Here is a 126057-nt window from a genome sequence, read left to right as displayed (position 1 = left end):
CGGGAGCTTCGTGTGCGTGTGTCCCGAGGGCTTTGCGGAGACGGAGGACGCCTGCGTGCCGGCTCAGACGGCCGGTGAGGCCGGGGCTGGGGGCGGCGGGCCGCGGGAGGCTGCCTGGGGTGGGGCTGGCGGCGGGCTGGGCGAGGACGGGCCTTGTCTTCCGGAGGCAACGCTGGGCCGAGGCCGCCCCTCGGGCAGTGCAGGGTCCCGGCCTGGGGGTGGCGTCCTGGGGTCCCAGCTGGTGCCGAGGCCTGTGGGCTCTGCCAGGTGCACCCCGTTTCCCTCCTCTGTGTGGCCCACAGGCCCCAGAGGAGGGTCCCCATGGGCTCCTCTCAACCCCATCATCCATCAGCACCCTGTTTCCAAGAGGGGCCCCTCCCCGGGTCCTGGGCGGGGCGGCCTTCCCAGGGGTCTTGAAGCATCTCTGGGAGGACGTGGCGTGCGAGCGGGACCCAGAGACGTGGCGTCCGCCAGAGTGACCACTCGACGTCCCAGTGCGAGTGCTGCGGCCAAGGGACCGTGGCCCGCCGGCCCCCTGGATGCCCCATGGCTCAGGGGACAGTCCCCGTGGCGCCCGCCCAGAGCCTCACGCGTGCTCAGCACCTGCGTCTCCCGGCAGCGGCAGCAGGAGACGGCCCGGACCAGCCGCCCTCCCGGGAAGACCTGTGACCCCTGCGAGTGCCCGAGCCCCCGAGCCCGGGCGTCTGGCCGGCGGGCGGAGCGGAGCCTGCTTGGAGACAGTCGACACCCGTCAGGCCCGCGAGGAGCTGCGTTTCTGGGTTGTTGAACAGATTCGTCTATTTTGATACTGTTGTTTGTAATAAAGCCGACGTGGCCGAGCCCGGCTTTTGTCTCGCCGGGAAGAGGAGGCACCGCCCGGCCAGCCACTCGGGGCTCAGCCTGTGGTCAGGAAGTGGTCAGGACCCTGGGAGGCAGGAGCCCTCACTCGGCAGGTGCCCGCCGCCACCATCCCTCCACCTGGCGTCCGGGTCGCCCCTGCTCTCCGGCCGAGGCGGTCAGTCCTGGGCTGGCTGGAGCCTGAGGGAGGATGTGGGCCCGCCACGCTGGGTGTGGGCATTGCTGCCCAGCTGTGGCCTGTGCCCAGGGGCGTCGGTGCCTGGCTCGGCAAGGCCCACACTGCGGTGGCTGTTCCTGTCCAGCCCTGGCCTTGGGTGGGCCCCAGTGGTAGCCTGTGTGTGGAGGAGGCGGGGGGAGGGGAGGGACAAGTTGGGGCCCCCCGGGAGCCTTGGGGGTGGACCCTGTGCACGGCAGCTCCGGAAACCCCTTGGATAAGGGGGTGGCGAGGAGGGCAAGCCGAGAGCGAGTGGGGTGCGGGGGCCTGGCAGGTGGGCTGGAGTGTGAGGCACAGGAGGGGCCGTGCCTTGGAGCAGTGGGGTGTCTAATCCTGGGGGGGGAGAGACATCTGTGCCCCAACAGGCGGGAGGGGCCCCCAGCAGGGCCTGCAGGGCAGCAGAACCTGACAGCCCCTTCCCAGCGGGGTCCCGGGGTGTCCTCCACTCAGGCGGTGGGGGGGGGGTGCGCGGACACCAGTGGTGCCGTTCCCAGGCTTCCTGCAGGGACCTGGGAGCGACGCCTGGCTGTGGGGGGAAAACCTGCCCGTGCCCTGCGCCTGGCGCCCCTGCACCCCCACTGCCGCACTTGTCTTGGGTTCCCCGGCGGCCCCTCCCTGCTTCGCGGCACTGCGGGGCCAGGCAGCTGTGGCAGAGAGAGGAAGGGGGCTTGGACCCGCGCTCCGGGCCCCCAGGCCAGCACGGCCCAGCTGACGGGCCTGCCCCAGCCCAGGTGCGTCTCCCTGTGGCCCGGGTGCGTCTCTCTGAGGTCTGGGGGGCAGGAGGGCGGCCTCAGCCCCCGCAGCACCTCACCCGGGGGAGGCTGGGGCGCCGGTCCTGGTGTGGGCGTCCCTGCAGTGCTCCCGCCCCGGGGCCCCACGGACCCCTGCCCCGAGGCAGAGCAGCGGCTGGCTGGGCGCTCTGCCTGCAGCGGGGCCCGTGCGGGGCCTGGGTGGAGGCTGGCGTGGCCAGAAGGTGGCGCTGTGGGTCCACCTGGGCCTGGCCAGGCGGCCGGCGAGTCCTGGGGCCAGCCCCAGCAGGAGAGAGTCCTGTTCTGGGGTCCCCGAGGAAGGGGGAGGCGGCGGGGCCACGCGGCCTGGGGTCCCCGCGGCAGGGACCGTGCGTCCTTCCGGAGGGCGGCCAGTGGGGGGCGCCCCAGGCCGACCTCGGGACAAGAGCCGTCTGCCCCGTCGGGGCGGGGTCCTCCCCCAGGAGCCGGGCGCACGCCTGGTTGTCCCCAGCGCCCGGGCCCCCAGCTGGGCGGGCCGTCCCCAAGGCTGTCGCAGGGTCCCAGGCCCCGGCCCACCCGCCCCTGCACCCGCCTGCCCAGGCCCTGCCGGCCCCAGCGCTGGACGGGAGCGCCCCGGCCTCAGGGACCATCATCTGCCCCGGCCTCTGGGGGCGCAGGTCCCCCAGGGCAGACTCCCCACGGTCCTGGGGCGGCCTCTCCCAGCAGGGGCGCCAGGCGTGGGGTGGGCCCTGCTGGCCGAGGCCGCCCCTCCTCTCGCCGCCCTGCTCTCCAGGCACCCGCCGGGGGCTGTGGCCTCTGGGGGCTCCTCTCGTGGCAAAGGTGGGGTCTCCCTACCCACGGCCAGCTCAGGGCAGGGCCGTCCCCAGGGCCAGGCTTCTGGCCACGCCCCGCCACTGCAGCCGGGGCGGCCTTTGGGCCCGGCCGCTCCACCCTGCTCAGCGCCCCATGGCCGCCCCGCCGCCCGGCTCCCGAGGGACGCCAGCCCCTGGCCGCCAAGACGCGCTGCCCGGCCTCCTCGCAGGCCTGGCCCCGGCCCCACCGGACGCTCCCCCAGCCCACCCTCCTGCCCGCTCCCCGCCGGCCCCAGCCCCAACAGCAGCTGGGGCCAGAGCGGCGGGGGTCGGGCCGGGGGTCCGGCCGGGGGTCAGGCCGGGGGTCAGGCCGGGGTCGGGCCGGGCCCTCAAGACACCCGCTGCAGCCTGGGCCTGGGAGGGGGCGTGAGGGGGGAGGGGCCTGGGTGCTGGGCGCCCCCCCACGGCACCTCGCATGTCCCAGGGCCCCCGCAGGTGGGCGCCCACCTCCCCGGGGCCGGCGGCACCCGCGGGTGCCCCCGCACCCTCCTCTGGCCCCTGCCAGGGTCTCTGCCCCGCGGGCCTGGGCCGCCCCAGGCGGGGGCGGACGAGGCGCGGGGATGGGCCTGGGGGCGCCTCTCACCCCAGAGGGGCTCACGCTGGACAACGCCGCGCCCCAGCCGAGGGACAGCCGCGGGCCGGCGGGGGCGCAGGAGCAGGCGGCGCCGGAAGCACAGGGGTGCGAGGTGCTTGCGGGGTGCCGGTCCCCCCCCATGCGGACGGTGGCCCGAATGCCCGGTGGGGGGCAGGGGCTCCCCAGGGAAACCAGACCGCGGACGGGAGGCGTCTCTCCAGGGTGGGCGTCAGCCCCACCCCTCGTCCCCGCGGCGCGGTGGGGCGCTGGGGCCCCGCGAAGGGGGCCAGGGGGCCGCTGCCCCCCATCCAGCTGTGCTGCCAGAGGCGAGGGCAGCCTGCGGGGCGGCTCGCACCTGGGCCAGCCAGACCCCCGGACTTGCCCTGAGTGGGGCGCTCCCAGGAGCTGCGGGCTGGGGGTGGAGGCCGGCACCCCTGCGAGCCCACAGCCCTGTCCGCCCGCCGGCCGCACCCCTCCTCTGCGCCCTCGCGCCCCCACACCCCTGCTCGGCTGGACCCGGCTGGCAGGTCAGCGGCGCTGGGGGGCAGGGGCCACCGGCTGGGGACCTCCGGTGAACCCCAGATGGCCTCAGCGGCTGCAGACAACAGAGGCCCTTGTCTGGGAGCCGGCTGGGAGCGGGGTACCAGCCCCGCGCGTCTCCAGCGCCGCCCTCGCTGCCCGCCGGCCCCTCGCCCTGCCCTGAGCTAGTAAAAGCTCCTCCGCAGCTGCTATAAATAGCCCTGATCCCCTCCTGGGGCCACCCACACCCCCCCCGGGGGCCCACTTGGGGCTGCACGCAGCCCAGCTGCCCCTCAGGGTCCCCCCACAGTGTGTCTGCCCCCATGGCCCTGCCGGCTCTGGCGGCCCCGAGGCCCCTGCCGAGCTGCCCTCTGAGGAGCGCACCGGCCCGGGCCGGCTGGGGCCTGACCCTGCGCCCTCCCAGAGCCGCCCCCCAGGCCACGCCTGCGTCGCGGGTCCTGCTGGCCGCGCTGACTCGCTCTCCGGGACCCCGAGACTGGCCCCCACCTGCTCCGCCCGGCTCCTGCCCCGGCCTGTCCCTGGGGGCTCGGGCGGGCGCCAGGCCCTGACCCCCACGCCAGCGCGGCTGGTGGTGCCGGCTGGACGGGCTTCGGGGCGACTGTTACTGAGCAGAGGAGAATCAGAACACGAGGCTGTTTACGGAAAAGCCGCGAAGCTGCAGGCCGGTGGCCTCCGGGGGACAGAGGCCCTTTGTCGGGAACACAGGAAGCGAGGATTTCCAGCCCACCGCGCCCATTCTCGGGCCTCGGCGGCTTCTGCTGGACACCAGCTGCCCGTCTGTCCATCCGCTCATCCGTGTGTCCCTCTGACCTCAGGCCTGTCGCCCGCCTGGGCCCGGCAGTGGGGACCCTGGGGCTGCCCCCCACAGGCGCCTCCCGGGCGCACGGGGCAAGCCCCAGTGCCCCCTGAGTCCAGAGCGTGGCAGGCGCAGGCCCCGAGAGCCCGGGGAGCGGGGGGCCGGCCAGCAGAGCGCTGGGGTCAGTGCAGCCGCGCCCGTGCCCTGGAGCCGGCACCGGTGGGCAGGCAGGGGAGGGGCGGCTGAAGAGCACTGCCCCCCGCCGGCGGGACAGGGGTTCTGGGGGTGCCACAAGGCTACCCACCCTCCGCTCCTGGCTGGCCCGGCCGAGAGCAGGACCTGCGGCGGCGTCTGTGGAGGGCAGTGCCCCAGGACCCGCCTGCGCTGCGAGGCACCGGGGAATGGCCGCTGGGCAGCGCCGAGCCCACACCTTGGAGTCGCCGTTCCGGGGTCTCCGCTTGAGCGGCTCCCACTGCCTGGGCTCCGGGCTCAGCGTCCCGTCTGTCCTTGGGGGTAGCTCATTACAGAGTGAACGACCCCCCAGGATGTCGAGCTGGCGCCACGGGGGTGTGGTAAGGGGCCAGGGCTGGGGAGAAGCTGGCGAGCCCTGGCAGGTGGAGGGGCAGCAGCCGCGCTGGGACCTCGAGGCTGGGCGGTGCGGAGGGGCAGGGGTGCCACGCCGGGGCTGGGCACATCTGCCGCAAGGGGCGCCGGAGTCCCAGGACCTGGGACGGCGTCAGAAAGGGGCCCCAGCCCTGGCCCTGTGGACGGCAGGACGAGGTGGGGAGCCCAGAGCAGTGGCCGCGCTGGTCTGGGCCCGTCTTGGCTCTGGCGGGGGCAGAACCGCGTCCCAGGCCCAGACGCACGCCATGGGGTGCTGCGGGGTGCCGTGGGGAGCCATGGGGTGCCGTTTCCTGCAAAGCCCGCGCGCAGGCTCATGTGTCAGACTCGCTGCGCAGTGCAAGGCCCGGGGCGCGTCCGCGGTGATTTTAACATTTGAACTTTCTTCACCAGAATGTTAGATAAACGCCGAACAAACTCGCCCGGCGAGCGGAGCGTGGGAACCCGGAGCTCCAGTTTCGCTCCTCGGCCGCAGGTGCCTGCTCCTGAGCGGCGGGCGCTGGGACCCCTCCCAGCAGGGGCGGGCGCCGGCCTGGAGCCTGTGACCGCTGCCACATCCCGGCAGGTGGGGCTGGCCAGCAGCGGGGCCTGGGCGCTGTGGCCAAGTCAGCTGCCCGTCTCTGCGGGCGGTGCAATTAAAATGCATGTGATTTTTATTTTATCTTGTAAAGATTTATTTAATTATGCACACAAGAACTGGGGTGCAGGCCAGAGGTGTGGGGGGGTGAGAGGACTCCCCAGAGACAGAGTGGGGAGCAGAACAGCAGACTGACTGAAATCCACTGCTGGGGGAGCAGCGGGTGAGGCAGGAGAGGCCTGCTGCGCCCTGTGGGTCACCTCCCTGGCCAGGGATCAAACTCGTGCTGCAGGGGCTGCGGACAGCTTCATAGGCTACGTCTTGGGCCTCCCCTGGTGGCGCAGTGGGTTGAACACAGCGCTGTGGAGCTGTCCGCAGCCTCTGCAGCGCAGGCTCGATTCCCGGCAGGCCAGGGAGCTACCCCCATGGCGCAGCAGACCTCTCCTGTCTCCCCGCTGCTCCCCTCAGCAGTGGGTTTCAGTCAGTCTGCCTGTTCTGCTCCCCACTCTGTCTCTGGTGAATCCTCTCACCCTCCCGCGCCTCTGGCCTGTACCCCAGCTTTGTATAAAAATAAATGCTAAAAAAAAAAAAAGATTTTATATATATATATATATATATATGTATGTATATAGTGCTGCGTCTTAACCCCTGCATCACCAGGAAGGCCCCTGCATGTGATTTTTAAAAAGGCATTTTCCTGGCCTCCTGTCCCAACCCCTGCCCCCCCAGCGCCATGTGGCCACAGGTCTAGGCAGCCCAAGGACCCAGCAGGTGGGAGGCAAGGGCTGAGCCCAGCAGGCAGAGTGGGGGGCTGGTTTACACTGCACCCCGCGCCAGGAGGCCTCGGAGACACTGGGTCCAACAGGTGCCACTTTCCAGCCCTGGTGCCTTTTGCTCTGCTCCTGGAGGCTGGGCCAGCGGGCTCCTCCCACGGCCAGGGCCAAGGCCAGCAGGTCTGCTTCCAGGGAACCCATTTGTCATGCAAATACCCCAGCCTCCGCCCAAGCCTGCCCTGTGGTCTGGAGAGCTGCCAGTCCAGGGCGGGGTCCTCCCTTGACCCCGCTGTGGCCCCACAGGCTGGGGTGTCCTCTGACACCACGGGGTGGGGGCAGGACACCGGCCTCTGCCCTCCCTGGGCGGCCTCCAGACTGTGAGCCTGGTGTCCATCCAGCGCCCAGACTGGAGTCCAGTGCCGACCGCAGCTGGGACCCTGCACTGGGGTCCATCGGCCTCTGGGTCCAGTCACCTGTGGGGCCAGAGTGAGGCCCGATGACGCTGGTGGCACAGCAGGTGCGGGCCACCTAGCGTGGGGGTGGCTGGCTCTGGGCCCTGGGTCGGGGTGCCCATGGGTGGCAGAGCGGGCTCCACAGCTGCCCTCCACTGGCCCAGTGCCAGGCCGCCCAGCCCAGGACACGGTGTGCAGCCGGCACAGGGCGTGTGTTTGCTTGGCTCCCGCCGGCCGGCAGGGCGCCCCAAGCCACAGCGCCCACAAGGGCCTATTGTGTGCCGGCCACCGCCTGTGCCCCGCCCCCGCCGCGTCCACGGTCCCGCTGCGTCCATGGGACCCTGCTGCCCACGCCCCAGCCCAGCCCACCCATGCCCCCCGCCCACGCCCCGCCCCTGCCCACTCCAGAACCCTCGAGGCCTCCCACCACAGGACACTGGCCCCCCAGCACCCTCACACCCCACCGCTCTGGGCCCGCTTCCCTGGGGGCTCTGCTGGGCTTCTGGTCCTCTCTCCCCTGACCTGTCCCTCCTGAGTGGTCTTGGTCACGGGCAACCCAGCTCCCTGGGGGGCCGGACCCAATGTCCCCCAGCTGGAGACCCCCCAGCAGCCACCCCAGGGAGGGACCCGGGGCACAGAGCCCTGACTGCGGGCAGTGGGCCTTCTGTGGGAGCCCCGGACAGGGGCGGGGGCGGGCGCCCGGGCCGCACTGGCTGATGAGGGGCTGCAAGCCCTGCTTCCCTCCCTCCTCAGGGCTCCAGCCCCACCGAGGCCCTGGGCTCCAGGGGTGCAGGGGAGAGGAGCAGCCCCTGCGCCCTCCAGGAGGCCACTCAGACCCCTCAGGGCTCAGGCCCGCGGCACCTGGGCCTCGCCTCCCGCACACGGGCACACAGGCCACCCTGCCGTGCAGGCCCAGCCCCCGGACACCCCAAACCTCCGGGCTGGGCCAGGAGAGCAGGAGAGGGCCCAATGGCCCCGCTGTGCCGCAGGCCGAGGGCAGGCCTGGCTGTGTGGCTGCCGGTGTAGGGCGGGGGGTCGGGGGCCCACCCGTCCACCCTCAGGACTGGGCTCAGCAGGAAGCGGGGTGGCCCCTGCAGGCTGAGCCCTCAACTGAGAGCGCCGGGGAGGGCAGTGGGTGGGGAGGGTGCTCTGGCTGCGTCTTCAGCCCCACTCGGCCTCCCTGGGGTCTCCCCATCTTCCACCCCAGCCCCCGGGCCTGCTCTGGACGTGCGGGGGACAGGTGCGGAGACCAGGCGGATGGGCGGCCCCTGCAGGGCTCCCGGTAGAGCCGCTCTGCGCAGGCGCGGTGATGGCACTGGGGTGCCGTGGGGGCTGCGGGCCGGGCCGGGCGGCCAGTGGGCCAGTCACACGGGGGTGCAGGCAGCCCAATCCGCTCCGGGCCCTGGCTCTGCCCACCCGCACCCCAGGGCCCCTGGCCAGTGCCTGGGTGGCCCTTGAGCTGCCTGCGCAGGGCCTGCCGCTGCACCCACTGCTGCCCCACTGGCGGCTGCGAGCCTGGGGTCCCAGAGGAGCCGGGGCCGGGGCCCGGCGGCTGCCCCTCCCCGCTCCTGCGCTGGCGCTGCTGCCTCTGCCACTGCCTCCCTCGACTTTGGAGTCTCCCTCAGAGCCCCCTCACCCCACTGGGTGGCCCCTGACCCAGGAGGGTGCCCACCCCTCCTGTCCTGTCTCCCGGCCCTGGACTGCACCAGGTCTGGCCTCAGAGCCCAGACTGTCCAGCCCGGGCCCCACCTCCCGAGTCCCCGGGACCCCGTCCTGGCTTTCCTCAGGCACGTGCCCTGCTTGAGCGGGCAGCGTGGCCAGGCCCGTCGCCGTTTCCAACTACACGGGGGTCCCCAGGAGGCCCAGGGTGCCCTCTGCCCTCGAGCACCATGTGGGCAGCGCCAGGCCAGAGCAGCCTCCTCGGGAGGGCCGGGAGAAGCTGCACCGCTGGGCAGAACGGCCAGAGGGGGAGGCCCAGGCGGGTCCACCGGGACCCCATGCCCCAGCGGAGCGGGAGCCAAGCCCGCCCCGGGCAGCCGGAGAGGGAGCTGTGTGGGCAGAGCCGCAGGGCTGGAGCTGCTGGTGAGCAGGTGGGCGTCCCCAGGGTGGGTTCCCAGGGTGGGGGCCTGGGGTAGGAGTCCTAGGGTGGGGTCCCAGGGAGGGGGGCCCGGAAGGGGGGCCCCCAGCGTGGGGGTCTCTGGGTGGGGTCCTGGGGCGGGGGTCCCCGAGGTGGGGGCCCGGGTTGGGGACTTGGCCCAGAGGAGAAGGGTGAGTCCTTCGCCGGCTTCCCGCCCCCTGCGCCGGGCTCCGCGCTCAGAGGCTCGGGGACGCTGGCGGCCGGGAATGTGCCCCACACGGGCGGGGCCCCCGGAGGCCGGGCCTTCGGTCACGCCGGTCCCCACGGCATCCTGTTCCCCCCAGATCCTCGGAGGGGCTGCCTGGCGACAGCCCCGACCCTGGGTCTGCCCCAGGCCCTGCCGTGACTCGGTGGCCCTGCTGTTGGGGCGGGGCGGGGGGGGCTGGCCTCTCCTGGACGGTGGACCCGCCGGGCGCAGGGCTGAGAGGAGGGGATGGGGCAGAGCCGCCCCAGGACCACCTGCCTGCGGCCCGCTGCCTAGTGCCCCGGCCAGCTGGCTGCGTTGTGCGCACCTGAGCGCTCACCCCTCCACAGAGCACCCCGGGGTGTGGCCGCCTGGGCCTTGACCTAGGCTGACCAGAGCCGGGGCGTCCAGGACGTCCCCCCGCCAGCTGGACCCTCCCAGCTCCGGGCTCCTGCTCTGGAACGGCACAGCGGGGCTGAGCTTGGGGCGCTCGGGGAGAGCTGGGACAGGGTGGGGGGGCCTCTCTCCAGAGCCCACCAGGTGCGCGCTGGCCCAGGCCCGCCCCCCAGCAGCCCTGAGGCTGGGCCACCTGCCAGGTGCAGCCAGGGCGAGGACACCTGCAGAGCCCTGGGCAAAGCGGGGTCAGGGCAGCGCTCTCCCCACGCCTCTGGCCTCTGCTGTCCATGTTGGGGTCTCGGAGGCTCAGGGGCCAGAGCCCCAGCAGCTCCCCCATGTTGGCGTCCCCCGGTGGGCACTGCTTCCTGGATGGGGTCCCTGAGGCCCCCCTCTGTCATGGCCCAGCCGGCCGGCACGGGGGCAGCTCTGGGAGCTGGACTGGGTCCTCTCAGCACTTCCGCAGAGGGGGGTCTGCAGGGGATGTGGGCTGGAGGGCCACGGCCTCAGGCTCCTGCCCTGGCCGCGCTCCGGTCCCGCCTGCCCATGCCCTGCGCGCCCAGCCGGCCTGGAAGGAGACGCCAGCTCTCGAGGAGGTGCCTCTGCGGGGCCCTGCAGACGGGGCTGCCCGGCCACCCCACCCTTTGTCCACAAGCAGGACCTTCCGCGGAGCCAGACACCCCCAGTACCCCCAGATGTGGGGTGCTCTCCCCTCTGCTCCTACTTCTGCATTTCTCAACCAAAGAGGGGCCCCACAGGGAGCCTTGAGCTGTGGGGGGGCTGCCTGGGACTGGCGGGGGGCTGGCGAGCCTGACCCGAAGCCGTCCCCACCCTGCGCTGTTTCTGTCCAAGCTGACCCGCTCTCGGGCAGGGCTGGTGTCGCGGCCGTGGCGCACCCCGGGCACCCCACGGCTCCTCCTCCTGAGGCTGCCGCCACCGGGAGACCGGGTGAGGCCCGCCCAGGAGACCGTCCAGGGACCCCAGGACGGGACCGCGTCCGGGTCCTTTCGTGCCGCGCCAGGTTCCCCAGGGCCCGTGTTCTGACCCTGGGGTCCCCTGGGGGGACCGTCTTGCATGGGACACATGCTCCCCCCGCCCCACAGGCCTCACAGATCTGAGCCCCAGGCCCTTGCGCCCCCCCCACGCCCAGCACAGGTGCGAGCGCCCCCAGGCTCCCCTGCCCTGGGCCAGCATTGGCGATGCCGCAGGGCTCCTGCCTGTGGGGGCCGCGTGCAGGTCGGGGGCGACTGAGCTGGGCGGCCAGCGCACGGCTGGGCTCAGGGAGAGCTGGGGCACGGGGAGGCAGCCTCCACCCGCCACGCGGGGCTCCCGAGCTCACCTCCAGACCAGGTCTCCCTGGGACCCCGCCTCTCTGGATGAGGTCCCAGGGCCCGGGCCGTGACCAGTGAGTCTCCCAGTCACCTCTCCGGGCACCCACCGTTTCAGTGCAGGCGCCTCCGCCACGTCCTCGCGTGGGGCGGGGGGCCGGGCCGGGAGGGCTGGGGACACCCCTGTGGTCTGGGTGGAAGGGCCGCCGGGGTCTTCGCCCAGGTGGTGGGCAGGGCCCGAAGCGGGGTCGTGGCCTGGGCCTTCGGCCGGCCGAGAAGGGGGGGAACTCGGGGGCCAGAGGGCGTGAGGCCCCGGCCGCGGTGGGAAGCTGGGCCGGGGATCACCCAGAACCCACCACGGGATGGCCTGGCCCCAACCCAGAGGCCGGGGGGTGGGGCGCCCTGGCTGGGCGGCCACGCTTCCCGCCACCACCCCAACACCGAAGCCCGTCTCAGCAGAGCTGGCCTCTGGGGTGAGCTGGGAGGCCCCCCTGGTTAGGCGGGGGCCACAGCATCTTTGGTTTCCCAGGGCCTCCTGGGTCAGGAGTCCAGGCCGGTGCGGGGGGAGCCCTCGGAGGGCTGCAGCCGCAGAGCGGGGAGCTGAGACGCCGCTGGGCCAGGGTTCACGGTGGCCACCCGCGGGCTCCCCGCGGGCCCCGCCCCTCCTGCCCTTGCGCCAGGCTGCCGCTGGGGAAAGTGGCAAAAGCTGCGCCTCTGCTGGCCCCCTCCCCAGCGGGTGAGAGGCCGAGGTGGAGGCCAGGCAGGGCGAAGGCCATTGGCCGCCCCAGGCCCCGCCCAGCCCGCCGGGCCTGCCGGGCTCCTGCCGGGCTGTCTCCTCGCCAGCCAGCCAGCCCTGTGGTCAGGCCCAGGTGCTGGGGTCCTGCCGTGGGAACCCGAAGGGGGCTCGGGAGAGGTCCCCAGCCACGCGCGAGGCACGGGTGGATCCGAGGGCCTGGGGTAGCCGTGCGGGGCCCACGGCAGGAGGGGCCTGTGGACGGTGGGGGTGTGGACACCCCCCAGACCAGAGTGGGGGCAGGGAGGCGCTGTGGGAGGCGAGTGGGGGTCCTCCATGCCTGGGTTAGGGTTTCAAGAGGCCAGGGCAGCGTTCAGCACGTCTGTGGGGTGTCTGGGTGCGGCTGGGGCCACTGGAGGAGGTCATGGGCATTGGCCTGGGGACTGGGGTGGACGAGACTTGCGGGGCAGGGAGGTCCAAGGGCCCAAAATGGGGCGGAGAACAGCCGGGGTGGGACAGGCAGAGCCTGGGATATGCGGGCCCGCCTGTGTCACCCGTGGGCACTTGTGTATGTGCAGGCGTGTGCAGGGTGACGCTTGTGCGTGTGTAAGGCGAGTATGAAGGCCCTGGGCCAGCCAGGTTCTGGTCACCATGGCAATAGTGCCCCTTTGCAGGGGGTGGGTGCTCCGCTGGTCAGACGCTTCCCTCGGAAAACACCTGCTTCGGGGACAGGCGGGCAGGAGGCCGCCTGGTGGAGGGAGGCACTGAGCCGCTGACCCAAGCCCCGGGCACCCTAGGTCAGTAGGGTAGCAGGACAAGGACCTGGCCCTCCACCCTAGCTACCTTGCTCCAGGGACCCCTCCCAACTGGCTGCTGGCCTGGGTGCGGCCAGCCTGCAGGGCCAGAGCTATTCCTGGGACCCACCGGATGGACCTTCCAGACCAGGAAGAAGCAGGCGGGCCTGGCATCCTGTGCTGCCTGGGACTGGTGGGGGTGGCCAGTCTGGCAGGGAAGGGTGCTCCGGGGGCATTGGCCCCAGCACCCCACCCAGGTGGTAGGCCAAAGGACCTGGGCCCCAGAGCTGACTTTGCTGGGTCTGAGGCTCTGCAGCTGAGCTGGACCTTGGGGCAGGTCACCCTGAGCAGGCCAGGACAGGCGGGGAGGGCGCTGACCTGACCCCCATGGAGAACGGGGGGAGGGAGGCTCTGAAGAGACGCCCCTCAGGAAGGAGGCTGCTCCTGGGTGCGCCTGCCAGCAGCTTGGACCTGAGCACGCGTCCCCAGGGCAGGGCTGCTGGGTGGGGGACACGCCCCCCTTCCTGAAGCAGCTCAGTCCCTCTGCCAGGGTCTGGGGAGCTGGGTGCAGGGCTGCCCCTCCCCTGGGGTGCTGGCCTCCTGGGGCTGCCTCCTGGCCAGGTGGCAGGCCACAGCTCAGTCAGACCCAAGAGAAGTGCAAACAGAGCTGTGCGTGGACCAGGCCACGGGGGGCCCCACTTTCCGTGCTGGGACCTGGGGGCACAGGCCCTTCGGGGATCGCACCCAAAGGTGACACCAGCTGGGTGACCTGCACGCTTAGATCCCAGCCTGGGCTGGGGGCTGCCAGGCGCACCTGCGCGGTGGGAAAGCCCGCCTTGGACGCCCGGACCCTCCAGCCCTCCAGCCCGGGGGCTGTGTGGGAGGCGGCGGGCCGGCGGGCTGCTCAGGTGACCTTGGGTCAGGCCGCAGTGCAGCCCGCGGGCGGGACCAGGCGCCTGGGAGTCCGCACCAAGCAGAGGCGGACGCTCGGGTCCAGCTCCCGGCCACGTGCACTCGGGCAGGCTCGGGCCCTGACTGCCGCCGCCCGGTCAAGCGGGGCCCTGGCCGCGGGGCCGGCAGCCGCCCGGGGGGTGCGGGGTGCGGGGGGAGCCGGTGACGCGCCGGCGGCGGGAAGGCCGGCCCAAGGGTCCGCGGCGGCAGGCGTGGCCAGGGAGCGGCCCGGCCCGAGGGCGGCCCCGGGGCCCCGGCCGCCAGCCCGCGCCCACCCGGGGGGCCTGGGGGCGCGGGGGTCCCCAGGAGGCGGCCCCGCGCCGTGTGCGCGGAGGGGCGAGCGGGCCACCCCAGACGCCCGCGCATAGCCCGGGGCGGCGCGGGGACGCCCACTGACCGCCGCCCCTCGTCGGGACCCGCGCCCGGGGGGCCCCCGCCCCGGCCCCCGCCCCCCGCCCCGAGCCCGGCCGGGAAGGCGCCGTGTCGGCAGTGACCTTCCCCGGAGGGCCGGCCGGAGGCGGCCCCGGCCGGTCCCCGCCCACCGAGCGCTGCCATTGGCTGGGGGCCTGTGTCCTTTTAAACCCCGGCTCCCATTGGCTCCTGCGGCCCCTCCCACGGCTCGGCCACGCCCGCGGGGACCGCGCGTGCGCAGACAGTGCGTGTGGCGGCGAGCGCGCGAGGACGCGACGCGTCAGGCCGCGCCACGCCGTGCGCCTCCGCGACTCGCCACCGCAAACTAGTTCCGGCGGCGCCCCGCGCCCCCCCCGGCGCCCCGGGCCCCGCCACCCGGGCGGGGGCGGCGGCTCGCCCCGCCGTCGCCTCGGCGCCTCGCCCGGGCCCCGGGTCCGCGCGGCCGCGTAGACCCGGCGGGCGGGGCGGGGCGGGGCGCGCGTGCCCCGCCCCCGCGGAGGGATCCGGGCGCGGCGCCCCAAAACCCCGGGGCGAGGCGGCCGGGGCGTGGGAGCCCCTCGGCCGCGCCGCGTCGTCGCCGCTCGCGGGGCTCGGCCCGGGCCGCTGCGTCGCGCGGACGGCCGCCCGCCCGGGCGGGTCTCGGCGCTCGCGGGCCGCAGCCCCCGGCGGGCGGGCGGGCGGGCGGGCCGGGCCGGCGCGGGGCGCGATGCTGCTGTCCAAGTTCGGGTCCCTGGCGCACCTGCGCGGCCCGGGCGGCGCCGACCCGCTCCCGGCCCGGCTGCTGCCGCCAGGTGGGCGGGGGGCCGGCGGGGGGGCGGGGGGCCGGGGGGGCCGGGCGCGCGCTCAGCGCCCCTTGTCCCGCAGGCAAGGCGGACCGCGAGGCCTTCGAGAAGCTGTACCAGGTGGGCGCCGTGCTGGGCAGCGGCGGCTTCGGCACGGTGTACGCGGGCAGCCGCCTGTCCGACGGGCTCCCGGTGAGTCGCCGCGGCGGGCCGGGCCCTCGCCCCGCCCCGGCCGCGCCCGCGCTGACCGCCCCGCGCTGTCCCCGCAGGTGGCCGTGAAGCACGTGGTGAGGGAGCGCGTGACGGAGTGGGGCAGCCTGGTGAGTGCGCGCGGGCGGGCGGGCGGGCGGGGCCGGGGGTCCAGCGGGGCCGGCGGGCGGGCGGGCCGCGCTGACCTGACCGGCGTGTCCCGCAGGCGGGCGCGGCGGTGCCGCTGGAGGTGGTGCTGCTGCGCCGGGTGGGCGCGGCGGGCGGCGCGCGCGGCGTGATCCGCCTGCTGGACTGGTTCGAGCGCCCCGACGGCTTCCTGCTGGTGCTCGAGCGGCCCGAGCCGGCGCAGGACCTGTTCGACTTCATCACGGCGCGGGGCGCGCTGGACGAGGCGCTGGCGCGGCGCTTCTTCGCGCAGGTGCTGGCGGCCGTGCGCCACTGCCACGCGCGCGGGGTGCTGCACCGCGACATCAAGGACGAGAACCTGCTGGTGGACCTGCGCGCCGGCGAGCTCAAGCTCATCGACTTCGGCTCGGGCGCGCTGCTGCGCGACACGGTCTACACCGACTTCGACGGTGAGGGGGCGGGGGCGGGGGCGGCCGAGATCCCGCACTGCGGAGCGCCGGGGAGCCGGGGCTCCCCCCCCCACCCCCTTGCCGGGTTGTTGTGAAACCCGAGCCGCGCCCTGTGACCCGCGCCTGCCGGGGCGGGGCGGAGGCCGCGCAGGGGTGTCTCCAGGGCGGGGCGGCGCGCCCCTCGTCTCGGGCCCGCTGACCCGCCGCGCCCCCCAGGCACGCGCGTGTACAGCCCCCCGGAGTGGATCCGCTACCACCGCTACCACGGGCGCTCGGCCGCCGTGTGGTCCCTGGGGGTGCTGCTCTTCGACATGGTGTGCGGGGACATCCCCTTCGAGCAGGACGAGGAGATCCTGCGCGGCCGCCTCTTCTTCCGGAGGAGGGTCTCCCCAGGTGCGTGCGCCGCGGGGGGGGGTAGGGGGGCCGCAGGCAGGGGGCCGCGGCCTGACCCTCGCCCCCCCCCAGAGTGCCAGCAGCTCATCCAGTGGTGTCTGTCCCTGCGGCCCTCCGAGCGGCCCTCGCTGGACCAGATCGCCGCGCACCCCTGGATGCTGGGGCCCGACGCGGGCGGCCCCGAGAGCTGCGAGCTGCGGCTCTGCGCCCTGGACGCCGGGGGTGCGGCCAGCACCACCTCCAGCAGTGAGAGCTTGTGAGGAGGGGCCGGCCTGGCTGGTGGACGCCCGCGGGACTGGCCGGGCGGCGCCCCCCTAGCTTTGAGTGCCTTTCCCAGGGGCCGCGGCCGGGTGTCCTGCGTGCCGTGCCCGGAGGCCGCGTGGAGGCGAGGACCCCAGGCCGGCCCTCCCGGGCGGGCTCCTGAGAGGCCCCTCGGCGCCCTGGGCCAGGCCGGCCGGACCGCACAAGCAATGCAAGGCCGCCCTGCGGGTGTCCAGGGGCCGCGCGTCCCACCCACGGGCTATTTATTGTTTAATTTATTCCTTGAGTTTCCTCCTCCCTGCAGCCGCCGGGGGGTGGGCTGGGAGGCGGGGCGGGACCCCCACCCTGCCCGGGTCTGCGGGGAGGCTTGTACAGGGGCTAATTTAAGGGTCGGGGTTCGCCCTGCGGGTGGGCTTAAGTTATTGACTTGTACAGCGGCCTGTTGGCTCTGGACGCTGGGGGTGGGGAGAGCCTGAGCCTTTAATTTATTTCAGCAGCTGTTCTGTGGTCCCGGGTGGGGGGGGTCTCGGTTCCGAAGGGGGCTCTGCAGATCTTATTTTTTATACAGGCATTTCGATTAAATTTGTTTTGTACGTAGCGGACACCTGTGCTGCCTGGGTCGGGCCTGGGAGGGTTCTGGGTGGGCAGGTGCCTGGGTTGCTGCGAGGCTCCGCCTGCAGCCGCAGGAAACCCGGCCCCTCGGGGTGGGGGGCACTGGGCCTGGGCGGGACTGAGGAGTTGCAGGACTGCCGTGCCCTGGGGCTCGTCACGGGAGCAGTGGGGTGCTCAGGGGTGCCCGCACTGGCTGCAGGCTGCCTGTGTCCACCTACTTGTCCGTCCACCTTCCCGCCTCCAGGCTTTCCAGCAGCTTCTTCACACCCCTCTGTGCTGTGCTGGTCCTCCCCCGCCCCTGGGCCTTGGCGTGTGCTGGCACAGAGCAGCTGCCGACTGGGGTGCTGGGGGTGGAGGGAATGGGGTGCAGTCCCTCCCCTGTGGAGGCTGGTGGGGTCCTGCCCTCCAGAGCCTGGAGAGGCAGGTGCCTGCGGGAACTCCTTCAGGCCCCTGCTGCCCTCCCTGGAGCTTGCCTGGGGTCTGGGGCCGGTGTCCCGGGCCTTGCTGGCCCCCCAGCTGGCTCCTCCCAGATCGGTTGCTTGCATCTCGTGCCAGTTTCTACCTGAGGTCCTGAGGTCGCGCAGCACCCAGCTGCCTGAGGCCGTGTGGCCCCTCCCGGCCCCCTCCCTGTTGGCCCCACCAGCCTCCCTGGGACTGCCCTGCCCAGCAGCGCTGCTGGCTTTCTCCTGCTGCAGACCCGGGTGGGGCCCTTGGCACTGGTGTGGGCGCCCCGGGCCCCGTGAGCCCCTGCATCTAGACCCCAGCCCTGCAGCCCTCGTGCCAGCGACAGGAGCGTGGAGAAGCTGGGCAGAGGGGATGGCCGCCGCCTCCCTGCGCTTGGGGGGCTGGAAGGACAGCCAGGCGTGCAGACGCCAGCACCCTGGGCCCCGGGGGCAGTGGATCAGGGCTGGACGCGAGGGGTGCGGTGTCGGCAGCCTTGGGGTGTGAGGCAGGCCTGATACCTGGCCCCCGAGAGCCCCTGGGCCGTGTGCCCTGACCCCGGCATGGCTGGGGGAGGCCAGGTGGGCGGCCGGATTCCCTGGACTTCTCCTGGCCTGGCCCCGGCGAGCGGCCTCTGGGCGGGCGGGGTCTGGGGATCTCAGCAGCCATGGCAGCCCCTGCCCGTCGCGTGAGTGACCCCTCCCTGCCCGGGCTCCTGGCAGCCAGTGGGCGGTGGGCAGGCTGCCCCCTCGGTGCCGGTGGCTGCTTTCCTCCTGGCCGGTCTCTGCGGTGTAGCCCGCCCCAGGGCCGGGGCTCCCTCCGGGGGTCACCCGAAGCAGCGCTGAGCGAGCTCAGATCTGGCCCTGGCCCCAGAGTCACCTCACCCAGGGACGAAGGCGGCGGGGGGTGAGCTGGCCTCGGCCTGCCCTGGGGCCCTTAACCCGCACCCCCTGCTGCCAGGAGCTGGGTCCAGGCGGGATGCGGACTAGGTATTGACCCCGAACCCCGAGCTTTCCCGAGCCAGGACGGGGTCAGGGACTCGCTCCCGGCGGCGTGGGGTAGACAGGGTTGCTGCACCCGGCTGGCGGCCGGCCCATCCTGCGGACCCGGTCTGGGCACGACGGCCGGGGAGGCCCTGCCCGGCGTGGTGACAGGGCGAGGTGACCGGAGGGCCTCTGGGGGTGCTGCGTCTCCCGGGCAGGGCGGGCAGCATGCCGGGCCCACCCGGCGGCTCCACGGGTGCCCAACCTGGGAGCAGAGGAGAGGTCACCAGGGCCCCAGCTGTCCACAGGTGGGGCTGCCCCTGAATCCCGTGCAGGGTCGCCAGGCCACAGGGTCACCCGCGGCAGGAGAGCGGAGGGACAGCGCCCCGGTACCCTGCGGCCCTCACGTGCAGAGCCTGGGCCAGTGTGGCGGGGCGCTGCTGGCCAGGGGCCGTGAGGGGCGGCCCCGTCAGGCTGCCCAGCGGCCTTACCCCGTGGGCGCCACAACCCAGAGTCCCCCCGGCCCATGCGGACACCGGTGGGGCCCCTGGCCGCCTCCCTAACCCCAGCCGGGCGCCTCCCCTTGTGGCCTCAGCCTGTCCTCCGGGCTCAGGCCTCCAGACTCAGGCCTCCCGGCCCGCCCACCCCTGCCCAGCCCCCCAGTGGGGCGTCCACCCAGCAGAGGGCAGGGTCCCCGGTGGGCCTCAGGAGCCCGCGCTGCAGGGCCCAGGGGGCGCCCTGGTGCGGGCACACGGGCTGCGTGTGCAGGCGTGTCCGGACACAGGTGTGAAGGGCAGGTGTGGTGCGCGTTTGGTGCGTCCGTGGGTGTGGCATGTGCACGTCCATGGCGTGTGTGTGGCGGTGAGGCTGGGGCAGGGAGCGGGGCGCGCGGTACTGGAACTCGGGGTGGCCCCTGGATGACGCCGGGGTCGGGGCTCCCAGCTGCAGCCCGGGGCGGGGTCCGGCCGGACTGGGAATCGACAGAAACCGCCCTTCTGTGACGGGGCAGCCGGCGCGCTTCAGACGGACCCTGCGGAACAGCCGGCCCCACGCGAGTGTCCCCACGATGGCCTCTCGGGGTGGTGTTTGCGTGGGAACCTCCCGCCTGCAGCGGGTTCACTGGGCCGGCGCCCTGGAGCCCTGGTCCGGAGCCCCCAGCCCTCGCCGTGGCCCCCACGCCCCGCGGTGCCGCCTCCGGTGAGCGGACAGACGTGGGCCGAGCGTGGCAGCGCCCCCCGCGGCAGGACGGCCCTCCCCGGTGCTGGCCTGGCCCCTCCCGCGCCACGCTGGCCCCGGGGGGTGAGGGCGGCCTGCACCCGGCGACCCGGCGGCCCCTCCCCCGCCCGCGCCCTCCGGCTCCCGCCCGGCCGTGCTGGGCCTCCCGGAATCTGCTTCCTCGACTCCGCCTTGGCCCCGCCTGCGCCCTCCGAAGCCGGGACCCGCTCTTGGCGTCAGGTGGCCAGCGCCTCCGCCTGTGGGGAACCGGCCGGAGCCTCGACCGCTCTCACCTGCGGGGCCGGTCGTCTTGCTCCCGACAGCTCTGCCTTGGTGCTCCGTCGTGGTGAGGCAGAGGACGCGGCCGCTGGGGGCCGGGGCCGCCGCCGTCAGCACAGCCCCGGTCCGCACCGGCCACCCGCCCGCTCGCCCCGCCGAGCCCCCTGCCCGGTGCCGGGGGCGTCCATCTGGGCCCGTCTCCTCCCGCTCGGCCCTGCCCAGAGGGAGGCGCCGCGCCCGCAGCAGCTGCCTGGCGGGGCCGGACCCAGGGCGCGGATGCCGTCAGGCCCGCCCCGCGGCCCCCGGGAGCCCTCGCGGCCTTGCCCCCGCCCTGGGCGTCCGCCCCAGCCCCTCTGGGCCAGCGTCGCCAGCACACGAGAGCGCGGTGAGTTTTGCGTTCAGCTCGGGCCCGGACCCTCACGGACCCGCCTCTGGCCGCTCTGCGTTGTCCTGCCCGACGTCCCGCTGCCGACGCGGGGTTCCCGGGCGGCGGCAATGGGACCTGGGCCCGCCTGGCGCCGAGAGGCTCGTTGGCGCCCAGAGAGCGCCCGCAGCCGCCTCGCCCGGGCCGGGGTCTGCGCTCCACGGCAGCCAGGCCGGGAGAAGGGGCTGGGGCGCGGGCCGACGCGCCGCACCCCGGTCTGCCAGAGGCTCCGGCGCCACGCGGACGCCCGGGCAGGCTGGGGCCCCTCGGCGCATGAGGGCCAAGGCGTCGGGCCGCGGCCTGTGGCCTGACAGCGGCCCCCCGCGGCGACCGTGAGGTCGCTGCCCGCGAAGCCACACGCGGGTCAGCCGCGGAGCAGCGGCAAACGGATGTCGGACGCCGGGACCGAAGGGAACGTGAAGGAAGCACCGCGCCGGCCGCAGCAGATGAGGTGGCGAGAGGCCCCGGGCGCGTCGGCCGCAGACGGAGGACAGCCCTGAGGCGGGCGGGCACAGCGTGCAGCCGGAGCCCGGGACGCTGGTGGGGAGCCGCTGGGGGCCGGGGCAGGCCCGGCGCGGCAGGTGCCGCGGAGCCAGAGCCGGGCAGGCAGCTGGGGCGGAGGCGCCGAGGCGCGGCCCGGGGGAGTGCGCGGGGCCGGCCGGTCAGCGGGCGGCGGGGGGGCCTGCGGCGTCCGTCTCCGCCCCGCGGGCGCCCGCGAGACCCAGAGCCGGCCTCAGGCGGGCAGTGGGCGGCCGACGCCCCGAGACCGGGAGCCAGGCCGGACCCCGCTCCGGGCCGCGGGCCAGAGGTCCAGGCGCCCGTCAAAGCGGTGCCCCCGCGCGGGGCAGGGCGCGGCCGAGCTCCCAGGGGCCGGGGCGGCCCCCCCCCCCATGCGGCCTGGAGCGGACCCAGCGCGTGAGCATCTCCGCAGCCTGGACGCGCCGGTCGCGAGCGCCGCGCGGAGACCGCGCACTCGGGCGCAAGGGAGCCGGCTCCGCGCGCGGCTTGGCCGTCCCCATCGCTTCCCCACAGGGTCGTTGCGGGCGGGCGCGGCAGGGCCGGGGTGGCCCCTCCTGGGGGGCCGGGCGCCCCACCCCATAGCCCATTCCCGGACCCGGTGTCCCAGCCCTGGAACGCGCCCCTACGGCCCCCCCGGCGCCGGCCGACCGAGGTGGCCCGCGCGAGCCGGGGCCTGGGGGGGGGGCTGGGGGGCTGCCCGCGGGGCGCGCCGCTGCGTCCTGGGGGTGGGGCTGGACCCCGCCCCCAGACCCGGCCGGCCGGCCGGCCGCGCGCAGCCCCCGGGAGCCCGGACCGGGCGCGGGCGGCCCCTCCCCACCTCCGCGGCCCCGGACACCCCCGGCGCCGTCTGCGCTTGGCCCGCCCGGCCGGCCGGGGTCGGTGCTGCCTCCCCCCGCCCCCCGCCCCCCGCCCCCCGCGCTCGGCCTGCGGCCCCGGGCCCCCCTGGTGCGCGCCCCGCCGCGCAGCGCGGGACTCGGGGCCACCTTGCGCCCCCGGACCTCCCGGGGTCCCGCCGCGACGGCGCCCCGCCCTCCCCGCCAGCGCGCGCCGCCCCCGGGGTGCTGGGCGCTCCCGCCCTCCGCGCCGCAGCCCGGGGCCGCGCCCCCCACCCCCGTGCCACCCCCCCCCCCCCCCGCCGGCCCCGCGCTCCCGCCCGCGAGGGGCGCCCCCGGGGACTCGGCCCCGGCCTCTCCGGGAGGCCGGCAGAGGGGCGCCCGGGACAGGCGTGCGGGGGAACCCCCGGCGGGGGCAGCACAGCCCCTTTCACCAGGGAGAGGGGCGCCGCTGCTGCCCGCCAGCATGGGGGGACGCCGGGGGGCGGGGTGTGGGGGCGCCCTCTGCCTCCCCAGCTGCAGCCACAGCCTTAGACCAGCAGCAGCTCTGGGGGGTCCCAGCGGCGACACCCCCTCCTGAGCACAGCCGGGGCCCTCGCGCTGCCGTGGGGGGGTCTCCTGGGCTGCCCCACCTTAGAGACAGAGAAGGGGGGCTGCTCTGGGGAGCTTTGCATGTGGGGCCGGGAGGGCTGGGCGCCCTGGGTTGGCTCCCAAAGAGGAAACCCAAGACATGACCTTGGGGGGCTTAAGCCCCGGGGGGCGGGTGCCAGGGGAGGGCTAAGGAGTGTGCGGGGCGGGGTGGGGGTTGGCTATAGGGCAGGGGTTAGACGTGACCTGTGGGTGTGCGGTCGGGCTAGGCCCGTGGGCTGCAGGGGGGGTGAGGGGTGTGGGCAGGGCCTCAAGGCTGTGGGTATGGGGTGTGATGGGTGTGGGTCGTGGGTGTGGGGTGCAGGGCGAGGGTGTAGCTGTAGGGTCAGTGCTCTTGCTGAGGTGTGTGGGGTGAGGGGTTAAGTGTGGGTGAGGGGCATGGGGTGCAGAGAGGGGAGCCAGGTGCTGGCTGGGGTACAGGCCCCGCCAAGGGGTGCGGGTGCCACAAGAAACACCGTGGTTAAGACACGCAATTTCGCGAAAATAGCTCTGTATCCCCGGCCCCAGCTTTGCAGGTCTCCAGAGATGCGAGCAACGCTCCTGCCGCGGGCCTGGGCGGACACCAATTGGGGCGCAGCTGCCCTGGCGCTGGCGTCACAGGGTCCACGGGCTTCCGAGTGGCACGAACGAAACGCCCTGCAGGACGGAGGCGCAGAAGGAGAGGCAGCGCTTGCAGGGCCGGGAGGGTGGCAGCGAGCTGCGGCACACTAGGCACGGAGCAGGGAGGTCCCTTGGCAGCCCTTGGGGAGAGAGAGGGGCCCCCTGAGGCCAGTCCCCGGCCAGACCACGCCCACAGACACGGCCACGCCCAAAGCCCACCTTCCCCACCCCCCAGAGCAGGCAGGGCCGCCCACAGACTCCCCCACTGGGCAGCCCTTCCCCACGGCCTCCCAGGCAGCGCCCTTAACCGTGAAATAATGCCCACCACACCCAGACCAAGCCCACTGGCCCCAGGACCATACTGCTGGCCGCGTTAACGTGACCCTGGGACCATGCCCGTGGGACTCCAGCCCCCACCTCCTCGCTGGACCTGCCCCACCCTCCTGGTCAGCACTTGGAAAAGCCTGGACTCTGAGGCCACAAGATGGACCTGGGGCTCACGTCTCTGGGTGAAGGCTGGGGGTTGGGGCGCCCTCGCCCTGTTTGTCCACCCTCATACCCTCTGCCACCTCCCCACCCCAAGGCTGCGGGTATCTGTGGGGGCCAGGGCGGGGCCTGTGCAGAGGGTGGTGGGCTTGCTGCAGGAAGCGGTGTTGAAGTTCCCTGAGACCAGCCCTGTCACCACCATGGGCACCCCAAAGCCAGCCTGGGCATCCACCGCGAGGGTGGACAACTGCAGGCCCCCAGAAGTGGCAGCCCCGCTCACATGGGACCACACGGGCATGGGAGGGGCTGCAGGGGCCTGGACTTCAAGGCCCCATCTGGCTCCTCCCCTGGGCCTGCCCGCTGGTGGCTGACCTGAGCCACTTCTCCACTCACCCCGAGCCCTGGGCCACCCAGCAGCCTCCAAGCGCGTGCCTGGGGACCAGACAGTGCCCAGAGGCCTCAGCCGGGCCTGTCCAGCGCCCTTGCGTCTGCCTGGGGCAGGGCACTCCCTGGCCTGCAGTGGTCTGGCCCGGGAGCCCTGGGGCCAGGCCACATGCCACCGTCACCCACCCACTGCTGCAGCCGCTGGGGCAGGAGGGGCAGCGGCTGGACGCCCATCAGGATCTCCGGCACAGGGTGGGGCGGAGGGACCAGGAGTCGAGTTTGAATGGCACAGAACAGGAGCTGGCTGGTTGCCATGCCAGGTGAGCCCAGCCCCAGGGCTGGCCTGGGTGGATGAGGGCCCAGGTGCGGAGACCGCGTGCAGAGGAGGGCGACTCAGGAGAGGCGGGCGCCTGGAGGGACGAGGGCAGGGCACCCACTGGACAGAGGCTGGCAGGGAGGGGGGCGCATGGATGGGGCAGTGCCAGTGCCAGGAGCAGCGCAGAGATGCCAGAGCTGGAGGAGGGTGGCTGACTGCAGGGAAAGGTGAACCCATGTGAGGCAGGACAACAGGGGCGGCGGCCGCCGGGCTGTCCTGCAGGCCGAGGGGAGCCAGCCGGGCCTGTGCGGCCGCTCGGGCTCCAGGCCCAGCAGCTGGGGTGTCAGGGCTGCCTGGGCAGAGCATCCCACCTGCCCCCGTGAGCCCCCTATCCCGATGCCCGCCAGCCCGGGTCCACCTGGGCGGGCCGCCTGCTGTGAGCCGCGGCCGCTGATCCAGCTGCCACCTGCTTTCCCGGGCGGGGCGCCCAGGCTCCCAACGCCACAGGCCCCTCGTGAGCCCCCTGGGGGCCGGCAGGCAGCGGGGCTGGGGCGGAGACCTGCTGCCGCCCATCAGCAGCGTCCTGGTCCTTCCAGGTGAAGGGCTGGTCGTGGTGTAGGTGAGTAAGAAAAGGGAAGCTGACACCTTGGCCGTGGAGGACGCTAGGGGGTGCAGGCGGCACTGCTGGGGCCCTGAGGGCTGAATGTGGGGTGCGTGTGGACCCCAAGCCTCTCCAGGGACACCCAAGGTCAGAGGGCAGTCCGAATGCCCCATGAGGGTGCAGGAGGCAGAGCTGCCCAAGGACAGGACTGGCTGTCTGGCCAGAGGCCGCTGTGGGCCGGGGTGGTCACTGTGCAGGCCGGCTGCCGCCCGCCGGGATAGAGCCTTCGTCCCCCGCCAGGGTCGCCTGTCTTCTGTGGAGTTCATGCGGCAGCCGCAGACCACACCAGCGGCTTCCAGGGCAGGGCAAACCCCAGCGTGGGTCTCTGCACCGTCCTCCAGGTCAGGAGGCTGGCCGAGCCCTGGCCTGGCATCTGGCTTGGGCATCGCGAGACTTCCCAGGGGGCGCCCGTGTTCTCTGCAGGAGGCCAGTGGGGCCGGTGGCCCGGGGCCACCCTGGGCCCGTTGGAGTGGGTGCATGTTCAGAGAGGCCTGCGGGGAGGGAGGGGCCTGAGGGGACTGGTCAGGGGCTCCCTGTGGCACCCCGGCCCCGGGAGGCCTGCTGAGGGGCCTGGCAGTCTCGTGGAGCTAGGACGAGATGGCGCTGGGGACACCGCTGCTGTCCTTGGAAGGGAATCTGAGCAAGCCCAGGAAGAAGCACTCCTAGGTCCTGACGCTCCCACAAAGGCGCAGGACCCCAGGGAAGGCCCGGCCAGCGGGAGGCAGAGGCAGAGACAGGCGGCACCCCCACCCCGCGCCCCCGGGCGTCTCCGGAACAGGGTGCACAGTCCTCGCGGCCACGCGGGCACGCAGGCAGGGCTGTGGACGCTCGGCCGCCTCGCGCCCGTGCAGCTGCCCTCCCCGCCCGCCCGGCCCGTTCCAGGGTCAGCTCTGTCCTGGCCCGGCACCAGGTGGGGTTCAAATCCAAACTCACCCCCGCTCCGCACACCCGCCGCCAGGGGCCAGACGAGGGCCGCCCCTCGCCGCCACCCCCATTACCTGCTGCGCTGAACGGCCGGGCCAGGGCGCGGCGCGCAGTCCTCACGTGCGGCAGCACGGACACCCGGGCCAGCGAGCGCCCCGAGTCTGGGTGCTGGTGCTGGGCGGCCTCGGCTCTGGCAAGCCCGGGTCGCGGGGCCTGACTGTCTCCGGGGTGGGCGCTGCCGGCGGGGGGCCCCGTCTTCCCGCCGGGCGCGGCGTGGGGGGGCCTTGCCGCGGAGCTCCTCTCGGCCGGCTGCCTGAGGGGCGCAGGCAGGGCGCAGGGCAGTACCTTTTCGTCCTTGGGCTTCAAGTCTCGCTGGCCGGCCGCGGCGAGGGGTCGCGGCGCCGGGTCGGAGGCAGCCGAGGGGCACCTTGCTTTTAGGGGCTGAATGTTCGAGAGCGAAGGCGGGAAGTTCAGATGGGAAATGGGCAGCATCGGCTTCTTGGCTCTCCTCAGGCCGACGCCTTCCACGCAGAGGTCGGACCCGTGGAACGGCGGCAGCTCCACGGCGGGCTGGGGACAGAGGCCGGTCAGGGGGCCGCGCGCCCCGCCTCCAACCCCGGTCAGGCCTGAGGCCTCAGAGAGCAGCCCCCACGCTTCACCGCCGCTGGGCAGCCCCCGGGCCTCCTCCAGGGGGTGGGACTCAGGTCCGGCAGACCCTGGCTGCCCCACCGCCCGGCCCGCAGAAGGGTGGGTGAGGCCCCCACAAAGACCCCACAGGAGGGCATGGAGGGAGACTGTCGTTCTGCAGAGGAACGGCCCAGAAGGACCGGGAGGCTGGACCCTGGCCAGTCCGGGGCAGGGAGCGCCGCCCGGTGGCAGGGCTGGGGCGGCTGGGGGGGAGGGGAGACATGCGGGCGGCGGCCCACACGCAGCCGTGGCCCGGGGCCAGCGCTCACCTGTCTCCACAGCAACTCGAAGTTGCCCACGTCGCAGTTGCGGTCGAGCTTGCGGTCCACCACCACCTTGAGGGTGTCCTCCTGCACGCGCGCGCACAGCTGCGCCGTGACGGGCGTGGAGGGGTGCATGGTGGGGCTGGAGTTGATCTCAATCAGCCAGGGCTTGAAGTCGCGGCCCAGGATGAAGTCGGCGCCGTACAGCTCGAAGCTGTTCTTGCGCGCCTCCACGTGGTCCTGCCCCACGCGCATGGTGTGGGCGATGGCGCGCTTCATGGCGGGGTAGATGAGGCTGCCCCACACGGTGCCGCGGCCGCGCCGCTGCAGGTACTCCTGGAACCGGGTGCTGGTCCACATGTTGTGGCAGGGCAGCAGCGGGCTGCGCTCCTTGTCGTTCTTGAGGTGCTTCTGGATGGAGTTGTTGCACAGGTGGATGGCGCTGCAAGGCACGCGCGGTCAGGGGCAGGCCCTGCCCGGCCCGGCCCAGCCCCGGCCCCGGCCTACCCGCGAGGATCGCCCGGGCTCTAACCCAGGAGCCCTGCCCCAGGGCCCCGCCCCCCACCCCCGCCCCACACCCCCTGTCGCACCATCGCGCCCCCGCGGCCCCCAGCCACGTCCTGGCTGGTCCCGCCGCAGGGCGCCAAGGGCGCGGCCGGGGCAGCCTCGAGAGGGAGCATCGGGACGGCCCGCGGGACCGGGCGGGGAGAGGCAGAGCCCACCAGGGACACCGGCCGGGGCCACCCGGGCCTCAGCTCCCGCCCGACAGCTCCTGAGAGCTGAGCCTGCCCGCCGCGCAGGGGCGCCCCCAGCGCCGCCACCTGTCCAGGTTGTCCAGGGAGAAGCGCTGTGTGGAGAAGCGCAGGTAGCTCTCCTTGTAGAACCAGATGGTCAGGGGGTTCCAGTCGGTGACCAGGAACCACTGTCTGATGTCAAACTTGGTGTCGTAGATGAGCAGCGGCGTCTCGATGTACTTCTGCACCACCCAGCGGTTGTCCTTGGGGGGCGGGTGGTCTGCGGCCACCAGGTCCAGGATCTCCTCCACCCGGTTCATGCACACGATGTCTGCAAGAGAACCGCGGTCAGCCCCGCCCAGCCGGGAGGCCCCAGAGGACAGGAGGCCCCAGAGGTGCACCTCTATGCACACCGGGGGCACACGGCTGCCCACGCGGGACACACGCGGCCACAGGCAGCCCCGGGGAGGGCTCGGGGCTCCCGGGGCAGAGGGCGGCGCCGGGGGTGCGCGGGCGTGGGCAGTGCAGGGCTGCTGCAGGCTGGGGACACCGTCAGCCAAGCGAGGTTTCTGCGGTGAAGGCAGAGGCGAGGGCGGGGCGTGAAGGCTGGAGGAGAGAAGGTGGACGGACAGACAGGCGGTGGAGACAGACAGGCGGTGACGCCCGGAGATGCGGGTGAAGACGGGCTGGTGGACGGACGGGAGGGGAGGCTGACAGGTGGGGGTGGCATGAGGACGCCCAGAAAGCCCGTCCCCCCCCACAGGCAGCGTCCAGGTGGCCAGCAGGGGCCTGGGCGCAGGGCAGGGGAGCAGGGCCTGCTTTGAGGGTGAGGACCCACACGGTCCTGGGCTCCCAAGGGTGGGAGGAGGAGACCGAGGGGGTGGTGAACGGCCCGCACATCGGGCTGCCGGCCTTGCAGGAGCCGCAGACTCCCCGGGCCGCCCTCGGTCAGCCGGTGCCGAGAGCAGCGCGCCAGCCGCAGCGGCCTGCGGGCCAGGGTTGTGCAGCCATGTCCCCTGGGGCCCTCCCCGCCGCCTTCTGTGGGGACAGCCCTGAGCTTGCAGGTGTCGCTGGACACGGGGCCTCTGATGGGCAGGCCCTGTCCTCCCGCAAGTAGCAGGGGACGGGCCAGCGCTGAGCCGCCGAGGTGTGGGGCGGTGACGGACGGGCTGGGAGGGGAGACGCCACCGCAGGGGCCACGGCCGCACCCACAAGTGAGCTGTGTCACCGCGCAAGACAGGGGTGTCCTCGGTCGCGGGAGACAGCCCCGGCCTCCTGAGACAAAAGCCTAGGACGCCACGCCAGCCGCCGCGGTCATCCTGGGCTGCGGGCGCGGACCAGGGCGGGCCCAGACAGCACCCCGGGAGGCGGGGTCCCCAGCGGGAGGAAGGGCTGGCGGGCGGGGGGGCGGCCAGCAGACAGACGCCCTTTCAGAGGGTGGCTCGGGGCGGGCGCGGGGCCCGCTGGCCAAAGACGTTTCAGAGGGGAAGGGGTTTAGGACCAAGTGCGGCGGCGCCGCAGAGTAGCAGAGATTTGTGAAAGCCGCAGAAGGGGACCCGCGCGTGTATTTTAAGCAACAAGGAGACCCTTCAAAGTCACTCAAGGAGCAAACAGAAGATCCAAACTGCCAGTGGAGTCCTCGCGGCGCTCAGGGGAAGGAGACGGCCCCCTGCCATTCACGGGGGTGCAGCTACAGCTGCCCCTGGGGAGTCTCACGGCCCGGCTCGCGGGCGCGCAGGGAGACCGGCCCGGGGCCAGGGCATCTGAGTCCGGCGGGGGCCGGTCGCTCAAGGGCAACTGAAAAAAGAAAGGCAGCCCAGAGGCGCTTCCGCGGAAGCAGAAATACGATGAGGAACCGCCCCGAATCCGCCGGGTGAGTTTTAAGGAACACGCAGAGCGCAGCCTTCGGCGGGGAGGGAACCCGCCGGCACCGCGACAACACGGCCGCGTGGGGCGGGAGGCGCCGTCCATGTCAGCGCAGGGGCGCGGAAACCCCACGCCGTGCTGCCCACCGGGCGAGCCTGAAGGCGGACGGCCTCGCTGAGACGAGGCCCCCCACCCCACGCTGGCTCCGCGGCCTCAGGGCCCGCACCCCGGGCGCACCTCGGCCTCGGGACTTGGCGGCGGGCTTGATGATCCAGATGTTCCGCAGCCCGTCGATCTCCGTCTGCGGGTTCACGGACGCGATCCTGTTGAGCAGAGCCTGGCACTGCGAGAGGTGGGTTCTGGGGCTGGAGATGAAAGCGTCGCCGCTGTAAAGCAAGACCCCGGAGGCACGTGAGGTCCGGGGGAGGCCCCCCAGGCTTCCACCTCAGCGGGTCACAGGGGCAGGAAGGCAAAGAACAAGCCACCCGGGGTGTGGGGGCCGGGCCGGCCCTCGGCCCCAAGGGCTCCCGTCCGTTCGCTCGCCCGGCTGCTGCCCAGGCCTCTGCTGGCCACGGTGCCGGGGAGCGGGCCCTGGAGGGACTGGTCCTCGGGAGGGGGAGGAAAGCCCTTGGGCCCCAGGCTGCGAGGGCCAGCGAGCCAGGGACTGGCCAGAGATCTGCTTCCCTCCGTCCCTCAAGCAGGGGTGGGGTCCCCGTGAGTGGGAGAGGTGAGGGGTGTGGCGGGGCAGTGGCACCGAAGGCGTGTCGTGGCCACGTGCCCAGCCACCCGACCCACAAGGGCCCCCCAGCCCCCACACAGGTGCCGATGCCCAGACTGCGCCCCCCATCTGCAGATAGGCAGCCGATGCCCAGCACCTGGCGGGGGCCGTGTCCAGAGGCTGAAGCCCGCCCGTCCGCCCGCCCGCCCGCCCGCCCGCCCGCGGCGCCAGCGCCCGTACTGCACGAGGGCGTAGTACTTCTGGGTCAGGTCCTTCCACTCGTCCTCCGTGAGGTCCAGGGCGGCCCCCCGGCCACGTCGATGTCCTCGTGCTCCAGCCGCCCCAGGTAGGCCTGGCAGACCCTGCAGGCGGCGTCCACCAGCTGCCCCGAGAGGCCCTGCAGCGCGGGCTCTGCGTCTTCAGGAGCTGAAACACATGGCAGGTGGCCACACGCCGGGCCCCAGCCGGGACGCCGCTCCCTCGTCCGCTCCGGGAGCCCCGAGCCCCGGACAGCCGCCAGGCCAGGGCGCCGGGTCCACGGGGCCGCCCGGAGGGGCCGGCTGTGCGGCGCTGGCGGGGACACCCGGGAGCGAAGGGCTGCTGCTGGGGTCCCAGCGCATGCTCGGGGGCGCGTGGGGTGAGGGCCACACGCCAGCGACATGGTCACCCCGGTTTCCAGTCTGGCGTGCTGAGAACGGACGTGGAAAGATGGACAGACGGGAAGGCAGCCCTGGTCTCTGCTCCACCAGGGATGCAGGCCGCGGGCGGGTGACAGTGCTCGGGGGCAGGGCCCCAGGGAGGGAGGCCCCCAGGAGGCCACTGATGAGGGGGACGGGGGCCACTCCCCCCGCCAGGAACCCCATGCCGGGGCGCTGGGGCCAGTTTCACGCCACGGGAGCCAGCCCCGAGGGTCCCGGAGCGCCGGGCCGGGGGCAGCACGCGCGGTCCGGGAGCCGGCAATGGCCTCCTTGGGTCCGCGCCGGAAGGGCCAGTGCAGATGCAGAAGACAGCCCTGGGCGGCGGCGGGAGGCCAAGGCCGGCAGCCCTGCGGGGGTCGGGGTGCATGGGGGCGGGAGGGGCTTCGGTCTCAGAACAGCGCAGCCCCCCAAATTCCCACCAAGCACCCCGCAGAGCGGCCTGGTCCTCAAGACGCCTGCAAGGCCCCGTGCCCCTGTCGACCCATACGCCACTGGCTCTGTCCAGAGGGGCCCAGGACCCCGCCACCAGCCCCCCGCCTGAGCCCCGAGGTGCGGCTCCCACCAGCAGAGCCCTGCAGGGTAGCCCTGGGCCCTGGGGTGCGGGTGAGACATCCCCCGTGGGGAAGCCCCGGGCAGGGACACGGCCCGAGCGGGAGCTGCCGCTAGGGGGCGCAGGGCAGCGTCGGGGAGACTGTCCCCCAAGACCCTGGGGGCCGGGACTCGGCTCCCGCCTGGACGGCACTGCTGCGCAAGGACCCCCGGCCGGAGCCGCTCCACGAAGGGTGAGGGGCCGCCCCCGGAGAGCCTGCCCGCCGCAGCCCCCTGCGAGGGCCCCGGCCACTGACCTCTCCTGCCGCCGGGGTCGCCGTCGCTGGCCTCCTCCCGCGGGGCCTTGGCCCTGCCGGGGGCGCAGCCCTGGTGGCTGACCACCCACTTGAGGATGCTGGAGGCGGCGGTGCGCCGGAAGTCGTCTGCAAGGACACGAAGGCCTCGCCCCTCCGCCCCCGGCCCGGGCCCTCGCCAGCTCGCTGGGCCCTGGCGCCCCACAGCGGCGACCCTCGCAGCTGGCGCCCCCGGCCCCCCAGGGCCACGGCCGGGCACCCTCACCGCCTCCCGCCCTTCTTCCTCAGCCCTTCCGAGACCGTCCCGCGAGCCCCAGGCCCCGACCTCCCGGGCGGCGGCCCCCACAGCCCTCAGGCCGGCGCGGGAGGGCGCTCACCCAGGAACTCCTGCTTCTCGCCGTCCGTGCAGAGGCTGTAGCAGCGCGGGAAGAAGGCGTCGGGGTCGGCCTGGGCGTACCACGGCAGGCTCCGCATGCTCACACACAGCCCGATCTGGGGACAAGGCCGCCGGTCCCTCCCCGCCCCGCGCGGGGGCGGCTGCGAGCTGGGCTGCAGGCCAGGCCTGGCGCGGCCGGTCAGTGGCCGGGCGGCGGGCGCGGCGTCCACCTCCCCGTCCTCCAGCGGTGACGGGGCCCACCCGGCCCGCGGACGTTGGACTTGAGGTTACAGACGCCGGGGGTTGGCGCTGGGCCGCCCGGCTCACCACCCCAGGCCTGCCGGCGGGGGGGCAGAGGCCACCGCTCCCGCGGGGGCTTCTCAGGGGCCCCGTGGCCGGGTCACCGCAGGGCACACGCAAGGGGCTGGGCGAGGAGGCACGGGCCAGGCCCCACGGGAGCCCGGGATGGCCAGGGCCTCAGCCCGACCCTCCTGCACCCGCTGCCGTCCTCACCCACGGGGTGGCCCCCCCGGCTGGAGAAGCCTCCCCCTGGTCGGCGACGGCAGCCCCACCCCAGCCTCCCCTCTCGAGGAGCCGGGCGCGGTCTCCTGGGAGGGGCTGTGGGCCTCCCAGGGGTGAGGGCGAGCCGGGGTGTGGGGGTGCTCGGCGCCCGGCCAGAGCGGGTGGGCCCGCGGCGGCAGCGGAGCCAGAGGCCTTGGACCGGGCCTGCGTGGCTGGGGAGGGACGCGGCGGGGGGGCGCCGGCGGGGCTGGACGCTGACCCTGGCGGGGCACGGGGCTGGCCAGGCCGGCCGCGGGCACCTTGGTGGTGAAGGAGGCCGTCCTGCCGTAGTGGTTGAGCACCTGCTCGCCGCTCAGCCCGTGGTAGTCGACGACGTCCCTCTTGATGGTCCAGAGGAAGTAGGGCGTCTCGTTCTTCGCCAGCCTGGACTGGCGACAGCAGCCGTGTGCGCCCCGCGGGTCTCGCCGGCTGAACGGGCGGCGGAGCTCGCCTTCCCGGGGCTGCCCTGCCCGAGGGTGGGCGGCCCAGCAGGGGCGCTGGGACAGGCAGGGCCGGGCGCGCAGGCCCGGGCAGGGAGCCGCATCCCGGGAAGACGCGCCCGAGCAGAGCCGAGGGCTGTGAGCGGCCGGGCCGGCCCCACAGACGGGACACGGGGAGGGGCACCCAGTCCCCCCCAGGGCCAGCACCGGCCGCGGCCCAGAGGCCGGGTCCGCACACGTGGGGGGCGGGGCTCCGGGTGGGGCCGGGGTGGGGCGGTGGGCGGGGCAGGCCAGGGCTCAACATGGTGGGGGCGGAGCTCAGCGCCTGTGGGCGGGGCTCAGGGGCGGGGCCTTGGGCGTGGGCGGGGCTCGGGGCGGGGCTCACTCAGAGGTGGGGTTGCACTCAGGGGTGGGGCGGGGCTCAATCAGGGTGGGGCGGGGCTGCACTGGGGGGGCGGGGCTCACTCAGGGGTGGGCGGGGCTCACTCAGGGGCGGGGCCGTGGGCGGGGCTCGGGGGGCGGGGCGGGGCTGTGGGCTGGCTCGGGGGCGGGGCTCACTCAGGGGTGGGGCGGGCTCAGTGGTGGGCGGGGCTGTGGGCGGGGCGGGGCTGTGGGCAGGCTCAGGGCGGGGCTGCACTCAGGGGTGGGGCGGGGCTGTGGGCGGGGCGGGGTGTGGGCGGGGCGGGGCTGTGGGCGGGGCGGGCAGGCTGGGGCCCGGCAGGCTGCGGGCAGGTGGCGCTCGGGCCGGGCGGGAGCGGGGTGGGTCCCAGGCCCTCCCCCTGCACCTGCCCGCAGGCGCCCAGCCCGGACCTGGGCCTTACCATCACTTCGTGGATGTCCTCTGTGCCATCCAAGGCCACTTCTCCTGCATCGCTGACGTCAGTGCTTTTGCTCTCTGCAAGCACAGCCCGGGGGTCAGAGTGTGGCCTCGAGACCCGGCCCCAAGCACAAGGGACGACACCCGAGGGATCTCAGCACCGGCGTTAGGGGGAGCCCCCCTGTGGGTCCTGAGGCCACACTGACTGCAGGGCCCTCTGCTGAGTGCTGGGCCTGGAGGCGTGGGGGTGGGCCCAGGGCCCTGGGGAGGGTGGGTTGTGGGGTCCCCACCATGGCGAGAGCAGCCTGGGGCAGGGCCCCTCGCCAGGAGGCACAGGCGCCCTCGGCAGAGTGGGAGATGCGGCCTCAGTAAGGGTCTGAGGGACCAATATGGGCCGCAGCTGACATTTGGTGGTCTGCAGGTGACAAGTAGGGAGCTGGGGGACGACAGGCAGTGGACACTGCGGAAGCTGGAGGCCTGGCCCGGTGGGGGCAGTGGGCCTCTGAGCAGCAACAGCGGTCAGCCTGTGCACGGGCCCTGCCGGGGGCAGCCTGCCCCGGCATGGCAGTGGGGCCCTCTGCCCCCAGCACAGGCAGGGGAGCCCCAGGGCCACCCACAGCCAGCAGCTCGCTCTGGGTCCCCCCGACGGAACGCCCAGGTGGAGCGGCCCAGACACCCACCAGCTGTGCCCGCGTCCTCAGCGCCTGGACAGGCCCTGGGCAGGGAGTGGAACTTCTTCTCCACCCAGCCCTTCCTGCGCAGGGTGGCCCGGATCACGGGGTAGTGGCCGTAGATGGAGAAGATCTTCTTTTCCTCAAGTCACAAGAGCAGACTTCAAATTAAAGACCCGAAAACAAGTGACTCTGGGGGAGGCGGGGAAACGCGCGGGGCCGTGGACTGGGCGCCCAGGCCACCCTGACACCCAGACCCCCGCAGGCATTTCCGGGGCGGGCAGGGAGGCGCTGGGCACCACCCAGGACCCGCCCCACTGCCTGCGGGGATGGGGCCCTCCTGGCACCGAGGGGGGCGCCGAGGGGGTGCACTCTGCCACGCTGGTTCCTCCACACCCGGGGACCACCTGGCAGCCTGGACATTTGCTTCCCACAAACCAACAAAAGCAGAGGCTGCACACTTTGAGGATACGCTGCACCTGCTCCCAGATAAAGAGCTCCGTGCTGTCTCCCCCAGACCTAAGCTCCCCTGCCTGCAGGCTTTGCTCTCCCCGGGAATCGGGTCCCGAGGAGGCACACCCTGGTGCCCCCTCCTGGCCCCATGGGGGCTGGATGCAGGGGGCACCGTGAGCAGAAGCCGGCTTGGGGTCACGCCGGCTGGGAGGCCAAAGCTTGCTGTCTGCACTGCTCGGGTTTGCGAGCGGGACCTGGGCCTGGGGCCAGCAGCAGACTCACGCTCCCAATTCCCAAAAAGACCTCTTTAGGGAGCGCTCCCCCTCCTGCCTCCAAGCCCCAGAGCACCCACCTTGATGGCTTTTTCTGTCAACTGCTTGGCTATTTTGTATCTGTCTAATTGGGGGGATGACATCAACTCTTGGGAAATCCCTCGTTTTAATTCTGCAAAAGAGAGGCGGACATGGCAGCGAAGGGAAGGCCTCCCAGCCACAGCCCACGGCTCCCCAGGGCCAGGCACCCAGCCTGCTCTGCCCACTGCCCGTGCTGCCCCGCCCGCAGAGCTCCCCGCCTGTTCTGGCAACGCCTCAGGCACCTGCCTGCTGCCCACAGACACCAGGGGCAGCTCTCGCACCCATGCCCTCCAAGTCAGCTCCCTCTCCACGCCTGTCTGCTCGGCTGGAGCGGGGCCCACGCACAGACCCGCAGGGGCCCAGGCACTGGTCACACAGGACAGCCGCTAGCCACTCTGCCAGGCAGCCCTGGCCACCCCCCGCCCTCCCCCTGCGCCTGCCCGCAGGTGCCCAGCCTGGACCTCAGCCTCTGTGCTTCGCCAGGCACGCCCTCTGGACCACCCGGCCTCTCGCCCGTGCCCCGGTTGCCCCCGGCCACAGGGGGGCTAGCAGCCCCGTGGCTCGGCCATCCCCTGCGGGTGCTCCCCGTGGCCCAGGAACCAGGCACACGCCAGTGCTTTAGCCCAAAGCCTCGGCCCACGCAGGGGACGTCGCCAGCGCGACCCCACCGCCAGCGTCCTGCCCGGGCCCACGCTGAGCAAACCTACGGAACGCTACCTGGAGAAAGCTGGGGAGATGGGTGCATAGGCGGGGCGCACGTGCTGGGGGCGTGTGTGGGGGGCGTGTGCTGCGTGCTGGGTGTCATTAAGGAGTTACTGTCCTTGTCTTGGCTCTGAGAGAAACTGGGGTTTGTAAAAACTGTCATTGTTACAGATACGTGTAACTATTGAGAAAATGTGAAAATACCCGCTGAAATAGCTCAGAAATACTAACAACAAATTTCATGAAGTCACGATAAGGACCAAGGAGCGATTCCAAGACAGCGCAAAGATCTGTCTGTCAGGAAGGAACACAAACCGCAAGGTGCGCACGGGTGCCCGCGACTCCCGGACGGGGCTCAGGCGGACGCTGCAGCGACGCGGCCCCGGCCCGTCGGGCTCTGACTGCCCCTCGGCAACGAAGGAGCAGACAAAACATGGAGGCCCCGGCGGCTCTGACGTGGCTGCCCGCCCCGCGCGGCCCCCGGTGGGGCGGCCACAGCCGGGGCCCCAGGCCCCGCGGCGCGGAGTCCCGACAGCCCCGGGCCGAGCGGCCCTCACGGGGCCTCCCGCGGCGCAGCACTCCAGCCGCAACCCTGCAGACAAATGGGGCCAAGGCCCAAGGAGGCGCCAGAACCGAAACGCCGAGAGCGGGGTGAGCGCGAGAGGCTGAGCCGCGGCCAGGGCCGCGATGGGGCGACACCGGCCGAGGCAATGTTGCCGCTAGAGAGACAGGGACCCGCGCGGGCCCTCCGCCTCCCCACGGCCGCCGGGGACCACGGGCAGGAGAGCGGGCGCCGCGGAGGCCGCGCCTCGGCAAACGCTGCCGAGAAACTGAACAAACACCACCGGGCCCTTTGGAACAACTCGGAGAAGCCAAAAAGCGTCGGAGCACGCGGGTCGGGAAAGACGAGAGGACGGCGGCGTGGCCGGGGGCGGCCTCCGCCCCACTGGGCAGCCGGCCGGCATGGACGTTTGCTCTCGGGCCAGCAGTGACCAGCCGGGCACAGATCCGGGCGGCCTGTTGCTGTCAAAGACGCGAGCGCCGGGGGAAGCTGTCGCCTCCCAGGAAGCCCGGCCGGGAGGCTCCCCTGCGCAGGGGACCACGCCGGCCCTCCAGTAACTGGGCACCAGGCCCCCGTCGTTCTTACGACGCCCCAAATTTAATGAACCCGCAGGGACAGCGCGAGAGCGGAGCCCAGGCGCCCCCGCTCGCCGAGGGACAGAAAGTCCTGAAGGAGCACGGACAGGTCAGGTCCAGGGCAGGACCACCCCGCGGCGCCAGGAGCCCAGGTGGCGAGGGTGGGGACCCGCCCCCCAGACTGCAGCAAGCCTGCCCCCCCCACGGCCTGTCCAAGACGCCCTCCTTCGAAGGGAGCAAAGGGGCGCTTGGGTTTAAACCCGGAGAAACATCACACTCATGGCGAACCCCTGGGCGCCCCTCAGCGGGCCGGCCCCCCCTCCTGGGGAACCCCCAGCCCCGCGCCCCCCCAGCCCAGACACAGCAAAGGCGCCAGCACCCCCACCAGGAGGCCCCCAAACACGGGGACCGGCCGCGGGGGGCCTGAGAGCCGGGCCGGGGACCCCAGGCCGGCGGGAGGGCCGAGAGGGGCGGGCGGGGACAGGGCCCGGCCCCCCCGCCCCGCCCCGGCGCCCCCCGCCCCCCGTGGGACTCGCCCGCACGGACCGAGCGCGCAGCCCCCGCGAGCCCCCAGGCCCCGAGCCCGCGCCCGCGGGCGATACAGACTCTTCTCGTCTCTGCGGGCGCCCTCCGGCGAGCGCGCGGGGCGCGGGGGGCCCTGGTCCTCGCGCGGCTCCATCGCGGCCTGCGGCGGCGGCCCGCCGTGCTCCCCGGCTGCGGCCCGCGCCCCTGCGAGGAGAGCCGGGTCAGCGCGCCGCGGGGCTCCCGGGCGGGGGCGGGGGCGGGGGGGGGATGGGGGGCCCGGGCGGGGCCGGGGCGGGGGCGGGGTCCGGGGCGGGCGGGGGCGGGGGCGGGGATGGGGGGCCGCGGGGCCGGGGCGGGGGCGGGGGCGGGTCCGGGGCCGGGGCTCCGGGGCGGGGCGGGTTCCGGGGCGGGGCGGGGCGGGGCGGGGCCGGGGCGCGGGGCGCGCGGGCCGTCGGGGCGGGGGGGGGGGGGGCGGGCCGGGCTTCCGCGGGGAGGGACGCGGCTCACCCCGGCCCGGCCCCGCGGCGCGCGCCGCGCCCCCGCCCCCGGCCGCGCCCCCCGGCGTCCGCGCGTCGCCCGGGGCAACGAGCGCGGGCAGGGCGGCGCGGGGCGCGGGCTGCGGGCGCGCGCGGCGGCCCGGGGGCGGGCGGCGGCCGGCGCGGGGCGTGGGGCTGCGCGGGCGCGCGGGCGGGGGGCCCCGCGCGCGGCTGCAGCTGGGGCCGGCGCGGCGCGGGCGCGCGGGCGCCGCGGGGCCGCCGTCGGGGGCGCCGGGGCGCGGCGCGGGGCGCGGGTCGGGGCCGGCGGCCGGGGCGGGGCTCGGGCCGGCGCGGGGGCGGGGGCCGCCGAGCGCCAGGGCCATGGCGGCGGCGGGGACGGGGCTCGCTGTGGTCTCGCCGCCCGCCGGGGCCGCGGGTGCCGCCCCGCCCGGCTGCGCGCCCCGCGGTCAGACCCGCCTCACGCCGGGTCACAAAGACTCCAGGGGCACCGGCCCCCTCCCCGCCCCCACCGCCGGGCGCCGCGGGGGGCCCCGCCCGCCCTCTCCCCTGGGCGCCGACATGGGCGAGAGGGCGCACCCCGCCCCCCTGCGCACTGGTGTCCCCTCCGGCCGGCCCGCCGTGCGCCCAGGCGGCAGGGAGTGCGAGCCTTCCAGGGTCACCTGGGGCCTCGCCTGCGGGTGGACAGGCCAGGTCCTGTCCCCCTCCCGCGGGGCCAGCATGGGGGGCCTCCAGGGGCTTCCCCAAACCTAACCGGCATCTCATTGGGTTAAAAACAATTGTTTCACGTTTAACTTCCCAAGATGGCCCACCGGCGAGCTTCTGCCCAGGATGGGAATCAGCTGGGAGGACCAGGTGGGGCCAGCCCTCCGCCCCAGCAGGGGGACCCTGGGCTGCCCCCCCAAACCCCCAGGGTCCAGGAATCCTCCAGCCCCTACCACTGACCTCTTTTTTCAGAGCCGGGCAGGGACGTGCGGAGGCCCAGTGAGCGCAGGCGCAAGTTAGCGTTTATTACTCAGGCAGAGTTAGACACTGGGTGGGGGGATCCAGGCCGTTCTAAAATTAGGGAGCCTAAGGCCCCAGAGCCCCCACCCAACACGCTCCACAGCTCAGACTTTCTGGAGCCCAAGCAGCGCCAGGGGCTGGGCTGCCCCTGTGGGCCTGTGTCGTCTGCTGGAAGCCCCAGCGCCGTCCCCAAGGGTGCAGCGGGGAGGGCAGTGGCCAGGTGGGCTCCAGGAGGGCTCGGGAGGGGCTGCTGTGCGGAAGGGTCCTTGCTCAAGTGCGTCCCCTGGGGTGCGGGTGGGGCTTTGGGGGCTTGGGGGCCTCCCGGACCTCCTGGACCTCTGACGGGGCAGCCAGGGCTGCGGACAGGACTTTGGGGCTGGCGTGCGCGGCCTCTCGGGAGTCTGGCCTGCATCCCTCCTGCTTGCTGGAGAGCTCTCTTGAGGGTCACGGGCCCGGGGGTCCCCGCAGCTGTCTCCTGCACTCAGCAGTGAGACTGGAGGGCCCGCCGCCCCGACAGCTGCGCCCCAACACCTTGGCTGAAGAAGAGCAGGGACTGACACCCCCAGGACTCCCCACCTGGAGGAGAGCAAAGCCTCCTCACGGGCAGAAGTATCTGCCCCCAAATTCCTAAATCGATGGGCACGCCTCCCTTTAGAACAGGCTCTCGGCTCTCTGGGGCGATGGGTGTCCCTGGGAGACATTGGCAGCTCCAGGCGCCCCGGCGTGCGGGGAGAAGGGGCGTGCTGCCCGGCCCCGCTGGACGGCGGCTGAGTGAGGGGCGGGGGACGGACCGCCCAGCGAGGCCCTTGGCTCTTGCTCTTTGAGCCAGGCGAGGGGAGTGGAGCAGGCCCCCCGGCCAGCGGCGGTCAGCCTGGACCGGCCCACCTGACGTGTGCTGTCCGTCTGTCTGTCTTCGTGTGGGCTTCGCAGAGGTGCCAGAGCCCCAGGCCCAGAGCAGACTGTGGGCCTCTGCGCCTGTGTGACCGGGCGAGGGCAGGCCGCGGCACGTGGGGGACACGCCTGGGCAGAGGTGGGTCTGCCCCAGGCAGCGTGGAGGGGCAGAGGCGGGGGCCGCCGGGCGGGCCGGCCACCAAGCCCAGCTCTGTGGGCCCCTCCCCACCCCCCCCCCGGGCCCTGCGCTGCCCCTGCGGTCAGGCCACCGGGGACACGCCGAGCTGACCGGACCAGTGAGCCGGAAGAGTTCAGAATTAACTTGCTGATTTCAGAATTAAACTACCAAAGGGGCCCTTCGCGGCACCCTGGGGTGGAGACGCCAGGGGGTCTGCGGTGCGGGCGGCCTGCTGGGTCGGCCTCCCGCCGGTCACTGTGCCATCTGCACCACGACGGCTCTCCAGGCTTTCTCCTTGTCAAACTCCTTCAGGGGGCTTCTGGCCTGCGGTGAGACAGGACACGTGACCGCCTGAGCTTGGGCACCCCTGTGCTTGGAGTGGGGGGCACACCAGCGCCAGCGCATCCAGTGCGTCCAGCTGCCCCCACTGCCTGGGGAGGCGCGGGGCCCCGGTGGGTGGGCCCTGCACAAGCCCGACTGGTGGTTTGGGGGCGTTCGTCTGAGCCCAACGGTGGGGGCCCAGGGTCTGCACCTGCTCCGAGGCCTCGCTAGCGTCGCCTGAGGGCAGGCGGGCGGGCAGGCAGGGGCGGAGGGCACAGAGGCCTCCCTGGTCCTCTCGGGGCAGGGGCGGTTGCCGCTGTAGAGAGGGCGCTGGGCCTGGCCTGGACGACGGGAAGCCCTCCCCACGGGCCTGCCTTCAGGAAGGAAAACATCGAGGCAGGACCCCCAGGACCCCCAGAGACAGGACAGTCCCCAGGCCCGACCCCCTGGCCTGGCAGCTCCAGAGCCTGCCTGTGCCTTCTGATCCCAACACGGGATGGGGCAGGTATCCAGGGTCCAGGCTACCCCCGCAGGGGCAGGCACCACCGGGCAGGAAGTGGCACCCAGGTGGCGGGGGCTGGGGCGGGGGCCCCAGCAAGAGCAGCGCGTGCAAAGGCCCGGAGGCCAGCAGCTCCAGGCCGTGAGGGGGTGCGCAGAGCACGGGAGAGGGGCTCTGAGACCGGACCTAGCGGGAACGACTCCAGTCTACCCTGCAGCGGCCCTGGTGGTCTGAGCAGCTGCCCCTGGTGCACAGGGTACCGCAGGCCTCGAGGACAGTTCTCCACGAGAACGCGGCCTGGACGGGCAGCCCCAGGGAAGGGGACGCCGGCCTGGCCTCTCAGTTATGGCGGCCTAGTGGTAGGGCCTGGGCAGAGATGGTCGGCGCAGCCTGAAGCCTTGCAAAGGGCCAGGGTGTACCTCCCCCCCAGAGCTTGGGCTGCAGGGAGCCTGGTGGGCTGGGAGCGCCCCACCCTGGCAGAGCACCCCCAGAGGCCAGGAGGAAGCTCTGCCTGCGTGCACCCTGCAACCCCGTTGCACTGTGAGAGGAAAGCGGAAAGGGCCAGCCCGGGACGTGTTTTTTCAGGGCCGGATGGTGCTGGCTTGGCCGGCCCAGAAAGCGTCGCGGGTCTTGCTCAAGACTTCCAGGCGCTTTATAAACCCCACGGCAACATGGCAGCTCTGCGGGCAGCCAGAGCACGGGCGGCGCCCCAGGCCAGGGAAGGGGCCCTCACCTGGCCAGCCGGGCGCTCCTGCGTGTCAGCCGGCGGGGCGCCCCAGGCCGTGCCCACCTTGAAGTGCACACACTGGATGGCTGTGGCCGTGTTGAGCCCGGCCTGCAGCAGTAGCTCCAGCAGCAGCAGCAGCAGCAGCACGTCCTGGGACTGCTGTGGGGCCAACGCAGCGGTGAGCGCCATGGCCCTCCTCTGCACGGGGGCCCCGCGGGAGCCCGCGCAGGTGGCCCCGCAACTGTGCCCCCCACGGCCGGACCCCACCCACCCCACCCGGGGCCGCCAGCTCCAGAGCTAGAGCAAGCAGGGCCAGAGCATGTGGACAAGCCCCGGTTCACCCGCTCCCCGGCCGACCGCCCCCGAAGCCTGTGGCTTGGAGACCTGGAGCGCTGGCGCCAGCTCCACAGAGGAGACCTAAGGAAGCAGTTTTAGTGTTAGTTCTGCTGCTCTGGGCTTAACGGGCACAAAGATGGCCTGCAGGTGGCTGAGGCCTGGGGCTAGGGCCCCAGGGACTGCCAGCGTCCACAGGGAGCCAGCTGGACATGGTGGCTAGGCCTGGGGCGTCCTCCTGGCAGGAGCGGCGGGAGGCCTGTCCAGCTCGGGGCTGGGTGGTTCCGCGTGCCTGGACTTTCACGTGGGAAGTTTGGGGGCGTTCCACGCTGGACACAGCGCATGGTTGGAGGGAAGCCCCTGCGCCTGGGGCCAGAGCTGCGCACCGCCCCAGGAAGTCCTGCCGGCAAAGTTCAACCCCTCGCTCACCCCAAGCCCATGGCAAGGCAACAGAGAGTCTCATGGCCACCAGCTGACCCCTTATGTGAACACGGGTGGGGGTCCAGGCGCAGCAGATGCGTGTCCAGGGCCAGGACACCCCAGGGGGCCTGAAGCAGGACAATGGAAGCAGCTGGGTGGCGCCAGCGGCCAGCCGTGGGGCAGGTGGGCAGGTGGCTGGGGCTGACTGGCCACAGAGGGAAGCTGGACAGGGTTTGCCAGAGACCCTAGCCCTACCTTGATGGAGGGCGGGTAGTCCCGGAAGATCTCCAAGACCCTCATCACGCTGAAGGACAGGTACCCGGCGGCCGTGAACAGCAGGGGGGCTGTGAGGCTGCTGACAGCGATGAGCACCTCCACCTGGCCGGACAGAGACGCCGTCTGGGCCCCACGGGGACAGAGGCCCAGCCGTTGGGGCTCCTGCTGAGCCGCTCGGTCTGCGATCCCAGCCCCTCCCATGGGGCACAGCTGTCCACGCTGGAAGGGTGACCTCCCCTGGCCCAAAAGCCAGCTCCTCCTGCCCCCCACGGGGAGGCTGCCTGGACGGCGCCCATGAAGGTCCGGCCGCACGGGTGGCTAAAAGCGAGGCTCGGGCGAGACAGGGAGGAGCAGCCAGGGTGCTGGCCAGGGTCCGGCACACCTACCAGGCACCTGCTGGGGCACTCTGCCGCCACGTGGCCGGCCACGGCACTCGGGAAGCACTGCAGGGACATAGACATGAGCGGCAACTGGCTGGGGTCAGACTGCAGACGTGGCCTCCGCTGCCCGCAGCTAGGCAGAGAAGCAGCGGCCAAGAAGAGGCCAAGTGGCCTGCAGTGCCTGGTGAGACATTCCGTCAGCCCCAGCCCTGGAGGGTCCTGATGGCCACGGTGCAAGCGGCTGGCCCCAGTCCCCGCCCACCCCGCTTCTGCCCGTCACCGGCACAGTGGCTCCATCTGCGGCCCCTGGGCCAGCCCCGCGGCTGGCCGTGCTCACCGCCACCAGGATCCAGAAGAAGGTCACTGAGCCGTGCGGGCCCGAGGCGGACTCGTCCACGTTCAGAGCGATAACGCCACCCAGGACGGCCGAGACGCCGGCAATCACCTCGATGACCTGTGGGTGCCATGGACGTGGGGCCGGGCTGGGCCAGGGCACAGACGCGGACGCCCACCCCAGGTCCGCCCCGCGGGGCACACGCCCCGGCCGTTGGACCCCCAGACCAGGGCCCCCCCAGCCTGACCCCTGCTCTGGCCCACAGGGTGGGGGGGTGGGGGGGCCAGGCAACAGGAGACAGCAAGGCCAGGAGGAGGAAGAGGCTGCCGGGGCCATGGGAGCAGAGCTCAGCGCCCTTCAAAGAGACACGGGCGGGGCAGGCGCCCAGGGCTGCCGGGCTGGGGGGAAGCCGCGTCCACCAGGACCCGCAGCCGCCGGCCCCGCCCCAGGGGCAGTCTCTCACCGAGTAGGACTTGAGGGCCCGGGCCGGGAAGGCCGCCTCGTCCAGGGGGTGGGTGCTTTCAGGGACGCAGCCCTGGAGAGAAGCAGACGCTGTGGGCAGGCCCGCGGCTGCCGGTGTCCAGGCCGTGCCAGTGCTCCGGAGGCAGACGCGCTGCCCGGCAGGTGGCCAGCAGCGGGCCGGGGCCGCCCACGGGGCTTTCTTCGGCTGCGGTCCTCTGCCCCCTCCCCCCACAAGGCCGCGGGGTGCAGGAGCCCCAGAGCTGGGCCTGCACGGCCCGCACGGCCTGCACCCACCCTTCTCAGCTTGCCGTGTGCCTCGCTGGACCGGGCAGACAGGATCACTGTGGCCGCCATGAGGAGCTCCAGCAGGAGCAGCAGGATCAGGTTGAAGTTGATCTGCAAGGGAAGCGGCGCGACCAGACCTGGCTTCACGCGCTCGGCTGCGGGGGGCCGCATGGGGCTTCGGGTCCCCCTCCCTGGGCGCTGGGCCCCTTTGGCTTGGCCGGGTTTGGATTCAGGCAGTCTCGGCGCGAGGCCTGGACTCGGCCCTGGGGTCGCAGGCGGCCAGCCTCTGGCCTCGCTTTCTGCGTGCTTGCCGGGGTGGGGGGGGGAATGCCGCTCTTGCCCCCCGTGGCCAAGTCCACGCACGGCCAGCTGGGTGGGGTTGGGGGCGGGGCGCCCGCAGCCCCGGCCCTGCGACCCCGGCACCCCTTGAGCAGCGTTCAGCCCGGCAGCTCCACTGGGGTGCGGGCTGCCCCTCCCAAGCCTGTGTCCCACGAGCTCTGCCCACGGCCGTCCCCGCTACCCACAGCCAGGCAGCCCTGCGCCCCGCTGTCCTTCCTGGAGGGACGTCCTACTCCCCTGGCCCCCTCGGCTCTGCCCCTGGGGTGTCTGGAGGTGCAGGAAGGGAAATCCCCACAGCCAGACTGAGGATGAGGGGCCCCCGGGGCTCCACGTGAGCCTGGCCCGAGGCAAGGCCATCGCATGCGGCGGTCAGCCCACGCCGGTGCGGCCCAGCAGCCGATGCGCAAGAGGACAAGGGTCAGCGGCCACCTCTGAACGGGCCTGGACAGGCCAGGGGGGAATCGAGGCACCGCTGAGGGGCGGCAGGTGGGCGGCGGGAGGGCGCATGGGGCGTCGGCCTGTCCCTGTCAGGGGTGTGCGTAGAGCAGCCGTCCTGCTCGTGAAGCTTCTGCCCGCGCGACGACGGTGCCAGGGGAGAGGCCGGGCTGAGGGGGACAGTCACGGGGCGCCGGTGGCCGAGCCGGGCTCTGGCCCGAGCGGGAAGCTGGGGCGGGACTCTGCGTTCCTGCAAACTCTCGCGTCTCCGCGGCGCGGCAGGGTGAGGCCGCGCGGGCCAGCGGTGGGCCAGCCCCCCGCCGTGCTCTCACTGGGACTGTGACCCCGCTGCGGACGGACGCGGGGCTCCCGGGGTCCCACGTGCTCCGAGCCCAGTCAGGCCGGCGGATCTGGCCGGGACAGTCTGCCAGGGCCTGGCCGGGGCGCTCCCGGGGCGCGTCCGCTGGGCCGCGGGCGGGGAGGATGGAAGGGGCGCTGGGCGGGGGGCAGGCGGACGCCGCTGCAGCCATCAGACCTGGGGGCGCCTTGGACTCACACGGGGACAGGGGCGCGGGCAGCACCCGGCTGGGCAGCCACGCACCTGTCCAGACCCAGCACAAAGGAGGCGGCCCTCAGGGAGCCCCGGGGAGCCCCGGTGGGCGGAGCCCCAGCCGCGCTTTCCAGGAGCTTGTTCTAAACCAGACTGGGTGAAAGCTGGCGCGAAGGGACAGGAGCTGCGGGGCTGGGCTGGCGGCGCGGGGGGCGGGGGGCGGCGTGTGGGGGGATGTCGGGGGCCGTGGGGGCCCACGGGGGGGGGCGGGGGGGCGCAGGCTGAGAGGCAGCGCTGATCGGGGCGCGAGCCCAGACGAGCCCGCTAGGGCAGCCTCTGGCACGGGGCGTGGGTTGCGGGGCGTCGGGGGCGCGCTGGCCTGAGGCCGAGCTCCTGGTCACCTCTGCTGGGCCCGGGACAGGGTGGTGCGCTCTCCTCTGCGCTCCCCACTGGCTCCCCCACTCGGGCTCCCTGGGGCAGCGGCTCGTGTCCTGCCCGCTCAGCCCCACGACGAGGGGGGCTTCCACCGGGCGGCCACGGGTTGCCCCGAGCAGCCGGAGCAGGACAGGCCAGTGTTTCTTCCAGAAACAAACAGCTCTCGAAGCACCCCTGCCGCCCGCTGCCCGCCGCCCCGGGGCCCAGCAGGGCGCCGGGCAGGACTCACGTCTATGGCCGACGGGCTCAGGACGAGCTTGCACCCGAACCAGATCAGACAGGTGGTGGTGATGGCGAAGGCCGACACGAACAGGATCTGGAAGTCAGGAATCTGCAAGGAGACGGGCTGTACCCTCCGGGCACCTAAGAAAGAGGGGGACAGGAGGACCCGCGGGGCCACAGAGCCCCCGCCCGCACCTGCCCGCGCCCGCCTCCAAGCCCGTGGACTCACAGCGTGGACGTTCCTCCTGGAGACGGCGAAGCTCACGATCGCGGAGGGGACGCACTGCCGAGAAACCAAGCTCGGTGACCGGGGCCTGACCAGCCGGACCCGAGCAGTCAGCGCTGCTTACAGTATTGCTAACGTGCGCGTGTCCACCCCAGTGTGCCCAGCACAGCGCGGTGCCCCAGGGCTGCGCCGGGGGCCAAGAGGCCGGGTGCCCCAACAGCTCTGCTCTGAAAGATCGTGCGCTTTCCCATGACCTGACACACGCGCTGGGGGCTGAAGCCCTCCCACCGGGCGCGCCTGCCCCGGACCGCACAGCGCGGGTGGGCTGCCCCACACGGCCCCCTCCGCCTGCCCCCACCCCTCGCCGTGGCCCCCACGAGCTGGGGCAGGCATAAGGGAGAGGATGAGTGGGGGGGTCGGGCAGAGGGGGCACCCCGGTTCCTGCAGCCTCGGCCGGGAGCACAACAGGAGCCCCGGCGAGGTCCCAGGAGAACCCACGGGCAGGCAGTTCTGAGGGAGCGGAGACTGGGCAGCACCGGGGGTGGGGGCACAGGGTGAAGGGACGAAGGCGTCTGTTCTGTGTTTGAAGATGTTTGGGGACGTGGCCAGGCCAGAGCAGGTGACCGAGTCTGCCTGGACGTGTCCTTGCTAGAGGGGTGTGTTGGGGGCGTGGGTGGGTGGAGGGGGAGGCGGCGAGGGGGTGTGGGGGGCATGGGGAGGGCAGGGGGAGGGCGGTGGGGGGTGGGGGCATGGGCGGGGCGCGGGCGGCAGTGTGGGACGGGCAGCCCCCGGCTGTGTGGCCAAGAGAAGGGGCCCCAAGTGGCCTGTTCTTGTCCCCCACCCCCGTGAGGGGAGGGGAGGCGTGGGCTGAAGGGGGGCTGAGGTGCGGGTGACCATCACTGAGAGTGAAAACGGCCTGTGGTCTCAGAAGCTGGGGTGGGGTTTGCCCAGAGGGCCCCTCTGAGTCTGGGCCGGCCCTCGGGTGGGGTGGCTGGTCGCCCCTCGGGGGGTGGGGGGCAGCCCCCACCTTGGTGCATCCATAAGCACGGGCTGGGGAGGGGACTCCTGCCGGCCCAGCACCGGCTCCGGGTTGGAGAGTCTGACCCATCAGTCGTTTCGAAAGCAGTAAAGCCTGCTCGAGGCTGCAGTCCCGCAAGGGGATGAGGAGCTCCCGTCCCCCGGGTCTCAGGGCGAAGACGCCGGGGCGCCGCTGCGCTCACCGAGCCTGCAGCGCAGCGGAGATAGTCCATCTCCGAGGGAAACACGTTGCCCAGGTAGAGCGAGAACCCCGAGGTCACGAGCAGGCAGCTCTGCGAAAGGAAGCCGGCGTGGCGGGCCTGAGCGCGCACCTGCCCTCGCCCGCCCTGCGCCGGAGCGGGACCCACTGGGGGCACACCCCTAGTGGCAGCGCCCCCCCCCCCCCGCTGGGCCTGGTGCTGCCAGGAGCCACAGGGGCCTCCTCCAGAAAACGCCCTCACCCCAACATGGGCAGTCTGGGGCCTCCGGACTCCGCAGGTGCAGAGCCTGGCAAACAGCCCCACTGGCCCCTCTGCAGCAGACTTGGGAGGGGACCCTGGAGTGGGGCCTCCTGTGGCAAGGGGCCCCCAGGGCCCCCAAGGTATTGGGAACTCACAGTAGAGCGGAGGCCACGGGGAATGGCAGTGTTGGGGGGTCCAGGTAGGGGGTCACGCACACCCACTGGGGCCCGAGGACCCGGGTGTGGGGCAGAAGTGGCCAGGCACACGCACCCCTAGGCGGGGCCACAGCAGGGGTGGGTTCCCGTGCGGGCTGCGGGGCACAGGGCTGCTGGCGGGGCCCTGGCTGTCCCTCCCCGGCTGGGATGTGTAGTAGCCTCAGCCTGAGGCCGGCGGGGCCGGTGCTACAGATCTTGGGAATGGAGGAAAGGGACCCTGGAGCCCAGGCACGAGGAGCAGCAGGGGGACCGGGCCCTGCCAACCCCACCACTGGGGCCGCCCGCCAGGCCACAGGCCGAGGATGACGTCTGAGGCCCCATGGTGAGACTCACCCCCATCAGCACGGAGAAGACCCATGTCCTGTGGCTGAGGCACCGGGGCAGCCGCGTGGACAGCTGAAGGTCGCTGGGCTTGGGGCCCGGCACGTAGCCCCCCGCGTCTGGCCGGCCGCGCTCCAGGGTGGGGGTCCGGTCGTAAGCCAGCTCCTCCCTGCCTGGCTCCTCCCGCGTCATGGCGCTCGGGGACAGACAGGACATGAGCGGCCACGGGCCTGCGGTCACCTGTGCGGCCCCCAAGTTACCAGCAACACCATCAGCATCTACTTTCCAGCGCTCTGACAAATGGCTGATTTAAACAAGTCGCTTTCAAAACATGCTTTTTTGAAAGTCGTCAGTAAAAGAAATTGGGCCTGCACCGACTGAGCGTTCTCAAACTTGAGAACAAGCCCCTGTTTTAACAGGTGGACAGAACCGCCTTCCTGAGAAGCCCCGAGAGCCTGGGGCAGGGCTGCGGGGTCCCCACCTCCCTGGTCCAGGCCCCCAGGGCTGCCCCCGCTTCCACCAGAGCCGCGCTGGGTCCCGGGGTGCAGCCACTCAGGGTGGCAAGGGAACAGGGAGTGCAAAATACGCACCTCGGGCCCGGCCTGCGCTCACCTCGCGGTCCTCCGGCGCTCTGCTGGCCAGGCTGGCCTCTGGAGGAGGGCTCCTGTTGCCATGTCAGCGGCCTCGGGCTCCCAGGGACAACTATTCACAGAGGGACAAAGGCTCCGCAGACCCACACTGGGGCCGACCGAGAGTGGTGTCCTGAATTCCAATGAGCCCGCAAGGTTGTGCGGGCTGCGTGACCCACTCGGAGCCCCGATCGGCCCAGTCTTCTCCCCACCAGCCCACCCCGGGGTGTCCGCTGGCCACTCTCCACAGGCCCCCGCACCAAGGTGGGTGCCTCGGAAGAAGCAAGCTCCCTGGGAGGAAGCCCCGAGTACTGCCCTGGCTGCTCAGGAGCCCCATGCATGCTGGGAAGCGATTCACTTGCATTCGGACGGCCGGTCACATGCCCTGTGCAGCCCCTGTGGAGACCCCGTCCAGGTCACAGCCCAGCATCTTTGGTGTGGCCGGAACCCTGCCCGCTGGGCCTCGGGCCGCTCAGGCCAGGCTTTGCCCACTGAACAGAGCATGGGCAGGGGCCCAGGGCCGTGGCGCCTTGCAGTGCCGGCGACAGATTCTTTGTGCGCAGCAACCGGAGCACTTTGAAAGCCTCCTTCAGCCGCAAAAACAAACCCTGGGCAAACCCGCCCGCTGCCAAGCATGGGGGCTCCATCCTGGTCTCAGCCAAGCAGGAAGGATTGGGATCGGCTTCCACGCGCCATCCAGCAGCAGGAGGTGGTCTCAAGCCAACCGAAAAGTGCAGACCTTCTTCCCAACCGGTGCAGCGCCAGAACTGGAATGAGGTGGGTTGACCTGCTGGCTGGGAGCCTCGCTCCCTGTTCCTCTTTGTTTGAACACGATAAGCGGATCTCACCACTTCCGTGCTCACCCGGGGCCTGGGCGAGGAGCCTCTGCCGGTGGGGCCAGGGCCCTGTCCTGTCCTTCCACACCCGCTTCAAGCACAGCCCTAAGCCCCCTCCTCCCTTTGCTGCCGCGGAGCACTCCTCGCAGCGAGCACCAGAGCTTTGGGGGTGCACAGGCGGACTTGGCCCCGTGAGTCTGCGTCCTGCGGGGGCGAGCACCTCGAGGAGTGGACTAGTGTGAGCTCTGCAGCACCCCTGACTTCACAGAAGGAAGTGCGGTGCTGCCCGAGGGCTCGGGGTGGGCCTTCTGGGGCCGGAGGGGGCCTCCAGGAGCAGGTGCAGTGCGTGCAAAAGCCCTGTGGTGGCCAGACTGGAGGACTCCCCCGATTTATCCTCTGACCAAGATACGGTTAAGTCAGGAATCATTAAGAAATACCTGGAAGGTCCCGAACTATTTAAAAACAAAACTTCATACCACTAAGAGACAAGTCATGGGTGAAAGAAGAAATGAGAAAAGAAACTGGAAACCAAGCGAGAGCAAAAATAAAGATACAAGTCAAGTTCGGTGGAACGCAGCTGGATCAGAAATCAGAAAACTGAACAGCTTTCAGTGCTCACAGTAACAAAATAAGGAAAGCTCCAAGTCATTGATTTCCCACTTTAATCAATTAGGAAAGCACAAATTAAAAGACGACAAAAAGGTACGCGAGGAAGAAATAACAGCAGTAACTTCACAACAGCAGAGCAAGAGGCGGCGGCCTGAGGGCGGCCCCGCCCACCCGAGGCCCCGCCCACCGAGTCTTCCCGCCCTGCCCCACCCACCGAGGACGCACCCACCGCGCGGCCCACAAAGGTGCCCCGCCCACCGGAGACCCGCCCATTAAAGAGTCCCCGCCCATTAAGTGACCACGCCCGCGTGGCCCCGCCTACGGTGACCCCGCCCCTGCACGTGCACTGGACGTGCCCTCGCTCCCACGTGGCCACGAGGCAGCCCGGAAACGGCTGCCAACGGTCGGCCCAGTCGGCGACAAGCACAGCAATCCCATTGGCCGGGCACCCAGGGCCGCAGGCGCAGGCGCGGGCACAGCGACCCCATTGGCCGAGCTCCGCAGGGGGCGGTGCAGGCGCAGACGCAGGGACCCCATTGGCTGGGCGCGAGGGCGCGGGCGGGCGACCGCCGGGCCGGCGTTGGAGCGCGAGGCGCGTGCGTGCGGGGGCGTGCGGGGTCGAGGGCGCGGCCATGCTGCGCCTCGCGGCCAAGGTGGTGGCCTTCTTCTGGAGGAGAGCCGAGGGCGCCGCGGGGCCGCCAGGGCCCGAGCTCGTGGAAGGTGCGGGGTGGGGGGGGAGGGGGCGGTCCTCGCGGCGGGGCGCTGTGGACGGGGCGGGGGGCGGCGGCCTCCGGGCGGGGCGTCGGGGGCGGCCCTCAGAGCTGGGGTCCTGGGGGGCGGCGGCCTCCGGGCGGGGCGTCGGGGGCGGCCCTCAGAGCTGGGGTCCTGGGGGGCGGCGGCCTCCGGGCGGGGCGTCGGGGGCGGCCCTCAGAGCTGGGGTCCTGGGGGGCGGCGGCCTCCGGGCGGGGCGTCGGGGGCGGCCCTCAGAGCTGGGGTCCTGGGGGGCGGCGGCCTCCGGGCGGGGCGTCGGGGGCGGCCCTCAGAGCTGGGGTCCTGGGGGGCGGCGGCCTCCGGGCGGGGCGTCGGGGGCGGCCCTCAGAGCTGGGGTCCTGGGGGGCGGCGGCCTCCGGGCGGGGCGTCGGGGGCGGCCTTCAGAGCGAGCGGCCCTCAGAGCTGGGGTCCTGGGGGCGGCGGCCTCCGGACCGGGCGTCTCCCAGGGCGTGTGCCCGGGAGGTGGAGCCCCGGGCAGAGGTCAGAAACGCCTGCGGTGACCCGCGCAGGCCAGTGCTCTCTGGGGCCGTCTGAAGGTCAGGGTCCCCTGGCGACTGGCCTCAGCTCTCCCTGAGCTCCTGAGCTCGTGGCGGCGCCCCCGGCTCCTCCAGGCCTCCAGCATCCGGAGAGCCCCGGGGGACTGAGAATGCTGCTGGAGCCCCAGGCCATGCAGCCCCGCAGCGCAGGTCCCTTCCAGCACCTGGCTCGGAGCGATGACACGGAGTCCGGTGACGGCCAGTGGCGACTGGGAGAGAGGACGGCGGCCATGCGCACAGAGAGGATGCCCCAATCACTGGTCGGGTGCGGGCAGGATCTCGTGCTGTACCCCAGCCCATGTGCGCTCTGCGAGGGGGCCTCTGACGGCCCTGGGGTAGACGGCCTACCTGTCCATGTCACGGGTGCAGGCAGGCACAGCGTGGCGAGGGCCTCGCGCAGGCCCCCCGCCCCCCAGCACCTGGCAGCCTGCCTCCAGGCACCTCCTTTTGAGCGCCCCTCTGCCCTGGGGGTCGCTGTCTCCCGGCCCCTGTTGGGCCGCACCCACCCTCCTGGGCGCTGGAGGTGTGGCTGGTGCCTGCACCAAGACAGCCGCCTTTGCCTGGCCAGGGGACACAAAGCTGAAGACCGTGCAGGGTGTGGTGACCAGGTACTGCAGCGACTACGGCATGATCAACGACCTCATCTACTTCTCCAGCGAGGCCGTGGCTGGTGAGGTGCTTCTGAATGTCGGCCAGGAGGTCATTGCTGTCGTGGAGGAGAACAAAGTGTCCAATGGGCTGAAGGCCATCAGGGTGAGGCTGGCGTCGGGCCTCCCTGCAGAGAGCGCCTGGCGGAGGGTGGGTGGGGCCGGCAGCGCGGTCTCCGTGGACGACAGGGCAGCGTAAACCTGGGGAGGCGCAGCTTGCCCGGAGCCCTGTGCTGGGCGGGGCCGCGTCCCGTGTCTGGGCCTGTGCTGGTCTTTCAGCAAAGCTTAAACCGGTCACCATTGCCTCTTGGGGTCTGAGCAGCAGGAGTAACTCGTGTCTCTGCTTGGGCACGGCGCTTCTCGGGTGTGGATTCCCGGGAGTGGAGCAGCTCGTCAGGAGGCCGCACATTGGACGTTTGGGCCATGGCCAAGCCACTCCCTGTGGAACCGCCCCTGTGCACCCCGGAGGGGGCGGGAGCCCTGCCCGCACTGCCCAGCTAGTGCTGCTGGCCAGGCCAACTCCGGCCAGTGCCCGCGGCTCTTGCCCGAGCAGAGCGCAAGGCAGGGTGACTCCCGCGATTTACCGTGGGTCGCTTCCATACTTCTGGTCTGCTTTGTCGGGTTCCTTTTGCTACCAAAGTCCACGTGTTGAGGAGACTGGAGCTTTGTGAGGGGGAGGCACAGCCTCAAGCCCGCCAGTCCGTTTCCACAGTCTCGGGGTGGGTCCAGTGGTGTTCTCGCTCCGTGGGGCCCCCAGGTGACATGACCCAGACTCAGCCTCGGTCTCTTAGGTTTTCCTTTGAAAATTGTCCAGGGATGTTTATGTGCGACTGGTTCCCGATTGCTGGCCAGTGAGGCGGGCGGGCCCCTGGGCTGGCCCTCTCTCCGTGGCCCCATCCTCCCTCTCTGAGGACGCAGTCCTGATCTTCAGGCTTCCTGGCCCAGGGTGGGGGGTTGCGGCTCCCAGATGAGGGACCACCCCCCTTGGGCCTCTGGGTTCCGTGAGCTGTTCCCGTGGAGAGGGGTGGGGAGCAGGCTGGGGCACCTCTGATTGGTGGCCCAGCCGGAGGCGCAGGTGAGCCGGTCTGTGCTTGCTGCTGGCACCTGCCCGGGGCTGGGTGCGTTTCCAGGTGGGGCCTTATCCTGGAGCGAGTTCGCAGGGCCCCCGCTGGGGTGGGTAATGGCGGGGGGGGGGAGGGGAGGCAGCCCCACACCAGGCCTCTGGCGTGTGAGTGTGTCCTGTGCAGGTCAGGGAGGCTGGGGAGGCTTCTCTGAGGGCCTGGGCTTGTCAGGCGCTGCTTTTGCAGTGGCCGAGACACGGTTCCTTCTCCTGCCGGGTGGCCTGCAGGCCCATTTCCCCACAAGTGAGTTTCCCAACAGAACAGAGAGTAAATACCCCAACGGTCTCCGGTCAGCTCCACTTTGGACACTCCCAGGCGGCGATCAAGGTCAAAGACCCGGCCTTTCCCGCCGAGGAGTCAGGCGGCAAGCGGCCAGGAGTCCCAGGCCCTGCGCCCTGCTCACCCCGTCCTCGGTCCGCGGCACCTGGCTCCCAGCACCACGCGGGCAGCGAGTGCTCGCTACAGCGGTTGCCCTAACCTCACGCAGCATCCGCACGCTCTCCCCCTGCCCCGAAACAAAACCCTGGACCGGCTGGTAACGCAATTAAAACCCGACGTGCGCTCCTGAGCGGGCCGCTCACCGGGCCAGCCTGCGCATCACCCCCCCTGCAGCTGCCACTCGGCTGTCAGGAGCTCACGGATCGAGCTCCCTTGCACTTGGGGCAGAGCCTGTGGAGCTGCGGCGCCTCTGTGCCTGCCACGTCCGCCTCGCTGGCCTTTCTGCTTCTGTGTCCCTGAGGGCTGCTGCGGTGTGGCGGGTCCTCTTGCCGTGTGTAGACAGCTGTTTGTCTGTCTGTCTTGCAGGTGGAAGCTCTTTCAGACAAGTGGGAAGATGACCACAAAGGCTCTGGCCTGGGGCTGTCGGACTCCAGCCCGCGGGTGCTGATCGGCTGCGTGACGTCCCTGACGGAGGGGGCCGGCTACATCAGCCAGAGCACCTACTTCTCGCTGGAGAGCGTGTGCGAAGGTGAGGGCAGTTGCTGTCCTGACAGCCAAGTGGCAGCTGCAGGGGGGTGATGCGCAGGCTGCGCAGGCTGGCCCGGTGAGCGGCCCGCTCAGGAGCGCACGTCGGGTTTTAATTGCGTTACCAGCCGGTCCAGGGTTTTGTTTCGGGGCAGGGGGAGAGCGTGCGGATGCTGCGTGAGGTTAGGGCAACCGCTGTAGCGAGCACTCGCTGCCCGCGTGGTGCTGGGAGCCAGGTGCCGCGGACCGAGGACGGGGTGAGCAGGGCGCAGGGCCTGGGACTCCTGGCCGCTTGCCGCCTGACTCCTCGGCGGGAAAGGCCGGGTCTTTGACCTTGATCGCCGCCTGGGAGTGTCCAAAGTGGAGCTGACTGGAGACCGTTGGGGTATTTAGTCTCTGTTCTGTTGGGAAACTCACTTGTGGGGAAACGGGCTTGCAGTTGCCTGGGTCCTTGCGCCGGCTGATGGGAGGGGCGGGGTCTCCCTGTGGCAGAGAAAGTGGCCCCGGGGTAGGGCCCAGTGTCCCAGCAGCTGTTGCTCCTGGTGCCCGGGACCCGGAGTGCAGGGGGAGGGGCGGGGGTTTGCCTGTTGTGGTTGGCCCTGGGAGTTGTCGGGTCTTAGCAGCCTCCCCCAGGTATGGCTGTTTTCTGCCGTGTGGCCCCAGAGCCACCGGCCTGTGGGCAAGATGCGGTGCCCAGCGAGCAGCGTGACCTCCTGCCCACCTGGCTGGGCATCTGCTCTGGGCCGCCCTGCCCTGTGGCCCCGGCTGCAGCTGGCCCGAGTCAGGCGACCGAGTGGATTTCAGATTCAGCTGGCCGTACCGTGTTCCCCGGTGATGGTCTGTCCTGAGACCCTCCTCTGGGCCCAGGGACCAGGCCCACGCGGAGACCAGGGCCCTGCCTGTGCCAGCTGCCTCTTGAGGGCCTCAGCACAAGGAAGGCCTTGCCCAAGCCCTGGTGCCGCCTCCGGTCAGCGCGCAGGGACTCGCCACGCAAGCCGTCTCTGGGGCTTTGCAGGGGGTGCCGGATTTGAACGCTTTACTTTGGGAGGCCCGGTCACCTCCGACTTGGGATGGGCTCGCAGCTCCCCCAGGCAAGAGCAAGGGCTTCAGTGGATGCTCCTCATGCTCCTCCCGCCCCAAGCGGCTGGTGGAGTCCTGGGCGGGCGCCGGGCACCGGTGTTGGCACTGTCAGAAGCCGGTGTCTGGGCCTCAAATTTACTGAGCACGGCGAGTGCTCGCTCCGGTCCTTGGTCTGTTCTGGGAAACCGCGACCGGGCATGAGCCCCGAGTCCCAGAGGAGGCTCCTGTGGCGCGGATGGGAGTCTGCCAGAGTCGCCAGGACCGGGTCCCTCCGCCGGGTCACGGGAGGCCGTGTTGTCTCTCGGGGTCTGCTGTGCTTTGAGATTTCCGAGTGGTTTGGGCCAAGCATGACCAAAACCCAGACTCTCCCACCCTCGCAGGGCCAGGGGCGCACGGCCAGGGGCAGCAGAGTCGGCCAGAGCCGTGGGGGGGACATGTGAGAATGTTACCTTGGGGTGCCAGCCAGAGGTGTGGGGTTGAGAGGATTCCCCGGAGACAGTCCTGGGCGTGCGCTAGAGGCTTGTCCACCTCACGGTGGACCCAGGGGGCTCCCGCTCTTCTCCGCCCTGGTTTCTGTGCCGGGGGGGGGCCGTGACCGCCGTCTTCCTCTGGAGGTTTCGTGCCCTGCAAGGGAGACTGGGTGGAGGCCGAGTACTGGATCCGGCCGGGCACCTGGAGCAGCGAGGCTGTGTCGGTGAAGCCGCTGAGGTACAAGCGCGTGGACAAGGTGGGTGCTACCTCTGGGCCCCGCCCCTGTATCCCTGGTGGCGCCTGCACAGGGGGAGGGAGAGCCCCCTTCTTCCCGAGAAGCTGAGCCCCTCCTCGGGGTGGGACCAGCCGTGGCCACGCTCATGCGGCTCCGGGGCCCAGACCGGGGTGCCCTTGTGGCTTGAGGTGGCGACGACGTTCGGCAGGGTCGGGCCGCGTGGGGGGTGTGGAGAGAGCCTGGCTAAGATGCCGATCTGGGGCCCCCAGCTCTCTTGCCCACGGGGCCCCAGCTTCATGCTCGGCTGTCCCGTGGACTTGGAGGGCGCTGTGTGGCGGGGCTGGGCACACGGGCCTCCCCAGCGCCCGCTCCCCCAGGTCTGCATCTCCAGCCTCTGTGGGCGCAACGGGGTAATCGACGACAGCATCTTCTTCACGCTGGACTCCCTGAGGCTCCCCGAGGGCTACGTGCCCCAGCGCCATGACGTGGTCAGCGCGGTGGTGGTAGAGAGCAGCCAGTCCTGCTACGTCTGGCGGGCGCTGTGCCTGACGCCCTGGGGCAGCCGGTAATGAGCCGGCCACCAGTGCCAGGGCACCCAGGAGGGTCTAGGCTCCTCAGCAGGGGCACCTGGTGGGCGGGGCATGGGTCGTGCCTCTGGGGCCATCATCACGCTGCCCCGGGCCTGCTGGTGCGGGGCTGACCGCCCCTCCCTGCCGCTCCCTGAGGCTTCACCGTCTTGGGGGCAGCAGCCAATTTGGGGGGGCTGAGGGGAAGGGCGTCTGGGGCCCAGGAGCACCCCCCCACCCCCCAGCGAGTGTGGCGTGGACGTCCCTCCTGCCCAGCCCGAGTGGCCATGTGAGCCGGCAGGTCCCGCCCGGTAGCCTCGCCCCTCGGGGCCCTGCCCCCTCGAGTCCAGGCGCAGTCCGGTGACACTGCAAGCCCTGGTTGGCACCCTGACCCCTCCCCTGACCCCTTCCCCGTGCGTCCCCTGGGGCAGGGCAGAGCGCCCGGGAACCTGGGGCGTCTTGGGGCGGGCGAGGGGCAGGCGGGGGGTGTGTGCACCTGAGGACTAGAGTGGCCGGGACAGGGTCCTGGGGAGGGGGGGGAGGCTTTCCGCTTGTCGATGCCTTTGTTGCCAGGAAGGCTGCTGGGGGTCTCCAGGGCACAGAGCCCTCGTGGGGGAGCCCCTTCCCTCCACACACCCATGGGTGGGGCCTTACTGGTGCCCAGAGTCAGAAGCTCCTGCGCCGGTCTCCTCACCGGCTGCACGGGGCACCCTCCCTTCCTCCTGCCCTCTCCCTGCCGCCCCCCCCCCCCCCGCCCAGGAGCTGAAGGAGTAGCCTCTGTGGCAGGTGGGTGTCCTGGGCCGCGTGGTCCCCCGGGGCCTCCATGACCTGTGTCGGTGCTTTCTCCAGGAACGCCCCTGCGGCAAGTGGCCCTGCCGAGGAGGCCTGCGGGGCCCTCCTGCTGAAGGACAAAGGTGACATTGAGGTCACCAGGGCGACCAACTTCGGCTCACTGCGGGAGGGAGGCAGCAGGAGCCTGGGCATCTGGATCGAGTGAGTCCGGCTTCCCGCGGAGCTGGCCTCTGCCGGTGCTCCGACCCCAGACGCCACCCTCGCCTGCGTGGTGGGGGGCTCTGCGCCGCACGCCGGCCGGGTCGGCTCTTGCTCCAGGCCACGGCCGGCTCTCCTTCCCAGGAACAAAGGGGCCGCCCCTCAGAACCTGGTCAGCTGCAGGCTGGCTGGCTGGGATAAAGCCAAGCAGTTCAGGTTTCGAAAGCTGGACAGAGATCCCGCAAGCCCGGGGGTGTGCCCCGCTTCTGCCCCTGAGGAGAAGACGTTCTCGGGCGTGAACGTCCCTCCGGGAAACGGCTGCCGGGACAGCGAGACCCATGAGGCACTGGGCAGCGGCCCAGGCAGTGCCAGCGAGCCCCCACCAGGTAGCCGCCCCCGTGGGGGATGCCTGGTCCAGGGGTGCTGGGTGCGGCGGTGGTGGCGGGCCCTTGGCTGCTGCGGCTCGGGATGGGCCTAGCCAGCTGGAGCTGCACCCGCCCCTGCCATTTGGGGGCCGAAGAGGGAAGGAAAAGCCCGGCCCCATGCCCAGAAGAGGTGTCCTGCCGTGCCGGGGGTGCCTAGTCCTCGCGGGTGTCGTCCCACAGGGCGAGCCCTCCCCCGGGGCGGCCCTGGCCTCTGCTGCCCGGGGGCCCCCGCCTGGGTGCCAGCCCTCCTGACTCTGCCCGCCAACCCCGCGTTCCCTGGGGCCTCACCGCTGACGTCTCCCCCAGCAGGTGACTGTGCCTGTGGGGGGCAGCTCAGAGAACGGGACCAGGGGGTCTCTAGGAAGCAGGTGGCAGAGCCCGAGCCCGCTGGACTCATCCCGCCGGGGGGGAAGACGCTGCTCGTGGTCACATGTGACGCCAAGTACGTGGTCGGGGCCCGGCCGGTCCGCTCTGGCGTCCACATGTCCGCTCTGGGGCTCTAGGAAGAGCCTCGTCAGGGGCGAGCCCTGCAGGATCCCCACCCCCACACGTGGCCTCCCGCCCAGCAGGGACGGGGAGCCCCCAAGGCCCTGTCCTGTGCGCCTCTCCCCGAGCCCCGCCTGCCCACGTGCTTCAGGCCCATCCGCACCCGGCCGGTGACCCACTCGCCCGCCGTCCTCCCTGGGTGTGCCCGAGCCGCCCGGGGCTGGCCCGGTGCGTGAGGCCGCCTGTGCCATGGGGGCTCCCCGCGCCCCCGCCTGAGCCGGCCGCCGCTCGGGCAGGAACTCGGGGCGCTGCCGGGAGCTCCTGCTGCTCTGCTTCTCCCACTTCATCATTGGGCGCTGCCTGGAAGTGAACGTGATCAGTGGGGAGGAGGCGCTGATCGCCGCGCGCGAGCCCTTCTCCTGGAGGAAGTCGCGGGGTCCCCCGGCCGTGGCCTCCGCCAAGACAACAGTGGTGGTGACCACGCAGAAGAGGTAGCAGGGCCGGCCGGGTGGGGGTGACCCCGCCTCCGGTCTGGGCCTCCGGGAGGCGCCGGGACTGGTATGGGGTGCCCGTGTGCACGCGGGGAACCGGGGTCCCGCCGGCTGCAGAGCTGTCCCGACGCCCCCACAGGAACTCAAGGCGGCAGCTGCCCAGCTTCCTGCCCCAGTACCCGATCCCAGACCGGCTGAGGAAGTGTGTGGAGCAGAAGATCGACGTCCTGACCTTCCAGCCGCTGCTGGCCGAGGTGGGCGCCTGGCCCAGCCCTCCGGCGCCCACCCCAGGCCCGGGCTGGGTCTGCAGGGTCAGGTCACAGCCCGTCGCTCACGCTGACCTGGAGAAGGGGCACCTCAGGATGCTGGGCACAGGGGACTGCAGGCAGGCTGCGGTGCCTCTTCAGGGAGCCATGCCGGCACGGGAGAGGCCTGTCTGCAGGCACCGGGGGCGCGGCTGCCAAAGCGGGAGACAGCAGGGGTGGATGGATGGAGGTGGGGCGTCGCGGCCCCGCGCCTGCTGTGGCTGGGGTGCCGCCCTCGGGCGAGCAGTAGGTAGGCGCTTCGGGGAGGCTGGGCAGAGGGGGAGGAGGCCCACCTGCCTGCCTGGGGCCTACTGACCTCCGGGATGGGCAGCTCCAGAGGGTGCCCGGGGTCCACCAGGAGGCCCACTGGGGCCTGGAGGGGGCGGGGAGCAGGCACGGGGCAGGGATGCCACCAGGGTTGCCTGTCCCCAGGGCCTGGAAACCCTGAGCCCAACTCCAGGCCTTGTTGTGTCGGCGGCGCCCCACTGGCCAGCGGGCGTCGTGGAACAGCTGCACACACTGGACGCTGCTGACCCAGCAAGATCCCGGCCTCTTTATTTGTCGTGGGTCAACCCGCGTCAGCGGCGGGGGCAGGAGGCAGAGGAAACAACAGGGGAGTGCTGAAGGACGGGCTTTTGTCGCCCAGGGCTGAGGGGGGACATGGGTCTGCGGGCCCCATAACGTTTATCTGCTCCACGAGCAAGTGTCGTTATGGAAACCAGACCCCAGCCCCACCCCACCCCCCGGCTCCCAGTTACAAGGCGTGCGCTGACGAGCTTCGGGGTCCCTGTCGCACGTCGGTGGTTGGCGCTGGGCGCTCCCAGTCATGGTGATGCCTGCCCTCCCGGCTGACCCAGTTCTTGCTCCAGATTGACCTGGAAGGCGCCTCGCAGGGTCGGGCTCCTGGGATGGCTGACCAGGCAGCTGCAACCTTGCACGGGGACGCTGAGCCCAGGTGACCGATGGGCTGAGCAGGATGACAGACCTGGACCGCGCAGCGCAGGGGGTGTGCACGCCAAGCCCACACCGCCCCCCTCCCCAGCTGGCTGGACCCTGGCTGGCTCTGCGGCGTGTGGCGCCCCGTCCTTTACTCTGTGTACTCAGGACTTGCCCGGGGGCTTCGCTGTCTTGACGCTCGTTGACCCCGCTGTGGCCAGGGGACCGGCCACGCGTCCGCATCTCTCACAGCCCCGGATGTGCCTGGTTCGGGGCGGCGTCCTATGCAGTCAGAAGGACAGGCCCACGGGCAGCTCTTCTCCGTGGTCAGCGAGGGGCAGTGTGGCCAGGGCCTGTACCTGCTCTGCTCTCCGTCACCTCCTGCCTGTGACCTGAGCTCTCCGAACGCAGCACCTGGCCCCTCCGGCAGGCTCCCGCTGTCCCCCCAATCTGGCCGGGGCTGCCGTGTGGCCTGACTGCTGGTGCTGCCTGTTGAGATCGGCCTGGCTCTGCCCTGGGGCCCTCTGCGCCCCTGGAACTGGTCCTCTGGAGTGGCTTCCACTGCGGCACGGCCAGGCGCTCAGGGCTGCTGAGCTGTGGGCTCACCCCCACGCTCTACGTGGGCGGCCGCCGCAGCTCTGCCCGGTGGTCTCAGCAGGAACGGGGCCTTCTCCCAGGAGACGCTCCTGGGGTAGTGGCTCGGGTGCAGGGAGAAGCCAGGGGTGCTGCTCCCAGCTGGATGGGACTCTCACCCCAGGCCCTGTGCTGCTCCCGTGCACCTCGGGGCTGCTCACGCTTCCCCGGGGGTCTCTGCTCCCTCCCAGCCCCTCCCCAGGCCTGCTCCTGCCCACAGCACCCCCCCCACCAAAACCCTGCTGGGGAGCAGCTGGGGCTGCGGCCCGAGCCCAGCGGCCGGGGCTGGGGATGGCTGTCCAGCCGCTCACCCCAGACAGCCGCTGAGGTGTGGCGCGCCCCCCGCTGTCCGCACGCTCCCCCTCAATCACTCTCTACTTGCCGTCTTGCTCAGCTTCTGAATGTGAACAACTACAAGGAGAAGTTCTCCGCCCTGCTGTGGCTTGAGGAGATCCACGCGGAGATCGAGCTCAGGGAATACAACATGAGCGGCGTCACGCTCAGGCGCAGCGGGGACCTGCTGGCACTGGAGGTGCCGGGGCTGGCCGAGAGCAGGCCCTCCCTGTATGCAGGTGTGTCTGGGGCGCCCGGCCTGTCCAAGCCCCCCACCCCCGCATGCCCCACCCCGGCGCGGGCCCCACGCAGCAGTCCGGGCTCCGAGTGACAGGCCCTGTCGGCCAAGCAGGCGACAAGCTGGTTTTGAAGACCCAGGAGTACAACGGGCACGTCATCGAGTACATCGGCTACGTAACGGAGGTGAGGGCCCCACGCTCACTGCCCTGGTGGTGGCCTCTGCGCCCACTGGGTGCCCCACGGGGCAGGCTCCCATGCTGGCCGGGCCTCCTCTGGCACTGGTCTCTGTCCTCTGGACCCTCGCCTGCCGTGCTCGGCCGGTCAGTGGCTTCAGACCTGACTTCTGGGCGCAGTGGCCTGCCCTGGTCCTATTTCCCCCGGGTAAACTGCCCGCCTCGGCTGAGCACAGGCCCCGCCTGGACCCCCGCCCCCACCCCCAGCCCACGTCTGTGGTCCCTGACGCCTCCCGTCCCAGCTCTACCCGCCTCGCCTCTGGGTGGACCCACGTCTGGTCTCGCTCCCAGGACTCTGTGTTGACTGAGGGGCCCGGTAGGGCCTTCCCCAGGGGAGTGGCTCGGTCCCCTCTGTGGCCCAAGGTCCCCCACCTTTGGGGACACCGCTGAGCCCCGGCCCCCGCCGGCCAGACTGCTGCGCTGATGGTGCCTCCTGGGCCCCGGCCCCTGGGGCGCAGCCCAGACACTGCCACTGCGTTCTGGCCCGCGGGGAGGGGGTGTTCACGCCGTGGGGGAGGGCGGGGGGGGCTGAGGCTGACTCCGGGCAAGCGTCTGCTCCTCTCTCAGATCCGCGAGGAGGACGTGACCCTGAAGCTCAACCCTGAATTCGAGCGCACGTACAACTCGGAGCCCATGGACGTGGAGTTTACGTACAACAGGTGTCCCTGCTGGCCGCTGTGCCCCTCGGCGGTGCCGTCTCCAGGAGGGCGGGGGGAGGGGGGTGGGTGCAGCCCACACCCCATCCCCTCCTGGTGACGGGGCTGCCTCGGTCCCCAGGGTGCGCACTGACCCCCGCTCTTACCACACTCCACTGCGAGCCCGTGGTCCACCCCAGCTACCCCCACTGGCCTCTGCTGGCCCCAGGCCCAGTATCTGGGACCCGCATGAGCATCCATCGGCCGTTGAAAGGGTGGGGCGTGTCCCTCCAGGGACCCTTGGGGTCCGTCGCCAAAACGGTGGGGAGCCCCAGCCCCCGAGGGGCATCTTCACAGCTGGATCTCCCGTGCTTCCCGGCCCACTGTGCCGTGGCCTTCCGCAGGTCATGAGGCCCCTGTCCACATCCTGTCATGTCCTGCCACCGCCCTGGCCACCCCTGGGCCCTGGTGCCAGCCCTCACCAGGCGGGCTGCTCCCGCATCTGTGACGGGGCTTGGGACATTGGCGGGAGCTCCTGGCACCCGCCTTCCCAGCTCTGGAGACGCCCTGGAGCCTCTCGGGGAGTTCCGTGCACCCGGAGGGGCACACAGGTTCTTCCGGTGCCCTCCACGCCGCACTTGCCTCTCGCCTGGCTCCAGCGCGTCCTGCCGTATGGCCAGAGGTGGCCCAGGTCGGGGTCCGGGAGCACTCTCCGCGCCTCGAGTCTTTGCTGTGGGAACTTGCAGACTGGGCTCTGAAGACCCTTCGGTCCCAGGGCCAAGCCCACTGCCCTCCTCCGCCTCCCACCCCCACTCCTGTTCCGGCAGCTTCCTCAGAGTCAGGTTTTGGGGGCTGCCGGGTGTGTCCCGCCCACCCGCCTGCAGCTGGAGCTCCGAGGGCCCAATACCCACCCCCATCCCAGGCACGGGCCTGCTGGTGGGGCCCCGGGGCTCTTCTGTCCTGGTCCTCGGAAGTGGAGTTTGGGGTGTTCTGCCCCCCTGCCCTGGGCTGTGCCCTCGGGCGCCGGCTCCTCTCCCCCCGGCCTGAGCCGGTCACTTTGGTCCTTGGGAAACTGCCAGTGACTTCCCTATCCTGCCGAGACACGCGTGACCTCCTCCGGCCGCGGCTCCCGCCCCTTGGCTTGGGAGAGGGCCCTGCCCCTGGCCTCGGGTGTGACCAGCATCTTCTCTCCGCAGGACCACAAGCCGCCGGTGCCACTTCGCCCTCGAGCAGGCCGTGCACCTGGGCGTGAGAGGTAGCGCCCCCGCCCTCGCGGGGAGCCCGCCCGGCCACACCTGCCCTGTCCGCCCTGCGGGCTCCTGCGTCGGGGACGCCTGGCTGAGGAGCACCGCCCTGCCCGGGCTGGGTCCACTGGGGCTGGCCGGGAGCGGTTGGCTGCTTCTGCTGCTGCTTGAAAATGTTTCCTTGACGCCACTTCTGCTTCTTGTGCCACAAGTGCTGTTTCCAGATGAAGTCGTCCTGCAGTCTCCCCAAGTGGCCGGGACGTGGATGCCCTCCAGAAGCAGCAGGCCCTCCCCCACCGAGGTATGGCAGGGATGGCCTGGTGTGGCCACGTGGCCCAGAGGCTCGGCCGCTGGTGTGCCAGAGGGGCCACCAGAGCCGGCCCAGTGTCCCTGCCGCAGCTCAGGGGGGCGGCCGTGGGGTCCTGGGAGGGTGGGCCTTGCAGCAGGTGGCCCTGCCTGCTCCCGGTGGCGCTGCCTATCTGGAGGCCGCCCGCGCGCCCAGCTCCTGCCGCAGCCCAACGCCCAGTGACTGCCCCGTCCCACCAGTGCCCCCGGGCCTGGGCAGCGGGGCCTGAAGGGGCGTGTCTGCGGTTTATGGTGGCGGAACGCTCGGTGCTAGCGCACGCTTAGAAACCTTGTACTGGAAGGGCTCTCTCCAAAGACGCAGAGCTGTGAGTTCCAGGGCATCCCACGGCTGTGAGGGCCCTGGCCATGTGGCCGCCGCACATCTGACCTGCCCTTTTGGGCTGTGCCGCTGGGCGGTGGGGGGGGGGGCCAGTGGACGGGTGGGGAGGGGGCGGCCACCTGAGCAAGCTGAACCCGGCGCTGGCTCACATGTCACAGCCGCCTCGCGGGGGCTACCAGTGTCCACCCCAGGCAGGGCAGGCTGCAGCTCGTGTCCCCAGTGGTGGTGCCCAGCAAGCTGGGGCCCCCACAGTCCCAGGAGAGGGCGCGGGGGGCCCTGGGGGCAGCAGCCAGGCCTGGTGTGTGGTGGTGACAAACTGGGTGTCTCCGCGTGAGTCTCCGCGTGGCGGGCTCGTGTCTGGAGCCGCCCTGGAGCCGGGCCACACGGGAAAATTCGCAGGGCGGCGGTTCCCGGGGCCTGTCTCTGGCCTGTCTGCTCTGCGCGTGAGCGCGTAGGCGCAGAGCCTTAATTTCCAGTCGTTCTCCTGCACGGTTACTTCAGGCTAGGACTGCCGGGAAGGATCCAGCTCAGACTGCGGCGCCGGCGAGGCGTGGGGGCGCTCAGGACACGCTGGGGCTGGCGGCAGATACGGGTCTCCTGGGTGCGTATCCCGGGGCCAGGGCTGAAGCGGCCGCGGAGACTGGATGCTCCGGCTCAGGGGCCTGCTCCTGCGGGCGGGGCTGTGCGCCAGAGGCCAAGCTGACCCCCTCCGCCCGGCCCGACCGCCCTCTCCCCTGGCAGCGCACGAGAGGGCCCGGGAGAGGGAGTTCTTCAACCCGGTGCTGAACGAGAACCAGCAGCTGGCAGTGAGACGCATCCTGAGTGGGGATTGCCGCCCACTCCCCTATGTGCTCTTTGGGCCTCCGGGCACCGGGAAGACCGTGACCATCATCGAGGCCGTGTTACAGGTGCGGCGCAGCGCCCACTGCCAGGCCTCCCGCTGAAGCGTGGCCAGCACAGGGCGGGGTGGGCACCCGCCTTGCCGGCTCCTGGCTGGCCTCGTTCTGCGGGGCTGGGGGTGGGGACCGCGTCTCCACTTGGGGGAGGGTGCTGGAGTGTGGCATCTTGCGGAGACGTTCCCTCCACAGCGGGGGGGGGGGGGGGGGTTGCGCGTGCTCCCGCTTGCGTGGGGGGGCAGGCCTGTCGACGGCGCGCCCGGCAGTCTTGCGTGGTTGGGGACCCTGGTCCCACAGAGGGGATTGCCCGGCTGCACCGGGGCCTGTTGGGCCGTCCCAGGCGTGGGAGCGAGTCCCTGCCAGGAGCACGTGCCTGTGCGCAGGCGGCGACCAGGGTGGGGGTCCTAACCGCCCTCCCGCCCCGGCTGCAGGTGCACCACGCGCTGCCCGATAGCCGGGTCCTGGTGTGCGCGCCCTCCAACAGCGCCGCCGACCTGGTGTGCCTGCGGCTGCACGAGAGCCGCGCTCTGCGGCCCGGCGCCATGGTTCGCGTGAACGCCACCTGCAGGTTCGAGGAGGTGAGCCTGCCCGCCAGAGCGGTCAGACTGCTGGGGTGTCGCACACCGGGGCTCTCCTACCGGTTTTGGGGGAGCCTTTTCTGAGGAGGCCTCAGAGCTCCAGGTCTGCCCCCAGGTGGAGCGTTGTCTGCCAAGAGCCCAGCCCTGGCCATAGTGTGGTGTCCGGGGAGGCTCGCGGGGCGCGCGCTGTGCCCCTGGCACTGAGCCCCCCAGTTAGATTGGGGGGAACCGGAGGCCTTGACTTCCAAAAGCAGCCTGGGCCGTGGCAGGCTGGCAGCTAGGTTGCCAGGGGAGCAGCGGGACAGGCCGAGCCGCCCCCGCGCCGGAACGCATCTGGTCCAAGAAAGGCCCCAGGGCTGGCGTGTGAGCGGCTGCCTCTTGCGCAGACGGTCCTGGAGGCCATCAAGCCGTACTGCAAGGACGGGGAGGACATCTGGAGAGCCTCGCGCTTCCGGGTCATCATCACCACCTGCAGCAGCGCCGGCCTCTTCTACCAGATCGGTGTGAGGTGCGCCCACGGGGCCCAGCACGTTCACATACCCGGGGCGTTGGCCCAGCCAGCCCTCAGGGCGGGACTGACCAGGACGCCTTGGCCTCTGGCCTGGGGGGCTGTGAGGAGGCATCTGGGCTGGTCCAGGGGGCAAGGGAGGTCGAGCTCGGGCATAGTCAGCAACCAAGTGCCCAGCTGCAGCAGCGCCCCCACCCTCCAGGCTGCGAGGAGGGTCACCCCCTGGTGAGGGTCGTGGTGGGGAAGGAGGAGTCGCAGCCCATTTCCCTCAGCCACACACCTGCCGGGGCCAGTCCAGCTGCGGGGGAGGAGGGGCTGCCTGCCCAGGTGAGGATGAGCACTTCCCTGGCCCATAGGGCATGGGCCTGGGCCAGCGGGAAACCAGACCCGGCCAGCGGGAGACCAGGCCCCGGGCCCTTGCTGTGTGTCCCTCAGCACCCGTGCTGGGCCGGCTGGCCAGCATGCTCCCAGCGTGGAGGCTTGGGGCCCAGCGGAGGGGAGGGTGGCAGCAGCAGGTGGCCGGTCTGCAGGTCCAGGACTGGCCAGTGCCCGCCATGCAGGTGCCCACAGGTGCTGGCCTTTCATCACAACCCCACCCCATATCCCAGCTTAGACAAGGGCCCCTGGGGGCGTCCAGCTGGCCCAGGTGCACTGGCCCGAGACCTGCGGGGCTGACGCAGACACCTTGCTCCAGGGTTGGCCACTTCACCCACGTATTCGTGGACGAGGCAGGGCAGGCCAGCGAGCCCGAGTGCCTCATCCCCCTGGGGCTGATCTCAGACGTCAGCGGCCAGGTACTCTGCGCCGTCCCGCACTCTGATGGCAGGGAGGGTGGCCGGGACCCCACGGCCCTGGAGCTGCCGGCCTAACCTGGGGTCATAGCTCAGGGAGGGCCCCCCTGTGCACTCGGGACGGACTCAATCGTGGGTGTGGGGCATGCTGGGGCGAGTCCCCACAGCCCTGGCCGGCTGCCCGGGCAGCTGCTCCCCTCCCAGCACCTGTGGGCAGACCAGGGGCCCTTCAGCTCCCTGGTGCCCCCAGTTCTGCATGCGGGAAGGAGGGGTGTGGGTGGCTCCTCCCGCCCCCCCCCCCAGGCCTGGGCAGCAGGGAGACGGGAGGGCAGCAGGCTGGGCTGGCTCGTGGCCCTGGGCCTGCTCCCCAGAAGCTCTGTGCCACGGAGGGGTGCCAGGGAGGGGGCAGGGCTCCCTGGACAGTGCTGGGCTGCCAGACGGGCCCTGGCGAGAGCAGGGCCACGGGGAAGGGGAGCTGGCAGCTTCCTGTTCCCCTCCCTCCTCCCCCGCCCGCGGCAGTGCCACCATCTGCAGCTGCCCCCCTCGGGCCTTGCCCCCAGATAGTCCTGGCGGGAGACCCCATGCAGCTGGGCCCCGTCATCAAGTCCAGGCTGGCCATGGCCTACGGGCTGCACGTGTCCATGTTGGAGAGGCTGATGTCCCGGCCTGCGTACCTGCGAGACGAGGACGCGTTCGGGGCCTGTGGCGCCTACAACCCCCTGCTGGTGAGTAGCCCCGTGGCAGCACCCGCCCCCACCGAGGAGCTGCGGCGGCTTCGCTGGGCGAGGGGCTCAGGCTCCTGCTCAGGCCCCCTGCCGGCGGGGCGGATGCTGCCCCCTGGAGTCGCCAGGAGCAGGGCAGGCTCCCCGGGCCGCTGCTGCCCCCGGCCGGCTGGGCAGGCGGGGGCTGCCAGTGTGAACGAGTCTGGAGCCTGCCCAGTTGGTTCTCGTTGCCGAGGAGGAAGCGCTCAGCAGGGCCTCCCTGGCCTGTGGCTTGGGGCACTGCCGTCCTGCGGCCTCCCCGGCTCACGCACAGCCTGGCCGCGTGGGGGACACCTCCAGAAAGGCCGAGCTGTCTAGCTTGTGCCGCCCGCCTGCCCCTCTAGGTGACCAAGCTGGTGAAGAACTACCGGTCGCACTCGGCCCTGCTGGCCCTGCCGTCCAGGCTGTTCTACCACCGGGAGCTCGAGGTCTGTGCAGACCCCGGGGTGGTGGCCTCCCTGCTGGGCTGGGAGAAGCTGCCCAAGAAGGGGTTCCCGCTCATCTTCCATGGCGTCAGGGTGAGCTGCCCCGTCACGGGCTGGGCGGAGGGGGCTGCAGGGAAGTCAGCGGAGCCAGCCAGCCCCGCCCCGAAGGGCCTGGGGAGGCGGCGCATGGGGGTGATGCCGCCCCACTGGCCAGAGCCTCGCGTGGGGTGACTGGAGGCTCCCTGACGCTGGGAGGCCGGCCTCGGCGTGGGGCGTGGGCCGAGCCCTGACAGTTCTCCTCCTGGCGTGGGGGCCCCAAGCAGCCCCGGCCTCCCCAGTGGGGCCCACATGCTGGGGCCTTGCGCCGACCCCCGCGCCTGGGGAAGCCGGGCTTGTGATTGCCCCTTCTCTCCCGCCCGCCCAGGGCAACGAGGCGCGGGAAGGGAGGAGCCCGTCCTGGTTCAACCCCGCGGAAGCTGTCCAGGTCATGCGCTACTGCTGCCTGCTGGCCCGGAGCTCCGCCCGTCGCGTGTCGGCCGGCGACATCGGCGTGATCACCCCCTACCGGAAGCAGGTGTGGGCCCCATGTCTCTGGCTGGTTCTGTCCTGGGCGTCAGCCTGGCCTCCACTCTCAGCCCTCGGGCAGTCCCGGCCGCCCCCTCAGGAGCCGCGGGTGTTGGGCTGACCACACCGGACAGCACCACAGGCGCCCAGCCCTGGCGGGGGCCCCAGGGCAGGAGAGGCCTCGCCTCAGCCCATGCCACCCCAGGCCTGGGGTCCGGCCGGGGTCTGACCCACTGGCCCCTGGGGCCGGAAGGCGCCACTGGCTGGTGCTGGGTGCAGAGGGGCCTGGAGACGCGCCCTCGTCGTCGGTCCCGCTCACAGGTGGAGAAAATCAAAATCCTGCTGCGCAATGTGGACCTGACGGACATCAAGGTGGGGTCAGTGGAGGAGTTCCAGGGCCAGGAGTACCTGGTTGTCGTCATCTCCACGGTGGGTCAGCTGGCCGGCGCGTCGGGCCCTGGGGGTGGACCCACAACAGGGACTGGGAGGCAGAGGCGGGAGGGGCACCCCAGCAGCTGCTTGGCCGAGGGCAGGTGGAGCAGCTGGGGAAGGGCCGGAGGTGGGGCATTGGGCGGCCCGTGGGTGCCAGAGAGCCATCTGGCCTGCCTAGGGTGCTCAGGGCAGTGGGGAAAGGAGAGCCCTTAAGGGCGCCCCAAAAGCCTGGCCGGAAGAGGGTGTCCCTTGCTGTCGATGGGTGTCTGCCCCTGCTTTGTTTGTTTCTAACCTAAAATGGGGGACAGTGATGGTTCTCTTTGCTAAATGTTTTCATATAGCAGGCGCCCCCAAAACCTCTGAACCCCGCTTGTGTTTCCCCAGGTGCGGTCAAACGAAGACAGGTTTGAGGACGACAGGTACTTCCTGGGCTTCCTGTCCAACTCGAAGAGGTTCAACGTGGCCATCACCAGGCCCAAGGCCCTGCTCATCGTGCTGGGGAACCCCCACGTCCTCGTCAGGGTGAGTGGGGCCAGGGCGGGCCGCGGGGGCTGGGGCGGGGCTCACGTGGCTCAGCCGGCGCCTTCCCGCAGGACCCCTGTTTCGGGGCGCTGCTGGAGTACAGCATCACCAACGGCGTGTACACGGGGTGTGACCTGCCAGCCGAGCTGCAGTCCCTGCCGGCGTGAGCGCGACACCCTGTGGCCGCCCAGACAGGCAGAAGCGCCGTGGGGCTGCCCCTGCCCCTCGCTGTCCGGCCTCGCCTGCCGAGGACCCAGCCCAGGAGGGAGCGGGCGACCGGCCGAGAGGCTGTTGCTGCGCCGCCCTGTCTGGCCACCACTGACGGCCGGAGGGGTGTCCTCGCGCAGGGATTACACCCCTCCCTTCCGCCCTGGGGTGCCCCAACCCCCCCAATAAACACTCAAGCAGATGCCAGTGTGTACGTCCGCGGGGTGCACGGAGGCCTTAGGGTCCGCTGACACCTGCCAGCCCTGCCCCTGGCCCGGCGCTGGCACCGAGGGGCCCGCCAGGGCTGGGGCCTGTGTCCAGGGCCCTCAGGGCACGTCTGGTAGGGCCAGCTGCGGGAGCACCCACCTCCGGCGTGCGGGCGCCGGGTGGGGTGACTAATGTGCTTGGGGGGTCTCCCAGGTGAAACTCGGGGCCCTGTGGTGGGGGGTTACCTGGACATCCCCTTGGCCCCTTCAGGGCCTGTTTTGGGCACCTCTGTGCCCAGGAGTGGGTGGAGGCGCGGCGCTGAGGGGGGCCGCAGAAGCACTTGAGGTGCACAGGTGCGGCGTGGGGGAGGGGCCCACTTTAGCATCGAGGCCAGAGACCCAGGAGGATGTGGTGGGCCTTGCACCTGCTGGGGTCCACGCTGCCCGTCCGCCGGTCGGAGCTGGGGGCCCCGGGGGCTCTGGCACCGGTGGCCTGGCCTGGCCTAGCCAGCCACAAATGACGCCACCCCCACCCAGGGCTGGAGACCACCCCGGGGGGCTGCCGAGGTTCTGTCTGGAGCGCCCCCCCCCACTGGCTGGCTGGCCCACGGTGTCCCCCAGTGGAAGTGGCCAGTCAGTGGGGTGGGGTGTCCCGGGTCCCAGTGGGGACCCCTGGGCCAGAGTCCACCGGTGTGTGGGCACTCGTGGGGCGGAGAAGTGTGTACCGCTGGGCCGATGGCGAGCGAAGCCCTCCGTTGGCTGCCGCGTCTGCAGGGACAGCAGCGCCTCGCTGGGGCGACCTCGAGGGCCCAGGAAGCCTGGCCTTGGTCTGGACTCAGCGGCTAGTCAGGCCTGCTTGGTCGGGGGCGCCAGGGGACATAGCGGTGGGGGGGCTTCGTCGTCGCTGCATGGGCGGGGGTGTGGTCGTGGCCTGCGGCGGGCGAGGCGGGTCAGGGCCTCCTGAGCCCTCGCACCGCCTGCCGGTTGCTGCGCGGCCTGGAGAGAGCAGCTGCCCCGCGGGTCCTTCTGGGACCAACTGGGGGCGTCCAGCCCCAGTCAGCCTGGCCTGAGAGCCGCAGGCACCCCCAGACGCTTCTGGGTGGGGGGCCTGTGGACAGCACTGGGCTCCCGCCCACCCTTGCCGTGTGCTCCCTGCCCAGGACCTGTGGGCACGAGGGCCGCCGGCCAGGGGGCTGCTGCAAGGATTGGGTGCCGAGTTCGGGGTCCAGGCCCCGGCTACTCGGAGCTCCACCCCTGCCCGAGGTGGGCGGGCAGCTGCCGCCTTTCTGCAGGGTCCACCTCCACGGCGTGGCCCACACCCAGCGGGCACTCCGACCCGCCGAGGCCTGGGGACACCTCCGAAAATGCACAGGGGTGGGTGTGGCCTCCGTGTCCACACAAGCCACTTGAACTGGACGCACCCCAACGAGAGCCCGCCAGACCCCAGCACTGGCTCACGGGGAGTGAGGGGCGGGGGGACTCGCTCCAGCCAGGGGCCTCCAGCACCACCAGGAGGGCCAGGCCTGGGGGGGCCGGCTGACAGCTCAGCGCAGGTCCTCGCCAGAGGCGCAAAGGGGGTGCCCCGCGCTGCCTGGAGACAGAGTCTGCAGCTGGACCCCCCTCACCGAGGGGTGCAGCCAGCCAAAGCCTGAGAGCAGGAAGGGCACCCCCAGCGGCACTAAGGCTCTCAGAGGGGCCCCAAGGGTGTCCTGCTGCTTTGCCTGGAGGGGGGATTTGGGCTGTGGGGTGGGAGTTGCCCCGGTGGTCCCGAAGTGGTGCAAGATCGATGTGGGGGTGTGGACACGCCGGCGCTTGTGTAAGTTCTTGGGGACCCTCAAAGAAGGAGGGGTGACGTGCCAGGCCGGCAGCACCCCTCTCAGGGCCCGCAGGAGGCGAGGGTCGCCCCGCAGGACGAAGCCCGTCGGAGGCGGTGGCGGGTGCGTGGACGTGCTGCGGGGCGGCCCCGCGGGGCAGGGGCGGGCGCGCCCGCGGGAAGAGAACGCGCTGGACCGAGGGGTCCTGCGGGCCGGGGTCCCCGGGGCGAAGGTCGGCGAGGGCGCGGGGCCCGGGATGGCTGCCGCGGGCGGACCGGGCCGGGCCGGGCCGCGGGAGACAGGTCGGGGGCCGCGCCGAGCGGGGAGGGGCGCCCAGCACCGCGGCGGGGGCCGGGCTTCGGGCACAGCGGGGCGCAGGGGCCCTCCGGGAGAGCGCGCGCCCCGCGCCCCGCGCCCCGCGCCCCGCGCCCCGCGCCCCGCGCCCCGCGCCCCGCGCCCCGCGCCCCGCGCCCCGCGCCCCGCGCCCCGCGCCCCGCGCGTTCCGCCGAGTCATCGCGCCGCGGCTGCGCGCCGGGCCGGGCGGGCGGCCGGGCGGGGCGGAGCGCGCGGAGCCGCCGCAGGTAAACAGCCCCTCCCCGCGGCGGGAGCGGGCCGGCCCCTGCGCAGAGCACCCCGCGCCGGCGGGGGTCCCGCCGCCGCCCCCGCCGGGAAGCGCGCGCCAGGGCCCGGCCGGGGCTGCAGCCGAGGCGGGGGCGGCGGCCCCAGCGCCCCAGCTCCGCGCCCGGCCCCGCCTCGGCCCTCCCCGCGCGCCCCCCGCGCGCCCCCGGCGGCGCCCCCGGCCCCCGCGCCCCCGCCCGCCCGGCGCGCGCCCCCCGCCCGGCGCCCCGCCCCGCGCCCCCGCCGGGCCGCCCCCCGCCCCCCATGCACCACCTCCTGGAGCCGTCCGCGGACATGGCGACGGCGCTGCTGGCGGGCGAGAAGCTGCGCGAGCTCATCCTGCCCGGCGCGCAGGACGACAAGGCGGGCGCGCTGGCCGCGCTGCTGCTGCAGCTGAAACTCGAGCTGCCGTTCGACCGCGTGGTCACCATCGGCACCGTGCTGGTCCCCATCCTGCTGGTCACCCTGGTCTTCACCAAGAACTTCGCAGGTGAGGGGCGCGGGCGGGCGCCGCCTCCCCTCCTTCCCCGCCCCCGCCCCGGCCCCCGGGGAGCCGCGGGGAGAAGGGGCGCCGGGCCGCCGGAGGGGGAGTGGCCGCGCGGGGCGTCCCGCGGGTGCCGGGTCCTGCCCGCAGAGGGTGGGGTCCTCGCCTGGAGGACGGTGGGCGGCCCACGTGGCCCGGCTGGCGGCTCCCCCGCGGGGAGAAGAGGATGGAGCCAGGGCAGTGGCCAGGGGCTGGCAGAGGACGTGAGGGGGCGTCCTGCCCTCACAGAGGGGCTCCTAGGGGCCTCCTGAGCAGACGCAGCCCCGCGCCGGGAGGGCGCCCTGAGGAGCCAGCTGCAGCGCGGCACAGGGTGGCAGAGACAGCTGGGGTCAGGCGGGCCGGGGGTCCAGGAAGGCCGTCACAGTCCAGGGAGCCTGGCAGGGGCGTCGGGCGCCCGTGCACCCCCGGGGAGCCAGCAGGGACGCTCGGCTCTGTCCCCAGATCTCACGTCCTGCCCTTGAGGGGCTCCCGAGACCTGGGCGCGCTGGACCTGAGGACGGACGTCGTCCAGGGCGCCGAGCCCCGCGAGGGCCCTGCTGTCGGCTCTCGCGCGGGGGCCACGTCCTTGTCTGGGGCCACGCGGCCGCCTGGCCCGAGCGCAGGTCAGCAGGCCCCAGCCCCGGACGAGGCCCTGCTCCCGGCAGGCTCCTGCCGCTGGGGCTGCCTGGGGCCCGGGGCCCTGGGGCCCGAGGTGCTCAGCGCCGTGAGGCTGGGCGTCCCCGACCACGGCCAGGCCCCGCTTGCTCTGGAGCCACTCGGGTCTCACCTGTCACCGCCCAGCGCCCGGCCAGCAGCGCAGAGCCCCGAGGCCCCTCCGTGTCTGACAGCCGGGCCCAGCGATGAGGCCCCTGCAGCCGGAGCCTGCGTGGCCTCCCTGGGCGCTGTGGGCGGGCGCCATCTGCTGACGGCCCCGGCGCTTCTGGGGACAGAGGGACATCCTGGCGCGCTGCCCGGGCCCGCCGTCCTCCCCAGGCCAGGATGGCAGAGCTGGGGACGAGCCGGCACCCGCCCAAGCCCCCACCCGGGGGGGTGATCTCCCAGCTCACCGCTGGCCCCCGGAGCCGGTCAGGGGCCCGGGGCCGCCCCTCCTTGCTCAGGGTGCAGACCCCGGGGAGCCGGCGGTGACCGGCCTGTGCTGGCCCCAGGGAGAAGAGCAGCCCCTGGGGCGGCCGCGAGGGCGAGACCTAAGTGAATAAAATGCCGTTTCCTTAACCAAAGAGTCGGTTCCTTTGCCTTTTCCAGTCCGGTGCCCTGAGCCCTGCTCACCGCCGGGCCCCAAACCGCGTCCTCCCTGGGGCCTTGGCCCATGGCTGCCCGCCCCTGCCCCGGCGGCCGGGCCCTCCGCACGCGGGTACCTGCAGCCCGTGCCCCCGACCCCCATGCGCTCCCCGACGCCCCGCGGCTGCCTGGTCTCGCCCTCGAGTGAGGGGCACACGCCGCCTCGGGGGGTCCCGAGCAGACCAGCGGGCCGAGGACAGAGCGGCCGTGGGCAGGCCTCTGCGCGGCCCCCGTGTGGGGAACGGCCGCCTTGAGGTCCCAGCTGGCGCCCAGCACGGGCCACCTGCGGGCTCCGGGAGGGGGAGGGGACGGGCCGGCGCTTTCCTGCGGGCTGTGGCGGGCACTGTCCCGTCCCCCATCCGGGGTCCCTGCCCTTGCCGGGGCCCTGGGGGATGCCTGCCCTCAGGGCAGGCAGGGCCCGCTGTGTGCCGCCCTGGCGCCGTCCCGGCGCCGCCCTTGCGCCCCGGCTGGGTGTTGTGGAGACGGGGCTGGGCAGTGCAGGCGGGCAGGACCCGGCTCCCGGGCAGCCGTGGCCTTGCCCGTCTTGCCCCTCGGTGGGGCCTTTGTGGGGTTTGGGAGGGGCCTGAGTCCAGGGCGCGGGTCCGTGCCCCAGGCCGGGAGCGGCCAGGCCGTGGCACAGTCTGCTGCTGCTGTGGGTGGGGGCCCCGGGGCGGCCTCCACCATGCTTGGGACGCAGGGGAGGGGCGGGGCAGGGCGCCCGGTCCCCCAGCGGCCTCCCTCTCGCCCGCAGAGGAGCCCATTTACTGTTACACCCCGCACAACTTCACCCGCGACCAGGCGCTGTACGCCCGTGGCTACTGCTGGACGGAGCTGCGGGACGCGCTGCCCGGCGTGGACGCCAGCCTGTGGCCATCGCTGTTCGAGCACAAGCTGCTGCCCTACTCGCTGCTGGCCTTCGCGGCCATCATGTACGTGCCGGCGCTGGGCTGGGAGTTCCTGGCCTCCACGCGCCTCACCTCCGAGCTCAACTTCCTGCTGCAGGAGATTGACAACTGCTACCACCGGGCGGCCGAGGGCCGCGCGCCCAAGATCGAGAAGCAGATCCAGTCCAAGGGCCCGGGCATCACGGAGCGCGAGCGGCGCGAGATCATCGAGAACGCCGAGAAGGAGAAGAGCCCCGAGCAGAACCTGTTCGAGAAGTACCTGGAGCGCCGGGGCCGCAGCAACTTCCTGGCCAAGCTGTACCTGGCCCGGCACCTGCTCATCCTGCTGCTCAGCGTGGCGCCCATCTCCTACCTGTGCACCTACTACGCCACGCAGAAGCAGAACGAGTTCACCTGCGCGCTGGGCGAGACCCCCGCGGGCGCGGGCGCCGCCGTGCGGGTCAGCTGCAAGCTCCCGGCCGTGCAGCTGCAGCGCATCGTGGCCGGCGTGGACATCGTCCTGCTCTGCTCCATGAACCTCATCATCCTGGTCAACCTCATCCACCTCTTCATCTTCCGCAAGAGCAACTTCATCTTCGACAAGCTGCACAAGGTGGGCATCAAGACGCGCCGCCAGTGGCGCCGCTCGCAGTTCTGCGACATCAACATCCTCGCCATGTTCTGCAACGAGAACCGGGACCACATCAAGTCGCTCAACCGCCTGGACTTCATCACCAACGAGAGCGACCTCATGTACGACAACGTGGTGCGGCAGCTGCTGGCCGCGCTGGCGCAGTCCAACCACGACGCCACGCCCACGGTGCGCGACGCGGGCGTGCAGACGCTGGACCCCAGCGCCAACCCCGCCGAGCCCGACGGCGCCGCCGAGCCGCCCGTGGTCAAGCGGCCGCGCAGGAAGATGAAGTGGATCCCCAGCAGCAACCCGCTGCCGCAGCCCTTCCGGGAGCAGCTGGCCGTGATGCGCGTGGAGGGCGGCAAGGCCGACAAGCCCAAGCCCGTGCGCCGCAAGACGGCCACCGACACGCTCATCGCGCCGCTGCTGGACGCGGGCGCCCGCGCCGCGCACCACTACAAGGGCGGCCACGGCGACGCGGGCCCCGCGCCCGGGCCGGCCCCGGCCGACAAGAAGCACGCGCGCCACTTCTCCCTGGACGTGCACCCCTACATCCTGGGCTCCAAGAAGGCCAAGGCCGAGGCCGCGCCCGCCGCCGCCCTGCCCGCCTCGCGCAGCCAGGAGGGCGGCTTCCTGTCCCAGGAGGAGTGTGGGCTGGGCCTGCCCGTCGCCCCCACCAAAGGTAGGCGCGGGCGGGGGCGCCCGGGGCGGGGAGGGCGGTCCCCCCAACCCCCGGACCGGACCGGGCCCGACGGCCGGGAGGGGGGCAGGGGCTCGGGCCGGCGGGGGCGGAGGGCTGGGGAGGGGCGGGGGCCGCTGGCCCTCCACCCGGGCGCCTGCCCAGGGCGCCACAGGACGTGACCGCCGCCCTCGCCCCGCCCGCAGAGGCTCCGCTCCCCGAGAAGGAGATCCTGTACCCCGCAGAGCCGGCCCACGCCGCACTGCCCCCCGCGGGCCCGTTCCACGTGCGCTCTCCCCCCGCCGCGCCCACCACGGCCCCCCTGTCGCCGACCAGCCTGGGCAAGGCCGACCCCCTGGCCCTCCTGAGCCGGAACGCCACGCACCCCCTGCTGCACATCAGCACGCTGTACGAGGCGCGGGAGGAGGAGAGCGGGGCGCCGCGGGCGCCCCCGGACGTGGGCAGCCTCATCGCCATCCCCCCGCCGCAGCAGATCCTCATCGCCACCTTCGACGAGCCCCGGACAGTAGTGAGTACCGTGGAGTTCTGAGGGCCGGCGCCGGCCAGCTCGGCCCCGCATGCCGCCCGCCCGCCCGCCGCTTCGCCCGCCCGCACTCGGCCTCCGCCCGCATGCCCGCCCGGGAGAGCCGCCCCGCCCGCCCCAGGCGCCCGGCTGCGAGACGAAGAGTTTATTTTTTTAGTCGATTTTCTCCTGGGCCCAGGACACTGGCTTGTGAGGGGCCGCCCTGCGGGGACGGGCCTGGGAGAGGCCGCCGGCCGCGAGCGCGTCTCCCGGGGCGCGGGGCCGGGCAGGCGGGCGAGGCCAGCGGGGCGGGCCGCAGCCCCAGGGAGGGCCCATCGCAATAACCACGTCCCCACGCGGACCGCCGGCCCCTGGGCCTGGCGCCCCGTCCCTATTACCTCAGCCACGGCGACGTGACAGTATCAAGGTAGCAACGAGCATATCAATAAATATTATTCTGATACCGCCTGCCTCCCGAGTGTCCGGCCCGGCGCCCACCCCGCCCCGCAGGCCCCTCCCGGCCCGCCCTGCCCCGTGCTGTGGAGACAGGACCGCACCCCAGGGGCTGTCCTGGGGGGCGCGGGGGGCGGGCGGGCTCTGAAGGCTTCCTGGAAGAGGCACCCTTGATGTGTGCCCGGGCTGGATGTCAGGGACGAGGCTGCGTCCAAGCCGGCCGGGCCGGGGAGCCTGAGTCCCTTCCGGAAGGACTGGGCGCAGGCGGCGGTGGGGCGGGCTGCTTGGCTGCGGGCGGCCGGGGCAGGGCTGGCGGGAGAGGCCGAGGCAGAGCCGCCGGCTGGGTGCTCTGTGTGTGGGGGGGTCCTGGCGCAGTGAGCCCCGGGGGGCCGCCCTCCCGGCCAGGTGCGGGGCAAACATCAGAAAACAAAGAGGTGCGGTGACCGGGTCCCCCCGAGTCGGGCTCCCGCCCGGTGCCCCAGCAGCACCCGGCGGGCAGCAGCTCCAGGGAAAGGACCCCACGCAGCCACCGCGCCCGAGGCCACGGCCCCGCCCCTCCCCCCCCCGCCTGGCCCGTGGTCTCCCACGGCCTGCCTGGTGGGCGGGGGTCAGGGTTGGGCCTCCCTCCAGACGCGGGCCGCGCCCCCACCTGCCGGGGGCTCACGGACGGTGCAGGTAGCCACCTGGTCCCGGAGTTGGGGGGGGCACGATGGCACCACCATGCCCCTGGCCTGCTCCCTGTGGCCAGTCTCAGGGCCCTGCGCCCGTCCTCACTCGTGGACACCCGCCACCCCAAGAATTGCCCCTGGCACGCGGGTCCAAATGGCTGCAGGAGCCTCCGGGGTGGGGGGTGCGGGTGGTTGGCTCTGCCTATCTCTGTCCCTGGGCGAGCCTGGCAGGACAGCTGTGACACGTCCCGCCTGGGTGGCGTCTGTCCCTTTGAGGAAGCACAGGGCCCTCTTGTGACCCCCGCTGCCGCCGCCAGGGGGTGCCCGGGCGGGCTCAGGTGTCCCCTCCCTCTGCTCCTTTCCCGCCAGCCACGGGACCCGGGCCTCCCGGAGAGGAGGGGCTCGGTATCCTGGCACCCGTCCGTGAGCCCCCAGCCAGGACCGGGTCCAGGCCTTGCCCACGCCCCGGGCCAGCTCCGCTGAGGTGCTGCAGACCAGAGGGGACCCGAGAAGGGGGGGGCGCGGGGGCCGGCAGTCCTGTCCAGGCCCCTGTCCTCCTGTCCTGTCAGTGAGGCCCAGTGGTAGGGCGGGCGCAAGGGAGGAGGGACGGCTGGAGGGCTGGCCAGGAGCCCGAGGCCAGAGCCCACCGGGAGCCAGGAAGGGGTCACGCCCGGCAGCTGAGCCTCAGCCCGGGGCTGCCTTGGCCTCTTCCCAAACGGACCCGCAGGCACCAGGAGCAGCTGGGGCTTGTCCCCACCCACTGGACGGCAGGAGTTGCCCAACTCAGGAAGGCAGGAGTCGCCCAACTGCAGGCCCCCAGTGCCCAGGGAAGCTTCTTAGATCCTGGGGTGTTTGGGGGCAGGATCTGCAGACCTGAGGGAAAGGGGCGGCCCAGCTCTGCTGGCTGGGGTTCTCGGTCCCCTCAGGGTGGCAGGAGTGCCCCCAGTCCCAGGCACAGCGGCCGAGGCCCCACTGCAGCGCCTGGCTCCAGGGAGTGGCCAGTCCTGGGCAGCGCTTGTGGCCTCAGGGGGTGCAGGGCAAGCGACAGACGAGTCACCCCTTGCAGGCGCCCCAGCACCGCGGCCCCCAGGAAGCCTGTGCGGTCAGGGTGGCGTCGCCAGCAGTCCAAGTGCCGTGGCGGGGGCACCGTGCAAGCGGGCGCGGGAACCCGGCAGCCAGTGCTTGGCCTGAAATGGGCCTGCCGGAGGCCTGGGTGCTCCACGTGGGTGGGGCTGGGGCTCCTGTGGGGAAGGGGGGGCGACCTGTGCCCCGGCCCCTCTGCTGCTGCGTTCCCAGGCAGCCCGCACCTGCAAGCCCGGCACACGCCACCCCAGGAACGGAGCTGAGGGCCCCGCGTGGAGGGGTGCGGGTGCCATCTTGAGCCCCTGGGCCCAAGGGGGGGCAATGGGGGTACTCAGCAGGGCCGCCTGGCCCACTCGGTGGGAGGGTGCAGGTTCCCGACAGAACCGGTGGCAAGGCCCCAGAGGCCTTGCAGGCTGGGGCTTGCTGGGTGCCCGGTGCGCGCGGGGTCTTGGCGCCCCCACCCCACTGGCCCGCCCCGGGGCGTGCTACACACCCCGAGTTCTCGGCTCCTTGCACGCCACTGTCGGCCTGCCCTTTCTTGGGGGATGGATGGCTCAGTGTTGTCGGGCGCAAAACGTTCGCGCTACTAACGTCAGCTCGTCTTACAGACGGCGGGGGCTGCGGCCCGAGAATTGAAGAGCGCTGCGCGCGGCAGCCACGCTCGGGTGCCGGCCCGGGACTCGAACCCACGACTCTCCCGGCGCCTTGGCCACCGCTAGCGTCCGCACACCCGCAGCGCCGGGGGCGGGGCGGGGCGGGGCGGGCGGGGCTTCTGGCGCGCGGCCTCCCGGGAAGTGTAGTTCGCGACCGCTCTCGCATGGCCTCCTGGGAAGCGTAGTCCGCGGCCGCGGGCCGGGCGCGCCGCTGGGGCCAGCCGGAGGCGCGCGGAACTACGCTTCCCGGCATGCCGCGCGTCGCCCCGCGCCCCGGCCCGACCGACCCGTCCGGCCCGTCCGGCCGCCCCTCCCCGAGGCCCGGCCCGCCCCGTCCGGTGGGGCGACCCGCCGCATGGAGGCCGGCTGAGGCGCGCCGACCGCCACGGTACGCCGCGCGCGGGCCCGGGCGGGCGGGCGGGGTCGGGCCGCCCGCGGGGGGCGGGCGCGGGGCCGGGGCGCGAGAGCCGGGGCGGCCTCGGGGCGCGGGGGGCCGGGAGGCCGAGGCCCGCGCCCTGCTCGCCGGCCCTGCGCGGGGCAGGAGGCCCGGGGCGGGGCGGGGCGCAGAGTTCGGGGCGGGCTCGCGTGCGGTGCCCGGGACACGGGATTTGGGCCGCGGGGCGCAGGGGCGCAGGGCCCGGCGGGGCGCGGGGTTCAGGGCGCGGGGGCGGGGTTCGGGGCCGGGGCGCGGGGTTCGGGGCCGGCTCGCCGCCGCGGGGTGTGCTGCTGACGTGTTCCTGCGAAGCGGCGCCGCTGGGGTGTGACGCCCGGTCCGCGCCGCGCGTCGGGTCCGCCCCGTGAAGGGGGCTCGGCTCCCGCTGCCCGCGGCCGCTGGGGTCAGCCCCGAAGCTCGCCTGAGCTGGGTCCAGCCGGCCCGGCGCGGGGCAGGACCCCGGGGGAGCCCCCCGGAGGGCGAGGCACTGCAGAAAGTGCCCCTGCTGCTGCTGCAGCCCCCGGGGGACACGAGGGCGCCGGGCTGGGTGCCGCCCGCTTCCCCCGAGGGACCGGGTGCTGTGATGCCAGGGTCACCCACAAGACTGCCTGCATGCCCCCGGGAGGCTGCAGTGGTGGGGGCCGTGCGGGCCCAGCCCTGGGCAGTGTCCAGGCCCCAGGAGGGCCGGTCAGGCTGCCGGGCCAGGAGCAGATGTGGGATGGCACCCCAGCCCCACCACACCCCCACGGAGCAGGCCTGCCAGGCCCAGGAGGTGCAGGGGCCAGGAATGCCCAGACTTCAGAGGCGGCAGCGGGAGGTCAGGGCCTGCCGCCGGCCGGCCGGCCTGTCTGTCTGGGCTCTGCCTTTCTGGACAGGCCAGACCCCGGGGGAATGAGGGTTTTCTGGGGTCTGGACACCCTTTCTAGGTCCCTGTGTGGAGGGGAGGGGGGGAGGGGAGTGGACGGGACTGAGCGAGGCGACAGGCTGCCTCGGGGCCCTGGAGGGGCAGCGAGGAGGAGCTGGGGCAGCAGGACCCTTGCTCTCCCTTGGGCCTCCGTGTGGACCCCGGCGCAGCCCTGGCTTCTGCCCTTGGCGCGGGGAATCCTGGGGAGTTGAAGACCGCCGCCCCGTCTGTGGGAACCGCTGCTGCCTGCTGTGCAACCCCCCACGCCGGTTCGGGTCATGCGGGGGGCTACCCCTGCCTCCCAGCAGAGGGAGGGGCCAGAGGTCACGCCCAGCGGCCCGCTGTGTGCTGTGGGCAGGGCTGTCGGCCTCAAGGCTGGAGGAGGGTCCTGCTCCTCCACGCCCAGTGGCCGTGCTCTGCCCGCGGCCCAGGAGACCCCGGGTCGGACTGTCTGGTGGCGGTGCTGGAGGGTGATGCGGGGTGGTGCAGTACCCCGCTTTGGGCAGACCCCCTGGAGCTGTGCTGGCCGGTGGGCCGGACACTGGAGGGAACTTCGGGTCACTGCCGCGTGCAGTGGGGAGCACGGGGGCCGGGAGGGGCCGGGCAGCACCAGGGTTCGAGCATGCTGGCGGAGCTGGGGGCTGGCCCCGGGGTGTGGGCCCCAGCCTCTGAGTCCAGTGCAAGGAGGGGCCAGCTCTCATGTTGCCGTGCCTGGCCAGGGCAGGGGGTGCGGGCCTGTGACACATCAGGGCACAGGGATTGGGGGGTCCTGGCAGCCCCTTCCAGGACAGGCGCCTTAGAGCCGAGAGGAAGCTCTATGGCCTGGTCCCGGCCCCGAGGCCGGGCACCCCCAGCACAGATGGCGGGCGGTGAGCAGGGTGGGTCCAGCCAGGCTGAGCAGGAGGGGCAGGCAGAGGCCACCACATCTGTGCCCCATGCCCGAGGGCCACCAGCTGCCCCACTGCCGGGGCGGGCCTGGCTGGGCAGGGGCCCTGGCAGAGCCCAGGGGCGGGGCGGCCCTGGAGTGGGCGGGGCCTCGCGCTTCCCTTCCTGGCCTCGGACGCCCTCTGGGGAAGCCAGAAGGTGGCTCTGACCTGCAGCACCCAAGGTGCAGGGCGGGCGCAACCGGAACCGCTGGCTGAGCTGCGCTACCGCCGTGGGGCTCAGCCGCCAGGTGTCAGGGTTCGCTTTTCCTGGGAGGAGCCGCGCTGGGACTGCAAGACCATGGGTCCTGGGGCACCCCGACCTCTACCGAGCCGGCAGGCAGGCCCTGGAGCTGCAGCCGTCCCCTGGGCTCCCTGCAGGAAGGCTAGGCCCACCTCCTGCCCACACACCGGGGTCCGCTGCGCCCCCCCACCCCCAGGATGGTGCCTGGAGCAAGCCCAGCAGGCCCCGGGTGGGAGCACGGGCAGGCGGGGCTGACCCACCCCGAGGGGCCTGCTCTTTCTTCCTTTCCGGGATTGCGTGACTGTTTTGCTCAGAAAGTCAGAAGCCGAGGCTCCTGGGGCTGGTGCCCGAGGCCGACGCTGTTTCCTCTGCCAGGGAAAGTCCTGTCCTTGGGGGACCCCAGGCCCCCCAGGCCTGTTCTGAGCCCCCACTGCCAGCCTCACATCACAGGGCAGCTCACGCCTCCCATGCCAAGGCCACCCCAGGGACCCTGGCCTTGGTGGCCCCGAGGGTCGGGGCTGGCCAGGGACGCTGGTGGCCAGTGCTGTTGGCGGCCTCCCGGGCCCTGCGCCTCCCTCAGGCGGGGATGGTCCCTGTCTCCTCAGGCTCTGCCCTCGCTGCCAGGAGCCACCGCCCAGCCTTCCAGCCATGGAGAGCGAGGAGGAGCGGCCACCTCAAGAGGCCAGCAGCCTGAGGGGGACATCAGAGGACGCCCCACGCTGTGACCTGCTTGGGGCCTCCCAGGTGATTCTGTGCAGATGCGGCCTCGTGGCCTTCATGGGGGCAGCTGGCGCGACTTCCGGTCGTGGGTGGCCATCCCTGGGGGCATCCTGCCCCTGCCGGGGGCACAAGGACACCCCCCTCAGCAGGCAGCCCGCCTCAGCGCTCCCCTTCCCCGCAGGCTGATGCAGAAGCTGCGGCCACGTCAGGGCCCGCGGAGGAGGTGCCCCGGGCGCTCCCTGGAGACCCCCAGAACCTGTGTGCGTGCGGGTCCTGGGGCGGGCGGGCGGGTGGGGGCCTCGCAGACCCTGTGGGCGGCCCCTCCCACCCTCCCTAGCAGGGGCCCCGTCTCAGGCTGGCCCTGCCCCCTGCAGCTGACGTGGACGCCTTCCACCTGCTCCTGGAGGTGAAGCTGAAGCGGCGGCGGGAGCGCCCCAAGCTGCCCCGCACCGTGACCCAGCTGGTGGCCGAGGATGGCAGCAAGGTGTACGTGGTGGGCACGGCCCACTTCAGCGATGACAGCAAGAGGGACGTTGTGAGGGTGAGGGCCGCCGCGGCCCCTGGCCGCCTGGAGGGGCTTCAGCGAATGGGCGCTGCCGTGAGGGCGCTGAGCCGGCCTCTCTCTTTAGACCATCCGGGCGGTGCAGCCCGACGTGGTGGTGGTGGAGCTGTGCCAGTACCGCGTGTCCATGCTCAAGATGGACGAGCGCACGCTGCTGCGGGAGGCCAAGGAGCTCAGCCTGGAGAAGCTGCGGCAGGCCGTGAGGCAGGTGCGCCGGCGGGCGGGCGGTGCTGGCCCTGAGCACCGCCGGGTGGGAGGTCGAGAGCCCCAAGTCAAGGCCCACTCGCTGGCCTGCAGGGGCACGTGGGCAGAGAACGTGGGGTCCGGCTGGAGGGGGCCGAGGCCACGTGGCCAGAGCATGACTGTTTGCCTGGGGGGTCTGCATGGCCGCGGGAGCCCCTATGCTGTGGGCGCCCACTTGGAGGCCTGCACTGGTGGGACCTCACTCCGCCTGCCTGGGGGTCAGCCTGGCAGGCCAGCCATGCCCTCCGGGGCAGGACTGGCCACCGCTCGGGCTGAGAGGGCCCTGTCCTGCAGAACGGGGTCATGTCGGGGCTCATGCAGATGCTGCTGCTGAAGGTGTCCGCCCACATCACGGAGCAGCTGGGCATGGCGCCCGGCGGCGAATTCAGGGAGGCCTTCAAGGAGGTGGGCCGGGCTCGGCGGGCCGGGCGCCCGGGGGGGCCGCGGGTGCTCGACACCCCGGTGACACCCCCTCTGCCCCAGGCCAGCAAGGTGCCTTTCTGCAAGTTCCACCTGGGCGACCGGCCCATCCCCGTGACCTTCAAGAGGGCCATCGCGGCGCTGTCCTTCTGGCAGAAGGTGAAGCTGGCCTGGGGCCTGTGCTTCCTGTCAGACCCCATCAGGTAGGGCTCGCCCTGCGGCCCCGCCCGCCCGCCCGCCCCGCCCCTCGCGCGCCCGGCCCCTCCCCACGGCCCCGCCCCGCCCCGGACTGGCAGCGCCCTCTGCCCAGCAAGGACGACGTGGAGCGCTGCAAGCAGAAGGACCTGCTGGAGCAGATGATGGCGGAGATGATCGGCGAGTTCCCCGACCTGCACCGCACCATCGTCTCGGAGCGCGACGTCTACCTGACCTACATGCTGCGCCAGGCCGCCCGGCGCCTCGAGCTGCCCCGCGCCTCCGACGGTGACGGCCGCCCCGGGGCGGGGGCGGGGGGCGGGGGGGGCGGGGCCGGGCCCCGCGCTGACGCCGCTGCCCCCGCAGCCGAGCCCCGCCAGAGCGTGCCCGCCGTGGTGGTGGGCGTCGTGGGCATGGGCCACGTGCCCGGCATCGAGAAGAACTGGACGGCCGAGCTGGACGTGCAGGAGATCATGACGTGAGTGCCGGCGGGCGCGGGGGGCGCGGGGGGCCGCGGGCCGCCCCCGGCCGCCCCCAGCCGCCCCGGCTCCCAGCGTGCCCCCGCCGTCCGTCTCCGGCAGGGTGTCCCGCCTGGCCGCGAAGGCTGCCGCCCTGGGCCTGCTGGGCTACGGCCTGTTCTGGATGGGCCGCCGCGCCGCCCGCCTGGTCCTGTCGCTGCCCGCCGCCCAGCTCTGCCTGCAGCGCGCGTCCGAGGCGCGGCCGCCCGAGTAGCCGGCCCGGCCCGCCCCGGCCCGCCCCGGCCCGCCCCGGCCCGGCCCGCCCGCCGCCGCCGCCCGCCGCCGCCCGCGCGGGCCCGTTGGCTTTTAAAAATGTCTGAAGTTTTTTACTCAGGTAATTTTAACTTAAGAAATTGACAGACGCGCGCGGCCGGGCCCGGAGCCTTAACTGCGGGCGGGACGAGCCCGGACAGCGCCCGCCCGCCCAGAGTGTGGTCCCCGGAACTGGGAATAAACTGTCGCCCGGCAGCCGCGTCGTGTGCCGCGTCGTGTGCCGCGTGGACTCCGCCGCGGGAGCGGGACGGGGCGCCCGGCCGGCCGGGCGGGGGGCGGCCCGCGGGGGGTGCTCCCGGGGCCCTGCGCGGCGGACGGGCTGGGGGGGGGGTGCGCGGGGGGCCGCGGGCCGGCCCAGGGCGGGCGCTCCCCGAAGCCGGCCCTCCCCGACGCCCGCGCCTCCACGCACCGAGGCCGGCGCTGGCCGCTCCCGGCCCGGCCCACCCGGGCCCACCCCGCCGCGGGGCGGGGCGGCCGTCAAGGCCCCTCGGGCGCGAAGCGCGCGGCGGACGGCCGGCTTCCGGTCGGGGCGGGCCGGCTTCCGGTCGGGGCGGCCGACGGCGGGCCGGGGAGGCGCGGCTTCCGGTCGGGGCGGGCCGGCTTCCGGCCGGGCGGCGCGCCGCGGGAGAGGGAGGCCGCCGCCGCGGATGGCCGCCTTCAGGACGGCGCTCGCGCTCGCCCGTTCCCTCGGCCGCCGCCCGCCCGCCGCGCCCCGCCCCGCCTCGGCCGCCGCCCGCGGCGCCATGGAGCCGGCGCCGCGCTGGCTGGCGGGGCTGCGCTTCGACAACCGCGCGCTGCGCGAGCTGCCGCTGGAGACGCCGCCGCCCGGCCCCGCGGGCGCCCCGACCGCGCCGCGGCCCGTGCCCGGGGCCTGCTTCAGCCGCGCGCGCCCCGCGCCCCTGCGCCGGCCGCGCGTCGTGGCGCTGTCGGAGCCCGCGCTGGCGCGCCTGGGGCTGGGCGCGCCGCCCGCCGACGCCGCGGCCCGGGCGGCGCGCGAGGCGGAGGCCGCGCTCTTCCTCAGCGGCAACGCGCTGCTGCCGGGCGCCGAGCCCGCCGCGCACTGCTACTGCGGCCACCAGTTCGGCCGGTTCGCCGGGCAGCTGGGCGACGGCGCCGCCATGTACCTGGGCGAGGCGTGCACGGCGGCCGGCGAGCGCTGGGAGCTGCAGCTCAAGGGCGCGGGCCCCACGCCCTACTCCAGGTGCGCGCCGCGGGCGGGCCGCCGAGCTTCTGGAAGTTCCGGGGCGCGGCGCCCGCGGGGGGCCCGGCCGGCCGCCCCGCCCCCCAGAAGGTCCCCGGGCTCGCCCCCCCCCCGGGCCTGCCCTGGGGGCCTCCCCGGCCGAGGGTGGCGCTCGCGGGCGGCGCCCTCCCGCCGCCGCCTTCCCCGGCCTCCCGGCGCGTCTGAGGAGGGTCCCGAGTCAGGAAAAGCCGCTGCCGCCCGGGGGCCGGCGCCCGGCGGGGCCCTGCCCCAGAGACGGACTCCGGAGAGGGGCGTCCGGCCGGGGGTGGCTCCTGCACTTCACGGCCCGAGCCGGGCCCTCCTGGCCGGCGCCGTCACTCGTCCTCAGCCGGGCCCCCGTGGCCCAGCCGGGAGTGGGGTGTGCACGAGGGGTGATGCCCCCGGCCCCGCTTTGCGCCGCAGCCGCCCGGCTGGATCCTTGCTGCTGCCCCGGGAGCTGGCGTGGCCAGTCTGCGTCCTGCCGAGCGGGCTAAGTCCAGCCGGGCCAAGGGGTCCCGTGGCCAGGGGAGGGTGGCGCCTGAGGACAGATAGCCGCGCGGGGACGGCGCTTTCCCCAGACGAACGTGGAGGCCGGAAAGCCCGGAGATGAGGCGCGGGGCAGCCAGGAGGTCGGAGGAGCCCGCGGCGGGGTGGGGGCGTCCGAGGGGGCCTTGCCACCCTGCGAGCGGTGGCCGGGGGGGAAGCCACCGAGGACGGAGGGAGCCGGCCCTGCGGCCGGCCTGGTGGCGCGCGGCAGAGCCCCTTGGGAGGAGGACGTGGGGCGGCCGTGGTCGGAGGCGCCGAGGCCGCCCGGACAGACCGGGCGCGGCCCGTCTCTCGCAGGCAGGCGGACGGCCGCAAGGTGCTGCGCTCGAGCGTCCGGGAGCTGCTGTGCAGCGAGGCCATGTTCCACCTGGGCGTCCCCAGCACGCGCGCGGCCGCCTGCGTGGTGTCCCAGGACACGGTGGAGCGGGACGTGCTCTACGACGGCAACCCCAGGCTCGAGCGCTGCGCCGTGGTGCTGCGCATGGCGCCCACCTTCCTCAGGTGCGTGTCCTGGCGGGGCGGCCCTGTGGGCCTCGCGGCGCTTCTGCCCGTGGCCAGCTGACCGGCCGGGCGGGGCACGCAGACAGCCCGCCCTGGGGAGGGGGCGCCGGCGTCTCCGCGGTGACCCCAAGAGGACCTGGACCAGGGCCCTTGCCGCGGGGGTGACTGGTGCCCCGGGCCGTGTCCTGGCAGCCCTGCCTGCGGCGGAGGACGCCAGCCCGGGGGCCGGCAGGGTCTCTGAGGGGCCTCCGAGCGGGGGAGCGCATGGGGCTAAGTGGCCGCCATCCCGGCGCCAGGTTCGGGTCCTTTGAGATCTTCAAGCCCGCGGACGAGCTCACGGGCCGGGCTGGCCCCAGCGTCGGGAGGGACGACATCCGGGCGCAGATGCTGGACTACGTGATCGGCTCCTTCTACCCCGAGGTCCAGGCCGCGCACCCCGGCGACCGCGTGCAGAGGAACGTGGCCTTCTTCCGCGAGGTGGGGTGCGGGAAGGAGCCTGCGGGGCGTTCCTCTTCCTCAACCCCTCCCCTGCCTGCTGCCTGCCGGCGCGGGTCGGGGCCCATGGGGCCGGGTCTGACCTCGGCGGGGCGGGCACCCCCAGGTGACGCGGCGCACGGCCCGGCTGGTGGCCGAGTGGCAGTGTGTCGGCTTCTGCCACGGCGTGCTCAACACGGACAACATGAGCATCGTGGGGCTCACCCTGGACTACGGGCCCTTCGGCTTCATGGACAGGTGCGCGCCCCCTGGGGCCGGGCAGGGCCGCGGCGCTTTCCAAGGGCCGCCGCCACCGGCTGGAGGGCTGCGGCGGCCCAGCAGCCAGAGACTCTCCCCGCCAGGTACGACCCCGAGCACGTGTGCAACGCCTCGGACAGCGCGGGGCGCTACGCCTTCGGCAAGCAGCCGGCCGTGTGCCGCTGGAACCTGCAGAAGCTGGCGGAGGCCCTGGAGCCCGAGCTGCCCGCGGCGCTGGGCCGGGCCGTCCTGGAGGAGGAGTTCGACGCCGAGTTCCGCCGACACTACCTGCAGAAGATGCGCCGGAAGCTGGGCCTGGTGCGGACGGCACTGGAGGCCGACGGCGCCCTGGTGGCCGGGCTCCTGGAGACCATGCACCTGACCGGTCAGTGGGCCTCGGCTCGCCCTGGGCAGGAAACGGGAGGGCGACGTTGGCCTCCAGGGCAACTCGCTGTGGTGGCTCCGCAGCTGCTGCGCTACAACAGCCCCAAGGCTCCACGTGGGCCCCAGGGCACCGTCCGTGTCCGCCTCAGCGTCCACCCGTGGCAGGCAGCCCCCAGGCCTCTTCTTCGGGGCTGAGCCATGTCCACAGCATGGAGCCCCCTGTGGCCAGGCCCAGGGCCTGCTCCTCCCCTGGTCTTGGCTGGCAACGCTGTGGTGGAAGTGGGCGATCAGGGCCGAGCCGCGAGCGCCTCTTGTCCGAGCTGGGCAGTTCACCGCTGGGGGAACGTTCCCTCCGGTGCCCATTTTGGGCTGCAGCTTCCTGCCTTCGAGCCCGGCCACGGTCAGTTAAGCGGCAAGTGCTGGTGGCCCCGGGCTGGGCAGCAGACAATCTCTCTCTGCTGGGTTTCAGCAAGGAGCTGGCACCTTGGGTGCTGCGGTCACGTGTTCCCCCAGACAAAAGCACGTCTTGTATTGCGTAGACCTGGGTCCTGGCTGCCTCCTCTGCCAGCCTCTGCCCTCAGGTCAGACGCTAATCCCCGAGGACACCACGGAGGGAGACGCTTCCCCTCCTCCGGCCCCGCAGCAGCTGCCCCCTTGTGTGCCAGGGAGTCTCGGGCCACGGCAAAGCTGGTGGGGCGGCCCCAGAGCAGGCGCGTGGTCGGGAGGTGGCCAGGAGGGCCGGGCCGGCCCCAGTGCCGTCTCTGCCCGCCCATGGTGGGGCAGGGGCTGGGCACGGGGTGCCTGCCGCACGGGTGGGGTCAGCGCAGGGACGCAGCAGTAGGGCCAGGGGGCGGCCAGGCTGAGCGTGCCTGTTCCAGGAGCCGACTTCACCAATACCTTCTTCCTGCTGAGCGCCTTCCCGGCCGACTCGGAGCCTGCAGGCCTCGCCGAGTTCCTGGCCGCGCTGGCGGAGCAGTGCGCCTCCCTGGAGGAGCTGCGGCTCGCCTTCCGGCCCCAGATGGACCCCCGGTGGGTACCTGGGGACCCCACACTGCACAGCCCGCCTGCCCAGGGGTGGCACTATTGGGAGGGGGTTAGTTGGCCCAGGTCCCTGCTCTGGACAGCTTCGGGGCCTGTAGGCTGGGGGGCTGGTTCCTAAGACTTGAGTGGACACTGAGCAGGGCCCCCTGGGGGGGGCCAGGGAGGTGACGCTGATCTCAGCGGAAGCTGGCGCCTGCCTGAGCAGAGAAACGACAGGGCTGGGTAGTGTCTACTCGAGGTGCCCACGCGCTCAGGCACCTCACACCGGGGCCTGGCACAGGCAGCTCTCCATGATGCTGGCGCTGGCCCAGTCGAACCCGCAGCTCCTGGCACTCCTGGGCAGCCGGGAGGGCCTTGCCAGGGAGCTGGAGCGTGCAGAGCAGCTGTCCCGGCTGGAGCAGCTGAACCCGGCTGAGCTGCTGAGCAGGAACGAGGCCCACTGGACGGCCTGGCTGGGCGAGTACAGGTGAGGGGCCAGCAGGGTGGGGGGGCTGGGAGGGCCGGGGCAGAGGGGCGGGCCTTGCTGACAGGGGGCTTGGGTGTGACTCCAAGGGCCCGGCTGGAGCAGGACCGCGAGGGGGCCAGCAGCAAGGAGGCCTGGCAGGCCGAGCGGGTACGTGTCATGCGCGCCAGCAACCCCAGGTACGTGCTGCGGAACCACCTGGCCCAGCGCGCCATCGAGGCCGCCGAGCGGGACGACTTCTCTGAGGCAAGCACCCTGGGCCGCCCCGGGGCCCGCGCCTGCTGGCCTGGGCGGGACAGCCTGCCCGACGCCCTCCATCTGGCTCCTTGCAGGTGCGGCGGCTGCTGAAGCTACTGGAGACCCCTTACCATGGGGAGGAGGGGGCCGTCGAGCCAGACGCCGACAGCAGCAAGCCCCCCCTCTGGGCTGCCGAGCTCTGCGTGACATGATCCTCATAGTCGCCTCAGAGGCCTCCCGCCGGAGACCCCCGGGGCCTGCAACCTTGGAGTCCCCGAGGCGGTGCCCCCACGCCGCCGGCCCGCCTCTCCATGACGGCAGAGACATCCAGTCAGGGCCTGACCCGTCTCTGTCTGACGCAGACTCCCAGCACTGCCCGCTCACGCTCACCCCCCCCCCCCCCCGCCTCACTGCTCCCACCCTGGGTAGATCCCCTAATAAACCCGCAGCTCCCCCAGCCCGCCGTGTGGTCACTTGCCACGCAAGGCCCAGGAGGAGAGGCACCGGCCAGCAGGCCCTTTATTGGCCCCGCCCGCCCGCCGTGGTCAGGCCTCCTGGTAGTAGTTGTTGAAGTTGATGCGCAGCAGGAAGTCCTCCAGGTGGGGCTGGTAGCCTCGGTTCACCAGCTTGGTCACCACTGGGGGGGTGGCGGGGGTCAGTGAGCTGCACTCCCCACGCGCCCGCCCGCCCGCCGCCGCCGGGGTGCTCACCTTTGAAGAGGAAGTGGGAGTAGTACTTGAAGGTGCTGTAGGACTGCTGCATGAGGGCGAAGTTGGGGTGCTCGGCGCCACGGGGGCCGCGGGCGGGGCCCCAGGGCTGGGAGATGAGCTGGCTGCGGAACTTGAGCACGAGGCTGAAGATGCTGTGGATGACGTTCATGACGGGCGCCGCCTTCTCCGTCAGCAGGCCCCTGGGGAGGAGGGCCGTGAGGGGCAGCAGCTCCGGGGCCGCCGGCCCGCCACGGCCCGCGCCCGCTCACCTGAACACGGCCCGGTGCAGGTACTCGGCGTGGGCGCGCTGCACCTCCTCCAGGTCGCCCGCCCGGGCCAGCCGGGCCCGGAACTCGCACCAGGTGACGTGCAGGATCTGGTTGGCGATGTAGCCCTGGATGACTTTGACGAAGTGCTGCATCTCGTGCTTGAACAGCTGCAGCTGGCGGAACTGCACCGAGCCGGCCACCTGGCTCACCAGCGCTGGGGGACGGGACCGTGAGGGGCGGGCGGGGGGGGGGGGGGGGGCCGGGGGGGGGGCGAGGCGGAGGGGCCGGCCTCACCTGTGCGCTTGAGGTGGAAGCAGATGTCCTTGAGCGTCCACATCATGAGCTTCAGCTGCAGCAGGAAGGAGCAGATGCCGCTGTACCTGCTCAGGCAGCCCTCGGTGATGACGATGTTGAGAGGCCAGTCGACCTGCGGGACGCACTGCTAGGCGCAGCTCGGCCTGGCCCGGCCCCCCGCCCCCCCCGCCGCCCCCGTAGCCCCTGACCTTGTATCTGAGCTCCAGGCAGCTCAGCACGTCCGGCGCGTTGGGTGTGAAGGCCTCAGGCAGGAACTTGAGGGCGAAGGAGAGCCTGGCGGCCAGCGGGCCATGCCCATGCAAGCTGTACTGCAGCGCCTTGCTCAGCAGCCCGTTGAGTGCCAGTGGGGTGAGCAGCTCCCCCGGCGTCTGCCCCGCCCCCAGCTGCTGGATGGCAGGGCCTGGTGAGCCACGGCCCTCCCGGGCCCCCGCCTGCCCCCCAGCCAGCCAGCCCTTTGCCCACGTCACCTTCTCGAAGAGCAGGTCGCTGAGGGACTGGGCGAACTCGCCGTCCTCCATCAGCAGGAAGTGCCGCAGGGCCTCCAGGTGCGCCTCCAGGCGCAGGTCCACGAAGAAGTGGTCCACGGCCGCCTTGTTGACCAGGGAGACACTGCGGCCGGGGGTGGGGGGGGTCAGGCTGTGGGGCTCGGGGCTGGATGGGCACCCACCGGGCAGGCGGGCAGGGCACTCACTGGGCAGCCAGTGGGGTCATGAGCGAGTGCTTCATGAGCACGGGCAGTGGCAGGAGCTCGCTCAGCTGCGCCGCCGTCTCCTCTGGGTCCCCCTGGTGCCCGGGGTCCTCGGGGAGGGCAAAGGCGCGGGGAAGGCCATGGTGCAGGAGGCGGGCGAGGGGTGGCTCCGCTGCGGTGAGAGAGCAGAGCAGGTAGATCCCCCCTCCCCTGCGTCTGCCCCACTGCCCACCGGGGCCCCCACTCACACATGGACGCGAAGCTGTCCGGGTACTGCTCCAGGCAGTACTGCCCGGCCAGGCCTGCCAGGTAGGCCTGCTCCCTGCGCCAGGCCGCCTCCTGCTGCTGCTCCTCCTGCTGCTGCTGCTCCAGGCCTGGGCTCCTCTGGGCAACCGTGACTTGCTAAGAAAACCCAGCCTCAAAGAACGACTTTGTTCTCACCACTGGGGTGGAAGAGGGTGCAAGGGGGTGGGGTCCCCAAGTACTCCCCAACCCGGGAGGCCAGCAGGCATGCCCTCCCGAGCCCTGGCTGCAGCTATCCTACCTGTGTGCCAGGAGCCTGACTTGGGGAGGGCGCCTCTGTGTCCCTTGTCCCTGGGCCTGAGCAGCACAGGGGAGGGTGTCAGGACCAGCTTCTCCCAGTCCTGACACCCCGACATGGGATGTATCCTCCCACCACCACCCCCCGCCTCCCGGGCCCACAAAATCCTTGCAGACGCTGGGCCCACTGACCTGGCTCCCCAGGGGTGCCTCCCAGCACGCCAGGCGTGGCCGCAGCCTGGGACAGGCCCTGCGGGATGCATTCTTCCCCGGGGCCTGGCCCGGCCTCCTGGGAGCCGGTGCCACCAGAAGCCAAACCGACAGCAGGCTCTGGGTCAGCCTCCTGGGCTGGGCTCTGGGCTTCCGGGCACACACGGTCTCGGGGGCTCCGGCGCGTGAAGGGTTTGTGCAGGGGCCCGTGGGGTTGAGCTTCCCCGGAAAGTGCCCCCAGGACCACGTGGGACTGAGACACGTGCCCGTGGACATTCCACCGGGGCCGGGAGGAGGCCACATCCCACACGTTCTCCCCTACCCTGACGCTGGCCTCAGACACGTGCCCACGGACCTGCCACCGGGGCCGGGAGGAGGCGCTGCTGTCCGACACAGGCCCGGGCAGCAGCCTGGCAGTCTGGCTCTTCCCCTCCAGGCAGGGGTCATTCCTGAGGGGGCAGCGGTGCCCACTGGGGACACCTGTGTCCAGTTCTACCAGAGAGGGCCCCCCAGGCTGCCCTCCCTCGCTGCCCCCCGCGGTCTGCAGGGGCCCCAGGGAAGGGGTGGTAGCAGCCTCGGCCGGCCTCAAGACGGTTCCGAAGTCGTACTCCTGGGGTTCAGAGGGCTGCAGGGCGGGCGGGGTGGCAGGTGGCAGGTCCGAGCCGATGGTCTGCAGCGCCGCTTCTAGCATGGGGGTCCCATCAGCATGCAGGGGGGGCTCAGCGCCCCCTCCTGCAGGCAGAAAGTCTTGGATGCTGAGGGTCTCTGGGAAAGGTGCCTGCCCCTCGGGCTGGTCCAGCTTCAGGCCTGTCCCCAGGCCCTGGGCGCAGGTCCCTGCTGTCACAGGCGCGGGCGCTGGGGGCAGATCCGAGCAATCCCAAGCCGTGTCTGGGCTGTGGCCAGCGGCCGGGGACCCAGCACCCACAGGGAGGCCCTGAAACACGCACAAAAGAGCCTGCTGGTCCCGCCTGTCCCTCAGCCTCCTTGAGGGCCCGACCACCTCGCCCCGCACCCAGACCCTCGGGGGCGTACCCTGCGGTGCGGTGAGCCTACCTGGGAGTCTGCACTTGGGAGGGCGGGCTGCTCCGAGCCTACCTGGGAGTCTGCACTTGGGGAGAGGGCAGGCTGCTCCAGGGGCCTCCCCTCAGGCCTGGCCCTCAGCAGCCCCTGGAGTCCCAGCAAGCAGGTGGTGAGGGCTGAGCAGCACCCGGCGCTGCCCCTCAGCTGGCGCCACCACCCTCCCTCCCGCAGCTGCACACCGTGGAAGGCGCAGGACACAGCCAGGCCCTGAGCCCCAGAGGGACCATGCCGGACCCCAAAGCACCTGGACATGCTCCTCATCGTCCAGGAGGAAACGCCGCCGCGCGCCGGCCAGCCTGAGCCGCTGGACTCTCCACAGCGCCACCTGCTCCCGCCGTGCTGCCTCTGCCGACAGCTCGCCGCAGTGGCTGGCCAGCGCCTGCCTGCGCCAGAGTGGAGGGCACAGTCACCACAGCCGCCCCCACCCCACCTGTCGGCCATGGCCAGCAGTGCTGCAGGTCTCTGCCCTGCATACCAGGCCTCGCCTGGGTAGGCACCTGCTGGACAAGCGCCACTGCACTCCCCCACGGCCTGAAGCAAGGCCCCCTCCTGCTCTGTGAGTACAAACCCCAGATCTAGAGAAGAAAGGCCAGCGGCGCACCCCAGCAGCAGTCCCGGGGTGGGCGGGCAGCAGGGAGCCCCCTCCACACGCCAGCTCCGTGCCCGCCAGCGGGAGTGCAGGGGCAGGGCCGAGGACACCCCAGATGGATGCCGGAGGATGCCTGGAAAGGCTGCCCTCTGCCGAGCTGCTCACAGTCCACGGAAACAGACGGGGCCACTCACACACGGAGCCGAGAACAAGGGTCACGGCCCGCCCACTGACCTGCACCTGCCGGGCACCCAGGGCCTCCTGGTCCATGTGGCCAGCGGCCGCTCCCCCGCCCAAGTGCCCATTCACAGGACTCAAAATGCCACATCCATGGGCCGCCCCAGCCCCCGGCCTGCCACCCACCTGGCCGTCCGCTCCCGCCACTCCTCCAGGGCCCACGGCCTCTCCTGACCGCCCCACAGCTCGCCGGCACGGCCGAGGTTGTTCTCCGGCTCCTGTCTGGCCGCCCGGCGTCGCTGCAAGACACAGCGCCTGCTGCAGGACCTGGACCCCACGGCCCACCCCACCCTCACCCTGGGGTGCCCCCCACCCCCTAGCGGCCCCACGTACCTCCTGGTCCTTCACAAACTGCTCCTGCAGCTCCCGAAACTGCTCTCGCTTCCGCGCATCCAAGGCCGAGCGCTCGGACGCCTGCTGATCTGCCGGGACCAGGGTGGTGTCAGGAGCCCGGCCAGCCCAGATGCGCGGGGCCCACGCCACACTCACCGCTCAGCGCTTGCAGGGCCCTGGACGCAGCTGCCCGGGCGTGGATGATCAGCTCTTGCTTTGCCATTTCCATCCGCAACTCCTGAGAAAGGCAAAGGGTGAACATGCGCCCAATCCCGCCCTCCTCCCCCTGGCGCAGGGAGGCCAGGCTGTCCGTTCTGAGTAGCCCGGGGCCTGAGGGCCCCCCTCCCCTCAGGCCCGCCCCCAGGCGGTCCACCCGCAGCCCAGCGGGGCAGGGCGGGATCCACAGCGCCCGCAGTCAGCCCCCCTGCACAGTGGCACCCCCACCCCTCTGAGAGGGAGGTCAGCGGCCGGGGCCACCCGGGGCAGTGATGGGGTCTTGCGAGCCGAAGCCACGGACGGCCCGAGCCAAGCCTGGCCAGCGCCAGCCCAAGAAGACCACAGAGGCCCCGCCCCGCACAGGCGCTCCCAGGACGCAGGAGCCAGGGGGCCACCCCGCAGCCCAGAGGCACCGGCACCTTCTCCTCTTTGCTGACACAGCTGAGGCGAGCCGCCCTCTCCACGCGGCCCACGTAGATGGCGCACTCCTGCTCCACCCGCCTCAGCTCCTCCAGGGAGAAGGTCACGGAGATGGGGGGCACGGGCACGTCGGACCAGCACAGGTAATGCTGCTGGGCGAGAGCTGCCTGAGCCTGGGAAGCCGTGACTCTCCCTCTTCAGCCCGACCCAGGACCCTCGGCCGCGCGCGGACCCCCACGTACGGGGCAGCTGCCCAGCAACACCCACCAGGCCCCACTCCTCAGGCCAGAGGAGCAAAGCCCCTAAACCAGCGCCCCCCACAGGGCGTTTCCCCGCGCAGGGGAGCCCGCGGGCCCTGGGGTCCTGAGGACCTTCAGCTTTTCTCCCACCTCTGAAGGCGCCCCGAAACTCAGGAGCCACCAAGGGACACGGGGCGACTGGCCGCCCCAGGGCCTCACCCGCGGGCAGCAGAGCCTCAGCAGGTTGACCGTCTTGCCGCACACGTACACGTCCTGGGCCACGTGCCTGAGGAAGGCGGGCACGCCGTCCGCCGCCGCCTCGGCCAGGAGCACGTAGCCGCGCGTCCAGTAGGATTTGTCTGCGAGGACAGGACACGCTGGCCTGCGTCCTGCCCCAGCCGCGCCGCATGCTGCCGGGGCCCGCCCGGAGCCACCTACCTCTGAAGCCCAGGTACTCGTGGTTCACCTGGATCATGAACTCGCCGTAGAGGTCCCTGAACACCCCGCTGTACACCCAGTCGTGGATGAAGCTGCGGGCGGGCCCGAGCATGAGGGTGGCCTGGCCCCGGCCCCGCCCCACCGACACCCCGCCCGGCCCCACCCGGCCCGCACCGCGTGTAGGGCTCGCAGCTGGTCTTCAGCAGGGACAGCAGCACCGGGTAGTGCTCGTTGCTGCAGTTGTCCAGAGCCTCCTGGTAGAGGTAGGACAGCAGCTTCACCCCCTGGAGACACAGGGAGGGGCTTGGACCACCAGCTCCGGGGGGACCCCTGAACCACCCCCCCCCCAACCTGCAAGCTGGACTCACGCTGGGGAACGCAGCCCGAGGCTCTTCTCCGCCGGCTCCCGGAGGCACGGCACCCACCCCACAGAGCTCGGCCAGGTACCTGGACACACAGCCTGTCAGACCCGCTGGCACCGGGGGCCTGCGGGGGGGCGGGAGGGGCGTCCGGGCCAGAGGGCCCCAAGGCCAGCCCGCAGGCCTCTCCAGACCCGTCCCCAGGCCCCGAGTGCAGGCGGTTGTGGCCTAGGGAAACCCCCCACCCTGGAGGCCCCAAGGCCCGGCCCCTTTACGCTCCTCAGGCTCCCGCTTCCCTGAGGCACCCCGCAGCCCCTGGGCCCAGAAGGGCTCCCCTCCGGCCGGGCCCACCTGCCCAGGGCACCTGCGGACGCCCGGTGGCTCAGAGCCGGCTGGGGGAGGGGCGGAGTCTCCAGGAGCCTGCGGGCCTGGATGGCACCCACACCCCCAAGACCCCACCAGGAGGGCTGCTCCCACGGGCCGAGGCTCACCTGAGCTGCCGGCCCAGCCTCTTGAAGAGAAAGCTGAGCGCGAGCAGGCTGAGCGTGGGCTGCGTGGCGAGCACGCAGGCCCGGTAGTACTGCAGGTAGCGCCGCAGGCCACTGGTGAAGGCCTGTGGGGAGGGGCGGGGGAGCACGCTGGGGAGACCCAGGCCCGAGCCTGTGCTGGGAAGGGCCAGCCTCCACCCCAGGGGCCACTCCCCAGGGTACCCCTCTGTGGGTCCGGCCCAGCACCCCGGCCCAGCCGAAGGCAGGGACCCTTCCAAGCCCAACCCCTGCAGCCTCCATGGGCTGCACCAGGAATGTGGCTGCTGGGGCTAGAGGGCTTCGTCAGGGAGGCTCAGACAGGCTCCCCAACACACAGCCCACCCAGAACGCCCTCCAACAAGCTGCCCTGCACGGCCCCCAGGCCTCGCCAGAGCCATCACCCTGGCCCCCACAGGCCCAGCCTGACATCCCAACCCGAACCCCCACCTGCACCAAAGGGCCCCTGCTGAGGCGCCTGCTCACTCGCCCCAGTGCTGCCGGGGGGTGGGACGGCCCCAGGACCACACCACGAGTCTGGGGGAGCAGACGGGCCAACCGGGGAACTCTCTGGGCAAGCCTGGCCCAGTGACCCCTGGACCTTCTACCCCTCCAGTGAGGGGCGCACTGTTGGCAGGGCAGTGCTCGGGGACTCAGGACAGGCGGCGGTTCGCGGGCGGCACAGCCAGGGTCACTCCGGGGTGTGCCCGCAGAGACAAAGGTGGGGTGCCTGGGGCTGCCTTCCAGGCGCGCAGGCTCCTGGGCTGTGGCAGCAGAGGGAGGCGCACCTGGAACACGAGGCCCCTGCTACACGCGGTGTCCAGCGCCGGCTGCACAGAGAAGTGGCTCAGGCGGGCGTAGTAGGTCCCGTGCTCGGCCAGCTCCGAGAGGAGGCTGCTGGTGCTCTCAGGGGATGCGCCCGAGACGTGCACGCCCTGCTTCACCACGAAGACCTGGGTCAGCTGGGAAGGTGGAGGACTGGTCACTGAGGCCGCAGCCTTCCACACGGGCCTGCCCTACTCTAAGAGACCAGTATGACCTTGAGCCCAGAGCAAGACGAAGACATCACGGGGAAAGAAAACTACGGGTCCCACAGGCCTCCCGAAAGCAACACGGAGGCGCCGCCATGCGAGGTCACCCCAGGCTATGGATCACAGTCACAGAAGAAAGGCGAGACCAAGTCTTAGCTTGACCGATGCAAGGAGAGAAGCATCTGACAGACTGTACCCCGCTTTCGTCACCAAAGCGCTCAGCCCGCCCCGGCAGGGGCCTCCTCGTGCGCGTGACCACGGCCACACAGGGAAAATGCACGAGCCGGGCCTACTCCAGGGTGAAAGGCAGAAAATCTCCCCCTAGGATCTTAGAAGCAAAGATGCCCGTTTTAAACATTTTTGTTCAAAACAGTACCAGTCAGAGCAATTAGGCGAGAAAAAAGAAGGAAAAGGCATCCAAAGTGAAAAGGAAAACGACCTATTTGCAGGTGACAGCCTTATATGACGGAGAAACCCGAAGAATCCACCAAAGATACCAGCAGAATAAATTCAGCGAAGTTGCAAACTATAAAATCAACACAAACATCAGCCGAATTTCCGTAAACCAGCAAAGAGAGCGCTGAAAGGAAATCAGGAAAGCAGTTCCACTGCAATAGCAACGCAGAAATAAGATACTTCGGAACAAGCTAAACCAAGAAGGGAAAAGATTACAGTGAAAACTGTAAACCACAGAAGCACTGGTCGCTGTGTAAAGGGCTTCAAACACACTGGGAAGACGCGGGCGCTCAGCCTGCAGCGGCTGGTGCACGGAGGCAACATGCTGCGTGACAGGCCGCCAGGCTGAGCGCAGGCCCTGGGTTTTTTGCAGAAAAAGAAATCCTAAAATTTATTTTCAACGCCAAGGGACCCTGAACAAGCAAACAATCTTGGAAAAGAAGAAAAAGTTGGAGAACTCATACTTTAAAAGCTCACGACTGACTACAAAGCTACAGTAAACCGAGCAGTGGGGTAAGTTACCCAGCTACCCAAGAGGAGCATGCTCCTATTTGATAGGTTATTTTTAGGTCTTCGGTTGCTGTCACCATCAATTTACATGAGAAAAAATTTTAGCATTTCCAGACCCACAAAAATAACCCACTAAACCTTACACCAGGCATTTTAGCCGAGGCGGCAGCCTAGAAAGGCTGACCACGTGGCTCCCCACCAAACCACTCTGGTGCCAAGAGCACACTAGGAAGCTTGACCCTTCGATGCTCACTGAGGTGAACTTTCAGTGTCTACAGCACTGGTTTCTCCAGGCGTGCTGCCCCTCGTGAGGACCAGTTCCTGGTTACCTGGAGAGATGCAAAGGCAGCAGTCCAAGTCTACCCCTGCCACAACCCATAAAACCTAAAAATAAGACAAAAAAATCACAAATTCTAGAGCAAAGAAAAAACCCCAAGAGAAATCACAGGCCGGCAGAACTTGACTAAGAGGCGTTCAGAGCAGCAGTTCTAACAATGTTTAACTGAACGTTAAAAAAAAAAAAGGGGGGGCCTCCCTGGGGGTGCAGTGGTTGAGCACAGCCTGGGGTGACCTGCGGGTTGCGAAGCTGCCCGCAGCCTCTGCAGCGCCGGTTCGATCCCCGGCTGCTCCCCGGCCACCGGAGGAGGGTCCCGCATGGCGCGCAGACCTCTCCTGCCGCCCGCTGCTCCCCTCAGCAGTGTCCTTCGGTCCTTCTGCCTGCTCTGCTCCCCGCTCTGGCTCTGGTGAATTCTCTCACCCTCCCGCGCTTCTGACTGTACCCAGTGCTTGTGTAAATAAATCTTTAAAAAAAAAAAAGGATGATGTAAAAAGGAACAAAATAAAGAGGAGGAGAACAGGAGAGTGTTACAACCAGGACTAATGGATCTGGAAAATCCTATCACCAAATTCAAAACTACTATAAAAGGGGCCTCCCTGGTGGCGCAAGGGGTTAAGACACAACCTATGAAGCTGTCCACAGCCACTGCAGCATGAGTTTGATCCCCAGCCAGGGAGCTACCCACAGGGCGCAGCAGACCTCTCCGGTCTCCCCGCTGCTCCCCTCAGCAGTGGGTTTCAGTGGATCTGCCTGTTCTGTTCCCCACTCTGTGTCTGGGGAGTCCTCTCGCCCCCTGCACCTCTGGCCTGTACCTCAGCTCTTGTGTGCATAAATAAATAAATATTTTTTTAAATAAATAAATAAAGCAGGAAAAACTACACCGAGGCTAAAAAAAACTTTCAATTACAAAAAAAACTATGAGATAAAAACACATTACAGAATGATTAGGGGCCTAAATCAACTACAAAAAATAACACTTATAAATATAAGTGCGCCAAATACTGGTGCCCCAAAATACAAAAGAGTGAAAGAAATACAGAATTACTCACAGAAATAAAAACTCCCAAACAAGCACATTTAATACCATACATAAAGCAACTTAGAAACAAACAAGACCCAAAGTAAGTCGAAGGAGGGCCTCCCTGGTGGCGCAAGGGGTTAAGCACCGCACTATGAAGCAATCCGCAGCCTCTGCAGCACGAGTTCGATGCCCAGCCGGCCAGGGGCGCCGCAGACCTCTCCTGAATCGCCCGCTGCTCCCCTCAGCAGTGTTTCAGTCAGTCTGCCTGTTCTGCTCCCCGCTCTGTCTCTGGTGAGTCCTCTCACCCTCCCGCACATCTGGCCTGTACCCCAGTTCTTACATGCGTAAATAAGTAAACCTTTAAAAAAGAAAAGTAATTAAAAGAAATAATGAAAATGAGAGTTGAAATAAACAGAGATTTAAAGGACTATACAGAAGCTCAACCAAAGTAAGAGTTGAAGCTCCCCGAGCGGGCCATGACTGCTGCTGCACCCCGGCCCGAACCCTGGCGGAAGGGGAGCTGGCAGCAGTGCGTAGGCAGAGGCTGGCTGGGCTCCTGGAGACGCAGCAGAACAGGAAGCAAAGCGCAGAAAAGCAGAAAATGAGAAGCAGTATCTTGGCCCCAGTTCAGGATCAGCCCAGGCTCGGGGAAGCGACATAGCACTTGTAAAGCCCGAAGAAACAGAAGCAGAAGCGAAGCACCTCGGGCAGGTGGCAAGATATGGGCGGCTGAGAACACACAGAACAAGAGTTAACGGGAACCCTTGAAAAAGTCAGTCAACAACAGAGAAGAAGACAGCAGTTAAATTCAACAGGAGGGAAGTACTCGGACGAAGATGACTGTGGGTTTGAAATGTTTAGAGACCAGAACGTAATGGAACAATTCGAGGATGGAGTCTACTTGGCGGGAGTTAAAATCTGACTGGATACTTACTTTCTGTACCGTCTACGTGCCTCTAAAAAAAAATTAGTTATTCAAAGGAAAAAAGCACCTGTTCGTCGAGAAGATATAGCAAACAAACCTGCAGGCAGGCTAGCAACGAAACGAGAGACAACATTAATAAACAGAATCGCACACGAAAGAGGAGGAATTACCACAGATGGCACCGAAACGCAGGGATCTAAGAGAGCACGTCAACAGGTAAACGCCAGTAAATTCGACGATCCTGAAAATCAGTACAGTTTACCGAGAGTAAACTGGGGAGAAACAGAAGTTGAATGAACTGACCGCAAGCACTGGATCTCATAGCGATCAAGTCATTAACAGCGGACTTCACAGCAATTACAAGCATCCCCCACCACAGAAGTGCGGGGCCAAATGTCTTTGCGAACAGTCGTGCCCGAACCTCTGAAGAACATAAGCTCATCCCACTCACAGGCCGAGCAAAGGCCCAAGAAGCAGGAACACTTCCCAAACAGTGTGACCCCAGCGCCCCTCACCCCGCAGCCCGCCAGACGAGAGGAAGTCACCGTGCTGCACGCCCGGGGAACACCGAGGGCAGCTCAGCCTCCACGTCCCGGCATGACGCCCGCACGTCCCAACCCCTGGGACCGTCCAGGGGGCCGCTCGCACACAAAAGTGATGCGACACACCACAGCGAAAGAAGCGCAGGCGAGAAGAACAGGACGACTTCAACGGGTGCAGAGAAAGCGGGTGATGAGCTTCAGCGCCCCGGATACAAACGCGAGGCAGGGCCAGCTCGGCGTCACAAAGGCCGCGCTACAGACCGAGCGGCTTCCCTTCCAGGCCACGAACCAGACACAGGCCCCACTTGCTTAACTTAGGCCCAGGCTGCACCCTGCCCTGGGAAGGCCCAGCGCCGGGTGGGTGTGCGCAGGCCGTGCGCACCGCCTCACCTGGCAGAGGGAGAAGGTGGTGGACACCACCCCGATCAGGACGTTGAGCGCGTCTTTCACCAGCTCGCACTCCTTCAGCAGCGCCGGCTGCGGGGTCTGCAGGAGGCCTCCACCGAGCACCTGCAGCTCCCCTTGGCGGAGCCTGCAGAACCTGTCGAAGGCATCCCTTCCCGCCTCGGTGAGGTAGGGCTCCTCTCTGTGGCCCGGGGGGCTGCGTGGGCAGAGCAGAGGCTGAGAGCAGTGACAGGGAAGCAAGGGCGACCCAGAAGGCACAGCGGAAACACACCACTGTGGACCCCAAGCAACCGCCAGCTTCCCGGCACATGGTGCGCACAGCTGGGACCACCCACCCCGGACGGGGGCAGAAATGTCCCAGAGCCCCAGCAGGGGTCCTCGCTCTCGCAGCGGTCCAGGCTGGCACCAGCACCCACGCTTATGCCGAAAGGGGCACAAACTTCACAGCTCTTCTGAGCAGGACCTCGTTCCTCCAAGGGCAGGGATGACTTATAGGAAAAGACTCACGTACCAGCCAACCTGCTCCCAGCACCTCCGCTTGCTGGCCCTGTAGGTGAGCACGGCGTCCCACAGGTCCACGTCGGGGGTCAGGCCCAGCTCGGACTGGGAGTCAGGCGTCAGGTTGGATGCTGACTGGAACCCTTCATCTTCCGACTGATCCACGCTCCGAGGAACCTGGGGACCACAGGAAAGGAGGAGCCCCACGTGCCTGTGCCCAGGCTCCCCCGCTGAGGTCGGGCCTCAGGGAAGCCCCCGCGTCTGCTCGCCATCTCAGGGAGGACCTAGAATGCTTCTCCTCTTGCTCTCAAGCCTGCACCATACCACACAACTTTCTCACCCCCAGCGGATCATTCACAGAATTACATTCATTAAGATGATCAACTCCTAACTTCACCTAACACATGGACTCGGTGCACCTAACGCATTTTTCAAAAAATGCCTCTGGCCCGGAAACCCCACTCTGGGGACCCGCACCTAACAAGGTCACACTGGACACGGTGTCACGTGCTGGGAACTGTGCGCCACAACGTTGTGGAGTGTGGACAGGACCTCCGCACCCCAGAAGGGCGTAGGCCCGCCCAGGCTCTCTCAAGGACACTAAGAAGACACAGGCCAGAGGCCCCATGCCCTGAGCTGTACTAGGCAAAGCCCCCTCATGAGCCCACCAGGCAGGAGTGCTTGGCGGGTGGCCCACGGGGCTTAGGGCCGCTCCAGGGGCAGAATGAGTGCCTTCGCCAGGCGTGAGGTGGGAGGTGCACGGCGGCCACGGCTCTGGCCTCGGGTGGGGACACCGGCTTCCCCACACCTCAATCTGGCCAAGACCCCGGGCTCAGGCTGCCCCCCCCCCGCCCCCAACTGCGATTCAAGAAAGGTCCCAGACAGCTTTTCCTACCCGAAAGCCACGCGGGAGGCAAACACCCCACCTTGATGGCCAGTCCGGAGAGGGCCGCGCCTGCGGGCACCGGGGGCAGGTCCAGCCGCACGTCCATGTCCCACGCGCGGCTGTGCACGAGGGCGCCGAAGAGGGAGAGCCGGGTGTCTCTCTCGAACCTGTCGCCGCAGGGGTCGCCCGCCAAGAAGCGCCCGACGGCCGGCAGGCCGGTGCCCGGGGCCGCCTCCATCACCTGCAGCGTCTTCTGGATCGCGTCCCGGCACAGACCCTCCTCTCTGGACAGCAGGGACCGCACGTCCCTCTCGCACCCGCTCAGGCCGGCGCAGTCGTAGCCGCCGTAGGGGACGCGCCTGCCGACGAGCCTGCTGTGGAAGGCGTAGCCGCGGCCGGGCGGGCGCGCCGGGGGCGGGCCGCTCCCCGCCAGCCGCACCAGCAGGTCCAGCACCGGCTCCAGCTCGGCGGGCGCGCGGCCCGGCGCCGCGGCCAGCAGCTCCACCAGCGCCTCCAGCCGGTCGGCCTCGGGGCCGCGGCCGCCCACGCGCAGGTCGAAGGACAGCATGAGCACCTCGCTGCGCAGCGCGCGCCGCGGGGGCGCGGGCCGGGCCGCGGCCGTCGCGTCCCGGGGGCGCCGCGGGAAGAGCGCGCCGTACGCCGCCCTCCGGAGGCTGCGCTTCGCCCGCCGGCGGCTGCCGTCGCGCTGGCCCAGGCGCGCCTCGGCGGCCGGCAGGAAGGCCTCGCACAGGTCGTCGAACAGCTGCGTGATGCTGGCCATGCCGCCGGCCCGAGAGCGCGGGCGCGCCAGGCCCGCCGCCCGCCCCGGCGCGTCACCCCCGCGCCGCCGCGTCACCCCGGCGCCGCCGCCGCGCGGACGGGCGCGCAGGAACTGCGTCACCGCGGGGGCGGGCGGGCCTCCGGCCGAGGGGCGGTGCGGCCCGAGCAGGGGCGGGCCCGGCGCGCGGGGCGGGGCCGGGGGCGGGGCCAGAGCCGCTCCCGCCCGTCGCGTTCCGGCGCAGCTGGGCAGGAGGCGGGCCCAAGAAGGAGGCGGAGTCAGGTGTCGCGTGACGATGTTTACTGGGGGCGGGGCTTCCGGGGCGGGGCTTCCGGGGCGGCGCCCCGCGGGGTCCGCTGGCCGCGCGAGCCGCGGGGGTGCCGAGGCCGGCGGCGGGTGCTGGTGTCTCCGCGACCGGCCCGCGGGGCTCCTGGCCGGGATCCCCGCCCGCCGCTCTCGGGCGGCCGCGCTCAGGGAGGGCCTGGAAGACACCCACGGGCGTCAGGCGGGCGGCGGCCGCCCCCGCAAAGCGCCAGGCAGGTGCCCGAGGTCCCGCTCACCGGCCGCGCGCAGCAGCTTCCACCGCGGTCCCAGCTGCCCCCTCAGGTACGCCAGGGCCTGCATCTCCGCCGGGGCGGCCGGGGAGAACGGGCCCAGGCCGGGGGGTGCCTCTCCGTGCAGCGCCCGTGCCAGCGCCCCTGCGAGCTGGGGCGGGGCGGCCTGGGGCAGGGTGAGAAGCAGTCAGCCCTGGGGTCCCCCCTCACCCCCACGGCGGGCCCGGCCCCCCACTCACCTCTTCCAGCAGGACCAAGACGCGGCCCCCTGCCGGCGCCTGCAGCAGGGCGGCCAGGAGTGCAGCTTGGGGGCCTGCAGGCCGTGGGCCGGGCCCAGCACCACCAGCACCAGGTCGGGCTGGAAGTCATAGGCCAGAGGCAGCACCAGGGCCAGGACACCGTTCAGGAAGCCACCCGTCGTCTGCGGGAGAGACAGCGGCGTGGCCCCACCCTCCTCTCGGGCAGCGCTCCTGCCAGCCCAGGCCGTTTCCCCGGCCTCTGGGGCAACCACAGCAACAGTCCCAGCAGGAAGCCGGGATGGGCAGGGACAGGCCAGTGGCGGTGTCATCGGGCGGCCATGGCCTGCCTGTGGCTCCACCACTCACCCCTGGCAGTGGCATGGAGACGCGGAACATGGATGGGGCGGCCGCCTCCTGGCCCCCGATGCTCAGGAACAGAGTCCTCCTTCTAGGAGGGGATGAGCACGTGGACACGCGCGCAAGTATGAGGCGCCCTCACCCCCAAAGCCAGAGCGCAGGGGCAGCGAGGGAGCTGGGGGCAGGGCATGCTGGGACCCTGTGCCGGAGCCCCTTTTCGCAGCTCCCTGGGGCACCTTCCACCCAGCCCGCACCACCCTGGGTGCCTTCCGCCCAGCCCGCACCCGGGACCAGGGTCACACGCCTGTCACAGTCAGGAGAGGACACACAGGCACTGAGAGTCTCACCTGTCGTGGGAGAGGCTTGGGGGCGGGTCCAGCTGTCCCACAGCCACACAGAACAGCCTGGAAGAGAGTCAGTGGGGCCAGGTGCACCCAGCTGCCTGGTGAGCATGCCCAGAGTCCTCCCACTGGGCCCACCAGGGCAGGGGTGCGGACTCAGCCCACCAAGGCCCAGGTCAGCCAGGCAAGGCTCACCTCTGGGTTCCCCGGGACAGACAGCGCCAAAGGGCTATGTCCAGGGCGGTGGCCACCGCGGGGGTGGGGAGGGCTGCAAGGCCGCTGCTCACCTGTGGGACAGTGAGCCGAAGTGGAGCTGACCATCCACTCCCCTGGGCCCCCAGCTCTGTCACTTCAGTGGCCCTTCCTTACACTCCATTTCTGGAGACCAGATGCTGAAAAGCTACACTTGACATCATCACCCTCACCTGTCTGCCAAGGAGCATTCAGCTGAGAGGAGAAAGGCTCGTGAACCCCATCTGAAGCCGTTCTGGGAAGGTCCCCCACAGGCAACATCACGTCCACGTGGCCCTGCACTGCCCAGCCCTCCCCTAGACAGGCCAGCCAGCTCCACAACCACCCCCAGCCTCCAAGAGGTGCCCCCACCTGCCCGTCCAGGATCCTGTCCAAAAGGCGCAGGGCCTTCCCCAGTGCAGCGAGGGCCTCGGCCTGGGTCAGGACATCATGTGGCCTGTGGTGGGCAAGCCAGAGCGACGCATGGACCGAAGGGAAACACAGGAGCGTGTGGACACAGCCCACCCAGGGCGGCCACGTTGCTCACCTAGCCCAGGCCTGCAGCTCTCCCCATGGAACTGACTCCTCCTGCCGGCCGATGGCAGGGGGCAGGGCCAGAGCCGCGAACGATGCGGGCAGGGCTGCTGCGGTGCGCAAGGGCGGCGTGGGGCAGAGGCAAAGCCTGCCCAGGAGGGAACTCAGCGTGGCCGCTGCCTGCACGGCACCTGCAGGAACCTCAGGCCCCCCGGGCGGCAGAGGCGAGGGGCCCCCCTCTGAGGAGCGGGGGCCGGGACTCAGCACTGGGGCTGCGTCTGGGAGGTGGTTCAGAGTCGCGGTCACTGATGGGAGGCCGGAGGGACGCGTGGACCCAGGGGAGACACCTGGACCCCCAGCCTGGTCCGAGTCGCACCAACCCGACTGCCGGAGGCTCATCCAGTGAGGGGCCTGGGCTGCCCGGGTGCTCTGGATGGACTCCAGGGCGCTGGGAGGCAAGAGAGCGTGAGGCCCGGCCGGCAGCGCCCAGCCCCACCCCCTCCCGCCCCTCGCACAGGCACCTGCTCTGCGGCACCAGGGGCCCCTGCAGGGGCGGGGGCGGGTCACCCAAAAGCGCCTGCAAGGTCATGCACACCGACAGGGAGAGCGAGTCCAGGTGGTAGCCGCCCTGCGGGGGACGTGACTGAGGAGGCCGTGCCCAGGGGCCCCTGGCCACACCTCCCCGCCGGGCGCCTCGCCCCACCCCCACGCCCGGTGGGCACAGTCACCTCCAGCACAGCGCAGACCCTGCCCCCGGCCAGCGCCTGCAGCAGCCGGGTGAGGTGGGCGAAGCACTCAGGCGTGGCCAGCATCTGCCCCTGGAAAGAACCGGTGTGACGGGCCTGGCGGGACCCAGGGCCCTCCCCAGCCAGGCCGGCTCTCACCTCGGGGTCGCCAATCGCTGAGTCAAATCCTGCCGAGACCAGCACCAGCTCGGGGTCAAACTGCACGGGGGCCGGGTGCAGGGGACAGAGAGGCTGGGACGGGGTGAAGGGGCGGCCCCCAGACAGCACCCCTGCCCGGGCCCCATGCCACTTGCCAGGTGGCTCCTCACGGCCTCCTCCAAAGCAGGGCACTCGCCGTTGAGCCCCTCCCACCCGCCCGCCATGCAGACCACCCCAGTGCACCGGTCACCTCGAAGGCCAGGGGCAGCACCACGCTGAGGAAGGCGGCCAGGTAGTCAGCGTTCCCCATCCCCACCTGCAGCCACAGGCTCAGGGTTAGGCCTGCCAGGAGCGCGGGGGTCCTCACCCTGCGGTCGGACCCTCAGCCTGCCCTGGACGGTGTTTGGGGGACCCAGAGCCTGGAGGCGAGCGCTGGGGCCCCTGGGGTGCAGCAGGTACCTGGTTCCAGGGCAGGTTCACGGTGAAGCCGCGACCAGGCCCCTGCCCGACGGCATCTGCGTCCGAGTCGCGGAGGTAGGGCCAGAAGCGCCCGTGCTCGTAGCGATGCCAGGAGAAGTAAAGGACGCTGCGGGCCAGGTCGGGCCAGGTCAGCGGGCAGGACGCTCCACCCGGGACGCGTGGCACCGACCCCCAGCTGTGCGCCCCCAACGGGGGCCGCGCCGGCGCCCCAGCCCACCTGGGGTCGTCCTTGAAGATGTACTGGATGCCCTGGCCGTGGTGGATGTCCCAGTCGACGATGAGGATCCTGGGACCGGGCAGCAGGCGCAGGCCTGTGAGGGCCCGCCCCCGCGCCACCCCCGGCCCCCCCGCGCCCCCCCGGCCCCCAGCGGGCGCACCTGCGCAGGCCGTGCCGCTGCTTGGCGTACTGGGCCGCCACCGCCACGTTGTTGAACACGCAGAACCCGCTGGCGGCCGCCCTCTGGCTGTGGTGCCCGGGAGGCCTGGGGCAGAGAGGGGCGCGGAGTCGCCCGTGTCAGCCACGCCGGGGCAGCCACAGGTGGGGCGGCGGGCGAGGGGCAGCTCTCACCTCACCAGGGCGAGCCCGTTGTGCACAGCTCCGGTCAGCACCGCGTCCACCAGCTGCAGGGCCGCCCCCGCGGCCAGCCGCGCAGAGTGGAAGGTGCTCTGCGGGGAGAGGCCGCACCTGAGCCCGCCTGCGGAGCCTCCGGCCCGTGCCGGGCTGCAGGACCTGCAGGACGCGGCGCTGGGCAGCAGGGCCAGGCCAGGCGCAGCAGGGGCGGGGAGCGCGGGGTACCCACCGGGTGGAGGTAGACGGCGTCGAACTGCGCAGACAGCGCCCACAGCGCGTCCGTGTCCAAGGCCTGGGTGCCCCGCAACAGGGCCACGTACTCAGGGCTGGGGGGGGCAGCGGGCAGGCCGGGTCACCAGCGGGAGGGCAGGCCCCGCGAGGGCTGGGGCCCTGGGGGCGCTCACCTCCTTGCTCCCTCCCCCGCCGCGCGGAGAGGTCGGGGTGGGGCGGGGGCTCTGACTGCAAGGCTCGGCCGGGGCAGGGCGCGGGGCGGCTGGGGGCGTCCGGGGCGCGGGGCTGACCTGTGCACCAGGCCCAGCTCCTCCTCAGAGGCCTCCCTGGCCACCAGCCGGAGGCACCTCTGCTCCAGGCCGTGCCGCCGCAGGCTCTCCAGGACCGCGGTCAGGCGCGCGGGGCACTCGATCTCGCACTCGGGGCTGAACGGACGGCAGCTCAGCGCCGGCCCCCCGGCCCCCCGCCCCGCCGCGCCCCGCCCCCGGCCACACTCACTCGGCCCAGAGCAGCCTGGGCGCCGCCATGTCCTCGTGGTACACGAGCGCGGTCCCCATGGCGCGGCCGCGGCGGCCCCGGGCGGCAGGATCCGAACGCGCCGCTCCCGGCCCTCCGCGCGGGCCGCCGGCGAGGGACACCGCGGGGACGGGGCCGAGGCCGCCCAGCGCGGGGCCCGGGCGGGGGCGCGGGCGGGCGCAGCCGCGGGACTTCCGGGGCCGCCCCGCCCCGCCGGCCGCCCGCCCCCCGACTCCGCCCCGAGCGCCCCTCCCGCTGCCCGCGCCCCGACTCCGCCCCGAGCGCCCCTCCCGCTGCCCGCGCCCCGACTCCGCCCCGAGCGCCCCTCCCGCTGCCCGCCCCCCGCGACTCCGCCCCGAGCGCGCCTCCCGCTGCCCGCGCCCCGACTCCGCCCCGAGCGCCCCTCCCGCTGCCCGCCCCCCCCGACTCCGCCCCGAGCGCGCCTCCCGCTGCCCGCGCCCCGACTCCGCCCCGAGCGCCCCTCCCGCTGCCCGCCCCCCGACTCCGCCCCGAGCGCCCCTCCCGCTGCCCGCGCCCCGACTCCGCCCCGAGCGCCCCTCCCGCTGCCCGCCCCCCCCGACTCCGCCCCGAGCGCGCCTCCCGCTGCCCGCGCCCCGACTCCGCCCCGAGCGCGCCTCCCGCTGCCCGCGCCCCGACTCCGCCCCGAGCGCCCCTCCCGCTGCCCGCCCCCCGACTCCGCCCCGAGCGCCCCTCCCGCTGCCCGCGCCCCGACTCCGCCCCGAGCGCCCCTCCCGCTGCCCGCCCCCCCCCGACTCCGCCCCGAGCGCGCCTCCCGGCTGCCCGCCCCTTCCCCCCCCCCCCCCCCGCAGCCTCATGGAGGGGCGGGCAGGAATGGGGCGACCGCAGGCCACCCTGACCGCGCAGACCCCGGGGGCCAGGCGTGCCAGCGGCCACCGCTGCCCAGGGGCCCGCCCCAAGATGTAGGAGCGGGCCCCGGGGTGCAGGGTGCCCCGCGAGGCAGCCCCCCCAGCACCCCGGGTGGTGTGGGAAGGGCAGGGAGGTGGCCGAGAAGCCGAGGGCACCCAGACCAGCCAAGGGGGAGGGGAGCAGGGAGGGCCCTCGCAAGGGGCGAGTGGGTGACAGACCCGGCAAGGAGGCGCCAGGAGCAGGCCCGGAGTGGGCCTGCAGGCCAGCAAGCGGCCTGGGGGACGGGGTCCCCAAGGAGGGGCCCCTGGGCGACCCTTGTGGACGGACTGGTCGCGTGCCCACAGGGCCCGGGGGCACAGTGTGCACTCTGAGGCGCTGGACCGCTGCAGGCTGGACCTACTGTGTGTGTGTCCAGCCGTGTACCGGGCAGGGGGCGGGGAGCACACGGGGTCTGCCTGACCCTGCTGATACCCGTGGGGGCGGCAGGGAGAGGAGCCCACTGCGCCCTGACCAGCCTGTCAGCAGGCGTCCAGCAGAGGGCTGCTCTCCAAAGCCCTGCTGGCCGCAGGGTGGGACAGGCCTGAACCTTCTCCCTGAGGGGCCTGCCCTCGGGTCTAGGTCATTGGCAGCTCACCCCACAGGAGGGGCGAAGGCACATGACGGGGAGGTGGGCACCAGCTTTGTGACCGGCAGCAGCTGCAGGCCCAGAGGCAGATCCCCCAGCAGGGCACAGTGGCCAGAGCCCGCGTCTACAAAAGCCTTTATTCCTCCCGCACGCGGCCACACCCACCCACACCCGATGGCACGCTGCATTCTGGGCTGTGGGTGCAGGAGAGCCCACCCCAGGCCCAGCCACCCCGCGCAGGCTGGACGCTGCTCAGCTGGGGCACCCGGCGCGGGAAGTCCAGCTGCTCCTCCATGGTCAGGCTGAGGGCAGAGAGCCAGGCTGACGGGTCCTGGTCCGGGGACGCGGAGCCTCGGGACCAAGCCAGGGCCAGGCAGGCGCCTCCTCCGGGCGAGGGCTAGTCGGCGACGACACAGCCGGGTCCCTGCTGCCCTCACAGGGCCGTCTCCTTGGACACTTTGGCCCCCAGCTGCCGGGGAGGCTTGAAGCTGAGCACCTCTTTATACGTGATACCTGGGGGATCCAGCCAGAGGAGGGGTCAGTCCACACAAGGGGGCCGGGCAGGCACCCGCCACGTCAGCCACTGACAGAGACCCCCCAGACGTCGAGGTCAGAGGTCACTGCCGGAGGGCTTGTCTGTCCACGCCCAAAACTCCATCCCGGGCACAGCCTCTCACAGCGGCACCTGGCGGGCACCCACAGCTCCGGGGCCCTCAGCTCCAGGCCCCCGAGTGAATGCGGCCAGGGGTGTCAGCCCAGAGTCCCCTGGGATGCAGAATAACCGCAGAGGCGTAAAGACGTGGGAGCCGCTGCCAACTGCCCCTGCACCCCCGCCTGACTGCAGGCTCCGGGGTGGCACCCCTAAGGCACCCATCTGGGGACTCCAGGAGCAGCGTCCAGGGCAGGCCCGTGGCTGGGCACACCCTCGAGCCCTGCGCTGACCTCCGCGGGGCCAGGACACCGGGAAGGTGGGTGTGCGGCAGCGGCCATTGAACGTGGGCGCAGAGCCTGACTCCCAAGCAGGCCACGGCCGTGGGCCGCTCCGGGGGACGGACGAGGGATGCGTGCAGGGCCGAGGGGCCCGGGGCTGTGGGTTTCTACCGCCTCGACGCCGTAGAGAACATCCCCCAAACCAGACGGTGAAGCAGCAAACTCAGCACAGATGGGTGGAGCCCGCTGGAGGGACCAGGCAGGCCGGCTGCCCAAGGGGCCCGGTCGGAGGACCGCAGCCCACCCCGCCCCGCCCTCTTGGCAGGCAGCGCCGAGGCCGGACACAGTGGCCACTGCGCCACCAGGGCCCTGCTGCCTCGGGCGTCCCGTGGCCCCGAGGAGGAGGGGGCTTGGCCCTCGTGGCCTGTGCCGAGTGGGGCCGGCGCAGGGCCGGTGGCGGGGGCTGAGCTGGAAGGCTGGCTGTGGCGCAGGGGTGGCCGGCCCTGCTGGGAGGTCGGCGGAAGCGCCACCGCCTGGACTAACGGGGGGAGGGGAGGCCTGGGTGCCCCTTCTCCCGCGGCGGGGAGGTGCGGTTGTCTGGCGGAAGGGCCCTGACATGGGCCCAGGAGGGGGCAGGCCGAGCTCAGCAGCAGTGAGCCTGGGCGCCGAGGGCAGCGAGGCTTCTGGGGGCCGCAGCCCTGGCCTGGACCCGGGAGGCTGCCCGCAGGCTGGGGGCCGGGAAGGCTAGGAATTCGGACGCCCTGAGCCCCTGGCCTCCCGCCATTTCCGGGACTCATCCCCGGTTCCTGTTTATGGAGAGCTCCTGCTGGGACGCCCTCGCTTGCTCCGGCTGGGCCGCCTCCGCTGGGGGCGCTCAGCCCTGGGCCTCGTGTTCCTCCCCGACCCCAGCTGGGGTGGGGGCGTCAGGACCGGGCCACCTGCCCCTCCCCACTCACGCTTCCACTCATCCAGCGTGCGGTCCATGTCGTCAGAGGACTCGTCGTACTTCTGGGCCTTGGGGTCGTCCTCCGCGTCCCGCAGCGACTCAAAGTAGGGGTGGGCCAGTGCCTCGGCCGCCGTCACCCGCTGCTGCGCATCCAGCACCAGCATTTTCTCCAGGAGGTTCACGGCTGCGGGGCGGGCCGGTCAGGCAGCCCCAGGGCCGGCCCAGGCCGACCGTCCTCCCGCCAGCTGGCCCCACGCTCCCCGGCTGTCCCTACCCAGAGGACTCGCGTTGGTCAGGATGGAGGCAAAATCCTTCTTCTCCAGCTCGGGGAGGCTCTCCATGTAGGTCTTAGCCTGTGGGGTGCAGGAGGTGAGGCCCGCCCCCCGGGCCCCGGCCCCCGCCCCCCACTGACCTCCTCACTCTGCAGCCGCTGCACAAACTCCTCGGGGGGCGTGCCGGTCACCTTCATGATCTCCTTCAGCTGGTCCAGGTCTGGGCGAGGTCAGGAGCACAGCGGGCAGCCAGGGCCCCCCCCAACCCGCCCGCCCCGCGCGCAGGCCAAGGATACGGTCGTTGCCCTTGAACAGCGTCTTGCCCGTGAGCATCTCCGCCATGATGCAGCCCACCGACCAGATGTCCACTGAGACAGAAGCCCCCGCATCAGGGCTCTGCGCACGGGAGGGTGGGGACGGGGGACAGGGCCACAGACGAGGAGGAGCATGGGCGGGACGGGGGCAGAGGGGCTGGGGCCGGGCACGAGGACTCAGGCGTGAGGGCTGCTGGCCCCACCTGGCCCCCACCCACCACCAGACGTCTCCTGAGGGGCAGCTGCCTCAGGCTTGGGGGGATGGCAGCAGGTGGGCGCAGCCTGGGCAGCTGCTCACCCGTCTGTGTATAGTGCATCCAATTCAAGATGACCTCTGGCGCCCGGTACCACCGGGTGACCACGTACCCGGTCATCTCGCTGTCTGCCTGCCTGGCCAGGCCGAAGTCCAGGATCTGTGTCAGAACCGGGAAGGTGCGGCAGAGGTACTCCAGGGGGGTGGCGGACAGGCTGTGGTCAGGGGCCTCGGGGGACCGGCCGCTCCCCAGACCCCCTGCCAGCCTTCCAGGCCCAAGGTCTCAGCCAGAGCCCAGGTCTCCCCTGGGGCTCCTCCCCAATGGCCAGTTCAGCTGACATTGCCTCCCCCACCCTCAGGAGCTGGTATGCCAGGGGGCTCCCCCATTCCTCCAACCCCTGCTGGCCCCCCCAGCACATGGCCAGCCCTTCTGGGAGGCCTCCGGGCCTGCTCCAGCAAGGGTTTGGGGAGCAGGCATGTGCAGGATGCTGTCCGCCAGCCACCACTGCCTGGAGGGGTCCAGCTGCTGGGGGGCCCTTGTGGCCCTCGCGGGTGCCAGCCCACAAGCACCTTCAGCTCACAGTCCTCGTTCACCGCCAGGTTGCCCGGCTTCAGGTCCTGGGGGTGAGAGCAGCGGCCTTGGCGACCTGCAGAGTGCGCTGGCCACGGCCCCGCAAGCTCCCACGCGGCGCCACAGGGAGGGCGGCCTGGACTGGCCATGGCCACTGGAGGCAGCAGAGGAGCGGGGCCCCCATCCACCCAGACCGAGACTCACCCTGTGGATGACGCCGGCAGCGTGGATGTACTGCGGGGACAGAGGGGCGGTCAGGCCCCGCGTGCCCCAGCACCCCGCACCCCGGCCCCGGCCCCGCCCCGCACGAGCTCACCTTCAGCCCCTTCAGCATCTGGAAGACAAGGAACTGCACGCGGTCCTCACTCAGCTGCTCGTGCTTCATGAGCTTGCCCAGGTCGGTGCCCATGAAGGGCATCACCAGGTAGCTGCGGGCAGGGGCGAGGTCACTGGCCGGCTCAGCCTGAGGGCGCTGCCCAGCACAGCCGCGGAGCACGGACGCCTGCCAGCACCGCCCTCCCTGGCCCCCGGACATGGGGCAGCGGAGGCCCGCAGGGGGCAGGAGCGGCAGGACAGCGGGGCGGGCAGGGCTGGGCAGGCTGGAGGGGCAGTCGGCACCCAGGGACACTGAGGCCCCAGCCCTCTCGGCCCCAGCCCTGAAGGCTGCCTGGGCCCCTGAAGGCCGCGACGGTCCTCCCTGCCACCCTCCCCGGCCCGCTGGCAAGGCCGCAGCCCTGGTCTCGGTCACCCTTGGGGCAGGGGCCAGAGGCAAGGCTCTGGCCCCCAACGCTCAGGCCCGAGCACACACCCGCTGCGGGGACGGAGCCGGTGCCCGGCACGGGGGAGGGGGCCCTGGGGTGCGGGCTGGGGGCGTCCCGGGAGGCCCCTGGCCAGCCCCAGCGGCACTCACAAGTCCGTGAAGTCATCCAGGCTCTCGTCTGGAGTGAAGACGTCCAGCAGCCCGATCACCTGGAGAGGCCACAGCCTGGTGGGCGGGGCACGGGGGGGCTAGAGAGCCCACGCTGGCAGCCAGGCCTGCCTGCCGCCCTCACCCCCGAGGCCCACGGGGCCCGCTCTGCCCCCAGCGGCGCAAGCAGCCCTGGCGCCCAGAACCAGGACATGGGGTATTTTTGGATAGTGACGGCCGGGATCCCCTGGGGGAAGGGCAGGCGTCAGCGCTCCGGCCGTGGCCCCTCTCTCTCCCGCTTCCCATTGCGGAAGGCCTGGGGCCAGCGGGCGCAGCCGCCTCAGGAGGTCCCCCGGGCCAGAGGCCCAGACAGGCAGCCCGGCGACGGCCCAGGGCAGACCGGCCGCACAGCCCTGCCGGGGAGGGTGGGCAGCAGGCAGCTCGTGGGGCAGCTGGCCGAGGCAGTGACGGCCTCCCGGGCCCAAGGCGGCGGCACATCTGGGCCCCCGAGTGGGTGAGACGAGTCCAGGGGGACACCTGATGGAGGCCCCAGCGGCAGTGCAGAGGGAGGGCACTCGAGAGTTTAAGGAACCGAGGAGGGAGGCCAGGTGCTGAGGCCCAGGCCGGGGGCACGGGGAGGGGAGCCTGCGAGGCCGCGGGAGCCGAGGGAGCCGAGGGCCCCGCGTGCAGGGAAGGTGCCCCTGCGCCTCAGGCCACGGCTGACCCTGAGTCCCCGGCTGCCCTGTGGAGGCAGAGCAGGGAGAGGCGGGAGTGCACAGGAGGTGGAGGGACAGCTGGGTGGCCACTGCGGCCACCAGGGCCAGCGGCGCGGGTGGCGGTGCCAGGAGGACAGAGGAGCATGCCAGCGGGGCCTGGAGCAGGCGAGGCTGGGGCGCTGGGAGGCTTTAGCCAGAGGACGGGGCAGGGCCCTGGAGTTTGAGGGGGCCCTCTTCAGAGAGCAGCGAGCCCCTGAGCATGGAGGACGCCAGCAGTGGGGGGCAGAGGGCAGCCCACACCCAGCCTCAGACCCAGTCCCCCCCAGGAAAGTGGCTGGATGCGAGCAGCCTGGGCGTGGCGGCCCAGGAGCCCCCGGGGGACCCCGGGCCGGCTGGGGAGCCAGCCCGAGGAGGGGCCGGGCCGGGGCAGGGCAGAGGGTACTGAGCGCGAGCCCGGGCCCTGCTGGATGGCCGCGGGGGGTGGGAGGGAGGACGTCCAGGGCAGTGGAATCTGCCTGGACGGCGGGGGGCCAGGAGGCGGGGGCCGGGAGGCGGGAGCCGGGGCTGGGCTGCCGTCCAGCACGAAGGGATTTCACTGGGGTCAAGGGCGGGGACAGGAAGCGTGAGGGGATGTGGCCACCCCGCCCGAGCGGCTGGGGTGTGGGCATCAGCCGGGACAAGGGCCCTGGTGGCCCAGAGCCTGCTCTCTGGGGGAAGAGGCCCCGACCGGGAGCTCCGGGAGCCAGGGTCTCGGGGCCCAGGCACCCCAAGGAGGTGCCCCGAACCCGGCCCCTTCACTAGACGGCGCCCGGCCCTGGCAGCAGAGCCCAGCACGGGGTGTGCCCGCCGGGCCCCAGTTCCCAGGACGAGGACTCAGGAGCGGGGACGGGGCGCCCCAGGAGGGGGAGGCGCGCGGCCCCTCCGGAGTGGCGCCCGCGGCCTGTCCTCTCCCCGGGCTGGCGAGGGAGGCCCTGGGCGCGGCCGGCGGCGGCTGTCAGGCCGGGCGGGCTGGGCTGCGGGGCCAGAGGCGGCCGGGGAGGAGCGGCCGCCGCGCGCCCGGGACACTCACGTTCTCGTGCCGCATGTGCTTGAGGAGGCGCAGCTCGCGGTAGGCGCGCTTGGCGAACAGCGCGGACTGGAAGGGCCGGTACAGCTTCTTGATGGCCACCTTGGCGCCGGAGCGGCTGTCCACGGCCGAGCTGCGGGGCGCGCGGCTTAGCGGGGCCCCCGCCCCCCGGCAGCGCCCGCCCGCCCCGCCGCGCTCACCACACGGCGCCGTAGGCGCCCGAGCCCACGGGCTGCAGGTCGCGGTACTCGGCGCGCACCTCCCAGGCCGTGCTGGTCACCTCCTGGCGGTAGAAGCCCCGGCGCGCGGGCGGCGGCGAGCTCATGGCGGGCCGGGCCGGGCCGCCCCGGGACCGCGCTCGCCGGGACCCCGCGCACCCCGCGCCCGCGCCGCCGCCCCGCGCGCGACTCCCGGCCCCGCCGCTCTCCCGCCCCCGGCCCGGACCGACCGGCCCGCCGGCCCGGCCGCGCACGTGACCCGCCCCGCCGGCCCCTCCGGAAACCCGAGCGGCCGCGGGGGGCGGGGCCGGGCCGGGCGGGGCGGACGCCCACCCGCCTCCGCGCTCGCGGGGCGCCCACGTGGGGTGTCCAGGCGCCCCGGGACTGCGCTGCCCGCGCCAGTGGCCCCAGGGCACGGGGTCCAGTGGGGCGCGTCCACCTGACCCGCACCCCAGCCCCAGGGGCCCGCCTGACGGGGTGGGGGGGGGCGCTGAGCCCGTGCCCGCCCCCCCCCCCCGCGGGCTCCCAGGGGCCCCTCCACCCGCCGCTCACGTGGCGCGAGTTGTGGCATCCAGTAGCCCGGTGCTCGCTGACCCCGGCTGCCCCAGTGGCCCCCGCCCAGTGTGCTCCCCAGCAGCGGCCACGGCAGGCAGGGGCCGCCCCCCCAAGCCCTTCCGCCTGTGCCCCCAACTGGCGGGTCACCCCTCCTCTCTGTGCTTCACACTCTGCCCACCCTCCAGGAGGGGCTGCCGGACCCCTCGGGAGGCCCTGGCTCTGGCGCCCCCGCACCCCCAGGGCATCGTCACCCTTTCAAGGGCTGGACTCCACCCTGGAGCAGCGGCCATTAGGACCAGGACGGCCCCCAGCCCTCCAGCATCACCCCCCCCAGTGACCCAGGCCTGAGGAAGGGGGTGTAACAGGATCCCGGGCCCCCTGCCCCTCCCTCTGAGCCCTGCCCACCTGCCATGAATCAGCAGCTCCCTGCCCGAGGCTGCCAGAGTGGATTTGCACCTGCACCGGCCGCTGACTGGGGGCCAGTGAGAGGCCACGCGGGGGGCACAGCCACCTGCCCTTTATGCCCTGGCCGCCCGCGCGCTGCGGCCACCTTCTCTAGGAAGACTCCCGGGTGGGGCAGGCCCCGGCCCCCTCCCCCCTCTGCCCCAGAGACCATAGCCACACGGATGAGGCCTTCGGGGTGCAGCACCCAGATGGAGGCCACTCAAGTCAGGGCAAGACCCTCATCCTGGGGACATCCTGCCTGGCCCTGGCAGCCCGGCCTCCAGAGAGCTGCCATGGCAGAACCCGTGTGTCTCCGAGGCAGGGCGGTCTCTCCCTCCTGGCCAGGAGAAACGGAAAGCTCTCTCCCCCAGCCCCGGGAAGGGCGGGTCCCAGTGCCCCCCGTGAGTCAGGGCAGGTCTGGGTCTGGCCCAGAGGCTAGGCAGCAACCGCTGACAGGGATAGAGTGATGAGCTGTCATCACTCCCTGGCAGCTCCAGGCCGGGCCTGGGCAGAGGCCTTGCCCACTACCCAGCTCCTGGGCACAACAGAGTGAAGAGGAGGCCTTTTGTGGGACCAGGCCGGCATGCATGGCCATCCAGTGTCCCCTGCAGGCAGTGGGGACGAGGCGGGGGCAGCAGGCCTGGGACACAAGCTGAGCCGGAGGAAACCGCTTTATTCGAAACCCCGGTGCAGGTGCTGCACATCCAGACTCCCCGTCCTGTGCGTGGAGGTCGCCACGCACCCCCGCCACCGCCCCGCCACCCCAGCCAGCAGGGCCTGGCTCAAAGGCGAAGGTCAGCTCAGCTCTGTAAGGGGGGTGGGGGGGTGAAGGCTGACCGCAGCCGGGCAGGCCGCTCAGCTGGGGCCAGAGCTGGCAGGGCCAGGGCAGCTGTGGGCATCTTCGCCAGCTCTGGGCTGAGCCCTGTGGCAGGAAACTCCGAGCCTGAGTCTACTGGGGGGGGGGGCACCATCTACCTTGGCACCCTCCAGGCGAGCTCCTACTGGTGTTGTGCCCTGGGGCCGCCCACGCACCGGAGGAAGCCAGGCCTCTGCTCTGCGTGCTGCTGCCCGCCTGGCATGGTGCCCAGCAGGACCTCAGTGCCACTGTGCTGCAGGGGGACGACATGCAGATGTCCCCCGCTGGCCTGCTGCCGGCCACAGCCATGGCCCAGGCGTCCAGCCTGCCCAGCACGGGCCAGCAGCATCCCCACCCCGCCAACCCCAGGGAGGCCCCAGCCAGCCTGCGGCCTTCAGCTCCAGCACTTCCAGCCTGACCGACGGGACCCCTCCCTTGGGGTCCAGCGCAGCTGCAGGCAGCCTCTGCAGGGCTGGGGCAGTCCGGAACAAGCCCATCCCTCAGGGACCCACGGCAGCGTCCACTCTGTGCAGACCCTGCACCCGGGGGTCCCAGACCAGAGGCAGCGGCACCTGGGCCGTCGGGGGCGAGTGGGGGGAGGCCAGTTGGCGGGCGGAGGGGCGCAGGTGCTCCTGGGCTGGGGCGGCCAGCGCTGGGCGGAGCCTCACTGCTCGGCACTCGCTCTCCAGGCTGCCGGGGGCTGCGGTGGCTCCGGGGGCTTGAAGCTGAGGACTTCCTGGTAGGTGAGCGCTGGGAGGCCAGGGCCTGGGTGAGGCCCTGTGGGCAGCCACCCCCGTCCCCGGCTGCTCCAGGAGCCCCCCAACCCCCCACAGGCGCCCACACCCACCCTTCCACTCCTCCAGGGTGCGCTCTGGGGCCTCCGCGCTCTCATCGTAGGGCTCGGCCTCGGGCTCGTCCTCAGGGTCGTGGTACTGGCTGAAGTAGGCGTGGGCCAGGGCCTCGGCCGCGCTGACCCTCTGGTCACTGTCCAGCACCAGCATCCTTCCCAGGAGGTCCACAGCTACAGGGTGGCCAGGCCAGCGGGGGCGGTCAGCTTGGCACCCAAGGCCAGATGTGGAGACCAGCCCAACCCAGGGCCCGGCCTCACCTAGGGGGTTGGCTCCATGGAAGATGCTCCTGAGGTCCTTCTGGGGCATGGGGGGCAGGGACTGGACGTAGGTCCGGGCCTGGAGCACAGGGAAAGGGCCTGAGGGGCTGCTCCCAGCCAGGCGGGGCTGGCAGAGGGAGGCCCAGGCTCCCTCACCCCCAAGGGCCCAGCCAGGGCAGGCACAGGCCAGAGCTGCTCCTTAGGGTGCTGCCGTCTGGCACTGCCCCACTGTCCCTGGCAGGGCACTCTCACCCGTGCTGACTTTGTACTCGTGGACCCTCATGCCAGGAAAACCTTCCCTGTCTGCCCCTGAGGAAGCCCTGGGCTAGAGTCCACAGTGCCCCCTGATGCCCCAGCTGTCCCCGAGCTTTCCCCCCCGCACCTCCCCCGGGGGCTGGGCCAGCAGGGAGGCCAGGGGCTCACGTGTTCTGAGGATATCTTCGCCAGGACCTCGGGGGTGGGTGTGCCCACCACCTCCATGATTCGCTTCAGCTGGTCGATGTCTGTGGGCTCAGGAACTGCATGTGGTGGGCGGACCCTCCCGGCCGGAGACCTCGGGAAGCCGCCTGAGCTGCCCACCCACGTGGCGAGGTGCGGGGCTGGGAGACAGAGTGGCCAGAGAGTCCGTGCCCTGCCTGGCCTTCCCCCCCTCCCCCCGGGCATCGCTGGCCGGGCCCAGCCCGCGACAAGGATACAGTCGTTTCCTGGGAACAGCGCCTTTCCCTGGAGCAGCTCGGCCATGATGCAGCCCACAGACCAGATGTCCACTGTTGGGGGGAGTCTCCATCAGTCTGCCCACCCCAAGTCCCTCCTTGGTTATCTGGGACACCCCAGAAGAGCCAGCCCGTGGCCCCCAGGCCCCAAGAGCTACAGGCGATGGGCAGGGGTGGTGCCTGCTCGCCCATCCCGTGGGGCCAGTGGGCGCCCAAGGCCCATGAGGTCCGGTTCGGACGGCCTGGGCCTGAGATCTGCCCGCCCTCTGGGCCCCAGCTGCCCCCAGCACCCCCGCCCCGGGCGGGCACACCTGTCTGGTTGTAGTGCATCCAGTTGAGCATGATCTCAGGTGCCCGGTACCAGCGGGTGGCCACGTAGCCGGTCATCTCCTCGTCAGCTTGCCTGGCCAGCCCGAAGTCCAGGATCTAGGGCGCACCGGGCGCCTCAGTGCCTTGCCGCCCCGCGCCCCGGCCCCCGCGCCCCCCGCCGCTCACCCGCAGCTCGCAGTCCTCGTTCACCGCCACGTTGCTGGGCTTCAGGTCCTGCACGGCAGCGGCCCGCGTGAGAGCGGCAGAGCGCGGGGTCCCTGGCGCCCGGGGAGCACGCGCCCCGCGGCCACACCTACCCGGTGGATGATCCCGGCCGAGTGGATGTACTGCAGGAGAGGGGAGCTTCAGGGCCGCCTGCGCCCCGCCCCGCCCCCCGCGCGCCCGCGCCTACCTTCAGCCCGCGCAGCAGCTGGTAGACCAGGAACTGGACGTGCTCGTCGCTCAGCGCCTGGCACTTGACGATGCTGTTCAGGTCGGCGCCCATCAGGGTGGTCACCAGGTACCTGGGGGGGCGGGGGTCAGGCGCAGCGCCGCCCCGGCCCCCGCTCCCGGCGCGCACCGCCACTCACACTTCGCTGAAGTCCTCGATGGAGGTGGCCGGCGTGAAGACGTCCAGCAGCCCGATGACCTGGGCGGGGCGGGCACTCAGACCTCGGTGGCGGCCGGGGCCCGGGCCCGCGGCGGGAGGCCCCCCGGGCGCCCTGCCCGAAGCCCCGCACCCCGCCGGGCAGCTCACGTTCTCGTGCTTGAGGTGCTTGAGCAGCCGGAGCTCGCGGTACGTCCTCCGCGCGTGGGTCAGGGACTGGAAGGGGCGGGACAGCTTCTTCACCGCCACTTTCTGGCGCAGCCGTGAGTCATAGGCCGAGCTGAAAGGCGGGTGAATGAGGTGCCCGGGCTGAGGCCACCCCGGCCTCTCCCCGGTGCCCCCCACGCCCCCTGGGAGGGCAGGGCCCGCGCTCCTGGGTGGGGACAGCACAACGGCCATTCCTCCACCCTACTGGAGGGGCCTGGGTGGACCCCACCTCCTGGGGTCTGTTCTCTCTCAAGAGGCAGCTCGCGCGCCACCCTCTCCCGGCTGGAGCCCGGGCAGGACCAGGATCTTGTCTCTCGGCCCCAGATCCAGGCTGGAGAGTAGCCTGCCTGCTCCTCCGCAAGGGCATGGGTCCAGGGAGACACCCCAGGGGTTCCAGAGCCACCTCCAACGTTTCTGGCCCCCCAGTGTCTCTGAACATGCAGAGCAGGGAGGGATGTGGCGGGCGCTCCTGTGCCATCACCGAGCAGTGAGCCCTGCGTGGTGGGCGCCCGGCAGAATCTGCACTCCCGTTACTTCCCTGCACCCGACCCCAGGGGCCAGAACCGACACCCCACACACCCTGCTTTCCACAGGAGTCAAGCGGCTCAGGGCAGCACCCTCAAAGGCAATGCCACCCGCCCCAGCCCCGCCCTCAGGCTGGGCTCTGCAGGACCACCGCACGGCCACCCCCTCCCCCGCCTCCCTGCTGTCTGGGGACCTGCTGGCAGCTGTCCTGCCCGGAAAGCAGCGGGGGCCCGCGGGGTCATCCACCTCAGGGACCTGAGAGGGGCTGCCTGCCCAGCTGTAGCCAGAGCCGCCTCTGGTCACTGCACGTTCCCTAGCAACTTCCAGAAGGAGCCGTCCTGGCCGGGGCGCGCACGCTGTCCCTGACCTGCCCGTCAGGTCTTCAGATGAAGACAGAACCTGGCCGGATGCTTGACATCGCAGGCCTGGGGCTCCTGACCTCCCGCTGGGCTGGAGGGGGGCCGAGCCAGGTCCCCAGCCCTGCTCTAGGCGACCCCCTGAGCCTGGGGGGGCCCAAGCAGCCCCCAGCCCCAGTGCTGCCAGGGCGATGCCCAGCCCCCCACGGGTGTCTGCCTCCTCCTCAGGACGCCGGGTGGCCAGCAGTCACCTGGCACCCGCCCCACGTAGGCTCCGACTGGGCGCTGGAGGGGGCCTCCCGGCCATCCCATGAAGCTCACCCTCCACCACCCCTGCAGCTGTGCAAGCCCCGCCGCCAGCCCCAGCGGCACCTTGGGGAACCCCAGCACCTTCCTCCACCCCCTGCCCTGGGCCGGGGCCCCAGGGCCTCGTCACCCGCTGTGGTGCGGGCTGGCTGTGTTGGAGCAAAACTACAGGGGGCAAATGTAGGGGATGGTTGGGCATCTCCCTTCTCGGGCCCCAACCCCTCCAACACCCGGGAGGGGGCAGCGTCCCTGGGGAGCCTGCGGCCATCCTAGGGGTGAGGCCAGCTCTGGCTGTCTGGCCCAGAAAGCGCCCCTTAGGGCGGCCCGCCAGGCCCCGGCGCCCTGCAGCAGCCGAACGTCTGGGGCGCGAGACCCGCCCTTTCGCGGCCGCGGCGCGCAGGACCCGGGCCGGGAGAGGGGGCGCGGGGGGCGCGGGGGGCGCCCCTCGGCCCGTCCGCAGCGGGGCCGGCAGGAGCGCGGCCGTCACGGCCCCGCCGCCTCGGTGCACCCCGGCCGGGCGGGCCGCGGCCTCCCCCCGCGCCGCCCCGCGCCCTCGCCGCGCCCTACCAGACCGAGCCGTAGGCGCCGGAGCCCACGGGGCGCAGCCCCTGCAGCCGCCGCGGCACCTCCCACGCCGTCTCGTCCAGCTCCTGCCGGTAGAAGCCGGCGCGGGCGCCCGACATGGCCGGAGCCGCCGCCCGCGCCCGCCCGCGCCCCGTCTGCGCCCCGTCCGCGCCCCGCCAGGCGAGGGGGGCGGGGCGCGGGCGGGGCGCGGGCGGGGCTGCCCCGGCGCAGGCGGCGCGGGGGTTCGCGGGGGTTCGCGGGGCCCGGCCTCCTGCCCCTCCGCGGCACCCGCGGGGCGGTCGGGGGGGCGGCGGGGAGGGACGCGCGGGCGGCGCCCCCCGCTCCCGGCCCGGCGCCCGCCCGGCCCCGCGCGCACCCCGGCGGCCCCGGCCCCCGCCGCCCCGCCCCGCCCCGCCCCCCCCGCTCCTGAAGTGGGGGAACCGCGACGCCCAGACTCCAGGGCGGCCGGGGCTCGCGTCCGCGCAGGACTCGCCGCCGGTGGGTGCGGCGCCCCCGGGCCGGGCAGGACGCGGCGCGGGCGCGGGGTCCCTCCCGCCCCCCACCCCGGCCTGCGGGGAGCGGGCGCCGTCAGCACCAGGGACAGCGGCGGCCCCGGGGCGCCCGGGGGTGCGCGGGGTCCCGAGGGCCCCGCGCGCCAGGGCCGCGCCCCCCCCGCAGCGGCGCCTCCCCGGGGCCCGCCCCGCCCGCCCCCCCCGCAGCGGCCCCGCCCCGCGCCCGGCCCGCGGGGGGCGCGTGTCCCGGGCCCGGGCGGCCCCCCCCCCCTCCCGGCGGCTCCCGACGCGCAGGAACCGGGTTCCGCGACCCCCCGCGGGCTCGGGCGGCGCCGGGGGACGCTGCGCGCGGCGAGGCGCGGCCCGGGACGGGGCGGGCGGGGCGGGCGGGCCCGCGCGCTGCCTCGACCCCCGGCGGCGTGCTGTGGGGGCGCCGCGGGGCGGGGGCCGCCGGCGGGGCGCGGCCTTTGTCTGCCGCGGGGCGGGGCGCAGCGCGTTCCCATGGCGACCGGCCGCGCCTTTCCGGGGGCGGCTCCAGCAGGTCCCCCGGCCCGGAGGTTCGGCGCCCCCCCCCACCCCGCAGTCCCAGTGGGGTGCTCAGTGGGCGTCCTGCCCCGGGTCGGGGCACCCCCAGCTTGTCCGCCCCACCGCCGAGTGCCGGGGAAGGTGGGGGCAGCGCAGTCAGGGCCTGGCGGTCACCAAGCCCCGAGGGTCAGGGCCGGCTGGACCCGGGGCCGTCCCGCCGGGGTGTCATGGAGTCCGGCCAGCAGACCCAGAGGCCGGTAGAGGCCAGGAGTGGGGGTGCAGCCCGATGGCAGGTCCGCAGGTGGGAGGTCGGCCACCGGGGCCCCACTTAAACCTCCCTTCACCTTCTTGGTGCTTGGGGTGACCGCTGCCCACGGGCGCCAGGCCCCCCCCTTTCCAGCTCCAGGCTGGACAGCACTTGTCCCGAGGTCACAAATGTCAAGCAACGCTGACCACCACGGTGTGGGCCTGGTGACAGGGGAGGGCTGGCCCCTGGCCAGTGAGCAGGATGTGGCCCTGGCTGTCCTCTGGACTAGGAAAGGAAGGTCAGCCCGATGACCGTCCCGCCCCCGCCTCGGGAGGGGAAATGGAAAGTGGAGAGAGCAACAGGAACAGCTGGTCAGCCCTTCATCTCTCAGTACCTCACCCACCCCGTGCACCCCAACATCCAGGCCCAATTCCTGCCCCAGCCCCTCTTCTCCAAGCTGCAGCAGTGACCCTATATCCCTCTGGCCTGGCTG

The 126057-nt window shown here is 72.0% G+C and overlaps 12 protein-coding genes across 25 annotated transcripts in view; 6 read left to right on the top strand and 6 right to left on the bottom strand.

Annotated features, from left to right (window-relative positions):
• CRELD2 (cysteine rich with EGF like domains 2) overlaps nt 1-912 on the top strand; it is a 5046-nt gene extending 4134 nt beyond the window's left edge. The window contains exons 9-10 of the mRNA XM_037513364.2: nt 1-74; nt 620-912. The exon at nt 1-74 is cut by the window's left edge and continues 64 nt beyond it. Coding sequence (XP_037369261.1) covers nt 1-74; nt 620-669 — 124 coding nt within the window. The 3' untranslated portion in view covers nt 670-912. The remainder of the gene's footprint in view (nt 75-619) is intronic.
• Nucleotides 913-14642: 13730 nt separating this feature from the next.
• Nucleotides 14643-16260, top strand: PIM3 (Pim-3 proto-oncogene, serine/threonine kinase). Its single transcript, XM_037515141.2, has 6 exons — nt 14643-14727; nt 14801-14910; nt 14988-15038; nt 15134-15503; nt 15720-15896; nt 15969-16260. Exons 1-6 carry the CDS (start codon nt 14643-14645, stop codon nt 16154-16156), a joined length of 981 nt encoding a protein of 326 aa, XP_037371038.1. The 3' UTR covers nt 16157-16260.
• A 6293-nt stretch (nt 16261-22553) lies between these two features.
• Nucleotides 22554-35884, bottom strand: TTLL8 (tubulin tyrosine ligase like 8). The gene is given in 14 exon segments (XM_054695967.1): nt 22554-22851; nt 25828-26052; nt 26439-26874; nt 27254-27497; nt 29270-29418; nt 29991-30060; nt 30063-30176; nt 31294-31419; nt 31668-31782; nt 32488-32616; nt 33489-33562; nt 34165-34297; nt 34961-35052; nt 35679-35884. Coding segments are annotated over 14 exon segments (2088 nt in total). The 5' UTR covers nt 35827-35884; the 3' UTR covers nt 22554-22818.
• A 4261-nt stretch (nt 35885-40145) lies between these two features.
• Nucleotides 40146-48343, bottom strand: MLC1 (modulator of VRAC current 1). Of its 5 annotated transcripts, XM_037515200.1 has the most exons (12): nt 48164-48343; nt 47358-47447; nt 46141-46194; nt 45919-46020; nt 43940-44041; nt 43647-43718; nt 43187-43303; nt 42856-42912; nt 42449-42571; nt 41447-41599; nt 40658-40672; nt 40146-40217 (listed from the first exon to the last, which is right to left on the bottom strand). In XM_037515200.1, exons 1-12 carry the CDS (start codon nt 48341-48343, stop codon nt 40146-40148), a joined length of 1137 nt encoding a protein of 378 aa, XP_037371097.1. The 5 variants fall into 5 exon arrangements, with proteins under 5 accessions (XP_037371097.1, XP_037371098.1, XP_037371100.1 ...); XM_037515201.1 differs by lacking the exon at nt 42856-42912; XM_037515203.1 differs by lacking the exon at nt 45919-46020.
• A 2505-nt stretch (nt 48344-50848) lies between these two features.
• MOV10L1 (Mov10 like RISC complex RNA helicase 1) lies at nt 50849-70157 on the top strand. Of its 4 annotated transcripts, none has more exons than XM_037513362.2 (26): nt 50849-50945; nt 52101-52285; nt 54105-54267; nt 55958-56070; nt 56427-56614; nt 57465-57608; nt 57750-57991; nt 58340-58472; nt 58813-59007; nt 59147-59261; nt 61276-61453; nt 61567-61637; nt 62255-62346; nt 63519-63577; nt 63779-63867; nt 64753-64852; nt 64993-65159; nt 65579-65725; nt 66112-66233; nt 66928-67027; nt 67585-67749; nt 68130-68303; nt 68635-68784; nt 69096-69203; nt 69591-69728; nt 69800-70156. In XM_037513362.2, the coding sequence occupies exons 1-26, from the start codon at nt 50858-50860 to the stop codon at nt 69893-69895; spliced, it is 3522 nt and encodes a 1173-aa protein (XP_037369259.1). In that variant the 5' UTR covers nt 50849-50857; the 3' UTR covers nt 69896-70156. The 4 variants fall into 4 exon arrangements, with proteins under 4 accessions (XP_037369259.1, XP_037369256.1, XP_037369260.1 ...); XM_037513359.2 differs by having other exon boundaries at nt 58337-58472; XM_037513360.2 differs by lacking the exon at nt 50849-50945 and adding an exon at nt 51491-51797 and having other exon boundaries at nt 58337-58472; nt 69800-70157.
• Nucleotides 70158-72837: 2680 nt separating this feature from the next.
• PANX2 (pannexin 2) lies at nt 72838-77159 on the top strand. The gene is made up of 3 exons (XM_037515199.1): nt 72838-73063; nt 75147-76595; nt 76799-77159. Exons 1-3 carry the CDS (start codon nt 72838-72840, stop codon nt 77140-77142), a joined length of 2019 nt encoding a protein of 672 aa, XP_037371096.1. The 3' UTR covers nt 77143-77159.
• A 3155-nt stretch (nt 77160-80314) lies between these two features.
• Nucleotides 80315-85348, top strand: TRABD (TraB domain containing). Its single transcript, XM_037513358.1, has 10 exons — nt 80315-80360; nt 83082-83220; nt 83378-83456; nt 83571-83737; nt 83826-83966; nt 84296-84406; nt 84485-84624; nt 84732-84904; nt 84983-85094; nt 85171-85348. The coding sequence occupies exons 2-10, from the start codon at nt 83125-83127 to the stop codon at nt 85346-85348; spliced, it is 1197 nt and encodes a 398-aa protein (XP_037369255.1). The 5' UTR covers nt 80315-80360; nt 83082-83124.
• Nucleotides 85349-86054: 706 nt separating this feature from the next.
• Nucleotides 86055-90931, top strand: SELENOO (selenoprotein O). The gene is made up of 9 exons (XM_037513357.2): nt 86055-86608; nt 87470-87673; nt 87970-88150; nt 88275-88405; nt 88510-88790; nt 89668-89818; nt 90111-90296; nt 90383-90539; nt 90626-90931. Exons 1-9 carry the CDS (start codon nt 86055-86057, stop codon nt 90749-90751), a joined length of 1971 nt encoding a protein of 656 aa, XP_037369254.1. The 3' UTR covers nt 90752-90931.
• Nucleotides 90932-90979: 48 nt separating this feature from the next.
• Nucleotides 90980-105089, bottom strand: TUBGCP6 (tubulin gamma complex associated protein 6). Of its 4 annotated transcripts, none has more exons than XM_054695963.1 (25): nt 104349-105089; nt 103436-103599; nt 102910-103120; nt 98486-98659; nt 97665-97786; nt 97183-97261; nt 96989-97098; nt 96815-96906; nt 96596-96735; nt 96137-96286; nt 95658-95739; nt 95502-95590; nt 95295-95407; nt 94587-94725; nt 94316-94429; nt 93245-94196; nt 93057-93112; nt 92761-92914; nt 92516-92684; nt 92292-92433; nt 92013-92207; nt 91804-91889; nt 91510-91723; nt 91241-91440; nt 90980-91167 (listed from the first exon to the last, which is right to left on the bottom strand). In XM_054695963.1, exons 1-25 carry the CDS (start codon nt 105087-105089, stop codon nt 91050-91052), a joined length of 4806 nt encoding a protein of 1601 aa, XP_054551938.1. In that variant the 3' UTR covers nt 90980-91049. The 4 variants fall into 4 exon arrangements, with proteins under 4 accessions (XP_054551938.1, XP_037369251.1, XP_037369252.1 ...); XM_037513354.2 differs by having other exon boundaries at nt 90981-91167; nt 91804-91936; XM_037513355.2 differs by having other exon boundaries at nt 90981-91167; nt 91510-91691; nt 91804-91936.
• Nucleotides 105090-105587: 498 nt separating this feature from the next.
• Nucleotides 105588-110072, bottom strand: HDAC10 (histone deacetylase 10). Its single transcript, XM_037513353.2, is given in 19 exon segments — nt 105588-105806; nt 105880-105956; nt 105959-106061; nt 106246-106327; nt 106584-106640; nt 106773-106864; nt 107181-107265; nt 107356-107790; nt 107864-107970; nt 108071-108160; nt 108227-108286; nt 108477-108542; nt 108686-108812; nt 108924-108992; nt 109084-109188; nt 109275-109372; nt 109507-109603; nt 109799-109933; nt 110007-110072. Coding segments are annotated over 19 exon segments (2163 nt in total). The 5' UTR covers nt 110066-110072.
• Nucleotides 110073-111287: 1215 nt separating this feature from the next.
• On the bottom strand, nt 111288-117967 carry MAPK12 (mitogen-activated protein kinase 12). Its single transcript, XM_037513350.2, has 12 exons — nt 117713-117967; nt 117516-117645; nt 115734-115792; nt 115140-115251; nt 115028-115057; nt 114823-114870; nt 114298-114412; nt 113982-114053; nt 113826-113905; nt 113688-113766; nt 113424-113597; nt 111288-112050 (listed from the first exon to the last, which is right to left on the bottom strand). Exons 1-12 carry the CDS (start codon nt 117835-117837, stop codon nt 111971-111973), a joined length of 1104 nt encoding a protein of 367 aa, XP_037369247.1. The 5' UTR covers nt 117838-117967; the 3' UTR covers nt 111288-111970.
• A 1517-nt stretch (nt 117968-119484) lies between these two features.
• MAPK11 (mitogen-activated protein kinase 11) lies at nt 119485-124409 on the bottom strand. Of its 4 annotated transcripts, XM_037513351.2 has the most exons (12): nt 124284-124409; nt 122473-122602; nt 122306-122364; nt 122128-122239; nt 122033-122062; nt 121902-121949; nt 121718-121832; nt 121389-121460; nt 121117-121196; nt 120694-120772; nt 120433-120606; nt 120200-120335 (listed from the first exon to the last, which is right to left on the bottom strand). In XM_037513351.2, exons 1-12 carry the CDS (start codon nt 124397-124399, stop codon nt 120250-120252), a joined length of 1101 nt encoding a protein of 366 aa, XP_037369248.1. In that variant the 5' UTR covers nt 124400-124409; the 3' UTR covers nt 120200-120249. The 4 variants fall into 4 exon arrangements, with proteins under 4 accessions (XP_054551941.1, XP_037369248.1, XP_054551940.1 ...); XM_054695966.1 differs by lacking the exons at nt 120200-120335; nt 124284-124409 and adding an exon at nt 119485-119838 and having other exon boundaries at nt 122473-123159; XM_054695965.1 differs by lacking the exon at nt 124284-124409 and having other exon boundaries at nt 122473-123159.
• Nucleotides 124410-126057: the final 1648 nt, after the last annotated feature.

The sequence above is a fragment of the Talpa occidentalis genome, unplaced genomic scaffold (genome assembly GCF_014898055.3).
Source record: "Talpa occidentalis isolate TD23 unplaced genomic scaffold, MPIMG_talOcc4v2.1 talOcc4.16, whole genome shotgun sequence".
NCBI lineage: Eukaryota > Metazoa > Chordata > Mammalia > Eulipotyphla > Talpidae > Talpa > Talpa occidentalis.
The sequence above is the reverse complement of the archived record's forward strand: the minus strand, read 5'-3'. Positions and strand labels throughout refer to the sequence as shown.

What these genes read in the sequence shown, in the direction of transcription:
- PIM3 (XM_037515141.2), top strand. Translation starts at nt 14,643, where the DNA reads ATGCTGCTGTCCAAGTTCGGGTCCCTGGCGCACCTGCGCGGCCCGGGC. An exon ending in GCCTGTCCGACGGGCTCCCG is followed by an intron (nt 14,911 to 14,987) that starts GTGAGTCGCCGC and finishes CTGTCCCCGCAG; the next exon opens with GTGGCCGTGAAGCACGTGGT. An exon ending in GGTCTACACCGACTTCGACG is followed by an intron (nt 15,504 to 15,719) that starts GTGAGGGGGCGG and finishes CGCGCCCCCCAG; the next exon opens with GCACGCGCGTGTACAGCCCC.
- MLC1 (XM_037515200.1), bottom strand. Translation starts at nt 48,343, where the DNA reads ATGACGCGGGAGGAGCCAGGCAGGGAGGAGCTGGCTTACGACCGGACC. An exon ending in CACACGGCAAGCTGAGAAGG is followed by an intron (nt 43,719 to 43,939) that starts GTGGGTGCAGGC and finishes GCTTCTCTCCAG; the next exon opens with GGCTGCGTCCCTGAAAGCAC. An exon ending in ACTACCCGCCCTCCATCAAG is followed by an intron (nt 41,600 to 42,448) that starts GTAGGGCTAGGG and finishes TTGGCCCCACAG; the next exon opens with CAGTCCCAGGACGTGCTGCT.
- MOV10L1 (XM_037513360.2), top strand. Translation starts at nt 51,710, where the DNA reads ATGACACGGAGTCCGGTGACGGCCAGTGGCGACTGGGAGAGAGGACGG. An exon ending in AGCCTGGGCATCTGGATCGA is followed by an intron (nt 57,609 to 57,749) that starts GTGAGTCCGGCT and finishes TCTCCTTCCCAG; the next exon opens with GAACAAAGGGGCCGCCCCTC. An exon ending in GCGCCTACAACCCCCTGCTG is followed by an intron (nt 67,750 to 68,129) that starts GTGAGTAGCCCC and finishes CTGCCCCTCTAG; the next exon opens with GTGACCAAGCTGGTGAAGAA.
- PANX2 (XM_037515199.1), top strand. Translation starts at nt 72,838, where the DNA reads ATGCACCACCTCCTGGAGCCGTCCGCGGACATGGCGACGGCGCTGCTG. An exon ending in CTTCACCAAGAACTTCGCAG is followed by an intron (nt 73,064 to 75,146) that starts GTGAGGGGCGCG and finishes TCTCGCCCGCAG; the next exon opens with AGGAGCCCATTTACTGTTAC. An exon ending in GCCCGTCGCCCCCACCAAAG is followed by an intron (nt 76,596 to 76,798) that starts GTAGGCGCGGGC and finishes CCCCGCCCGCAG; the next exon opens with AGGCTCCGCTCCCCGAGAAG.
- TRABD (XM_037513358.1), top strand. Translation starts at nt 83,125, where the DNA reads ATGGAGAGCGAGGAGGAGCGGCCACCTCAAGAGGCCAGCAGCCTGAGG. An exon ending in GCAAGAGGGACGTTGTGAGG is followed by an intron (nt 83,738 to 83,825) that starts GTGAGGGCCGCC and finishes CTCTCTCTTTAG; the next exon opens with ACCATCCGGGCGGTGCAGCC. An exon ending in TTCCTGTCAGACCCCATCAG is followed by an intron (nt 84,625 to 84,731) that starts GTAGGGCTCGCC and finishes CCCTCTGCCCAG; the next exon opens with CAAGGACGACGTGGAGCGCT.
- TUBGCP6 (XM_037513354.2), bottom strand. Translation starts at nt 105,089, where the DNA reads ATGGCCAGCATCACGCAGCTGTTCGACGACCTGTGCGAGGCCTTCCTG. An exon ending in AGGCTGGGCCGGCAGCTCAG is followed by an intron (nt 97,262 to 97,664) that starts GTGAGCCTCGGC and finishes CTGTGTGTCCAG; the next exon opens with GTACCTGGCCGAGCTCTGTG. An exon ending in CGAGTACCTGGGCTTCAGAG is followed by an intron (nt 96,736 to 96,814) that starts GTAGGTGGCTCC and finishes CTGTCCTCGCAG; the next exon opens with ACAAATCCTACTGGACGCGC.
- MAPK12 (XM_037513350.2), bottom strand. Translation starts at nt 117,837, where the DNA reads ATGAGCTCGCCGCCGCCCGCGCGCCGGGGCTTCTACCGCCAGGAGGTG. An exon ending in GGCGCCTACGGCGCCGTGTG is followed by an intron (nt 117,646 to 117,712) that starts GTGAGCGCGGCG and finishes CGCGCCCCGCAG; the next exon opens with CTCGGCCGTGGACAGCCGCT. An exon ending in AGCACATGCGGCACGAGAAC is followed by an intron (nt 115,793 to 117,515) that starts GTGAGTGTCCCG and finishes TGGCCTCTCCAG; the next exon opens with GTGATCGGGCTGCTGGACGT.
- MAPK11 (XM_054695965.1), bottom strand. Translation starts at nt 122,721, where the DNA reads ATGGCCGTTGTGCTGTCCCCACCCAGGAGCGCGGGCCCTGCCCTCCCA. An exon ending in AGCACCTCAAGCACGAGAAC is followed by an intron (nt 122,365 to 122,472) that starts GTGAGCTGCCCG and finishes CGCCCCGCCCAG; the next exon opens with GTCATCGGGCTGCTGGACGT. An exon ending in ATCGAGGACTTCAGCGAAGT is followed by an intron (nt 122,240 to 122,305) that starts GTGAGTGGCGGT and finishes CCGCCCCCCCAG; the next exon opens with GTACCTGGTGACCACCCTGA.